The 137599-nt window shown below is 34.9% G+C and overlaps 19 protein-coding genes, 1 long non-coding RNA gene and 3 pseudogenes across 34 annotated transcripts; 16 read left to right on the top strand and 7 right to left on the bottom strand.

Moving 5' to 3' along the window:
- Nucleotides 1-2203: 2203 nt before the first annotated feature.
- LOC123213483 lies at nt 2204-4102 on the top strand. Its single transcript, XM_044632922.1, has 2 exons — nt 2204-2340; nt 2420-4102. Exons 1-2 carry the CDS (start codon nt 2238-2240, stop codon nt 3967-3969), a joined length of 1653 nt encoding a protein of 550 aa, XP_044488857.1. The 5' UTR covers nt 2204-2237; the 3' UTR covers nt 3970-4102.
- Nucleotides 4103-5314: 1212 nt separating this feature from the next.
- Nucleotides 5315-6478, top strand: LOC123214390 (protein SOSEKI 1-like; the record flags this gene model as incomplete). Its single annotated transcript, XM_044634125.1, has 4 exons — nt 5315-5411; nt 5505-5574; nt 5667-5782; nt 5890-6478. Coding segments are annotated over 4 exons (519 nt in total), but the record flags the coding sequence as incomplete, so codon positions are not given.
- Nucleotides 6479-6542: 64 nt separating this feature from the next.
- On the top strand, nt 6543-8808 carry LOC123213925. Its single transcript, XM_044633556.1, has 3 exons — nt 6543-6637; nt 7943-8398; nt 8602-8808. The coding sequence occupies exons 2-3, from the start codon at nt 8012-8014 to the stop codon at nt 8698-8700; spliced, it is 486 nt and encodes a 161-aa protein (XP_044489491.1). The 5' UTR covers nt 6543-6637; nt 7943-8011; the 3' UTR covers nt 8701-8808.
- Nucleotides 8809-8823: 15 nt separating this feature from the next.
- Nucleotides 8824-14886, bottom strand: LOC123213923 (major facilitator superfamily domain-containing protein 12-like). Of its 4 annotated transcripts, none has more exons than XM_044633551.1 (13): nt 14633-14886; nt 13434-13718; nt 12528-12597; nt 11827-12023; nt 11283-11358; nt 11082-11165; nt 10917-10996; nt 10418-10544; nt 10207-10266; nt 10051-10101; nt 9788-9946; nt 9479-9611; nt 8824-9338 (listed from the first exon to the last, which is right to left on the bottom strand). In XM_044633551.1, exons 2-13 carry the CDS (start codon nt 13664-13666, stop codon nt 9163-9165), a joined length of 1446 nt encoding a protein of 481 aa, XP_044489486.1. In that variant the 5' UTR covers nt 13667-13718; nt 14633-14886; the 3' UTR covers nt 8824-9162. The 4 variants fall into 4 exon arrangements, with proteins under 4 accessions (XP_044489486.1, XP_044489488.1, XP_044489487.1 ...); XM_044633553.1 differs by having other exon boundaries at nt 13491-13718; nt 14633-14883; XM_044633552.1 differs by lacking the exon at nt 14633-14886 and adding an exon at nt 14047-14607.
- Nucleotides 14887-18987: 4101 nt separating this feature from the next.
- LOC123213924 (non-specific lipid transfer protein GPI-anchored 13-like) lies at nt 18988-19981 on the bottom strand. Its single transcript, XM_044633555.1, has 3 exons — nt 19618-19981; nt 19395-19496; nt 18988-19245 (listed from the first exon to the last, which is right to left on the bottom strand). Exons 1-3 carry the CDS (start codon nt 19943-19945, stop codon nt 19112-19114), a joined length of 564 nt encoding a protein of 187 aa, XP_044489490.1. The 5' UTR covers nt 19946-19981; the 3' UTR covers nt 18988-19111.
- A 1394-nt stretch (nt 19982-21375) lies between these two features.
- Nucleotides 21376-23698, top strand: LOC123214389 (AAA-ATPase At4g30250-like). The gene is made up of 2 exons (XM_044634124.1): nt 21376-21381; nt 22652-23698. The coding sequence occupies exons 1-2, from the start codon at nt 21376-21378 to the stop codon at nt 23696-23698; spliced, it is 1053 nt and encodes a 350-aa protein (XP_044490059.1).
- Nucleotides 23699-30247: 6549 nt separating this feature from the next.
- On the top strand, nt 30248-30897 carry LOC123213226. Its single transcript, XM_044632618.1, has one exon. The coding sequence runs from the start codon at nt 30394-30396 to the stop codon at nt 30826-30828; it is 435 nt and encodes a 144-aa protein (XP_044488553.1). The 5' UTR covers nt 30248-30393; the 3' UTR covers nt 30829-30897.
- Nucleotides 30898-33483: 2586 nt separating this feature from the next.
- Nucleotides 33484-34233, top strand: LOC123214883. The gene is made up of 2 exons (XR_006501908.1): nt 33484-34042; nt 34128-34233. It is a non-coding gene; the product is annotated as an uncharacterized LOC123214883 (long non-coding RNA).
- A 2942-nt stretch (nt 34234-37175) lies between these two features.
- Nucleotides 37176-40664, bottom strand: LOC123212699 (GTP 3',8-cyclase, mitochondrial-like). Of its 2 annotated transcripts, none has more exons than XM_044631831.1 (8): nt 40418-40664; nt 40258-40331; nt 39580-40182; nt 39297-39464; nt 39021-39212; nt 38850-38918; nt 38458-38547; nt 37176-37356 (listed from the first exon to the last, which is right to left on the bottom strand). In XM_044631831.1, the coding sequence occupies exons 3-7, from the start codon at nt 40045-40047 to the stop codon at nt 38464-38466; spliced, it is 981 nt and encodes a 326-aa protein (XP_044487766.1). In that variant the 5' UTR covers nt 40048-40182; nt 40258-40331; nt 40418-40664; the 3' UTR covers nt 37176-37356; nt 38458-38463. The 2 variants fall into 2 exon arrangements, with proteins under 2 accessions (XP_044487766.1, XP_044487767.1); XM_044631832.1 differs by having other exon boundaries at nt 39045-39212.
- Nucleotides 40665-46793: 6129 nt separating this feature from the next.
- Nucleotides 46794-48840, top strand: LOC123213410 (annotated as a pseudogene).
- A 3290-nt stretch (nt 48841-52130) lies between these two features.
- LOC123213809 (callose synthase 2-like) lies at nt 52131-67957 on the top strand. 2 transcript variants are annotated; one of them, XM_044633406.1, is made up of 43 exons: nt 52131-52493; nt 53082-53312; nt 53569-53669; nt 54609-54730; nt 54833-54926; nt 55027-55137; nt 55220-55336; nt 55410-55502; nt 55592-55683; nt 55942-56068; nt 56419-56556; nt 56657-56733; nt 56825-56918; nt 57174-57296; nt 57395-57512; nt 57715-58049; nt 58455-58507; nt 58591-58651; nt 58905-58986; nt 59069-59118; nt 59226-59312; nt 61101-61238; nt 61364-61458; nt 61573-61657; nt 61735-61895; nt 61992-62115; nt 62200-62297; nt 62383-62512; nt 63086-63237; nt 63569-63678; nt 63762-63884; nt 63995-64063; nt 64180-64369; nt 64452-64611; nt 64714-64833; nt 64911-65029; nt 65133-65216; nt 65501-65613; nt 65684-65913; nt 65996-66790; nt 66874-66924; nt 67185-67370; nt 67488-67957. In XM_044633406.1, the coding sequence occupies exons 2-43, from the start codon at nt 53129-53131 to the stop codon at nt 67734-67736; spliced, it is 5841 nt and encodes a 1946-aa protein (XP_044489341.1). In that variant the 5' UTR covers nt 52131-52493; nt 53082-53128; the 3' UTR covers nt 67737-67957. The 2 variants fall into 2 exon arrangements, with proteins under 2 accessions (XP_044489341.1, XP_044489340.1); XM_044633405.1 differs by having other exon boundaries at nt 52132-52493; nt 55589-55683.
- Nucleotides 67958-68055: 98 nt separating this feature from the next.
- LOC123213810 lies at nt 68056-69600 on the bottom strand. The gene has a single exon (XM_044633407.1). It carries the CDS (start codon nt 69559-69561, stop codon nt 68377-68379), a length of 1185 nt encoding a protein of 394 aa, XP_044489342.1. The 5' UTR covers nt 69562-69600; the 3' UTR covers nt 68056-68376.
- A 5721-nt stretch (nt 69601-75321) lies between these two features.
- Nucleotides 75322-77579, top strand: LOC123213807. 3 transcript variants are annotated; one of them, XM_044633399.1, is made up of 2 exons: nt 75322-75451; nt 75927-77579. In XM_044633399.1, exon 2 carries the CDS (start codon nt 76061-76063, stop codon nt 77366-77368), a length of 1308 nt encoding a protein of 435 aa, XP_044489334.1. In that variant the 5' UTR covers nt 75322-75451; nt 75927-76060; the 3' UTR covers nt 77369-77579. The 3 variants fall into 3 exon arrangements, with proteins under 3 accessions (XP_044489334.1, XP_044489335.1, XP_044489336.1); XM_044633400.1 differs by having other exon boundaries at nt 75359-75451; nt 75947-77579; XM_044633401.1 differs by having other exon boundaries at nt 75371-75451; nt 75950-77579.
- A 1514-nt stretch (nt 77580-79093) lies between these two features.
- LOC123213808 (homeobox-leucine zipper protein HOX11-like) lies at nt 79094-81037 on the top strand. Of its 3 annotated transcripts, none has more exons than XM_044633402.1 (5): nt 79094-79534; nt 79625-79953; nt 80045-80124; nt 80194-80434; nt 80828-81037. In XM_044633402.1, the coding sequence occupies exons 1-5, from the start codon at nt 79228-79230 to the stop codon at nt 81008-81010; spliced, it is 1140 nt and encodes a 379-aa protein (XP_044489337.1). In that variant the 5' UTR covers nt 79094-79227; the 3' UTR covers nt 81011-81037. The 3 variants fall into 3 exon arrangements, with proteins under 3 accessions (XP_044489337.1, XP_044489339.1, XP_044489338.1); XM_044633404.1 differs by having other exon boundaries at nt 79109-79534; nt 80823-81037; XM_044633403.1 differs by lacking the exon at nt 80828-81037 and having other exon boundaries at nt 79128-79534; nt 80194-80731.
- A 1588-nt stretch (nt 81038-82625) lies between these two features.
- Nucleotides 82626-86958, bottom strand: LOC123214497. Its single transcript, XM_044634291.1, has 7 exons — nt 86569-86958; nt 86300-86352; nt 86153-86195; nt 84573-84650; nt 83845-83970; nt 83453-83520; nt 82626-83301 (listed from the first exon to the last, which is right to left on the bottom strand). The coding sequence occupies exons 1-7, from the start codon at nt 86926-86928 to the stop codon at nt 83193-83195; spliced, it is 837 nt and encodes a 278-aa protein (XP_044490226.1). The 5' UTR covers nt 86929-86958; the 3' UTR covers nt 82626-83192.
- Nucleotides 86959-87121: 163 nt separating this feature from the next.
- Nucleotides 87122-89567, top strand: LOC123214495 (protein N-terminal asparagine amidohydrolase). Of its 2 annotated transcripts, XM_044634290.1 has the most exons (9): nt 87122-87256; nt 87335-87505; nt 87616-87680; nt 87756-87855; nt 87949-87987; nt 88071-88262; nt 88454-88632; nt 88779-88898; nt 89238-89567. In XM_044634290.1, exons 1-9 carry the CDS (start codon nt 87200-87202, stop codon nt 89341-89343), a joined length of 1029 nt encoding a protein of 342 aa, XP_044490225.1. In that variant the 5' UTR covers nt 87122-87199; the 3' UTR covers nt 89344-89567. The 2 variants fall into 2 exon arrangements, with proteins under 2 accessions (XP_044490225.1, XP_044490224.1); XM_044634289.1 differs by having other exon boundaries at nt 87192-87505.
- Nucleotides 89568-92041: 2474 nt separating this feature from the next.
- LOC123213384 lies at nt 92042-94218 on the top strand (annotated as a pseudogene).
- A 388-nt stretch (nt 94219-94606) lies between these two features.
- On the bottom strand, nt 94607-99290 carry LOC123214861 (protein EMSY-LIKE 3). 2 transcript variants are annotated; one of them, XM_044634867.1, is made up of 10 exons: nt 99042-99290; nt 97915-98123; nt 97710-97819; nt 97330-97588; nt 97019-97240; nt 96872-96940; nt 95976-96218; nt 95819-95887; nt 95654-95714; nt 94607-95043 (listed from the first exon to the last, which is right to left on the bottom strand). In XM_044634867.1, the coding sequence occupies exons 1-10, from the start codon at nt 99067-99069 to the stop codon at nt 94997-94999; spliced, it is 1317 nt and encodes a 438-aa protein (XP_044490802.1). In that variant the 5' UTR covers nt 99070-99290; the 3' UTR covers nt 94607-94996. The 2 variants fall into 2 exon arrangements, with proteins under 2 accessions (XP_044490802.1, XP_044490801.1); XM_044634866.1 differs by having other exon boundaries at nt 95651-95714; nt 99042-99289.
- An 8803-nt stretch (nt 99291-108093) lies between these two features.
- On the bottom strand, nt 108094-112345 carry LOC123214396 (probable serine/threonine-protein kinase DDB_G0276461). 2 transcript variants are annotated; one of them, XM_044634133.1, is made up of 8 exons: nt 112195-112345; nt 111167-111657; nt 110626-110791; nt 110488-110538; nt 110189-110371; nt 109961-110051; nt 108859-109637; nt 108094-108739 (listed from the first exon to the last, which is right to left on the bottom strand). In XM_044634133.1, the coding sequence occupies exons 2-8, from the start codon at nt 111628-111630 to the stop codon at nt 108392-108394; spliced, it is 2082 nt and encodes a 693-aa protein (XP_044490068.1). In that variant the 5' UTR covers nt 111631-111657; nt 112195-112345; the 3' UTR covers nt 108094-108391. The 2 variants fall into 2 exon arrangements, with proteins under 2 accessions (XP_044490068.1, XP_044490069.1); XM_044634134.1 differs by having other exon boundaries at nt 108859-109634.
- Nucleotides 112346-113342: 997 nt separating this feature from the next.
- On the top strand, nt 113343-116983 carry LOC123215109 (box C/D snoRNA protein 1). Its single transcript, XM_044635167.1, has 5 exons — nt 113343-113643; nt 114219-114420; nt 114814-114882; nt 115015-115147; nt 115973-116983. Exons 1-5 carry the CDS (start codon nt 113412-113414, stop codon nt 116591-116593), a joined length of 1257 nt encoding a protein of 418 aa, XP_044491102.1. The 5' UTR covers nt 113343-113411; the 3' UTR covers nt 116594-116983.
- Nucleotides 116984-119652: 2669 nt separating this feature from the next.
- LOC123214847 lies at nt 119653-125204 on the top strand (annotated as a pseudogene).
- Nucleotides 125205-127054: 1850 nt separating this feature from the next.
- LOC123213343 (beta-glucosidase 17-like) lies at nt 127055-130776 on the top strand. 3 transcript variants are annotated; one of them, XM_044632760.1, is made up of 13 exons: nt 127055-127298; nt 127418-127487; nt 128222-128280; nt 128388-128415; nt 128554-128631; nt 128719-128806; nt 128896-129148; nt 129361-129476; nt 129556-129770; nt 129862-129893; nt 129987-130086; nt 130185-130293; nt 130359-130776. In XM_044632760.1, exons 1-13 carry the CDS (start codon nt 127143-127145, stop codon nt 130567-130569), a joined length of 1515 nt encoding a protein of 504 aa, XP_044488695.1. In that variant the 5' UTR covers nt 127055-127142; the 3' UTR covers nt 130570-130776. The 3 variants fall into 3 exon arrangements, with proteins under 3 accessions (XP_044488695.1, XP_044488696.1, XP_044488693.1); XM_044632761.1 differs by having other exon boundaries at nt 127056-127298; nt 128388-128463; nt 130185-130297; nt 130359-130557; XM_044632758.1 differs by having other exon boundaries at nt 127057-127298; nt 128388-128463.
- Nucleotides 130777-131246: 470 nt separating this feature from the next.
- Nucleotides 131247-134869, top strand: LOC123213342 (beta-glucosidase 17-like). The gene is made up of 13 exons (XM_044632757.1): nt 131247-131998; nt 132160-132229; nt 132501-132559; nt 132669-132744; nt 132842-132919; nt 133094-133181; nt 133255-133507; nt 133589-133704; nt 133785-133999; nt 134073-134104; nt 134194-134296; nt 134384-134492; nt 134579-134869. The coding sequence occupies exons 1-13, from the start codon at nt 131837-131839 to the stop codon at nt 134784-134786; spliced, it is 1569 nt and encodes a 522-aa protein (XP_044488692.1). The 5' UTR covers nt 131247-131836; the 3' UTR covers nt 134787-134869.
- Nucleotides 134870-137599: the final 2730 nt, after the last annotated feature.

Below are 137599 nucleotides of genomic sequence, written 5' to 3'. Positions count from 1 at the left end.
ATGCTAAACCCTTAACCCTAACCCTAAGCCCTAAACCTTAAAAACTAATGATTTTTCTCCAACCTAAGTTTCCAAAAACTGTATTTTCCCTTTAGGGTTTCCAAACCTTTAGATCCAATTTTTTCTGTGACGACCAACGATTTCCTAGCACCTGTTCTCCCTCTCCGAAAGGCTTTCCTTTTGGTCATACATCTTCCAACTTCGTGTGCATCGTCGTTGATGAAGATGACTTGTCTTCATCTATGACGATAACAAATTTTCTTCTGTTCAAAGACAAAGACGTCATCTTCGTCTCTAAAAGAAAATGATTTATCTTCGTCAGAGACGAAGATGAGTCGTCTTTATCTCAACGAAGACACATCGTCTTCGTTGACGACGACGCCTAGGAGGAAAAGACGTCACACGATTGAAAAGAGGAGACGTCGGGAAGGAAGAGACGTCGCTTGGAGATCGTTGATCATTGTTGAAAATTTCAATCTGAAAGCTTGGAAACCCTAGGGGGGAAATGTTGTTTTTGAAAATTGGGTTGAGAGAAAATTATTAGTTTTTAGGGTTTGGGGGGGAAATTAAATTAAATTTAAGTTTATTTTTATTATTACAAATAAAATAATGATTTTACGTTTGAAACCTTTTTTTTTAACAGCTCATGGGTATGTAAATGAGATTTTCAAAGTTAACAGGGGGCATTTAGAAAAAAAGCATACCTTGAGTGGGAAATAGTCTTTTGGCCTTCCCTAAACCCTAAACCTTAGATCCCAATACCCTAAAAGCTTTAATACCATAAACCCTAGATATTTCTTGTGTGCAAATTTTGTGGGTTTTTTTTTTTTTTGCAATCATATTTTTCATTATTTATCGTATTATACCTAGATAATTTGCATACCCTTTTTTTCTCATTCTCGTATTTGCTAACTAGGGTACTAACTAGTTTACTTGAAGGAATCTTGATGATGAATATATTATATTCCTCTATTCCAGCCCATTCTCATTCCAACCTCATTCCCGTTCTAGCCCATTACCATTCAATGTCTATTTCTAATCCTGCCCATTTGTTATTCCTATTTCAACCTAAGCTAAATCCCATTCTAAGCCCATTTTTATTCTAACCCAAGCCCATTTACTTTCAAACCAAACCCATTCCTTTTGAAGCCCATTCCCATTCCCAAGCCCAAGCCCACTTCTATTCCAATCTCATTCAAAGCTGAAGCCCACATCCATCTCATCCCCATTCCTATTCCAACCCCCAACCGCATCCCATTCCCATTCCCAAGCCCATTCCAATCTCATTCCTATTAACCCAAGCTTATTCCAACAAGCTCAAGCAGAAGCTAATTCCCATTCTCAGGGTCAAGCCCATTCCCCTTCTGATTCCAAGCCCCAACCCATTCTCTCTCGTTCCCAAGCCCAAGCTCATTCCCATTCCTATTCCCATTAAACATCTCTTCAATTTCTATTATCGTGCGCAATTTGGAGGGCAAAATAATCATTGATAGAGTTCAACAAACATTATACATGTTTCTATCCAACGTTTCTCAATTCTTATTATTTTCTTTTTTTTTTTTTATGTACCACTGCCAAATAATTTTTAACTTTGGTTTATGTGATTATCTAAGCTAAGAGAAAGTTGATTTTTGTAACTAATAATTCCAACAAATCAAAAAGATAATATGCTAACAATTTCCATTCTCTTGGATTCTCAGTTGGGCAGATCACATTTTTGAAAAGTTCATATTAAATTAAATTAAATTTTAGGAGTAAAATTTCTTAAAAATAACTAATCCTATTTCTATTTGAATTTAAGTTTAGCATATGTTTCTGGTAATCTTTTATTTTAACAAAAGCATCATTGAATCTGATTTTTTGAAACCCAAAATTTGTATAAAGTAAAAAACAACATTTAATGTTACATGCGACAAACAATTGCTTTTTTAATAGAAACGCCGTCGTCTCAAATTTCAGCTAATCTTTTACATGTATAAGATTTGTCCACTATCTACACTAATAAATTACGTGATGAGAAATTCAAGAAAAGCTACTAGTATAATAAATACAAAAGAAAGCGGCATCGTGTGGAAGGTATGTTGTTGAGCAAAGATTTAAAAGACATACACAAAGGACAGTTACTTCCTTGCAAGAAACATCTTTTAGCCGGCCCTTCGAAGAAACAGCATACAAAATATACTTTTCTCCCTACAAATTGCCATCTTCAATCTTTACTCTTTGTAAAAATAAGCACAATGGGGAATTGTCTTCCAACAAGCATTTCCAAAAAGAAAAGCAAGGGTTTACCTATTGAAACCGTGTTCAAGCTACCCTCACCGATTCCAACTTGGCCATCAGGTACTATCAAATTTTCACCTTGAATATCTCTTGTTTTTAATTTTAAAACAATAATTCATCTCTGTATATGTACAAATAGGTGAAGGGTTTGCGACTGGAACAATTGATCTTGGGTATGGATTACAAGTTTGCCAAGTATCATCTTTTAACAAAGTTTGGTCCAGCAAAGAAGGAGGACCAGACAACATTGGTGCTACAGTTTTTGAACCCTCTTCCGTACCCCAGGGATTTTTTTTGCTTGGGCACTATGCTCAACCCAACAATAGTCCGCTTTTTGGGTGGGTTCTTGTTGCAAAAGATGATACTGATACAGCTCTAAAGAAACCTCTTGATTACTCTCTTGTTTGGAGCAGTGAGTCTCTAAATATCAACCAAGAAGGCGTCGCCTACGTCTGGCTACCCACACCACCTGACGGCTTCAAACCCGTTGGCCACCTCATCACAAACTCCCCTGCGAAGCCTTCCTTGGAAAATATACGGTGTGTTAGATCAGACCTCACTGACCAATGTGAGACTGATGCGTGGATATGGGGACCAGGTAAGGACAGCAATGCAAGTGGATTCAATATATTTGGATTAACACCCACCAACAGAGGCATCCAAGGTATGGGTGTCTGTGTAGGCACATTTGCAGCAGGGATTAACAATTCTCCTTTATACATAGCTTGTTTAAAGAATATCAAATCTAATTTATCTTGTATGCCTAATCCACTTCAAATTGAGGCATTACTTCAAGTTTACTCTCCTTACATTTATTTTCATCCTGATGAAAAATACCTCCCGTCTTCTGTGAGCTGGTTTTTTGAAAATGGGGCATTACTATACAAAAAAGGAGAGGAGTCTAAACCAATATCAATTGATTCAATGGGCTCGAACCTTCCCCTAGGAGGTTCTGATGATGGAGAGTATTGGTTGGACCTTCCTGTAAATGACAAGGCCAAAGAGAGAGTGAAAAAAGGAGATTTACAGAAGGCTCTGGTTTATTTACATGTTAAACCAATGTTAGGAGCCACCTTCACTGACATTGCAATATGGGTGTTCTACCCTTTTAATGGACCTGGCAGGGCTAAAGTTGAGTTTATCAACATTCCTTTAGGGAAGATAGGGGAACATGTTGGTGACTGGGAGCACCTAACATTAAGAGTTAGCAACTTCGATGGTATTCTATGGAGAGTCTACTTCTCGGAACATAGTGGAGGGAGTTGGGTGAATGCATCAGAGCTGGAGTTTCAAACGGATAATAAAGTTGTTACCTATGCATCGTTGAATGGTCATGCTATGTATGCAAAGCCTGGGCTAGTTTTACAAGGGAATGGAGGAATTGGAATTCGAAATGATACTGCAAAAAGTAAGATGTTTCTTGATACAGGAAATGGATATTCATTGGCTGCGGCGGAGTATCTGGGACCTACTATCATTGAGCCGCCGTGGCTCAACTATTCTAGAAAATGGGGTCCCAAAATTAGTTATGACACTGCGGAAGAAATACGAAAGATTGAGAAAGCATTGCCTGGAAAGCTTAAGTCTGCTTTTGACAAGTTTGTCAAGAGCCTGCCGAATGAACTATTGGGAGAGGAAGGTCCCACAGGCCCAAAGTTCAAAAGGAACTGGAGCGGAGATGAAGTTTGAAAGTAAGCTGCAGAGCCAATTATATAGTTTCCTCGATTGAAAAGTAATATTGATTAGGCTGATCGTCACTCAAAGAACGTAATAGTATAATTAAATGGGGACTGATATGTTATTTATTTCTTTCATTAGTTCATCATTCATCGTGCAATAAAGCGGTAGATATAAATGAAACTTGATAGATAATAATTAGATCTGCATCCATGTCAAATCTTGTTCAATTACATCAAGCTAACTTTGAAAAAATGGAGTGAACACACACACACACACACACCCCTCCCCACAGTTATTATCCTGAACTTATTAATAGAAAAGACAAAAAATGATATTTAATTAAGGTTAGTTAGAATTACTAAATGAAATACAAAATTAAAAAAATTATTAACAAAACCTAAAAGTAATAAAAATTAAGAATAATAAAATTATGTACAGAAAATAAGCATAAATTTATGCATAATATATCATTATATAGTCAATGATTTTAAATAAACATATAATAATATTTATATATAAATTTATGTTAATTATTTATGTACAATATAATACACTATGCTCTGTATCCAAGACTGCCGCAAGAATAATAGCTTTTACCTTAATTTTGTCATACATACATGGCAAGACCAGGGAAAATAATGGTCTCCATATCGCAAAAAGGAAGAAAAAAAGTTTCATGGTACTATTGGTATTGCCGATCTAGCGGTCTCGATTTTTTATTGATGGCTATATTATTTTTCTCTGGTCCTATGAAACCCCAAAGTTTCACTAAAGAAAAACACCATATTTGCCACATGTAAATAGCAATTTTATGTTTTTTTTTTTTATTTGTCAAACTGTACATTTATCATACTCCCTAATGTTCTAAGTTAACTTTTTAAACGTCAGTTTCGTGCCTTCGGTGTACAATAACGAAACAAAAGAAAGCAGAGAAGTTGGCCAAGATTTGAAAGTGCATATCCTTTGCTTTTGTTCAGCCCTTGAAAATAAAAATAAATAAACAAATACTCTGCCTTTCTTAGCTAGCCACCATTATGCTTTTCGAGTTTTCAGTACATATCTCTATCTTCAATCTTAACAACAATGCCGAACTGCCTTCAAACAAATATCTCGAACAAGAAAAGCAACTGTTTGCCTATTGTAGAATTCAAGCTTCCCTCACTCACCAGTCAGCACTACTAATATAATATATATATATATAATATTCAATCAATTATATGTGAACAACAACAATAGTTTCATAACTGGTTGACTTAAATAGTTGAATTTGAAACTGAAACGGCATGCAGCCTTAGAAATACTATATGTGTGAATTTACATGTTAAAAAGAGAAACATCAATTCATATTTGATGACTTGATGTAGTTTACTTCCTGAGTCGTTTGGGTCGAATTGAGCATCCTCATCTTATTCGAGTTAATCATCTCACTCGAAATGGGGTTTATCTGCGAGGTATGTTCATTAGTAAAATCCTTCTGTGTAATTGATTTGTTCTTTAGTTCCTTAATTTGTTGATGATGATGGTAATGGTGATGGTTATTCCAGATGTTAAAAAGTGGCTAGTAGATGTACGAGGTAAAGATATGCCGGACGCCTTTGCTTGGTCCTACAAGAGGTTTGTTTGTATTGTACATCTCTGCTAATTAAAACTAACTTCATGTGATCATTAATTTAGCGTTTCAATTAATTACTGTATAAAATATGCAGGGGATACAAGAGTGGTTATGTCTGGCAAGACTTACTGGACGATGATCTTATCACTCCAATCTCTGACAATGAATATTTTCTCAAGGGCTGTGAAACGAATCCCTCTTCCCCATTTGGTAGAATTATTGAGATGTTGTTTCTATTTTATAATTTCAATATTGAGTCACCCATTATATATATAATTAATTGAAACAGATCCTTGTTCATATATTGAAAACACAAGCTCTCCCATCTTCAGAAATAATGATCAACATCAGCTTTCATATAAAGAAGAAATTCAAGATTCTACGGTACTCGATTCCCCAACAAAGACCTCGTCTGAAATTTACCAAGACTTGCCCCTCTGGCTCTGAGAGGCCAACTTTGACGGACAATTCATTACAAGAGCTACACGAAGAAGACAGAAACCGAAGAAACTTGCCAAAATTATTCTTCTTTTTATTCAAGTCTGCTGAATAAGAAGAAGACCAAGAACAAGACGACAAATAACATAAGCAACAACGACATAGAAATGACGTGTAAACCGGATTCATTATTCTCATCGTCCCAGCCATGGTTTGCAAAGAGCAGGAGCTCCAATATGTTCCGCAATTTGATTAAATGTAGTGCCGTTGAAACAAATGACTCTGTTTTAGTCTCTGTTAACCGGACTGAAAAATCTTGTTCAACCAAGTCCACTATCACCACCCATCCCGATACTATGGCTGCAGAGATTTGTCAAGTAGATAAACTAACTTTGAATAGTGCCAGGATTTTTGGCAGTCCATGGAATAATCAACAATACAGTTATCACTACATCAAATTAATTAAAATGCCTTTGAATATACACACACACACTGTTCTTTTTTTTTTTTTTAAAGGTCCAGGAAGAGCTTTGATGGGGTGAGGAGTTCAAAGAAGAAGCATCACGAATTTGCTAGCCCAAAACCGGTGTCTGCTGAATACAGTCCAGTGGGTGGACCGACATGCTCGTAAGTCGCTTGCCTACTTTATCATACTTGTGTTTTGGATCATAAGAGGGGATACCTGAACTGAAATCTTAGAGCTTTGATTAGAATTTTGAACTGCTTTAATTTTCATCATATACAAAGAAAAAAATAGTTGTCATTTATTTTCTTAATTAGCTTCTTCTATATAAAAAAAAAATAGAGAGGAGATTCTAATATAGTTATATTTGCTGGTCTCTTGATATCTTCATCCTATTATGATTACACATGGAGTTGAGTGGCAGCGAGAATCAAACATTAGACATTACTACAGTATGCAAGAAACCCCTTGTTCTACGGATGACAAAAACCTGGAATCCCATCCTATAGAAACAGAAAGAAGAATTTAAAAAAAAAAAAACTATTGGCCATAATTTTTAAATGTGTAGTTGAGATATTCACAACTTTGAGTTTTCGTATATAAAAGAGTTTAGTCAAGTGCCAAGATGATATTCATCATTAACATCTCAATAACACTAATAGCTGCTTGTGAATTCTAACACTAGCTAGTTTACTTATAAAAGTCCTCATGGATATGGGAACTGTGTGAAGAAGTAGGGGTAAAAGAAAGTAAAAATAATGATTGGCCAAAACGGTAGAACATTCAGATGTGGTTGAACAGGTCAACATAAATGCCATGGAACAATTCAAAGTGCTTAACATTGTGAAGTCAGAAAGTTATAGGAAACGACAAGCAGGCTGATAATACTAACAGGATTCTCCAATCTCATCTCATATATATTTCAAGCAACCGAACCACTCTTTTTGTATCAGAAATGAGTCAACTTATTGTCAAGAAAGCAGCGGATACTCATAATAATAATGAATATGATATGAGGCTTCTCCATTTATCAGCAACAGGTGACATGTGTCTCGGCAACATTAACCAATAATTTAACACCAACTTGTCTTTCGTTGTTGTCAAAATTAAGTTAAAATATATATGAAACACCAACCACCGAAAAAGAGCTAGTTCAGATGTTCAGCCTCGGTTATTAATCAGCACGTCACAAAGGTAGCCCCTGTGTAATTATGGTAATACTATTTACCGTTACTTAACACTCTCGAAGAACAACTCCTGCTTGTTCAAACCTTTATATTAATATATAATTCTGAATGCTTTAAATTGAAATAGAGCTACCAATACATTATTGTTTGGTACCACTTCACCTTCTGCTCTCTGATAATTGAAAGAAAACTGACATTTTACCTTGTTTTCTATTTACACCCTTAAGTCTAAACTTTAACTACCCCTTAATTGCTTATTAAGCAAACTCCTTTTTAACTCAGGTGATGGGATCACACCATATTTTATTTACCTGGAAACACCAACAACATACAATCAGGTATTAACCAACAATGGGAAGCCAGTGCAATCCGACTAAACCTCGTTTTGATATTACCATGTCAAGGAGAACCAGAAAACCAATATTCAACCTTGATGATCCAACCAGCTCTGTTGATCAAGTTGAAGAAGACAATGATCATAAGAGTTTGAAGCAACTGATAAACAGGGATGAAACTTCAAAGAAGAAGAATGCTGAAGAAAGCAAGGGCAGGAATTCTCTCGGGGAACACTTCACTGAAGAAGAGAAACAGCTTCAATTGGTGAAATTGCAGCAACAAAAAGGAGTGAAGCTGAAAGGAATGGTAAATCGTTATGTTAAAGTTTTAAGTCATTTGATCAAGGTGAATCGCGACCCACGTACTATTGGATCCACCAAAAAACCTCTTCTTCGGTTAAAGGTGTAGATTTTTTTTTTTTAATCATTACTAACTAAGCAAACACAATCCACTTTTATAAATAGTTATACTTTTGCTTCTTCACATATCAGTTCAACTACTTATGATTAGTATATTCTTCGCATTTCACTCATTATATTCTTATTTACATGCCTGTCTGCTGTCATTGTATTATTTGAGTGGACACAAACATCCCATGTTTGCAGATATTCTCAAGTTATCAGCCAACTATAATTAGTGACATCAACTTAACTTTCTTCTGGCCAAGCCTAAAGCTACACAGCCTGCTTGGAAAAATAAGGTAAGTCAGATCCTGAAGCACATATTTAAACAAACTCAAAATTACGATGTCAAACTCGAAGCACACCAGAATCCTATTGTCTAAAGGCATACAAAAAAATAACGTTCCAATTTTATAAATTGCATAATGAATACGAATGATATTTCTTCATTAACTATTGAGAATTAATACATCTGTTTTGTGACATTTCAACGTATATGGATGTTTTTCTATTCAAATATCTGAGTATTAAAATTCTATTGTAAAATGTTTTGTCACATTGAAACGCAAGCGATGACTTGCTTTTCTCTTTTGTTCCAAAATAAAATATGTAAAGAATCATCTCACTCGAACTAATATGTATTCAAATATTTCATCTACCAACAGAGAATTGCCAAGGCCTTAGTGCTCTTTTCAGATGATAAACAAAAGTAGTAACACCTCCTGGAAGTTGCATATGTTCACAGTAATTCTCTCTTTTTGGACTTCATTCCAAAAGGGGTTCCATCAAAGGTTTTGAATATTGAGTATGTAGTTCCATGGTGTATGTGACAACCACTCCAACAAGAGAACAAAATGCTGGAACAAGACCCAAACCATATCTCGTAACCGAAATACAAGCACTACTTGTTGAGCAGTTATCCAGGAATGTAGGTGAAGAACCTGTATAAATTCTTATTGTGTCAAATAAAATTTTTTTTTTCAACTCAAATTACCACATCATGAAGGGAAGAGTCAACTGGTTACCAGAAACTTACCCAGTATTTTAAAAAAAAAAAAAAACTTGGCCTACATTTACTTACTTTGATACGACTGAAGAACATAAAGGGCAAGCCCACATGACATTTTGTCCAAAAAGCTCAATGTTCCACAAACAAATGCACAGCCGTTGAGATCTTCACCAATTAGCACATTTTGCATGCTTATTCCAGTTACCTATTATGTTAATGAAAAATATATATAATGACAACTCTTAAGTTTTTCTTTGAAAATGGAAAAAAAAAAAAAAAGGCGCAAACATCTTGCAAATGAAAAATAAAAGGTTGAATTTGAAAGAATTACACGAAAAAAAGAGAAGCTAAAACAGAGTTTTTTATTAGAATACAGCATACCATCATTAGCGCATTTGCTATACCCATACATATAGATATGACATACATGAATGAACTCATGCTTCTAGGTAAAACAAGGATTGCTGCACCACAAATTATCCAAATGATGCCTCCAGCTGAATAGAAAGCCTTCAGGCGTTGGCCAGTCCATGCCATTTCCTATATACTTACATCTCATGGTTAATTTCAAAATAAGCAATAATATATAGGTACATAAATCATGTAAATAAATTCATCAAGGTTCCAGGTTTCAAAAAGATGACCTGAAGAATAATGGAAACAATGAAACTGCATATGTAGATGATAGCAGGAACCTAATACCATCAATCAGACAATATAATTAGCTTAGTATTCAACTTCCGCATCTAAAATAACTAAGATTGTTAAAATTCAAATGCTGAAAAGTGATAGGTGCCTACCAGTGCTTTAGCTGATTGGGCCATTTGCAATTCATCAATGACATAGAATGCAAGATATGCCTGGACAAAGGGAACCAAAAAAATCAACTTGATGTGAGAAATATAAAGATCATTTACCAAATATTTCCGCATCACTTTGCACGATCTTTATGCAGCTAATATTAGAGGCTGGTTTTTCAAATTAGAAATTCAGTTTCCCTCAGATTCAGACCTGTGAAACATTGATTACTAGTCTGGTGAGCACATAAACAAGAGCAACTTGATAGTATAAAGTTTTCTTGAACCAGTACACCCATGAAATCCTTGTGTGTCTATTTCCTTGTACATCCAGCTTTAATCTACATACAATAGAATTGAGTATCATTGTCATAATCAAGAAGCTATAATTTCATAAACCACTAAATAACCCATAAGAGTTTTCACTTTTCAATGAGGGTAGGTGTCTATAATTTGTTTTAGGAATCAGCACATATTTTCCTAGCATGCATTTTCTCATAGGCAAAGCAAGATTAGAATCCTAGGAAAAAGAAACTCCTGTCTTTATTTTGTCTTTACTCAATAGACACGATAAAAATAGTATTGAAACAAAAACAGTTTTACAATTTGCATATAGAAAAAAAAAAAAAAAAGTATTTCTGATGCACAATCTGTATAAAAGATTGTCAAAGCACCCTAGTAAAAAGAAACAAAACCTTAAGAAATATAGATACCTTGGTTCTTTTGTTCCAAGAAGAAATATTCCCACAAAGCAACATCCAATAAAAATTGATGAGTATGCGATCCACCGGTACTGCTCATTGCAGAGTACTTAATAATCTTTGCCAAAGGAAAGCTCTTAACTACACAAATATAACTCTTTACATAAGCATATATACCTGATTTTCAAGATCAGCATGTGTTTTAGAACTGCTCACACCAAAAACAATTAGAGCAATAGCATATAGGCTGAGGTTGGCAACCTGAAAAGCATTCAAATTAACAGAAAAAAAAAAAAAAAAAACCACAACTTTCAGTGATGCTGCAAGAAGTTGGGAAGAATATTGTATTGCAAAACTAGTAAGCAAAGAGAAGAGAACCATTGTAAAAGCATTGCGGCAGCTTGTCAACACTACTCTAATAGTTGAATTCAGGGTGATACAGTTTACCATTGACCTTCAACAAAGCAATTATAGTTCAGAACATCTGTAAGCATTAGTAATTAATAAACAAGGAAAGTTTAGTGAATGAGTGTCTTCTATCTTGCTCAGCTACTCATTGACAAGGTGGAATGAGCTCCTTTGGTGTTCCCATGTTCTGATGAATGCCAATTTCTCACTCTGTTTAATTCAATGATCTCTCTATAGTATGATTAACTCTTCATTTCAGTACAAAAGGAAGTAAGATGTTGTGATGAATCCTATTATAGAAATAGAAGCCACTATAAGACAAAACCTGACGTGGACCTTTTACTGGGTTCTATCTAACAAAGATGGTAGGGCGTCAATCAAGATTGGTATAGATCCAGAAAATCCTAACATCCTACAGATGATTAAGATCCCCCTCCTCTGGTTCTGATTAAAGAATTAAATTAATATGCTATCCACTTTCAATTTACGAGCATGGAGCTACAGAGATTATTACATGTGTGAAACCTGTGTAGCAGCCCAGCCTACATTAAAGATGGCAGCAAAAACACAGTATGAGATAGTTTCCACAGTCAGTGAAGACGTAGCAAGGATTCTACATGGCATGCAACCACCAAAAACTGAAGAAAATGAAACAGCAACCAAAACAGATCCTGCAGCATGCCATATTTTGAAATGTCCAAACCTGTCTATCTGTCAAGTTAAAAACATGTAAATGTAATAAAAGAAAAAGAATTAACAAAATGTACCATTACACCTAAACATAAAAGAAAAACAGAAATATTCTTAAAATTACAGAAATTTCAATTATGAAAAAACACAATCTGGATATCATCGTGCCCCAATCAGTATAAAGTACATGTGTATGGATTTTAAAAGTACAGTAGAAATTCATAAGTGTCATGCTGCATGACACCCTTATCTACCTCTGAATAAAACTGTATGTGATTCTCCTAGAAAATGCATTCACTTGAATACATGGTTTTGCAAAATAGCATGTTGTACAATTTAAGCAACCTTTATTTGCAAGAACCCACTAAAATAGAGTTCTGATTAGTCATTCTCTGCATCACTCTGGACAAGAGTATTTGTAAAACAATAAACTATTGTTCAATATCAAATTCTAAAAAACCAAAAGAAATGTGATAGGCCAATATTATGGATGAAATATCTACAACATTTTAACTCTCAAAATACCAGTTCACCAACAAATATGGTAGCAAACGCATCAGCTGTCTGACCAGAAAGCATAACAGCAGCAGCATCTCTGTTAAAAAAGTAGAATATCAGAAATTTTGAAAGCTCAACACAAAAAGAGAACATTTAAATAAATAAAAAAAATAAGATATTGACCAAAACAATAAAATTAACATACGATCAATAAGGGAAATGTATTTTGAAAACGTAAGATATTGACCAGTGCTTGTTTCTTATACACTCTCTAATAAAACAGACAAGTAATACCAAGCCAAAGGGGACTGCTGCAACATGCTTTTAAAAAGTATAATATGATATTGTTTTCCATAAAAAAAAAAAAAAGGAAAACATTCAGACATTATCTCTTCATCTTTCTACCTATTTACACAACCTTCAAATCATATCAATGATCTTGTTGGAAGGGCCAAGCACATGCTTAGCTGAGACAAGGCTGTGATAGAGATCATTCCAACCAGAAAACAGCACTGAACAAATTTTCACAGTCCATATGGCCACATAACTCTCTTTGTGTGAAACAGGGCATCCTATTTCTCATCCAATTTTTTAAAATATATTTCTTTTTTTTTTTCCCTCTCTTTTGGTCTTAACTTTGTGGGGCCTCTAGACAAGATTCATTAAGACATATACATCATATTCCAAGGTTACATGCTTATTATCATTAAACCATAGATTTCAACGTGCTGCAGACACAATACATAAGTGAATTTGAACAGCCTGTCACTAGGTACTTTTCACTTTATCATATTCACTCCTCAACAAGATAGAGAATGATCATCCTCCTGTAAATTTTTTTATTTTTTCCAAACATACTATCACTTATCTGATAACAGTAAACAGAACGTGTATATATCTCCAGAGGGGATTGAGAAGGAAAAGGTATGTTACAATTTACAAATGTACTTTATCCTTATAATCTGCATAAAAAGCTGATGAGATAGATACCTTGGAGAAAGTCCAATATCTGTCAGGAACAATAAGAGGTAAGTAAACCAACATGCAGCAGTGATGTCATTTAGCATGTGTCCCATGCCATAATAAAGAACAGTCAATCTTCTAAGGGGATTGGTGAAGGAATCATCATCTTCAACACTATCATCCATCATGATAGGTGGGGTCATGTTAGAAACACTTTAAAACAAACCTGAAGCGCTTTTCTCTTATCAACAAAACCTACAAAAGTATGGATTGAAGCTTTTTGAGGTAAAGATGGATACCACCTTAAGGATGGCATTAGAAAGAACTCTCAACAAGAAGCTTTCTTACATAATGAATTGGGATTCAGTTGCTCTGATTAATTTAAATAAGTAAATTAACTTGGTTATTGCAAAGCTCAGATCAAACAGAAATTTAATTAAAAAACAAAAAACCTGAAAATTGAATTTCTTTTGGTCAGATCTATACAACCAGTGTGTGTGCGGGCATTAAAACCCATATAAGAAGAGAATAGAAAATATAAAGAACCTCAATATAAGGAGTCAGTTGGTAACCATGAACTTAATAAACATGAGCTAAAAGTCGTCTTCAGATAGAAAGTTCAACGCCATGGCCTTCAATAGCAAAGCAGTCCCAAGTGTGGGATTAAGTTCACCTTTGAGCATCGGTTGCTAAGGAGTTTCATGACCTTTTTTTTTTTTTTTTGCTTTCTTTGTTTGAGTTGATTTTATATGGTTTCAGGACAATTTCATTCAGGGACGCGCGATTACTGATTGAAGTTTGTACAGAATTGCACAAAACGGAATAATTAGCAGAAAAATTTTTAGACTGCCCAAAATCCAGGAGGATATGCAGACATCAAATCGATAAACCCTAATAAGCTTAACAAAAACTTAATCCAAACTCATTATGATAAAATGAAAAAAAAAAAATCAAGTCATATGTTTTCAGACTTTCAGAATCGTTGATTTTCCGTCAATTGTACTTGCCCATCTATAAATTGCTAAAAGAAAAACCCCTAAAAGTTGTATAGGAACAAAATTGCGTCTTATTGGCAAGGAAGACTCAACACTAAAAGGAAAAAAATGAAACCGAGATAGAAATTCATTTAAAAAATTAAAGAAAGGAGAGACAAGGTTAGAGAGACATACTTGTAGAAGAAGAGGCAGAAACTCCAATTTGTTAGCAGAAGAAAAGACTGGTTAATTTTGTTGTTGACAAAGGGTATGGAAAAGAAATGTCAAACTAAAAAGTCTAATATTATAATCAATTTTCATGAGCGAATGTGACGGTTGAATGGTTGGTGTGGTTTTGATTTGTTATTGGGGCGGTTGTTTTTGTTGTTTTGTGATCCAGTTTTAATTATGCATGGGCTTGTACGGTGGCAAACTCACTCTGAGCAGCTACTGCTGCTGCAGTTGTAAACAGATGGATTGGAAATGGATAGGATAATGGTGTGATTTATAAACAGACACACAAGTTGTGGCAATATGGCTGTATGTGTTTGCATTGTTTGTCCCTTTTCCATCACTCACTGCATTTACGTACCTCCTATTCCTATGACCAAACTTGCATAATCACACCCACTACTTCTGCATCAGCTTCCACGCTTCCTAAACCAGCTAGGTGATTCTCAAACATTCAAAATTGTGCGGAATTGGAATTTACCGCCATTGTAGGGCTTGATGAACCATTTCCCATTCCTAGTCCATGTTTTCATAAGGGCCAAGAACTTTTTCATTTTCTGATTATACAGCTGCCTTAAAAGAATACTTGCCACTGCCAGGGAGTCAGCTGTAATAACACCATCAATCAATCAAGCATGAACTAGAATTTTTCAAATTTCTTTACAGTTTCATTCTGTCATCTAAGTCAACTATTATCATGTTACTTAATATAAAGAGACCAGAACCAGGAACCAGTAGTCTTGTTAACAAATAATGAAATGTGATATGATCTAGGTTTTAGAATTCATCAAATGATCCTACCATTAGTATCAATAAACCCTTGTTTGTGTCAGTCTTTAAAATGAATTGTTTGGCATATATCAAATAATAATGGTAAACTATTAAGAAAATAGATAAGTCTTCAAAACCCTAGAGTATCTAGTTGGGGGAATTTCACAGCCAATAACACAGTTATCATTAGTCATCTTTTTGAGAAAGGTTTAGATAATCAAAACTTTGTTAAACAAAACAGTAAGATAATTAGTTTAGAGCAAAAATTGCTACGCCAAAACAGAAAGAGAATCTATCTTTAGTGAATTGTTGCAGGCTCCAAAATTTACCGCAAGTGGCTATCCAAATAGTAGCCCTCTTTTCCCACGCTCCTTCAACTTCAAGTCGCAGGTCCTATTTCATTAACTCGAAGGTCTGCAGCTTTAATGTGACTTGTTCTGTGGGTATATATGTTGCAGACCAAAATAAAGAAAAATAAATAAATCCAAGGTTTTGAAATTCTATCCAAATAAACCGTGTCGTTTAGTTATAATAAAATGTAAAGCATACCAATATATAATAGTAGCTAATTGTACAGATGGGGATTATTGAAAAAATACAATCAAGTTGCTTTCTGTTTTTCTCTCTGCCTATTCTTGATTCTCTAATTCCTCTCTTCTTTCTTGATTGTGAATTTCTTCCCTCTGGTTTTGCCTTCTTCCTTCATCATCTCTTCTTCAATTAGTTCAGTCCACATCAATTGGTATCAGAGCAGTGATCCTCCGTCATGGTTGAAGAAACAGACCAAGAGTTTGAGCAAGAAATGTTACAGTATGTACGTGAGGCATTGCAAAAAGCGTTGCAAGAATCAGAGACGCGTTTTCAGAGGTTGCTAATGGAGTCCTTTGATGAGATCAACAACTTGATTAGAGGTTTGAGTTTGCCACGAATTGAAAATTTTGAACATAATTTTAACCTAGCTGAAGCAAACGCAGAAGAAGTTGCTAAAAATCTTGAATATAAAATTGAGTTAATTGAAGAGGAAACTGTTATAGAATATCTGGAAAATAGGGTTGACTCAGAAGAAGTTGCTGAAAATCTTGAACATAAAATTGAGTTAACTGAAGAGGAAATTGTTATAGAATATCTGGTAGACAGGTTTCAATTGTTAGAGATGAAAGTGCCTGTGGAAATGGTGGCGGCAACTAATTATGGTTACTTTCAAGGTGAATTCAAGACAGGTGCAAACTATGTCTCAGTCCAAAAGAACGAGAGTGTGGTGTATAATGGTGGTGACTTGGTGATTCGGCGGAAGGCTTCGAGTGACCTGTTAAAAGTAAAGGTAAGAAAAAAGAAAAAGAAAGTAAAATTTATTCAACAGGAACTTACAAAGATGGCTTGGCAAATCGTTGTGTCCTCAACTGATGTGGTGAAAGAGAACAAGAATTACATTGTGGAGATTGATAAGTTGATGAAGGCAGTCTTGGACCAACAAAATGGTCTTGCTCACCAAGTCCCTTCTAAAGATGGAATTGGCAATACACTTTTTCCTGAAGTTATTGCCAGTTATTGGGTTATAGGATTTACTCAAGGTCAAGGTGGTGGGAAACAATTGCTTAGGAATTATCAAATGCAAGAGTGGGGTGGAACTCAGAAAAGGTTTGAGGAAATATCGATTAGGTATGTGAAGGCCAAAGAAATAAATTTGGTATTTGAATTGTTTAAAAAGATGCTAAAAATTGTTGTTAAGTCTGGCTGGCTCAATTTGGGAATAACTATTCATACATCTATCAAGATGACGAGGTTTAAATGTTGGATGAGAGTAACTAATGCCTTGATTGATAGAGATGCAAAGCTTGGAAGCTTGGACAAGTCTGTAATCACTGCACTTTTCAGCATTGTGTCATTTTTACTTAGTGCTAGAACCTCTTTGCTCTCTGGTTTCCTGGGGATGAAACTGACTACTTATGCCAATGGAAGGACAATCTTAGAAGCAAGAAAAGGTGTAGGTTCTGATTCTTTTCACTCATATGCTGAATCATCCAGTGTTGCTTATGTTATTGCTTCTATATCAATATTTGGGATCAACCATGGTTCCACTCTTATGCTCTCTCCTCTACTCATTAGTTCAGTAGGTATTATTGTATGTTTGTTCACCACTACGGTTGCTATTGAGTGGTATGAAATCAAGGTTATTAAGGAAATTGAAACAAAGATGAAGCAGAAACTTATAATCTTCACTTTTATCATGGCTACTGTATTTGCAATTGTCTACTGGATTGGTTTGTCATTTTTATTCACAAGCAACAATGATGGAGTTCAAAAGGTTGTAGGAAATGGGCAACTTTTCTTGTGTGTAAGGATAGGAACTACCACCAATGTTATCGTTGGCTTTGCTTTGGGATGCAAATCCACAGTTATTTCAAATCTTGCCCTTACATCCAACATTTTTGTTTGTTTTGGCTTTGCTGCCATGTATGGTATATCAGTGGCTACAGTTCTAATATTCAACACTATAGCCTTTGGTTTGGTCATTGAAGCTTATGGTTCCCATAGTGACATTGTTATGGGTATTGCTGAGATGGTTGGAATAAGCCACTGTAATTGTGAGAGGATCGGTGTCATTGACGTTATTAGGACTACCACTACTACCATTGGGAATGGAATTGCCATGGAGTCAATCATCCTAATGTTCTTGACTTTATTTGATGTTTTTATCAGTCAAGCAACAACCTTAACGGTCCTTATTGGTTTGATTGTTGGTGCTCTCCTTAATCGATTGTCTGCCATGGCCATGACTGTGAAGAGTATGACAAGTGCTGCTTTGAAAATGATTGAAAAAAGATGCATTTATGTTGGTGTTCCACCTTTTTACAAGGGTGACAAAGGGAAGCACTCAAAACCCTTTCTATCAAATGCTTTGTATAAAATTCAGACATTCAAAGACTGGAGAGAGATGATGCTTGGACAAATATGGGAAACACCTTGGATTCACATCAAAGATGGTTGAAGCAACTGCTAGTTAAGGATGTAGCACCGAAGTTTGCATCCTACTATTCTTCCTTGAGGACAAGGAATCTTAAGGAAGGGGCATTGTTACAGACCAAAATAAAGAAAAATAAATAAATCCAAGGTTTTGAAATTCTATCCAAATAAACCGCGTCATTTAGTTATAATAAAATGTAAAGCATACCAATATATAATAGTAGCTAATTGTACAGATGGGGATTATTGAAAAAATACAATCAAGTTGCTTTCTGTTTTTCTCTCTGCCTATTCTTGATTCTCTAATTCCTCTCTTCTTTCTTGATTGTGAATTTCTTCCCTCTGGTTTTGCCTTCTTCTTTCATCATCTCTTCTTCAATTAGTTCAGTTCACATCAATATACCATTCTATTGTAGATGGTTATTTGGTTAACCAACTTCTCAACAGTTACATGGTTAGTTTTTGAGTGGCATATAATCCTCTTATTTGCTTCTGAAAACCAACGACACTCTTTCATGTGCATTGACAAACATTTAATCTCTCAGTTGCATTATAATATGTTATATAGGCTCATAACTCTTTCCTTCATTCAACAAGTACTATAATTAAATTATAGTAAAAGAAAGACACAGTAGTAACTGAACAGTCAACTCAAGGCTCATGTTATTGAAGAAATACAAATCGATCCTCAATTATCACTTATCACATTTATGAAGTGATAAAATAAAGCAGTAAGACAACTCCAGAAACAATCTCCAATTCTACCCATCTCTTTCTACTGCACCATCCATCACTGGTCCCCTTGCTGCTTCTTGCACTGATGGAGTTACCTGATCCTCCAGCTGAGATATCAAATAAATATTGATCGCTTCGATAATATTAATGAACAATAAATAAATATATAGATATATGCGTGTGTGTGTGTGTGTGTGTGTTTATGTATACCAGTTAACTTTGAACTTCACCATATAATCAATCAATAACATATTACCCGTTGGGCTTGGAGCAGGGCTACTAGCAGCATGGTTAGAGGTTTTACCAAATTGGTAGAAAACTTGAGCTTCAGGGGAATTAGGATCCAAGTGTAGAAGAGCTAATGTCAACATGAAATAATATTAATTTGTGATTAGTAAACGGCAGAGATAGCTTTCTTTTTATTTCAAAACTAACACAAATTAATGTCATCAATGGAAAGGAAACTAGCATATACAAACCAGGACATTGAGAAACGTTAGCAGATGCATGACAAACAGAAGGAAGGCCTAGAGCAAGTGTAACATTGATGTTTAGACCAAGTTCTGGATCATCTCTGTCTCTAATAATCACGCACAAGCACTTTTTGTCATCCTTGAGGACTTGTTTTAGACCACTACAACAATCAGGTGTTGGAGATTTTGCTTGACCTCCAACATAAGGCAAACATGTAGCAAGCCCTACCAACTCATTTGTGCACTCCTCTCTGTCTTTTGCTTTATCTGCCATTGCACAACTTATTACCATCCACACTAAAACTAGGTACTGAAACCCCATTGCCATTGCCATTGGAGAGAAATTACATCCATTATATCTGTAGTTATTTAAAGGATGGGAGCTCAGTTTAGTTGGTAGTGGAAATGGGGACCCAATTACAATATAAATGTTCACTCCCTTTTATAGTTACAGTGCCACAGCATATTACTTTTTGATAGTTTTCCAATCTGAACTGAGGGGACTAGTTGAGCATTATCGAGTAAGCAACATGTGGAAGGCACTAGTAGAAAACACAGCACAAGGCATTCCGACTATAATTTTATAATCAGTTGCTGCAAGCTAGTTTTCTACATATATATGATGCCGAAAATTCCTCAATCACTATCTCTCCATTGAACTTTAAGGCAGCATACCTACATACATAGATAAGCATGAGAAAATATATAGAATTCACACTTATGTTGACCTTGGCTACAAATGCATACTTCTCCTGAGTAAGGAGTGATAGTCTTGATTGAATTATTACTTGAAAATTATTATTTATATAGCTAGAAAGCTCAAGAAACAAATATTAAAGTGGAGGTGGAGCTGAAAGTGCGTCACTTCACCAACCCACTAAACTAAGGCAAGAAACAAGCGTTATCAATATTTGGGCTTCCAGGTTAGTGAAGTGACATCATTCACTATTTTGATGATCTCATTATGTATACTTATGGCGTAGAAAATCAGGGGTGGATGTATTGTATGTATATTATGTTCAATTTTAAATAAAATCAAATATGCAACTGGAAAGATTATGTGCACGTATCAAAATACGTACTCTAATTTTGAACTATAAATCTTGAAGAGAATTATCCCACTTGTGAAGACCAAAAATTGGCCAGTTTATCAACTTCTTCATGGAAAATACCAGAGGGGTGAGCTTAAATTTTAGACCTATGAATAATTCAACCGTCTTAGTCTTAGAGAGAGATAGAAATAGAAAAGAAGGAAAATAGAAAAGAAGGAAAATATGTATTCTGATGAACTTATAGAAGAAGACTGTTAGAAGTTTCGGAACTAACATTAACTATGATTTTGATTTAATGAAATTAGATAATTTAATAATTTAATATTAGTTTACAAATGAGATTGAGTAATCAATAAAGATAATTTTAATATACTTAAATGTTATGATCTAAATAGATGGTATAAGTGTGAATTTTAAAATTTATTAGATTTTAATAAGTCAATTAATCTATTATATATATCGACTATGCAATAATTGTAATATAGTTTGCCTTATTAAAAATTGTCATTCAACGAGATTTTTAGAATAAAAAATCAAATCATATTAAGAGGTAATCTCAATAATTTTACAAATTCAAATGGTATGGTGATCCAGATATTTTTATAACCCTAAACTTTAATTCATTATTTTTATAACCTATACATAGATATTGGAATTAGGACTGATTGATTTATTCATTGAGTTTACACAAAATAAATCTTACAGAGGCAACATGAAGGTAAGGGACACCATGCAATTGAAGTTGTTTATCAGTAGCCATTCCAATGTTAATGATTCTCCAGAACCCAAATGGGAAAAAATTTATAGTTTTTCCAGAGAGTTTCCCTTAAAAGAACTTATCCTTCATATATAGGATAAAAAGGAAGGTGACAAACATGTTTGAAGTTGTTAGGACGATTTCAGGTGATACCACCTAAATAAGAAACATACAGCAGAGACAAAACATGAATTGAAATTGGATATTAGTCTATACCAAGCGTTTGCTTTATTTGATGATGGAGAATATAAATCCATAGGTTAACTCCAAGTTATATAAATATGATAAATTCCATGGATGTTTCTGGATTGTCTCCCTGCCTGGTCTCACTGTAGAGTTGTAAAGCATCTTTGGTGGCCTTCTTTCATAATATCTCTGCATCTGCAACATATATAAAAAAGAGAAGCGAATCGATTCTCATTCTACCTGCTTTTTAATTTTATCCGTATACATTTCTAAGAAATACGTCCAACTAACTTACATCACAAGGCATTTTAATTGGACTGAGTGACACTGAAATCGTATTATTCACATATCGTACAATATTTAACGTTATTAATTATGTATATATGCATGGAAAGCTGACCTGCGCTACTATCAATTTATCATTTTCATATACCTTAAGCTTCTTGCCTTTTCATGTCAACCATAACCAAAATCTCTTCACTTTAATTTCTTCTTTTTCATTTCCTTTTTATCAAATTTCGACCATTTTTAATTTGCTTGTTAAAACTTCACTTTAATTTCTTCTTTTTCATTTCCTTTTTATCAAATCTCGACCATTTTTAATTTGCTTGTTAAAAACTAGGAAAAAGCTAAGGTTATCCAACACAGCCACGCACCACCACATCATTTTGATCTATCTCAAGCCCACAATGATTACAATGCTTTTTTTCATCAAAAATTTTCAATTTAGAGGAATATATTTTTCATAAAAGATCAAATTGTAAATGAAACTTTGTTTAAAAGCTACACTTCCCTCCTGTAAAGTTGAGAAAATTCATGCAAGTGGAAAACAAAATATGTCGATATATACATCGAATATTATCAGCTCCGACGTCCATCCTTCCATCAGTATCCAGTACATATATACATATATAGTTATATATAACGTTAAAGAAAGGAAGGAGCACAATATATATAATAATAATAATAATAAAATTAGGGAAATATATGTAAGAGTTGAAAATTTGAGTTGATGGAAAGAGTGTTTTAATGGCTAATTAGGCAGATTAATATTGAGTGTGCGTCTCGTGAGAGGATACTGTTCACTAATAATGGCCATGCTTCCTACGAGTTAGGCTGGGTTTCCGTTCCATTTCGTCACCCTTCTGCTTTCCAAACCTTAGCACTTGAACCTGAACTCAAGAAGCAGATAATGGATGATTTAACCGCGTTTTCTAATGGCAAAGAGTTTTATCACAGAGTTGGACGCGCTTGGATACGTGGTTATTTGCTTTATGGGGTTCCAGGATCCGGAAAATCAAGTCTAACTGCTGCCATGGTTAACTACCTTTGCTATGACGTATATGATCTTGAGCTCACTAAAGTTACAGACAATTCAGAGCTGAGAGCATTGCTCATACAAACTACAAACCGTTCAATAATTGTAATCGACGATATAGACTGCTCCGTTGATCTAACGGCTGACAGAATGTGGAAGAAAAGATCACATCCGTCAAGAAAGCACAAGGAGTCTGGATGTAAGAATGGAAGGGTTACACTTTCAGGGTTGTTGACTTTTACCGATGGTCTATGGTCATGCTCTGGAGAAGAGAAAATCATAGTGTTCACCACATATCATAGAGAGAATGTGGATCCAGCACTAGTTAGATGTGGGCGAATGGACGTGCATGTAAGCCTTGGGACATGCGGGATGCATGCCTTCAAGTTCCTAGCCAAGAACTATCTTGTAGTGGATTGTCATGGATTGTTTGATGTAGTAGAGAGTAGCATAATGTCAGGTGGAGGCCTAACACCAGCTCAGATTGGGGAGGTTTTATTGAGAAACAGAGGTGATGTTGACATCGCAATGAAGGAGGTAGTAGCGGCAATGCGAAGGATGATTTTAGGAGGTGGAAGTCAGCGAGAGGTGATAGATTGTGATGATATGACGGTAGTAAGATCTCCGGAAAGTGTGTTGGTAACAGGATCGCCGGAGAATTGGGATTCGTCGCCGGGAAAGAATGGAGGAAAGAAGAGGTCAAACTCAAAGGTATATTTTTTTCTAAGGTTAAGATCTTTGACCAAATCCGATTCTGGCAGAAGAGTTGTATGACTTGTAAATACGTTTATTTGGTAGTCAGAAATTTGTACGGGTGCAGGTTTCATAATTATGATGTAACATTAGTAAGAAATTTATTAATTAATTATTTATAGCGTCATAAATGCCTTAAAGGTTTCAAGATATATATATATATATATATATATATATATATATATATATATATATATATATATATATAAAAGAGAAATTAATTAAATTATCTAAAATTTAGGGGTGTAAAAAAAATTATCTAACTTTTTGAATTTTAAATAAAAATGTTCTATTTCATTGTAAAGATAAAACTGTCTTTCATGCCAAAATTAAGGAAAATGTCGAATCATTATTCCCAGTCACACAAAACCGTATACCCAGCCACAGGAGATGCAGACTCTCTTCGTGACATTTTCTATGACAAAAATGAATAAAAAGGTTAGTAAAACATTTTTTATCATGTTTTTATGTATTTTGGTGCAAGATTTAGTCAATTGAACCCAAAATTTGGATGTTTAAATTTAAAAGATTTGATAAAATTGATTGATTTGTTAATGATTTTGATAAATTTTTTTAGGGTTTTTGTGTTAGATTAGTTGTAGAGTTTATTATTGTTGAAATGACATTTGGAAAATGAAGTTTGGAAGGTAAAATCTCACCACAAGAAATCGACAATCACCACGCGAATGTTTTGCTAACCACACGAATTCATGTGGTGAGATTTCTTGGAGACGATGAGGTTTTGTGTATTTTTCAAACTTTCTAGACCACATAAATTCGTGTGGTTGGGGGCCAAAATGTGATTTTTTAAACAATGAATCGTGTGGTGGGATAGAAAAATTCGTTGACACATGAATTCATGTGGTGAGGTGCAAAATACGTTTTTCCAAAGTTTTTCGCCACGCAAATTTGCGTAGTGGGTTTTCATGGGGCAGAATGAAGTTTTTTTCAAAATTATAGGTTTTTTTATGTTTTTTTTTATATAATGAGACAAATTTAAATTTTTGCATTTTAAGGTTTTTTTTTTTATGTGTAGAATTCGAATTTAAGGGCAGTTTTTCTAAATAATATATCTATGTTCGAAATTAAATCATTACTAATATAAAATTAATATAATCATAATTTAACTTTTTTACAAGGAGTTCGACAAAACGGAAAAAGGAATAAGCGAAAGGATGAAATCAAATTCCCTATGGGAAAACACTGTAAGGCTTAATCTAGTACGCATGAATATAGAGATATGGGAACCGTGATTAAGAAAATATTAATAGAGCGACAGTTGCAAATGTTTCAACATACCTATTTCAGACACTTCCTAGACCTTAAAAATAACCGATTTAGTGGAGTGTTAATACATTCCCTCACCCTAAGAATGGTAAATAAGGCGAACTCGAGCGATGAGTTATGGTTTTGAGTTAATGAGGTTGACGTGAAGTTCAACCCGTATAAGTTCGCCATGATGACAAGCCTTCGATTCAGTCATATGTTAGATATTGATATGTATATTCAATCTAAGGTCACGAATCGGATCCACCATACATATTTTCATGGGCGTAAGTTAATTACATATGCTAATTTGAGTTGCGTTTTCCAGCAGAGACCTTGGGGAGAGGATGACACTAATGCAGAAAAGTTGGTCTTGTTGTTTTTATCTTCACATAGGGTAATTAGAAAATGATTTGAGAAAAACAATCCCCTAGAAGATATTACAATTAGTTGATCATCTTGATGAGTTCAATACATACCTGTGGAGAGTACAAGTGTGGCAAATGATATATCAATCGATTTATGATAATATCTTTTGAATTTTCATAGATTTCGACCCTATAAAGAAGAAGGAAAACCTTATGAAAAAATATGGTATTATAGAATTCCCACTAGCGTTTCAGGTAATTATGACATTTATTAATTTTTAAAAAATTGTGATTAAAACAGAATTGATTTAATACGATTGTAATTTTATAGAGTAATAGATTTAAGTTGAAATTGTAGTTTTGGATATATGAGACACTAGACACACTACATCAATGAATGGATATCTTATTGGTTTCAGGATATGTTCGGATGTTGAGATGGCACACAAAAGACATCTCGAAATAGGATATTATCTCAACTATTTTTAACAGAGATGTAGTAAGTAATAATTTGTTATTAATTAAAATATGTATAAAGTATAATAACAAAGTTCACTAAAACAAAAATTTGTAGGATGATGTTAATTTCCTACTAGTTTTATCTTTAGTGGAGAAAGTCGCAGACTGGTTTGACGACATTGTCCGATGCACAGGGATGTTAGATAGATAGTCTTCTTCATTGACATCACCTACATCCTCATCAGAAGATACATCGTTAGGTCCTTTTGACGTTGTTTCTCCGATCGTTGCTTCGCCTCATATTGAAGCTCCTGTTTAGCTGTTTGTCACCAAGCCCACTCATACCACCATGCCTACTCCTATTGGCGCCATTATTATGACCCCAGTCGTCGAGCATATATCACTAAAGCCACCGAGCGCAAGTTAGACGATCCCCTCGTCATTGGATAGGATTTCTTCATTTGTTAATTCGATGTTGTATTGGTCTGATGGGGTCAATCTTATTTTAGATTGGTTGACCCATATGAAAGATACGATGACTCGTATGAAGGATAGAATGACTTGTATGAAGGACACACGATCTCATCTCCACATAGATGTTATCGTGTAGGTAGAAAAGTTAATAATATACCAGATATTCTAGTTATTTAAATATGTAAACATGTAAACCTGATAATAATTGTATATGTTATTACAATCTCCTCGTGATGATAATGATAAACTATTGAGAAGGGGTCTGACATTCACATCTCCACCTATTATTGAGGTAAGTGCTAAACTTTTTTAGTATATTGAAAATGATATTTTAGAAATACTTTTAGTATTCTATTAACTCGTGATTGTTGATATTGTTATAGTGTTAATTGTTTGCTATGGGACCATCCAAGGAATATCTTATATTGACTTTTCATGTGGGTGATGAGAAACCATCGTATGAGGTTTCCCCATTGACACCATCACTATAATATACCTCTAATGAATTTGATAAACATAGTAATGGGTAAACCTAGAACATGTCTGACAAGTGCATTAAACGACTTAACGATATTAATAGTCGTTATATTGTATCTATACCCTAGGAAATATGTCTTTGCCTATCAATCGAAACCCACCTCATACAGGTATACTGCTGTATCAGCATGTATACAAGACAATAACTTCATTATCTTTTAAAATTCATACTTTATGTGTCTTAACAACTTTCTAGTACATCCACACGGCTTTTGCATTCTTCTTATACTTGGATCATATATTACAATGAAGGTGATGACAACAATAGCTATAGTGCACACCTGGGAATACTTTGATTATTGCAAAGAATATATTGACATGTCAATCTAAAATCATTACTAAATGAGATACCTCACCTAAATAATATTTCAACTTTATTAAAAACCATCACCATGTGTCATGATATTCTCTTAGAACAATGTCAAAAGCCAATGAGTATATCTGATTGTTATTATCCAATGCAACAATGATAAATAAATGATGTAGATATCTATCATTTAAAAAGGCAGTGTCAATACAAATGACTGTTCAAATAAGTTATTAGAATGCACAAACACTACAACTCAATGTCATATAAAAGTATTTAAATCGTTCTTACTTATTTGTTAGTGTATGTGTCACAATTCCCGGATTACAATGTATTAAATTGTAATAATACTTTGGCAGCAACATAAATGACTATTCTGGTGTGCCCCTCAATGATTGAAATACTTAATTTCTCGCCCACCATGCTTATACATGATATATCAATTTTATATCAGTTGACGATGTCTACAATGATCTCCTTTGGTCGATAAACAAAATCAACTAATATAAATCTAGTTCTCAAAATTTACCCTAAAATTTGAGTCTTTGCTTGTCTATGATGAGGTAATATCTAATCTCTAGGACATGTGTGCTAACTATCCAGATGACGTAGTCAAAACTATCACTTCCTCCCACTTTGATTGCCCGTGCACGCCACTTACATTATTCATTATGACATTTAACCTCTCATCTGAGTGTGTTTGACTTGTACACTCTAAACTGATATCCCTTCATAAAAACATTTAGAGTTATCGCATCAATGAGATATTTTTTACTTGAAAATAATGTACCAATTTTTGGAGAATCATCATCTCTTTGCACTCTTCGACTTCTGAATGTAGATGGCTGGCAGGAAAATGTGGTAACCAATGAAATGCATCAATATAAACATTCCCACCATCAGAATTTGTTTATGGAAAACTATTTGTACCTCCAATATATTTATTAATATATGTCTTCTCTTCAAACTCCAATTCTTTGATAGAAATATCATATATAACCTTCCCATCAAATTCACCCAAATCTGAAAATTTTTCTTTGTTGCCACAAACAAATTCTTCTACACTATACAATACATCAACATGAACATTATTTAAGTATACAAAATCTTCCTTAGAAAATTTTGTTTTAAATTAATCCTGTTATTTTAAATCTCTCTTAATCAATCTCTTGATTTTTTGGATAACTACTCGACTTATCACAATGTAAACCCTCATTTGCTTGTTGAACCTCATAATTATTATTATTAACTGTAGTTGTTATAAAAACTGGAACATAATCTTTAATGAGATTAGATAAACCATTAAAAACTTCAACATCTTCATCATTCAAAATTTCAACCGAGATATCATCATCAAGATACCTTGGTTTCATGCTTATCTAAATTTTAACTATCCTTTGATCTATGTTACACTTTTCGCTCACCATTTAGATTAATCCCTCGAATGTTGTGTGCTTTAGAATTTTAACCAATTTCATATTATCTCTAATATATTTTATTACATTGTCACCTCTTTTTATCTATTCTCTCTATCTAATTGAAACATATTTACCCATTTACATTAATCCTATAATGAAATAATCAACATAAATAAAATGACTAAAAATACTATTTATAGATTTGTGTTACATTATTTTATTATTAAATTTGAATTTCGTGATTTTATTTCTACTGCATAATTACACATATTTCATAATTCTATTACATATTATAACTATTAATATACTCTAATTAATGTGATACTAATTTTTTAAAATATCAATTTACCCCTATATTATAAAATATCATTTCACCTCTTACTATTATAATAATTACAAAATACCCCCTATAATTTTTATCAATTTAATTTTTATACACAACTCTAATTTATTATGTAAAACACTATATATAATTACATTATCAATAAAATAATAACGGTTGAAGTTATAATACTTATAAATACTTTAAAATCACGAACTTTTTTCTTCTCACTTGAAATCTCTATCATGAACTTCTTTTCTCTCTCTAGAAATCTCTCTTGAATAATGAGTAAAATTATATATATTAATATACAGAGGAAGAGGTATAGTTTATATAGAATAAAATAATGCAAGTTTTGGTATTTTTTTTGATATTTAGGAGGTTTTCGTTTAAATCCTTTAAAATATAGGTATTTTTATTTAAACTTTAAAATTAAAGATAAATTTGTTTATTATCTATAAAAAATGGATATTTTATTTAATTTTCCTATATATATATATTTATCTCAATATTGAAACCAACCCAGTATATATATTTTTATGGTAGTTCTCATCAACTTTATTTGTTTATTCTTTACCGTAAAACAAACATGGGGACTTCTTGGTTGACACGAATAACGCCGCCTCAAATGTGCGCATCCTTTTATCTTATCTTATCTTGATTTTTTTTCCCACCCAAAGTTTGACCTAAAACCTTCTCGACCCCTAAATAACAAAAATAATTTTTCATCTAAAATCAAAATTGATTAAAAAAAAGCCATTTACTACTTAAAATTTTAAAATTATCTTTTTTTAAATTACCTCAAAACCCAAAATTAAAAAACCCTTAAAAATTAAAATTACATTAGGACCATTTTATTTATTTTTTTTCTCAACTTTACCTTTTTTTCAGAAACTTTATCCATCAGCAATCTCACCGCTATCAACACCTATTACCTTTTCTTATCGTCGTAATATAAGATGTTGTCAACAATAACCTTCACTCAATCATCAACTCGAATAAAGGTTGTTAAAGATGATAACTCATATTGCGATGAGGATGAGGGATGACAACGATGAAAGCATGGAGTTGGTGGAGAAGTGTTGCCAACTGTTAGATTTTTCTCAAAAAAGCAAAAATTGATATGTAAATTTTCAAACTTTTTTGGTCTTATTTAAAAAAACAGTTTTTATTAAATTATCATTTTTAAAACTTTTGGATATGATATATAATAGAGTTTTCTTTTCAAAATTTATATATAATAAAATTGTTATTTTATCCTCACACAGTTAGCTTTCTTAAACAAATTGATGTTGGGTTGGAAAGGATTATTTTTATCATTTAGGGGTGGCAAACGTTCTCTGGCCAAACCTTCTGTGGCCACAGGATTTACTCCCTTATATTTTTTTTTGGGGGGGAGGGGTGCGGGCTCTGGGTGGTTGGTGGGGTTGGTGCGCGAGGAAATTTTTCTCTCTTATCTTATTCTTTTCTCCCACCGTGTATTCACATTCATCTCTATCTACCTTAGAATAACACAAAAAAACAAACTAATTGCGTTATCAGAGAGAAGGAAAAAGATTTGAAGAATGGGTGTCGTGATAATTGATGGATCAACAGTGAGGGCTTTTGTGAGCGACGATGAGCAATTCAAGAAGAGTGTTGATGAGAGATTTGCAGCCTTGGATCTCAACAACGATGGGGTTCTATCACGCTCTGAGCTACGCAAGGCTTTTGAATCTATGCGCCTTATCGAGACCCACTTCGGCGTCGATGTTGCTACTCCTCCTGAACAGCTAACACAGCTTTATGATTCCATTTTTGACAAGTTTGATTTGGATAAAAGTGGAACTGTTGATATTGAAGAGTTCAGATCTGAGATGAAAAAGATTTTGCTTGCTATTGCTGATGGCTTAGGATCTTGCCCTATTCAGATGGCTCTTGAGGATGACGACCAGAATTTTCTCAAGAAAGCTGCTGATCTTGAGGCTTCCAATATTGCTCACGCGGAAGCTTCTTCTTGATTAACTACTCATTGTATCATGTTTATGTCAAGCTTTAATTTCAATAAGAAAAAAGTTCCTTTCTTGAAATTTTGTGACTGGTTATGGATTAGTGGCTTAACTGTAGCCTTCTCAGTTTGTGACATTTTTAGAGAGCAAAACTATCTCATAAAAAAAAAAAGCGTAAAATAATTTAACATCATGCCAAACAATACAAGAATGCTCATCCTGTTTATAACAAGAAGCACATCACTATGCATTCCACAACCTGAAGTTATCAAGCCAGCAGGATCCACAAGAAAACACAAAAAGCCTTGAAACTGGCACTGTAGTCATACGCCAAGTTTAGGCAACAGACTGTGTGTGATCTAAGATAAATGAACTATTTACCTAACACAACCAACAAAAGTTCAAATGGTTGAAATGTCTCTAGCCATTCTTTATTGCACTGGGTATCTCATTGAGCATGAACTCCAGTACTCTAAGACATCTACTTCACTATTTAGATCATTGCTTTGCTTTACTAAATGAAAATGTTGCTGAGAGTTCTGCTGTGTCCGAAATCTTGTACTTCGGAATGTCTTATAATCTTCAAATTCATCTTTAACATCGAAGATATTAGTGACAACAACAGATATCCCAGTAGCATAAGGGGCACAACTATTATAATCTTCAGATGAAAATGTACCTGATAGGTTGTACTTGAAACTTTTATCCCATTCCCATATGTAGGGCAATCAAGACAACTTTTTCCAGATATCCAAATTTAAATTTCTAGCAACTGTAGAAAAATTCTTCTTCCTATGGGGGATTGCTTCCCATAACACCAAGACGAAGTTTTTCAATGATGTTAGAAATGAGATCAAAACAAGCTTGCACAGTTACATTCATAATGTGAGCACAACAACCCACATGAGAAAATGCACCATCGCAAGGAAGCTTCTTCTTTGCATCAAAATGAGATGCATCTTCCCTAAATCATATTCCCGATTCCCCAAGGACGTAGATGCATCAGTCAATGTATCGTGTGAAGTTGTATATTTTACATCACCTTTATCACATTCAGGGGTTGAACTCATGTGACGCAATAAATGAGAAGTGCCATTGGAAGATTTAGCTGAATAAACTTTCAAACAAAATGTACAAATCGCCTCTGAATCTTCATCATGTTCTGCTGCTATCTTCAGAAAAACATCCCGCACGTTTGAACTTGCTTTGCAACGCGTGGAGGAACTCTCATATTCTTTGTTCTCCACATCTACAGGTATTCCATTTGCTATGAATAACAAAAGCAAAAGAGTTTGAAATTATATTAGATATTAATATACAAACATTTGAATGCATAACCAAGTTAGGAAACCAAAAAAAAAAAGGGAAAAGGACTATTTCCCACCCAAGTTTTAGTGCAATTTTAAAAGTATATCTACACCTAATGAAAAACTCAAACACCCATCCAAAGTTTAATCTGTTAAGATCCACCCATATATTTTCTGTTAGGGTTAAAGGGCAAATTCGTTATTTTATCAATAATGTTAAACAATTAAAATTTTATCTCATTTTTTCCCCTTCAGTTTGAAAAATTAACATTTGTCTCCTGAATTAAGTTTTAAAAAATTCATTTTTCCCCCCTGAAATCCAGCCACTTTCTCCGACAATGGCCGACCGACAACAGAGAAGTTTTTGTCCAGATATAGACCTTTGGACAATGATCGTCGTCCAAGAAGGGCAATCGTCGTCCAGATCTTTGGATGAAGAAGCATCGCCTATTCTGGATGACGGAGAGTCGTCTATTTTGGACGACGAGCGTCATCTAGAGAATGGACTATGCTCCATCGTCTAGTGAAGGTCGATGAGCATTGTCCAAATCTAGATAATGCTCATCACTTTCCCTTCAGCCACATCGTTGTCGGTGGCCGAAGTGAAAGTGAAAAAAAATAAGGGATTTAGGAGGGTAAAAGTCACTTTTTAAAGTTCAGGTATGAGGGTAAAAATTAATTTTTAAAATCAGAGGGGTAAAATCAGATAAAATTACATAACTTGAATATAAACAGTAAAATGATGATTTTAACCCTATATTTAATAGAAAACTTAATAGCGGTTTAGAGATAGAAGAGTGTTTGAGTTTTTTATCAGACGTAAAAATACTTTTGAAATTGCGCTTAAACTTGGGTGGGAAATAGTCCTTTTCCCCCAAAAAATTCTTATTCTGTGGTCTTAATATCAATGATGGCCACAAAACACTGCTGTCAATACTATTAGTAAAGCATGCCTTTCTAAGACCTTAACTATGCAAAATTCGCACAATCGCCCCCTATCAATGTCCTGACTTCTTGGTCCAAATACTCTGTTCATCCTAGTTTTGCTTACGACCAAACAATATAAAACACGTATTAACAGTTTAAAGAACTTATATATTATTTAATTAGTTTTATCATCTAATCCCTAAATAATGTAAAATATACAAATAATCTCTATATCTCTCTAATTATTTATGTGAGATTTGTCTGAAGATATCAAAAACTACAAGATTTTCCTACCGAAAAATACAGGTGAAGTAATATCTCATTGAAATCCATATACGACCGTAAGAGCTCAGCAAGAAATAATCTATAGTGGGAATAATCACACAACAAAACTGACAAATGACAATGGACACCACCAAACGAAGCAAAAAACAAAAGGATATACAAGCAGAACCCCCAACCCCACATGGCCATTCTCCATTCTTCAACAAGAGACTTCCCCATTCACTTACCATCTACCCAAATGTTATCTACCGCCACCGCCACCGCCACCGATAGACTCACTTGTTGGTGCCACCAATGTGATATGAGCGTCACCCTACTCTTCTCCAACTCTACCGTCTCTTCATCTTCTACTATTTCACTCCCCTGCCCCCACTGCCACTCCCTCTCTCTCGAATACATGGATTCCCCTCCAAATCTCATCTCTGATTCCCATTTCGACTTCCTCTTTGCTGATTTCGATTGCGATGATAGTGGTACTAGTAATAACGCATCCAATTCAGTCACTGATGCTTGGCAATCATCAATTACAAGTGTGGTAGTATCAGATTGTTTGTCATAAGTGTTGTGTGTTATTTGTAAAGATGACTTTTTAATTGGTTCAAAAGCTGAACAACTCCCCTGCAAACACCTTTACCATTCTCACTGCATCCTCCCTTGGCTTTCCCACCATTCTTCCTGCCCTCTTTGCAGATTCCAATTAATTCCAGGTCAGCTTCATTTCCTCTTCATTTTACTACATGCTTGTTATATGTACTTTTTTAATGCTAAATACATACTTGTGTCTGATTGCAGGTAATACATAATCAATCAAGTTTGAATCTGCGTCAGATGATCAAGTGTAAACGAATCTCTCCCCTCCTGGAATTTTCTCTGCTCAAATAAAGAAAAGTTTGTTCAACTCCGAAATGTTGCTACTTCTGTCAATTATTTAGAATCTTTGTACCTGTTTTCTCACTGGGACCATCCAACCATTCAGATTTACAAATGCTAATACATACACGCATGCCCATCTTTAAATCATATCTAATTTTCAGAATCCAAGTCCTGCTTGCTTCATCTGCAAACCAACAGTTTTTTTGGCCTGAAATGTTATTATCAATTGTGTGTAATAAAAGTAGGACGATAGATATGTCTTTACAAAGAAGCTGTAAGCAATTTGGTTTGTGATTTAAAATAAAATCAAGTAGCAAAAACAGACAAAGTACAGTGACTTGGTGCCACATCCTCCGATTTGTTTTCTTCAAGTAATCTTTTAAGTAACTTCAACCTCATCATACTCTTACCGAATGCAACAACAAAATAATTCTTCTTTCCCAAGGGGAGCTAGCTAGAGCAGTAAGCATTCAATGAAAGCAATTAACACAATTCAAAGTTCACCCAGTTCTCCTTATACAAACTTCTATCCCTACATAAAACTACATCCATGTGGTTTGTTAATACAAAATGGTATGATTTCTAATTATCAACCAGACAACTCCGAGATTCATTCAATTTCAATATAATGATTCAAGGTGGGCTTGAGGAGATGTTGATTAAGGTGTAATCTTTGGTTAATTTCATCTTTTTTTAAGCATCAAACATCATCTCCACGAGAGATCTCATACTTTCAAACCAGCAAGCTCCATTAGTATTCGAAGGATGCTTGCTGCTCTCCACGACTTGCCTCCAGGTGGAGAGCCATTGCCGTCTTCGAAGTCACCTACTACTACGAACCAAGATCATCCAAGTGCAACTTAGCAATTAATTAGGAGGCTTGCACAATCAAGTATTGGGAGAACTGGTGTGCTTGTTGATATGCATATAAATTTAAGCGATTCTTTGGTTGCTTGTACACATTCTTGGAAGGTTTTATTTATTAACAAAGACATTATAATATACCCATATGTCTTGTGATATCATATGTATGGGAAGCCATTATTGAGTACGCAACATCATATATGAATTGATTTGAATGCTAACTTCACAGCAACGTCAGCACTTTTATGGCCTTGTGATTAATTCTTTTGCAAGACTCCATATGATTTCACTTCCCACCTTCAATACATTTTATAATAACTGCTATCTTCACCATTTCTATCTTTGCGGAAACGTTTTTCTGAAGGTTTGTGAAATTCACACTACAGAAATCATAGAGGGAAATCAAAATTTTATTAACAAACCATTGATTATCTTAAGAAAATTTAAAAAAAAAAAAATGTAAATTTTTAAATCAAGAAAATCACGTCACCAACCAATTGCCGTTTGCCCTACTTTATTCACAGATTATGTAAATGAACTTTAATTAAGCTTATAACTAGCTTAATTAGCATGTATAACAGACTCATAATGAGATGGATCAATTGGTTCCAATCTGGTTTTAAACCAAAAAGCCAACTTATCAATACATCTATGACTTCAACTCATAAAACAAATTTACCCATTTTGCTTTATGATGAGTAGGTAGGTATACCTTCCTCTTATAGGGTTTAATTGATTTGACCATCTTCTTATTCGAATATTTAACTTTTTTTGCCATATCATCACATAAATAATTAAACTTAAACTAGAAAATTCAAGCTGCACACAGCTCTCTTTTGGCCATGGGTAATTCCTTTATTGTACTATTTTATTGCAACGAGCAGCTATTGTGCTCCAATGAGAGAAATATAGATATATTATACTTAATAACATTGTATTAAAAGTTAAACATGACAATCTCTTGTAAAATTCTTTTAATTTGGTGAATTTTATCTCTTATTACCAACATATGTAAGCATCAAGGCATATAGTTAGGTTGCTTCATTTGACTCTTGTGAGAGAGTATGATTATCCAATTTATCTAACTTCCAAAGGACAGTTTTCTTACTAATACTTTAATTAATTTTATACTACCTCTATATATTCAACACCTTGATTACAATTTTGATTGGGATTGATCTCTTCTATTGAGGCCCGAACTATACATGCTTTCTTCCTGATCGACACAAAATTTTCCCCCTCACCCCTTCCATTCCTTTCCACTTCATTAATGCCATGGAAGAGCAAAACATGATGATAGTTTCAAGCAGAGACATCAATAGGCTGCGTCGGGCTAGCTCCGACTCAGCCCATCGGGCTAATGGGTTGGGCCAAACCCTAAACCCATATAGTAATAAGCCTTCGGGCTAGGGTGGCCCATTGATGTGTGAGGGCCCAAGGCCTGACCATATAGGGTCAAGCCAACCCAACCCATTTAAACAATATTTTTTAAAAAAATTTTAATGAAAATTTTTAAACAAATTATTTTTCGATTATTAAAACCGAAGAGAATATCTTAAACATTTTATTTATAATTTCTCATTTGTGACAGAAAGAATATTGTGGTTACATGATGAAAAATATTATAAGTTTATAATATAATATAAATTAATTAATTTACATGTTATATAAATTACAAAACATAAATAAAATATATATATTATATCATTTATCTACTCATCCTTATAAAATAAAAATAAAATTATAAATATAAAAAATTATTATTTATGAATTTAGATAGTTTCCAAAAAAGAGTTTATGAAAGAAAATGAGATTAAGAATATAATGAAAAAATTAAAATTGAGAGATTTGTAAATAAAATTGAAAATTAAGAAAAATTAATAGGTTTATGTAAAAAAAAAATTAATTAATTAAAAAATTTTTTAAAAAAACAAATTGAAGATGGCTTTGCCTTTATAGCAAAAACCGACGCATGGACTTAATACCAAAGCCTAAACCTGACTCGACAAACCCATGGGCCTAGCCCGGCATGCTATAGTGTCAGGTCGAGTCTTCTCGTGCCGGGTCTCAGTTTCATGTTTTGGGCAGAATCTCCATTTGGCTTAACCCAATTAATGTGTCTAGTTTCAAGTTATGGTTCAAATCCATCAATGTCCATGTACAAAAATTCCCACAAATTTAAACCCAAGGTTCGCGTAATTCACATATTTGCTCCAGAAATCATAGACTGACGTAGCAAATTTCCGAGACCTTGTGCAACGACTCACTGGGAAAGCTGCAGCAGCTGCAGAAAGAAAAGGAACAATAATGAAGAAGAAAACAAAGAAACTTCCAATTGGCAGATCAAATTTCATTCATCATGCAAACAAACCTACGTGGCCTGAAGCTAGTTTATTGCTGAAGATTAAGGAAGAAGAAAATTAGAGTAATTCAACTAGCATCTTCAATGGTTTTATTCAAGAGTTAATTAAGTGAATGTTGTGTCTATGAAATGATCATCTTCTGATAATCATTATCACATGGAGGTGCAAATCTATAGCTAAGAAATTTTAATTTTTTTTCTTATCAAAGGCAGCTGGAAGGCTTTCTTCTTCTTTCATTGGCTAGGTATGCAATTGACGGTTTGGTTTGGCTATTAATAAAATATGTCTTTTTGATGTAAAATACTGGTGATGTATATGCTGACTGCTGAAACTTTAAAATTTTGAATTTAATTCTTCTACATTTAAGCTGAATAATATCAGCCCATACGTATATAATGCATACTAATCTTCACAGAGTTTTCTGATAACAGTGCATCAACAAGCACTCTTTAAACTTTTTCTTCTTCAACTTACAAGTAATTATGCAACACAAACTGGAAAAGACCCATCTCTAGAACCACAGTACATCTAAAAATCTCTTTTCTGTTATAATCCCATTAGAGATCAATTGCCATAACAGGAAGCAACATCTATACTTGCATGCATGCTAAAATGCAGCTTTTATCTTACATGGCATAATACAATATTAATCTGAGAATCAGCATGTTCCAGCTGAGTATTTATATCCCTGTACTTAATTTTGTCAAAGTCAAAACCACTAGTCTAACTAAAAAAGAAAGAGACAGTAAATCGATGGAGAATCTGGAAATAAGTGTCTGCCTGATTTTCAATCCAACCATGTGCATGAATCAACAATGTAAATGGCATCTGAGCTGTCTACGACCAGCTCTTAAGTGAAGAAGGAGAAAACCCAAGAGTAAAAAGAAATTTAGAGAATTCTATATTAAAGAATTTACCTTGTGTATTAAAAATGTAGACACACCTTATAAACCACCCAAAATGTTTTTATTATGACAGGAATGAGATTAAACTGCTATAAGGGTTTCTTGGGAAGGGCATACCAAGCCTTAGCCACCGATATGTATCATAGGTCTATTCGTTGTCTTTGCAATATCAAACATCCCAGCATGTGAAGCTTTCTTCCTTTTGACCTGAAGCAGATCAGACGACGAAAGTTCACAGACAATTGCACATATTGAAGCAGGAAATCTTGAAACCTGAAGTAAATTCCTTGTAATCCAGACAATCAAGTAATGCTTTTATGCTCCATTATCAGGTCATATCACCCATTATGTTATAAATCAACATAATACTTCTGAACAAATTAAATCCAAACCTAAAATATATCAATAAAAAATACATAGTATGAATGATGACATTAAGCTTTAACAGTTGTAACATTTAATGGGACGAGATGCAACACAAAGCCACGGAAAAACCTAAAAACTCATACCGCAGCCCCAATTATTTCCCTAAGCTCATCATCAGTTGCATTCCGGCGAAGGGGATCCCTTAAGCTAACCTATAAAGAAAAAACACTGGTAAGAAAAACAAACTCATGGTTGACAATCGCATAAGTCACAGGGCAAAGCTAAATAATTTTGCAAAAGATCATATAATTCACCTCTGAAGGACCAAAGAGGCAAACCTTGAAATTCCCATCAGCCAAAAGTCGCAATCTGTTGCAACCAGCACAGAAATGCTCAGTCATGGATGTGATGAAAGAGACAGTACCACAATGCCCATCAATCTTGAAATTCTTGGCTGTTTCCATTGGGTGATCTTGTAGTCTCTTAAGTCCAGGAAACTTTTGGACCTGTTATTTTAAGTTACTCAAGGAATGAAAGAGGGAACATTCAGAAATCTCCAAGCAGGATCACCTGTCAGAGTTCTACCTTACCACTGTATCCAACATCTCCGTGTATGGTACAAGCTTCTTGATATTCCAAACATTACCATCAAAAGGCATGAACTCAATGAACCGAACATTAATTGGTTTATCATATGTCATCTCTACGAAATCACACATCTCATCATCATTAAACCCACGCATAACTACACAATTCACCTACAGAAAAGGCAGAAGATACAGAAGGGAAAGCTCATATTTAATTTTATCAAGAAGAAAGCCTTGGATAAGAACCAGTTGTCCACAAGCACAAAGTTAAAAAAGAAATACATACTTTGAGAGGATTGTAGCCAACTTCTATAGCAGCATCAATGGACTCGAGAACCCTCTGATGGCCTTTGCGCCTGGTCAAAAATTCGAATTTTGCAGGTACTAATGTGTCTAAGCTAATATTTAAATTAGTAAGGCCACACTCTTTTAGCTTAGGAAGTTTTCTAGCAAGGGTGAGTCCATTAGTAGTCATGGAAAGTTTCTTAAGACCTTTCAAGCTAGATAGGTGATAGCATACTTGTTCAATATCTTTCCTAATAGTAGGCTCCCCACCAGTTAAACGGATTTTATTGACACCAGAAGTTACAAAAAGATTAGCCAAGCGCAGAATTTCATTGAGTGACAGTAATTGAGGGCTAGGAGTGAGGTCCACGCCCTCGGCTGGCATACAATACTGACAACGTAAATTGCAACGCTCAGTCAAGGATACTCTCAAGTAAGTGTGCATCCTTCCAAATGAATCAATTAACATATCAGAAACACGATTCTCTTTCCCCTTGTCTTTATCATTCTAAGGATATTCCGAAAGGCTAACACACGAAGTTGCATACACCATTTTGCTAAAGTGATCATGTGTAGCTCGATAGGATCCGATTTCAGAATCAACCTGCAGATGTGAAGATAATTGGATTGTTTGTATTTGAAACATAAATTATGAATGGACAATAACAGAAGCACATACCGAGAAGCAATTGAAAGTTGTGAATCCCAGACGGAAGTTAGCGATATTAGGCTGATATCGCCTAATGGTGGCCGCTGAAACCATAAGAAGAAGAAGAAAATACATAAATAAAAACAAAATAGTAAAAGAGGAGGAGAGAAAGATGATGGAAATTTCTGACCTTTCATTTGGTCAACGGACGCTGGTTAAATAACTCAAAGGGGCAAAGGACAGAAGGAAAAGGTAGGGATGGCAACGTTGAGAAATGGGGCTGAATATCCTATTCTCCGTTCTCCGTCTCTGTCCTCTTTTTTATCTCCGCAGAGATATCAATTGCTGTTTTCCATCCGTTTCCATTAAGAAGATGAAAATGAAAAATCTCCACTCTAATCAATACCCCCAAGAGAACTTCGCTTACCGTTTTCCTATTCCACAAAAATAATTGATTTTTCAAACCATTTAAATATAATATAAATTTATTAAATAATAAAATTAATTAATTATTTGAAATATCACAAATAATTTATATTATTCATCTTTTTATATATATAAAATATAAATAATTTTAAATTAAAAATAAAATAATATTTAATTATATAATAATATATATAATTAAAATAAATATATATAATACTATTTTAATATGAAAAAATAGGGGATATTAATTAAAATTGATAAAAAAAAATTTCACGTAAACTTTTTTAAGTAAACGTACAGTGGTTTTATCTTTATAGGTAAATTTACTTTTAATTCCAAAAATACCTTATCCCGGCTTATTACGTTACGCTCGGTTGCCTAAAATTTTCTTAACAGATTTAATAATTTCTTATTCAAACTATCACTAATTCACGTTCTAAGGATTAAAAACATACTAAAAAATTGATAAATTTTTGTTTAGGTTTCAAATACAAATAGTAACGAAAAAATCGCATAAATGAGGAGAATGATAAGTGTGAACCGACGCTGTATCACGGTGCGTATGGGACGCAAAGGGTGCTTACAGAGTACGTAAAGTGCGTACAGGGTGCGTAAGGTGCGTGTAGGGTGCGTACAGATTAACATAAGTGATCAATTTTTGATAACCTATGAGCATTCTCTATTTGTTAGGTTATAATTTGAAGATTCAAAAACTTATTCGAAATAATCAATTTTTGTTATAATATAAATTGAAACGAAAAGATTAATATAAGTGCGAAGAAAGATGCGTGAAGGTGTGAACAAGTGCTTAAGGGTGCGTAAAAAGTGCATAGAGTGCGTAAAGGGTACGTAAAATACATAAAAGGTACGTAGGGTATGGGATGCGTAAAACTCATTTTAATATATATATACACACACACATACACATAGGATTGCGAAGGGGTCCCTAATCACACCATTGTTTTATATATAATAATATAATATAATATTTAAAAATTGGCCAAAGGACTATGTCCCACCCAAGATATGCTGCAATTTCAAGTGTCTCCCCTTTATCTATGATAACACCAAATGTCTACCCATCAGCAGTTAAAATTAACGGAACCCTAACCCGTTAAAATTTTATCTCATTTTGCCCCCCTAAACTTTAAAAACTAAAAATTTCCCTCAGCCTAAGTTTTAAAAAATGACAGTTTCATCCTAGAGTTTCGTCTTGAAATCTCCGGCTCCATTGTCGGCGGCCTCTCCCTCTCGAAGCATCCTTTCCTTCCAATGATCTCTTTCCTCTCATTCCGACACCTGATCGACGTCGGAAGAGCGGTGGAAGACGAAGATCGGGCATCGGACGCCGATTAGGCCTCCAAATGATAGGAAAGAGACCGTCAGAGGAAGAGGATGCTTTGGGAGGGAGAGGCCGTTGGCAATAGAGCCGGAGATGACGCCAGAGATTTCAAAACGAAACCCTAAGGTGAAACTGTAATTTTTTAAAACTTAGGTCGGGGGAAACTTTTAATTTTTAAAGTTTAAGGGGGCAAAAAGAGATTATATTTTAGTTTATTTTTAATATTATAGAGAAAATAACGATTTTACCCTTACTGCCGTTAATTTTAACTGTTGATGGGTGGACATTTGGTGTTATCATAGATAAAAAGGGGGCACTTGACATTGCAGCATACCTTGGGTGGGAAATAGTCCTTTGGCCTTAAAAATTATAATAAATATATATATAATATATATTAAAAAATTATTATTATTATTTATATATATTATATTAAATATTATATTATATTATATAACTCGGACACCTCATGCATCTTTTACTCACTTTACGCACCTTTTACCTACCTTACGCATCCTTAAGCACCTACGCACACCTTTACGCACCTTTTACGCACTCTACACACCCTTTACGCACCCTTAAGCACCTGTACACACCCTCACGCACCCTTTTTTGCACTTATGTTAATTTTTTCGTTTCAATCTATATTATAACAAAAATTGATAATTTCGAATAGGTTTTTGAATTTTCAAATCATAACCTAACAAACAGAAAATGCTCATAGGTTATCAAAAATTGATCACTTATGTTAATTTGTACGCACCCTGCATGCACCCTGTACGCACCTTATACACCCTATACACACCCTGTACGCACCGTGATACATTTTTACAGACTCCATTGGCATTTCATTTCATCTCCCTTCTCTCACTTTATTTTTCTTTTCCAGTTGGTGTATTTAACACTGTTTGCTGATTGTCTACTATCATGTCTATTTTTGTTGTTGCATTTTCTATTGAATAATATTAATCGTTCGCCGTCTTTATGATTTTGTTTGTGATTGTGTTTTTGAAGGATATACAAGGATGGAAAAGTTATTCCCAAAGATGACTCTCTGGATTATGGTGCTAACTTTTCAAGCATGTTGGGATTTGATGATCCGAAGATGCAGGAGCTTATGAGGCTTTATGTCACCATCCATAGGTCTGAACAACTTATTTTTCTCTTAAGAATATGATATATGGTTTGTGGATTTTGGTTTGCACAGATTCGTTCTTGTTTTCTGCAAAATGTATGTGGTACTTACTAAAGAACAATCTTATGAATTTAATATGTAAATATTGAATACTGTTTTGCAGTGACCATGAAGGTGGGAATGTAAGTGCTCACACTGACCATTTGGTAAGTTATTGTAATTTTGATCAAGCAATTCATCACATTATTCATATAATTTTCTATCTTTAATCCACAAGGTTGTTATTTTTTATGTAGCCTCAGAAATTTTAATTTATTTTTCTTAAAAAAATGTTTTTCTTCCAATGATATCTCTTCCAGTTGAATGTTGATGTTCTGTTTTTATGCAATTGTTGTGCTAAATTTAGGTTGCTAGTGCTCTTTCAGATCCTTGTCTTTCATTTGTGGCTGCATTAAATGGTTTAACTGGACCACTCCATGGGTTGGCTAATCAGGTATTGTAATTCTATCTTAACACTCTCCATTATGTGCCACATATTTAATCTTATTATTCTTGTTAAGTAGGATTTCTTCCCCCATTGTTTTGGCAATTATATTGTCCTAATAAATTAATTTTGGAGTATTCCTCTCTTTGATTCGTTCTGTGTTTTCAAGTCAGTGAATTGAGCTAAAATCTAGGATGCATGCTAAAAAAAGGTCTTTTTTTTTGGTGAAATATATCAGTCCACATTGTTTTTCTTTTTTGTCTTTTATCTGTATGGAACATTTTCAGTTCAATTAGTTGTTATTGGCGAGACATCTGAATTCTTGTTCATAGGAATCTTATTTGTTTTCCACTTGAGATGAATTCAATTGCTTTTTTCTTTTTATCATGCTACATTGTGGTCATAGGAAGTTTTACTTTGGATCAACACTCCCCTTCAAAGTGGAGTATATAGATCATGTGTACTAAGCTTGCTACAAATAAAACCAATACAAAGACTCCTGAGAAATTTAGTGAGAATATCCATTAGCTAGTCATTTGAGCTGACATGGCTAGTAGTAATACAACTGGACTAATTTTTTTCTCAAATAAAATGACAATCAATTTCTATATGCTTAGTCCTTTAGTGAAACATTGGGTTGGAGGCAATATAGAGAGCCACTTGATTATCACAAAGTAACTTCATTTGTGATACTTCTGCGAATTTCAACTCTTGGATTAGTTGTTTCAACCAAATAAGCTCATAAGTTGCTAATGTCATTGCACAATATTCTGTCTTTGTACTCGATCTGGCAACAATATCTTACTTGTTACTTTTTCAAGATACTAGGCTTCCTCTAGCAAAAACATAAAAACCTGAAGTGAACCGTCTATCAGATGGAGCGTCTGCCCAATTAGCATCAGTATATCTGACAATTTGTGTATGACCCCTATTTTCATATAACAAACCTTTGTCTGATGCACCCTTAACATACCTTAAAATCTAAACAACTGTATCCCAATGACTATCACGAGGAAATTGTAAAAAATGACTAACGACGTTGACAAAGAAAGAGATATCAGGTCGTGTGATGGTAAAGTAATTAAGCTTACCAATCAGTCTTCGATATTTTTCAAGGTTAGTAAGAGGCTCTCTCTGTCCAAGTAAGAGCTTGGAATTATGATTTATAGGATAGTCTATCGGTTTGTACTCTAACATCTTTGTATCTTCCAAAATATTCAATGCATATTTTTTCTTAAAGATAACAATACCAGAGTTGGATTGAGCAACCTTTATACTAAGGAAGTACCTTAACAATCTCAAATCTTCAATCTGAAAGTGTCTAAACAAGTTTTTCTTCAATTATGCAATACCATCTTGATCACTTTTTGTAATAACAGTATTATTGACATAGACAATCAGATAGATACATTGTCTTGGTGATATATGTCTATAGAAAACACAATGATCAGATTTACACTGAGTCATGTCAAACTCTTGGATGGCAGTTCTAAAGTGTCCAAATCAAACACAAAGAAACTGTTTCAAGTCATACAGAGAGTGACAAAGTTTACTTACTAAGCTAAACTCTTCCTAAGCAATAAAGATAAATGGTTGTTCCACATATATTTCTTCCGGAACCTCAACATGAAGAAGACATTTTTAATGTCCAATTGGTATAGAGGCCATTGTTTGATGGTTGTCATAGATAAGAGCAAATGAACGGAAGACATCTTAGCCACAGGGGAAAAAACGTCATAATAATCCAACCCATAAGTCTGAGTGTATCCTTTTGCCACCAAACGCACCTTTAATCGATCAACCTAACCATCTAGACCAACCTTAACAATATAAATCCAACAACACCCAACAGTCGAGTGGCCAAGAGGCAACGAAACTAATTCCTAAGTGTTATTATTATACAAAGCAGTAATTTCTTTAACTATTGTCTGACGTCGCCCGAGATCAGATAAAGCCTCATAAATATTGGTAGGAACTGAAATAGAAGACATTGTGGACACAAAAGCATAATTGGATAAAGATAATCAATGATAACTAAGAAAATTATAAATTGGATGAAAGTTGTGAGTGGACCACATACCTTTATGAATGACAATGGGAAACTGATCATCAAGAGGCGAGACCGTAGCTTACGAGGAATCCGGAGTAGGAAGTGCATCAACAAGAGCTTCAAGAACATTAACCGGAACAATGTCAATACCTATAAGAGGAACATCAACATCATTTTCAAGAGGAGGAGAATCTCTTGCAAGAAAAGGACTGTATGGTACAGGTATAGAATCAAGAAGAGGAGCAATGTAAGGGACATAAAGAACTTTAGTTATAGAGTCGCTTCCTGGTAGAGATGAAGTGAAGAAGGGAGAAGATTAAAAAAATGTAACATCAACAGATATGAAAAATCAATGTGTTGTTGGAGAATAACGCTTATACTCTTTTTGAAGATGCAAGTATTCTAGGAAAATACACTTGATGGACTTGGCAAACAATTTATCTTGATTAGGGGAACAAATATGAATAAAACACATGTAACCACAGACACGTGGAGAAAGAAAGTATAACAACTGATCATGGAATAAAATGGAATGGGTACCTTGTTTTGTAGGACTGAAGAAGACATCCAATTAATTGAGAAACAAGCAGTCAGTTACTAGAGATATTCTTTATACTCAGCACCAGTAAAAGTCAAGATGGTTGAGTGTGTCTTGATTTAGAGTCGAATCCTTCAAACGACATGGTTGAGTCATGAGGTTACACGAACTTGAGAAATTCAAAATTGGCAGTGACCAAACAGGTTTGAAAGATACTCTGGTTGACTAAGTGAAGACTAGAATTTGAACAAGGAGAAAAAAATCCGGAGAGAATAGATTTTTTGACGACGGTGACAGTGAATCTGACAGTGGATGGCAGCGAGGCTCTAGGGTTTTGCTCGCCCACGTTGTTTGAGTCCAATGGTGCCAACAGTGACGTGGCACACTCTCGGGAGAAAGAGATCAGTGAAAGAAGTTGTCGAAAAAACGATCAGCACATGCAGCGTTGAATGGCAACATGCTTCCGAGGGTTTGCCGACGAGAGAGAGAGACGAACTAGCCGGTGTTGTCAGATTTTTGATTCGATATCAAGAGGAGGGCAGTCTGACCTTCGTCGGAAACAGTCAGCGGAATATACACAGTTAAGGTTTCTAATTAACCTAACATTCTGATACCATGTGAAAATATGAATGAATTGAATTTCTTGTATATATTGATAGTCTATAGAACACATCTATATACACTGTTACAATAAACTATAACTGGAATGCAATATCGTAATTTTCTATTTTACAGATTCTAATCCTAATATGGGTTGATTCTCATCCTAATATGGTTTATACAACTCAACAGCTTCCATAATGCCAACTTGCCATCTGGACCTGTGAAATTTGAGGCAATATGTGGTTTTAGTGGTTGATTCTTTTTGAACTTTTTGGTCTGCACATATTCTGGGTATCAACTTTCGGATGTGTTTTTGATATTGATTCTTTACCTTGGGTTCTGGGTTTTAGCTTAGCCCTTTACATTTTCCTACCAAAGAAAATTATTTCACTTTCCTTTGAAAAATTACCATCTCAGGTTAATTTTATTGTGTTCACTTGAAGCTAATTTGACATAGTGCTAATATTGTAATAATTCATCCCATGGTCTCTCAAAATATGCAGGTTGTTCCTGGATTTGGTCATGGAGTCTTGTGTAAGAAAGATCTAAGATACATCTGTTAGAGAGAGTTTGTCTTGAAGCATTTACCTGATGATCCACTATTCCAGTTGGTTGTTACTTCCCCTTTTGCAGATTATAGAGAATAGTGTTCTAGTTAATGATATAAAAGCACTATTACTTTGTTACTAATTTCCATGTGAGCTAACTAGCTTCCACTTTTAACAGGTTTCTAAGCTCTTTTAGGTGGTGCCTCCGATACTTGCGGAACTGGGCTAGGTAAGTTGCTTATCATTTTACTTTGAGCAGAGACTATTTCTTCTACATTGCCATCCTAACCTCTAGAGTATTTCCAAGATTTATTTTTACAGTGCTGAGGGCTTGTGATCATATATTACGATCTCTGTTTTCAATATAGAAGTGTAGAAATAATCTTGAACAGCATGAAAAATCACTGTATATTATCATTTCCCGATAATTTCTAACAATTAATAGATGCCATGCTTGAAAGTACCATGTGATATTTGATAATATACTACTTTCTGAGTTAATGTGGTACCATTTGATAATATACTACTTTCTTACATATTTTTAACTCCCTGTGAGCTTATTCATGGGTAACCGATTGTTATCACATTTCTATAATATATCATCTAGTATCCAACTTTTAAATTCTATTTTGGGTTTCTTTTCATCAAGTAAAAAGTGATATAATGCTCCTAAATCTGGAACTTGATCATGATTGTAGGTTAAAAACCCTTGGCCCAATGTTGATACTCACAGTGGGGTGCTGCTGAATCATTTTGGTTTGACTCAAGCAAGGTACTGCTGTCAATATTCTATTAGAAATTATTATTAAGGTGGTGTTTAGCAATCCTATCACTTAATTGGGAAATGATAATGTTACTTCAAATTCATGGCTGGCAGATATTATACTGTTCTTTTTGGTGTATCAAGGAGTCTTGGAATTTGCTCTCAGGTTTGTTCTGCATGATCTCTTTTTCTGTTAATCATTAACTGTTATACTTAGTTGGTCACTTCATCTATTTTTGCTACAGCTGATACGGGACAGAGCTCTTGGGTTGCCACTTGAGAGGCCAAAGAGTGTTAAACTAGATTGGATTGAAAAAAATTGCAAGAAAGCAGCTTAAAATGAGGGCAAATGGTTTACAAATTAATGCTAGTAATAATTGCTGGAAAAGCTTTTGGTTTTGTAATGGATGGAGGGGCGGTGTACAATTCCCATCTGTATGGGTCGAGTCAAATTTTTTGTATAACAAGAATGTTATTCTGCTCTGGATTTTAAATTTTGTTGAGACAAGTGAATAATTCTTTTGGGACAAGTGAATAAAGCAGTTTTAATGTTTGGAAGTTGAAGGTTTATTGATTGGGCGAGCAGAATATAGTTGTTAGAGTTGAGGCAGGGTGGGGCATTTATGATATGCAGTTGGTGATTCCCGGGTAGTGTTGACTGTTTTCGATTTATTGAATGTTTGTTGCAGCAATAAGCCCTGAATTAATTTTGGTTGCTTCTGTGCCATTGTGCTTGTGCATGAGAATTTTGACAGCATGGGAGAATGGTGTTGCTTCTATTATATAATTTTAACTGATTATTTTCATTCCTTGCCCATAAATATGCGAAAGGGAAATGATAGTAAAATTGAAATTTAACTTTGACAGTTCTTTGTAAACGGAATGCAACACATTGCTCCTTTGCTTTCCAAGGAATTCAAAAATCAGACAATTGTCAAACACTATGTGCCACAAAAGATGTTCTAGTATAAGGCAAACCAACTTGGATGTCCCACCAAAGAAATCCAAAATCCAATCTGGCCAAAACAATACTGTCGTATTAAAAGAATGCTCAGGATAATTCTCATGGTTATGGCCAATTGGAGAGGAGGGACTTCAAAATGCATTAGGAAAGTAGTGGGAAATTCATTCCACAAAATAAATGAAAAAACAAAAATTTATTCATTAGAAAAAGGGCAAATACAGAGAGCATGGCTTCAGAATTGGATAGGTTTGTTAACTGAAGCCTTTTCCTTTTGCTACAATTGTTCGGATCCGGTAAAATGGTTATCAGCTGTGGCAGTGATAACAGGCATCCACACATCAGCCACACCACTGGACCTGTAGGTCTGTTGCTATAGCTGAGGAATGCATCTCATCAACGTCATCCAAAGTTGCTGACAATTTATCCAACATCATCCGGGAGAATAGCAAAACCCACAAAAGATGCATAATTTGTCCCAAAAAGAATTGAAATAGAAAAGATAATCTTTGAAAATGGAAGGAGCTTGTGTTACCTCCAACCCAAGTGCTTCAATGAGAATGCTTCATAAAAATATCTTTCAGAAATTACTAAGCCCATGAAATAATTGAATCCTATTAGCACAACCAAATTCCCTGAATTAAGTGGAAACCTCAAATATGGGCGGAACTAGAGTTTCAGCATCAAAATGATAATCAATTGCAATACAATTAATTCTCATAGCTCTCCTTCGCGTCCATCACTTGAATAAAAAAAAAGGAATGGATTCATAATACGTGAAAGCTAGAATTTTGAGGCACACTTTACATGAGAGCTAAGATTTTGAGGAAATAAGGAAGAGTAAGGTTGGATATTCAAGGGAATTTCCTAACTTTCAATCACATTCTTTTAAGATTATCCTACACAACTTCTAGTAAATTCCCTAAAAGCAAAAACAAGTTTTATCATATTTTAAGAAATCAAACAAATGTCATGTCGTTTGATCATCAGCTCTGCACGCGGGTCCGATAGAAAATTCTCCGACATTAGAAAAGTATATAAACAAACACTAGTCCGGGATTATTGCAAATTTGATGGCAGAGAAGATATTGAAATTCCTTAGAACCAAATTAAAAATACCCATATTTTATTTTGCAAATTCTTCCACCCAGTATCCTACCGACAACTCAATCAGTGAAATTATTTTATACTGATTCATCTATTCTGAAAAAGTTGACTTTGCTTTTGACCATTTTAACGTTCACCAGCTAATTTGATATCCTAATCCTTTGCATTATGATACATGTTGTGTCATGTTCTTGTTAGTTGGATGTCGTTTTAGTAGCCAGGCCTTTAATGCATAGTAATTACTTGCACAAGTTAGGCCTTTAGTTGGACCCCCATTAGCTAAAGCTTAACATTATATCAATCTTGCTTTCAGATGTCTTTTCTGCAAAATTACTGTTCAACGATTGCCAGGTTCTTACCTCTATCCTTAGATGTTTATCTTATGTAGTTGATTCAAGATCTTCTCAACTCTAATTCATTCTTTTTCTACTGTTAAAATTATCCTCACTCTACAATACAGCCTTTTTGTGTCTGCATGGATTCATTTCATTTAGACTGCGTACTTTTTAGTCAATATAGATTCCACTCTCCTCCTGATGCGTATACCCTGCCTGTCTTAGGTTACAAAGTTGGTTTATGAAATGGTTTTTGGACCAAAAAGAGTTTTTGATACAGCTAAACATTCATAAATAATAAATACACAACTACACTATGGCCCTTGCTGAATAAGAAATTATTGTAAGGATTTTTATAAAGTAAAGCCCTATTTAAGAAGAAGACAAAACAAATAATAAGTGAAATAAAAAATTCAGCTATTATCCCAGTCAGAATCCCATACGCCAAAGCAAACAGAAGGCCCAACTACTATTTCCCACCCAAAGTATGCGCCATGTGTTTTCCCTCTATTAACTTTGAAAATACCATTTACCTATCCGTGACCAGTTAAAATTAACGGTTTTAAGGGTAAAATCGTTATTTATCTATATTATTAAAAATAAACTTAAATTTGATTTTATTTTCCCTCCTAAACCCTAAAAACTAACAATTTCCTCCAACCCAAGTTTTAAAAAACTATATTTTTCTCCTAGGGTTTTCAATTTCTGAGTTAGTTTTTCGGTGTCGTTTCTTTCTCTCTGGCGACCTCCAGGCCACTCCTCTTCCTCTCTGATGCGGCCTCCTTCAGGAGGTTATCCTAGAAACTGTCGTCGACGAAGACGAGTTGTCTTCGTCAAAGACTCCTCGACGAAGACTCTTCGTCGATGAGGAGTCTTCGTCTCTGGACGAAGATGATTTGTCTTGGTCTGGACAAAGACGACTCAACGACAGTGCCTAGCATAATCGCAGGAAGGAGGCTGCGCCGGAGAGGAAGAGGAGTCGCCTAAAGGTCATCGGAGAGAAAGAAATAGCGCCGAAAAATTAACTCTGAAAAATTGAAAACCCTGTTTTTTAAAACTTAGGTTGGAGAAAATTTTAGAGGAGAAAATGAGATAAATTTTTTAGGGATTAGGGTTCTGTTAAATTTAACAGCCTATAGGTGGATAAATGGTATTTTCGAAGTTAATAAAGAAAAACTTGATAAAAGCGCATACTTCGGGTGGTAAATAGTGATTTGGCCCAAACAGAATTCCAAAACCCACTGCAATATGTACGCAAGTGTTAGTACCACAATGAGTAGACTAAAGTCTACCACTCAACCCTCAGTGGGAAAAGCATGTAGTTTCGGCAATATAATTATACGTGTAATTTTTTTTTGTATTTTTAGGTATAAATAATAATAAATTATAATATAATTAAATATTATTTTATCCATAATTTTCAACCATACACGCAAAATGTCTGCTACCCACTCCCTTGTTTTATTCAATCAACTTTCATCTTTTAGATAAAAGCGCTTTTTCTAACACCAATATAATTGCTGCCTAACATATCTATTTCAGTGAAGTAAACGCAGACTTTCAGACAAAAATATAACACCCAGGTTATGACTTGGCGTGTTTTAAGTGGACAGAATAAAAGCATTCTGAGAAGTTCGAGAACTCAGAACTACTTAAACTAGAAATCAGGTGCATGTGTGTCATGTTGCTGTAGGTTTCTCTCTTACCCTGTTTATAGGTACCACACATTCAGTCACGATCAACTTCCTTCTTGTGTAAGCATGCCCCGTTTACATATTTTCTCTCTCATGAAGTCTTGCTAATTCATCTCTTGTGATCATCAACACACAGAATTTTCTTAACCTGTTCTATCAACAATAGTGTCTTCACTTCCTTCTCTTTCCTCTTCTCGTATTTCAAACTTCTTATTAACTGCCGATGCTATTCTTTGCCTTGTTCCGTGAAAACACTTAGCATACATGTTTGAGTAACCAGAAGGTAATTACTGGAACAAAAGTTTGCTTATTATTGATATTTGTTAACATCAACCTTTGCTGGGCGTTATGATTCCATTGATGATTCTGTTGTCTGTTTGTTTTTATCTATTTTATGATTGGGGTGATGAAAAATTTTTTTCTCTTGCTTGTACCGTTATTGTTTACCTACTCTGATATTTTTTGGAATCAGAAAGTAGTTTAAGAGGTATTTCCTCTGTGTCAATGTGTTAAGGGACTTTTCTTAGTCAGTTTGTTGGGCTGCTAAGTAAATAAATGAAGGACAAAACAAATTATTGAATTTGATATCTTAAACTTGTTATGTTTTTGGAAAGATGACTCAAAAGATTATAATTTTAGCTTAATACCTCAATTATGCTTGTTGTATTGATTTTTCTATGAAAAGGAAATTCCTGAGGGCTAATAATAATAATAATAATATTATTATTATTATTAATAATATAAGTCGATCATATATAATCTGTCCAGTTAAATCAAGCAAATTTTTTCTTGCTTACCTTTTGGTTGTTCGTATGTCATGGGGATTTTGTTTGATTTAAAATTCATTATTGATGTTTCATGGGTTTAACAGGCAAATAAAAGAAGGTAGTTCAAGTTGACTTTTGGTGAAGGAAAAAGATGGCATACAGAAGGGGGTCTGATCAGCAACCGCAGAGGCCGATTCTGCGGAGTCAGACTGCTGGTAACCTGGGAGAGGCAATGATGGATAGTGAAGTGATACCCTCTTCACTTGTTGAGATTGCTCCAATACTCAGAGTTGCTAATGAAGTAGAGTCTAGCAATCCAAGGGTTGCTTATCTCTGTAAGTTGCATTACATTAGTGCTATACCATAGATTTATGCATGCATATGTTTGTTTTTTGTGCACAACATCATGCATCCTCTCTTTTCAGTTTGATTCCCACAGCTTGCTAGTAAATAAAGGATTTAAAGTAACTTTTGATTCAATCGTGTGATCATTGCAAATATATAGAGTACTTTACTATTTTTTGATTTAACTGATGTTTTATGAAAGTCTGTCTGAACTATGATGCATATTGTTTCGACTGTTGGGATTAGGTCGGTTCTATGCCTTTGAGAAAGCTCACAAATTAGATCCTACATCAAGTGGACGAGGTGTTCGGCAATTTAAAACAGCACTTCTTCAACGCCTGGAAAGGGTAAGCGCTGATTTACTAGCTCATGAGATGGTAAATTTGTTCCATTATATACAATCTGTCCATTTATGACTTACTGTCAAGGGAGATCTTTTTCAATCATTGCTTATGCAATTTTAGATGGTGGATGGCAATAAATCTTTACTTCAAGTTCAACTGCAAGAACAGAGAGTGAGATGTCAGTAATTCTAGCACAACAGTTCTTTTGGCTGGTTCCTGGACACTAACTTTTCATAGGCTCATTTTACATGGATAGCATATATCATAATGGAGACATCAGAATCAGCACAACAGAAGATAATTAATTTATAGGTTTTGCTATACTTTGCAGTCCTTAGATACTGCTAGTTTGTGGACTACTGACTGACCATCCAAACATTCTCAGTTCACATTTGCTGAGCACAGATGTTGTTCTTAATCACCAAGAACAGAATGGAATGTTACTGTAGTATCCCTTTACCAAATTTGTCTTAAAATATCTTTTTTCAGATGACAGAAAGACTTAAAATCCAAAATTCCTTGAAATAATTTAGCAAAATTAATTTTTATTGCCCATAATAAGAAACCACCATGATAATGTGGAATTTCGTATAAAGATCTTGAGATTAGTGTTGAATTAGCTTCTTACTCTGAAACTAGCTTCATTATGCCAAATTCAACTTAGCTTCAAACCCTTGAGATGCATTTATTTTCTTATTGTAGGGGACAATGTTTCAATTTTTTGAGCTAGCTTAAAAATTTTATGAATGCAACTCAAAAGTTTTTATTGCATATCATCAGTGATCTGCTTGATGACTGGCTTCAAGAGAATGGATGTTTAGTGTTTTCCATTTTCCACGTCAAAATACTTCATGTTCTCTTGAAACTTCTTCATGAATGTTTCTCAAGTATTACTGTTGGGAATTTTGTGTGATCATAATATCTATTTCTGTTTTCTTTCAGGAAAATGAGACAACATTGGCAGGAAAGTCGAGGAGTGATGCCCGTGAAATGCAAAACTTTTATCAGCATTACTTCAAAAAATACATTCAAGCTTTGCAGAATGCTTCTGATAAAGCTGATCGGTTAGTTCTCTGAAAGAAAAGAAATTTAATTTTTTTTGATAGCTTGGATGTTTGGCCCTCTTTTATCCTATTCTGTTTGACAAAATCTTGTTGATGACTCAGTGCCCAACTTACAAAAGCATATCAAACTGCGGCTGTTCTATTTGATGTTTTGAAGGCTGTCAACCAGACAGAATCTGTGGAAGTAGCTGATGAGGTGAAATTGAAGTTCTTTTGTTATGTATTTAAAATAATTTTTTTGACTGACTCTATATCTGCTCTGTTTTTCCTTATCTTTTTATTATTTTGAGTTGCAGATTTTGGAAGCTCACACTAAAGTTGCAGAGAAGACACAGATGTTGGGACCTTTTAACATTCTTCCTCTTGATCCTGATAGTAAAAATCAGGCTATCATGGAATATCCAGAGGTTTGTTTGACTTAATTGGTATGGTATGTTTGTTTTCCTAATTGATTGTATATTATCACTTAATTTCTCTTTTGATACATAGATTCAAGCAACTGTTTCTGCACTGCGCAACACCAGGGGTCTGCCATGGCCAAAAGACCACCCAAAGAAAGAAGATAAAGACATTCTAGACTGGCTTGGGGCTATGTTTGGTTTTCAGGTAACTGCTAAGTTGTTTTGGTGTTAATCCTTCATGATTTATCATCAACTGATGTTCTGCTATCAATTTTCAGGAGGACAATGTGGCCAATCAAAGGGAGCACCTGATTTTGTTGCTTGCAAATGTGCGCTTACGGCAATTCCCAAATCCTGAGCAGCAAGCCAAGGTTCAAATATCCTTTCAGTCAGATATCTAATTTATTTGGAACTGGTCTTATTATCCTGTTAATATCTGTGAACAAATTTCTTTTAGAAGTTGGATGATCGTACTCTAACTGAAGTGATGAAGAAACTTTTCAAGAACTACAAAAAATGGTGCAAGTATCTGGGGCGCAAAAGCAGCCTTTGGTGAGACATTCTTTTTACAATTCAAGAAATATACCTTTTTCACTTCTTATGTTAATGCACAGTGAATTAGTTTTCTTTTGATAGGAACTAGTGAATGTAAGTGAGACCACTCTTTGTTGCTTTGCTGGTAACCAGAAACAGCTAACTTGTTTTACACTTTTCTTTTCTTTATTTCTTCCAAGTCTAGTCAATGTTATGTTGACACTTATTCTGCTTCATTCTTATGACTGTCATAACTTGTGTCTGTTCTTTTAACAGGCTGCCAACTATTCAACAAGAAGTGCAGCAGCGTAAATTACTTTACATGGGTCTGTATCTTCTTATATGGGGAGAAGCTGCAAACTTGAGATTCATGCCAGAATGCCTTTGCTATATATATCATCATGTATGCACCATGGTTTAGCAATTTTGTTTTGGTATATATCTGATTGTCCTCATTCTCAATTTCCTGAGTGCCTATCAAACTCATGATGATTAGAGCAGGCTCCTCGCCAGATGGCTTCTTCTTCTGCATGATTTATCATACAGTCCCACATGGCATGCTTTAATAAAGAACCTGTTAGAATTTTAGAAACCAAATTTTCTAAAATTGTTCTATCATGCATATTAATGTTGGATTCATTTATGATTTGATAAAAGATTTCCGATAATCCATCTAGATTAACAATTCAGAGAGTACTTAGGATTAAATCTTAGTTAAGTGTTATAATCTAGATTTACTCAAATCTTTTATAGATGGCATTTGAACTTTATGGAATGCTAGCTGGGAGCGTAAGTCCAACAACGGGTGAGCATATAAAGCCAGCCTATGGGGGTGAAAACGAGGCGTTCTTATGGAAAGTAGTAAAACCTATTTATGATACAATAGCAAAGGTGATTCTTTTCTTATTCCCTTTGTCATAAAATTTTCAGTGTCCTTTTGATATTTAATCTCTCTAAATCTCTTCTATTTCATTGATGTTCTGCTTTTCAGGAAGCTCAAAGGAGCAAAGGAGGAAAGTCAAAGCATTCTCAATGGAGAAATTATGATGATTTAAATGAATACTTCTGGTATTAGGATTTATTATTTGATTTTTTTATCTTTTATTTTGCTGTATTAAGACTGGAGATTTTAGATCATCATGTTGATATGAAATTGCAGGTCAGTTGATTGTTTTCGTTTAGGTTGGCCTATGCGTGCTGATGCTGATTTCTTCTGGCTACCTCTTGTACAGCCTGGACAAGAAAACCATGATGTAGGTTTTCGTATAAGTTGTTTGTTGGTTTGTTATTGTGTTAATTTTTCTCCCATTAGGTAAATCAAGTTTCCTTCAAGACTCTAAGGACTCTTGTAACGTTAAATTGTGTTAATTTTTTTCCCATTAGGTAAATCAAGTTTCCTTCAAGAATCTAAGGACTCTTGTAACGTTAAAACTATTATCTTTGTGACTCTAATTTCTTTTTGAAATATTTATTTCTCTTTGTAACTACTCTTTGTCTTTTTCCTTTAGGAAAAAAAGCTGGTTACTAGTGATCGATGGATGGGAAAAACCAATTTCGTCGAAATACGCTCCTTTTGGCATATCTTCAGAAGTTTTGATAGAATGTGGAGTTTTTATATTTTGTGCTTACAGGTAGTACCTTTTTTGTCTGATTTATCAAATTCTATATTTCCTATTTTGGAAGTATCAATAATATTGTAAACTATGCTGATGTATGCTATCTGATTAAGGCTATGATTATCATTGCTTGGAATGGAACGGGGGATTTAAGTTCCATATTTCATGGTGACATTTTCTTGAGGGTTCTGAGTATCTTCATAACTGCTGCAATATTGAAGCTTGCTCAAGGTAGAAAAACCCAGTTGATCTTACAAACTCTAGCAATAAAACATATTTATGAAATACTGGATTGCTATGATTATGAATAGAGTTTCATTGGGAACATTACAGTTATGACAACTGAACTTTGGCAACATATAAGAGGCAATGATAAGAAAGCCAATTGTCTAATCTAAAATATTGACATAACACTTCTATTTAACTTTTGTAGCTGTTCTTGATGTCATCCTAAGTTGGAAAGCAAGAAGGAGCATGTCATTTTATGTGAAGCTAAGATATATTTTGAAGGCTTTTCTGGCCGCAGCATGGGTTGTAGTTTTACCGGTAACTTATGCATACAGTTGGAAAAATCCTCCTGGATTTGCACAGACGATTAAGAGTTGGTTTGGAAATAGTCCAAGTTCGCCTTCTTTGTTCATTATGGCTGTCCTTATTTACTTATCCCCAAACATGCTCTCCACATTGTTGTTTTTGTTCCCGTTCATTCGTCGAGTTCTTGAAAGATCGAATTATAAGATCGTGATGCTCATGATGTGGTGGTCTCAGGTATACAGAAGCATTTATCAAAACTTCTTATTGATGATACTTGCATTTTATAATTTCTATAATTAATTAAGGTCTAAATGTAGCACATATTGTTAAGTTAGCAAATGATCTGAAAGCGAAAGTATCATATTAGCATAACCAACTTGATTAGATGATTTAGTAATTGATTTCTCATTTCATATTTATCATCATTTATGTTTGTGTTTGCAAATATTTAGGTTTTGTTGTGTTCATGTGCCTGAAAAATGGGGAGTATATTGGAGCTTCAACAGTATCTTTGTGCATTCTTATTAGTTTAAATTTTTAGGTTGAGTTTTTACTTAATAGACCTTATGTTTTAGCTTTGCATTCTATACATTTATAGTCACATATTACAATATTCATTACTTCTCTATTACCATGCAGCCTCGACTCTATGTTGGAAGGGGAATGCATGAGAGTGCTATTTCACTTATCAAGTAAGAATTGAAAGTTATGTACATGTGAGCAATACTTAAATTTGATTTGTACAACTCTTAATATCGTTAGCTTGAATTTCTAGGTACACTACATTTTGGGTTCTGTTAATAGCATCAAAATTAACCTTCAGCTATTTCGTGGAGGTATTTTTCTTGCACATTCATAGAGCTTATTGTCCTTGTCACTGCCATTACTTAGTGATTACTCATCTTATAATCCTTGCAAAATTTTCCCTCCTGATTTGGTGAATTTTAAAATTAGCTTTATAATTTAATGAACAAAACTGTATTAGTGGAAGTCTTAAAAGCTTGGAGTACAGGAATTGTGTATTAGTCTAGTGCAGTATCAAAAAGATGGAAAAGAGAAAACATGTAACCTGTTCATTTTCTATACCAGATAAAGCCTCTTGTGGGTCCAACCAAAGCAATCATGCAAGTTCGAGTTAGAATCTTTCAGTGGCATGAGTTCTTCCCTCAAGGTAATGGCATATAGAGAGTGACAAGTACTTTTTATATTGTATTGTGAAAATATTTTGTGATGTCAACATTTGGTCTTTGCAGCAAAGAATAACATTGGTGTTGTTCTTGCACTTTGGTCTCCAATTATTCTTGTAAGTTCTTGTTTGTAGTAACACTAATGTTGTCCATTCTCATCCTCTACTTCTTTTTCTTATTTTCTTTTTACATAGATTTTTGCTAATACTGGTCATTATTACAGGTCTATTTTATGGACACTCAGATTTGGTATGCTATATTCTCCACTATATTTGGAGGTATTTATGGTGCTTTTCGCCGTCTTGGAGAGGTTTGTGAAGCTTTCATTTTCTCCATAGATCCTAGCTCTGTTAGTTTTTATCTCTTTTAGCTTGTGTAAACAAGCTATTTTCTTTTTAAATGTCAATCTATATGGTTGTTTCTTTGACATAGTTACAGTCATATCTTAACTTTAATAGGAGATGATCTACACTTATGAATGATACTGGTGCATTCATTTTTTGATGTAATCAAATAAGGTCATTCATCTTATGCATTAACATAGAGCATTATCTCTTACTTGATTTGCTGGTACAAAACCATATCATTAAGTGTCCCACATTATTTAATTATGTGATTTCACCTGGCTATTCTGATGAAGACCTGGACAACGATCTACAGTGCTCGAGCCTTCTTCTCCACTTCACAATCACTCAACTCTCTCTCCAGCCATTATACACAGCGAGCACAACACATTTCAAACAAGACACAGAATAGTAAACACATACAGTAGAAATGAAATTCCAGTTGCATATATGTATTCAATGAGGTTTACAAAAGAGTTCATTACATGATAAAGATTACAAAATCACAGCCCAGAGATTACAGTAGCAAAACCAGAACAAACTGCAAAAGATCAAAAGCATTCAGCTCCCAACAGGCTTTCGAGAGGCCTGTACTCTCCCTATCAACCTTCTCTACCAACTTCCTTTTTTTCCTCCTTTTCCTCTACTCCCTTTTCTACCCTTTCTCTTTCATTTGCCAACTGCCTCCCTTCCAATATTGTGTCACGTTGCTTTTCTTCTTCAGATTGACTTTGCCACAAAATAATTGTTGACTGTTCTGCTTGCTCCAATCCCCTGCTGCCACCTGTTTTAACTCTTGTTCCTTCCTTTCTCTTGCGTGTAATGTACACGTGGGTTCTAACATATTCATATATGATTTCTTGTGTAGCCTAATGGAAGTCAGGGAGCCTTCAAATCAGATACTCATACATATAAGTTAAATATCGTTTTAAGCCCAAAAGCTTCAGTCATTTCACCATGAGCCAACTCTTTATGTGCAAGTCATTCACTTGTCTATTTCTCTTCTAATGTATCACCTGCTTTACCACAAAACCTATGTGACTGGCTTTTCAACAATCACCAGGGGATACGAGGACTGCTACAGAGCATGGAAAGGACAAAGGAAATGCTGAAAACAAATGGAAATCCAAATGCCTTCACTTTTGCCACAGATTAGTTGGACACCAGCCTGAGTCCAAAATTTTAAATAAATTGATCATGACCAATTCCTGCTGTAGAAGTCTTTTGTTGCCCTATTATTCTTCCTTGATGAAGAGTTTGCTAGTCACACTGACTTGTATCCAGCATTATTCATTGGGGTGTCACAGAAAGCATTGCCTTACACCTCCCTTTAAAAATGGAAAAAAGCTTAGTCTTCCACACATTGGTAGATGACACATCATACCAAGTGCAAGGCATATATATGAAAGGGCATATGCATACAGGAAACATATTAGAGTTTTGCATTGGAAACTATAAGATATAATGGCTGCTTAGGGTTGAATTTCTTGATATATAGAAGAAAGGACACACATATTGTAATTAAAACGTATCTTAGTTTGTCATTCCTGGTGTGTACGTCCTGCTTTGTTGGCTCCCATATATGAATGTTCTAACATGTTTAAATGAAAGATTTCTTACCCTGAGCATCTTTATGTAGATTTTGTCTTGGTAAAGGATTTATAAAACCAAGGCAGATAGGGAAAGAGGGCAGGAATTTTGGGTTATAAACACTGTAACATTGAATCTGATAATGCTTTTTTTTTCTGTTTTAGATTCGAACACTGGGAATGTTGAGGTCTCGATTCCAATCATTGCCAGGTGCTTTTAATGCGTGCCTGATTCCAGTAGAGAAGAATGAAAAGACCAAGAAAAAGGGATTCAAGGCCACTTTTTCTCGCAAACTTCCTGAGGTTTGGTCACTGTTTCTGCACCTTTAACCACTACAATGGACAATGTGTTATACATTTTGGCACCACTTCTCCTATTAAAATAAAATGATTTGGTTGGATTTTATCTATTTTTCTTCTTTGTTCAGATCTCACCCAACAAAGAGAAGGAGGAAGCAAAGTTTGCACAAATGTGGAACAAGATAATCAGTAGCTTTAGAGATGAGGATCTAATAAGTAATAGGTTGCAAAGAGATACTGCTTTGGAGTTCTCTTGGCTTAAGGCTGGGGTTAAAAAATAATTGTTTGACTCCTAAATTTATGTCTTTCAGAACACTAATATTTTTCAGTTTTATAGGGAAATGGACTTGTTGCTTGTGCCATATTGGGCTGACAGTGATTTGAAGCTTTTCCAATGGCCTCCTTTTTTACTTGCTAGCAAGGTATAAATACTCAGTTAATTTCCTTTCTGGACTCTCCAAAACTCTTTCTTTCCTTCATCCCATCCACAACTGTGTAGATTCCAATAGCACTGGATATGGCAAAGGATAGCAATGGAAATGACCGTGAGCTGAAAAAGAGATTGAATTCAGACAATTATATGCAATGTGCAGTTCAAGAATGCTATGCTTCTTTCCGAAATATCCTTAACTTTTTGGTTAAAGGAGAACGTGAAAAAGTGTAAGGCACTACTATGTGAAATATTTAAACAAAAAAATTGATATTAACATTAGTTCTTAAATATGTCTTTTTTCCTTGATGAATTGTCATGTACAGGGTTATCAAGGAAATTTTCACCAAAGTTGATGGACATATTGAAGGAGGGAATTTGATAACTGAGTTGCAAATGAGTGCTCTTCCTTACCTCTATGAACAGTCTGTTAAGCTTATTGAATTTCTGGTAAAATTTCGCAACAGAAGCTTTTCCATTTCTGTTGATTAAAGGTAACAGTAATTTGAACTTAAATTATCCTAATCAATACAGTTAGAAAACAAGAAGGAGGACAAGAATCAAGTTGTTATCGTCTTGCTTAACATGCTAGAGGTTGTAACAAGAGACATCATGGAAGATGAGGTTCCAAGGTAAATCATTTGGTTGGAGCAAACTATGTCTTCACTTAAGCAATATTTTGATGCCATCGCTATGGACTGATTATTTGCTTCATAGTTTGCTAGACTCTAGCCATGGTGGATCATATGAAAAAAGAGAGGGAATGACACCACCTGACCAACAACAACAGTTATTTGGTCAACTTAACTTTCCAGTTACCTCAGAAACAGACGCTTGGAAAGAAAAAGTAAGTTTCTCTATCTCAAATCACAAATTTCAACAAGTTGAGATTGTAGCCTCTATAAGAAAATCTCACATCGATAAAATATGAGTGAAATGTTTAGTATGAACATCTCACATTGCTTTGAAATAATGAAAGAAAATTGGTTAATAGCCTATGAACTCTAAAGCTATCAAGACACATTTTTTGTCACAAAACTCAAAATCAAAACCGTGATGTACTGTGTGTTTAAAGTGAACAGTATATTAACAATGGGTCAAACTATTAGATTGGATGTTTTAGAGCTCCCTTAACAGTTTATGAACATCTAAATTAATGGAATATGAAATTACTCAAGTCTTTACTATGGAGGTAGTCATGTCTTTACTTTTGACTTCCTTTTCTCTTTTTCTGTCTTCTCTATATTATTGAAGAAATTACTCAAGCATTTTTTTTTTTTTTTTGCGGTGTTTATAAATACATTCTATGCAGTGCACTTAATTCTTTCATATACTGAAGATTCAAGTATTTGTGGAATATGAAAATATTGAGTGTTGACATGGGATTTTTTTTCACATGTAAAACTGTAATTGTCAACAGATCAGAAGGCTTCATATACTGCTTACTGTGAAGGAATCTGCTATGGATGTTCCATCTAATCTGGAAGCTAGAAGGCGCATATCCTTTTTCTCTAACTCATTGTTCATGGACATGCCTAACGCACCCAAAGTTCAAAATATGCTTTCCTTCTCGTAAGCTCTATCGATTTAGTGTTTTGTTTGTTGAACATGTACTTTTGGTTCATGCATAAATTGCAAAAACACTTCAAAGAAGCTTTGGTCTACTGGGATTGAAGTTAATTCTTTGTTTAGCTAATTATTCAAATTATGGTTTAAATTTTTGTACTGTCCCCCATTATTTAGATTACTAAATGTGCCACACCCTGTAACCATAGATGTTGAAGCTGAAACGTTAAAAACTATGATAGTCGATGCTTTGTTACCTTAGATCATATTTGCATTTCTTAGTGGAGAAATTATTAATTCTGATTCTTTTTTCTTTTCTTTTTTACTTTTTATGTAGTGTCCTAACTCCTTACTACACAGAGGATGTACTGTTCTCCATAAAAAGCCTAGAAAAGCCTAATGAAGATGGAGTTTCAATTCTTTTTTACTTGCAAAGGATCTTTCCAGGTTCTTTTTTCTTTGCATTTGTTGTCCTCTTGGACCATAATTATTAGCTGATATGCTTATTTTGGAATCTACAACTTTTATAGATGAATGGATGAACTTTCTGGAAAGGTTTAATTGCAGTAGTGAAGAAGAACTCAAGGAAAATGGGCTGGAAGAAGAGCTTCGTCTATGGGCATCATACAGAGGTCAAACATTGACCAAAACTGGTATGAGTCTCTTCCCTCTATCTATAGGGGAACTTATGTAAAATTTATGTATCACTTTGCCTCTATATGATGCCATTTTTCTCTGTTTCTCCCTTTTTTCTATGTATAAGTACGAGGCATGATGTATTACCGAAAGGCTTTGGAACTTCAAGCCTTTCTTGATATGGCAAAGGATGAAGGTAACAGAAAAACCTAAACTATTAGTTACCACACAGTATGGTATGATATATATTGTTGTTGTAACAGTTGGTTATTGGTCATGGAAAAACTAATCGTGTTGATTACTGGAATTCAGTATTAATGAAAGGCTATAAGGCTGCTGAATTGAAAAGTGAGGAACAATCAAAGAGTGAAGCATTATTGTTTGCACAATGTCAAGCAGTAGCGGATATGAAATTCACATATGTGGTTTCATGCCAGCAGTATGGCATTGATAAAAGATCTGGTAATGAACGTGCCAAAGATATTCTGAAGCTTATGACTACGTAAGTCTTCAATCATAATTCTTTTGGTCTGTTACTGGTTCTATGAGATGTTGCTTTTTGCATTCCATACATCCGTTTGCAGGTACCCATCTCTCCGTGTTGCTTATATTGATGAGGTTGAAGAAACTAGTAAAGATAAATACAAGAAGACAGTTGAGAAGGTTTATTATTCTGCTCTTGTGAAGGCTGCAGAACCAACCAAGTCCATTGATTCTTCTGGGCCAGTTCAAACATTAGACCAAGTACAAGTCTTAAGAGCATTATTGATAGTGGATTGGATTAATCAAGAAACCAGGAATGACCTTTTAAACTGTTTGTTTGTTTGGATTGGATATTATTTACAGATTATTTATCGGATAAAGCTTCCAGGACCTGCAATATTAGGCGAGGGGAAACCAGAAAATCAGAATCATGCCATTATTTTCACACGAGGAGAAGGCCTGCAAACAATAGATATGAATCAGGTATACTGTAAACTTCAACTGCTTTGAATTTATGCAAGCCTCTTATCAAAGATAATAATTTTAACTATCATTAATAGGATAACTATATGGAAGAAGCTTTTAAAATGAGAAACTTGCTTCAAGAATTTCTTACAAAGCATGATGGTGTGAGATATCCTACAATACTTGGACTTCGGGAGCATATATTCACTGGCAGGTACTTCAGTTTTTAATCAGAATCTGGATTGTGGTTTCACTTTTGCAGGTTCTTGGGAGTGGATGTATCCCACTCATCGATAATTATTTGCTGATTTATGCAGTGTTTCATCACTTGCTTGGTTTATGTCAAATCAAGAGACTAGTTTTGTTACTATTGGTCAAAGATTGTTGGCTCACCCTTTGAAGTAAGTATCTACCTATTTCTTAAATTGGGTAGCTCATAAGTAACTACATCAACATGTCATAGAAAGATAACTTGCTGTAAACATGTGGTAGAACCTCTTAACTGAAATCCTTTTTCTGTTTATACACTACGCAGCATTGGCAATATCTATATGGTTTTCTATTTTTGTTGGGACAACATAATACTACCAATGATATTTACATCATTTTCAGTCACACCTTAATGCTTTGTTATTTGCACAAACGAGTAATGCGCTAAATCAGTTATTTTTTTGTGTTGATTCAGAGTCCGATTCCATTATGGTCATCCAGATGTGTTTGATAGATTGTTTCACCTAACCAGAGGGGGAGTCAGCAAAGCTTCCAAAGTTATCAATTTAAGCGAAGACATATTTGCAGGTCTTTTGATATTTTTAGATTTCGAACTGATCAAATGCGGTTTCAGCCTCACCATATCTCTGGTTTGTAGGTTTCAATTCGACACTACGTGAAGGGAATGTCACACATCATGAATATATACAGGTTGGTAAGGGGAGAGATGTTGGTCTTAACCAAATATCTATGTTTGAGGCAAAGATAGCTAATGGGAATGGTGAACAGACATTGAGTCGTGACATATACAGGCTTGGCCATCGATTTGATTTCTTCCGAATGTTGTCTTGTTATTATACTACAGTTGGCTTCTATTTCAGTACTATGGTATGTTCTGAGCGTTGCCTGTTTACTGTGTATGTTAAATATTCTTTATATTTTCTCACACACTATGGTTCTTATTTCACAGTTGACTGTGCTCACAGTCTATTTATTTCTGTACGGGCGCCTCTATCTTGTGCTAAGTGGACTAGAAAAGGGATTGAGTACTCAACCAGCTATTAGAGACAATAAGCCTCTTCAAGTGGCTCTCGCTTCTCAGTCGGTTGTGCAAATTGGACTCTTGATGGCCTTACCTATGATGATGGAAATTGGCTTGGAAAGGGGCTTTCGTAACGCATTAAGTGATTTTATATTGATGCAATTACAATTGGCTTCTGTTTTTTTCACATTTTCGCTTGGGACAAAAACCCACTATTATGGGAGGACATTGCTTCATGGAGGTGCACAATACAGAGGTACTGGCCGTGGTTTCGTTGTGTTCCATGCCAAGTTTGCTGATAATTATCGGCTTTATTCCCGTAGCCACTTTGTCAAGGGAATAGAGTTGATGATTCTACTTCTTGTATACCATTTACTTGGAGCTTCATATAGAGGTGTAGTTGCACATGTGTTAATTACTATATCAATTTGGTTCATGGTGGGTACGTGGTTGTTTGCTCCTTTCCTCTTCAACCCATCTGGCTTTGAGTGGCAAAAGATCATTGATGACTGGACAGATTGGAATAAGTGGATAAATAATCGTGGGGGGATCGGGGTACCTCCAGAAAAGAGTTGGGAATCTTGGTGGGAAAATGAACAAGAGCATCTCCTTCACTCTGGGAAACGTGGCATCATAGTTGAGATATTGTTAGCGTTGCGTTTCTTCATCTATCAATACGGGCTTGTCTATCATTTCAGCTTCACCGAGGACAAAAGTGTTTTGGTATTATCTATACTACAATTTTTCTTTGCTGTCTCTAACAAAGGAATTTAAAACATGACTGTTAACTTTTTGTGGTGCTTTAGGTTTATGGTATCTCATGGCTTGTCATCATTGCAATATTGTTAATCATGAAGGTGAGAAACTAACCTTAACTCCTATCAATTATTTTCATTTTTGTTTCCTTGAAAAATATTGTTCTCTAGACCTCATAAGGTGATGAATAATATGGTTTGGATTATTGAAATTACCTGTTAAGGGTCAATTTACTAAAATTTGATTATTTATTGATAAGAGAATCTTTAAATCATCTGATTGTTCTTATTAAATGCGATGTAAATCTTGCTTTACGAAAGTAGATGTAACATGTCATCAGCTTTGAAAACTAAATTTACAGGCTATGACAGTTGGAAGACGCCGATTCAGTGCAAATTTCCAGCTTTTTTTTAGAATGATTAAGGGGCTTGTATTCCTGTCATTTGTTACTGTTTTCATTACTTTGGTGGCACTCCCCCGTATGACCTTCAAAGACATCATACTGAGTATACTTGCATTTATGCCAACTGGATGGGGACTACTACTGGTGAGTGAATCCATCTTTTCATTTCTTTTAAAAGTTAATCATATGTCATTAGCAAAACACACATTTTTATAACTAGTGATTTGTTTTGTGATATATATATATATATATATATAAAAGATTGCGCAAGCTTGTAAGCCACTGATAAGAAGGGCCGGCATATGGGGATCAGTTCGGACGCTTGCTCGTATCTACGAAATAGTGATAGGGTTACTTCTGTTCTCCCCGGTTGCTTTCTTGGCTTGGTTTCCGTTTGTTTCAGAATTCCAAACACGAATGCTATTCAACCAAGCATTCAGCAGAGGTTTACAGATATCTCGTATTCTTGGTGGACAGAGGGAGGACAAGTCATCCAGAAACAAGGAGTAGTAATACATTGCAGTAGTGGTTTGATTCTTGGAAGATATATTTCTGCCAGTCTATTCTATCTTTGTATGTGTATTTAGGCATAAGCTGAAATTCAATGGATAAAGCTTGAGCCTTTTACAGGATATTATCATAGTCAGACAGACTTATGATGAATGTAAAGCCAAATTGCAAATTATAATCGAATTAGGACTGTAAATACAAGTTTCAAGTGATTCTGTACAGATTATATTAGCTACATATATATACATGTATTGGGCAATTACAGTAATACTATCTTGTAACACCAAAATTCAGCCATTAGAGAACTCAAATGATCTCCTTACTAAATTCGTAACATAGAAAACATATTTCAATAATTCAAATACAAAGACAACTGGAACAAAAAACCTTCCAAGCACACATGGGATGAGCAGGCACAACAGTTTATTTTGAAGACTCAGAGCCCAAACCTCAGTCAATTAATAAAGGTGGCCAAATTCTTTCTCATCTCACTGCTCACTTGTGCTTCAGCTTGAAGGCAATCGTACATGTTATTACAAGAAAACCCAAACAAATTACAAGGTTAAAGTACCAAGACAACAGGAATTATTTCAAAGCAAACACAAGACACTTGGACTTAAATCATTACAACAAAAACAACTTAATTGATTAAGTTGGCCATATTCTTCCTAATGTCACTGATTATTTTTGTTTCAGTTTGGAATTTGGTTTCATTCTGAACCTGAAGCATTCTTAATTGGTTTTCAACTTGTGATAAGGAATACTTGATCGACTCTTGCGTGCAGTTGGGTTTTTCTCTTGATTCTTCATCCGCTACTACTGCGGTTACACATCCTACTTCTGCACCATAATCACAATTTTCATCAGTACAGCCATAGAACCAAATATTCTTGCGTATAACGCCATCACAGATATCACAAATTAAATCATCAAATCTGGAGGAATCGACGAGAGCAAGCGGGTGCTCATGATCTTCAAGCTTAATAGTCGGAGGCAGCTTAGAACAGGCAATATGAAGATCGTAGTTGCAAATGGAGCAGTGATAATTAAAACGATTCCCAGTTTCATCACAAGCATTGCATCTGAATCCTCCACTGGCATAAGCTGGAGTTGAAAGTAGAGCAAGAGGATGATCAGGGTGCATTTCATGTTGAAGCTCCTGTGGCAATTTCAAGCATGACTTGTATAAGAACCCACAAATGGACTTAGCACATCTGTTGGCTAATGATGATGAATCAGTTGATGTTTCTTTTGTAGAATTTGCACTTGCACAACATATATCCATACCATAATCACAATCCGGACAGTAGTAAACCCAACGGGTCTTCCTAACAATGCAATTACAGTTATCACAGACAAATGTTTCGATGCCTCTATCGCAAGAAGATGAGCTGAAGAGAGCTAGTGGGTGATCATCATGTTCAACATTCAGAGTATGAGGCAACTTAGAACAAGCAACATGAAGATCATACTTACAAGTGGGGCAGTGATAGTTAAAAGCAGTACCATAATCATCACAAGCATTGCAAATGAATCTCCCGCAGTCATAAGCTGGAGAAGAAAGCAGAATGAGAGGGTGAGCAGGGTGGAATTTGTGTTGAAGTTCACGTGGGAGTTCAAAGCATGACTTGTGAAGGAAGTAATCGCAGTTGGACTTTGTGCATCTGTAAGCAGATGAAGATGAAATCAGAAGATCGAGCTCGCAACCAGAACAAATAATTTCATCTTGATCTTTGGGTTCAAATGGACGCAGGGGATGTTGATGGCTGAAATGTTTCACAGTTTGTCTGAAGGAGGGCTTTTGGCAGGTGAATGATTGAGCCATATCTTTTTTCTTTTACTGGTAAAATTATGCAACCATGAATCTCTCTCTCTCTCTCTGTGTCTATATATATATATATATATATAAATATACACACACTAGTATTAATGGGGTTCTTTTGAACAGTAAATTAGAGCCAAGTTTTGGTGAAGCAATTGATAGAGAGTCTTTAATTATTCTATGCTCCATCATCACGCATTCTGAGTTGTACCACTTTCAAGTAAATATTAGAGAATATCTGTTTCCTTTGTTTCCTATCCCAGTCCTCTTGGTCTTTCTTTTCTCTTCATTCTTACTACTCCTTTTTCATATTTAATTTAGGCCAAAAGACTATTTCCCACCCAAACTATATTGAAATCTCAAAGTTCTCCCCGTTAACTTTGAAAATCCCATTTACCCACTCATGACCATTAAAATTTGTTAATTTTAAAGGTAAAATCGTCATTTTATATTTAATATCAAAAATAAACTTAAATATGATTTCATTTCTCCCTCTAAATTTAAAAAACTAACTTTTCTCTCTTAAACCAAGTTTGAAAAAATCACATTGCCCCCCTAGGGTTTAGTTTCAAAACCCGTTCACTTTCTCTGACACCATTGTTGGTCGTCTCTCCCTTCTGACGGTTTTCCTTCCTCCAACAGCCCACCTCAACTCCACCTCAACCAATCCGACGTCGAGAGACGTCGTTTGGGAAGAGAAATCGTCTTCCCAGACAAAGATGAGATGACTCGTCTCCCTCTGGGAAGATGAGTCGTCTTCATCTGGGAAGACGATTTCTCTTCCCAAACGACATCTCTCGGGATCGAATGGGTTGGGGTGGAGTTAAGGCAGGTCGTCGGAGGAAGGGAAACTATCGGGAGGGAGAGACAGCTGGCGATGGTGCCAGAGAAAGTGAACGGGTTTTGAAACTAAACCCTAGGGGGGAAATGTGATCTTTTCAAACTTTGCTTAAGGGATAAAATGTTAGTTTTTAAACTTTTAGGGGGGGAAATGAGATTAAATTTTTAAGGGTTAGGGTTTCGTTAAATTTAACCGGTTATGGGTGGGTAAATGGTATTTTCAAAATTAACGGAGGGAACTTTGAGAATTCAGCATAGTTTGGGTGGGAAAAAGTCCTTTGGCCTTTAATTTATTATTCGGCCAAACGACTATTTCCCACCCAAGGTTTGATGTTTTCTCAAAAGTCTCCCCTTTAACTATGGAAACACCAAACACCCACCCATGGCCGGTTAGATTTAATAAAACCCTAACGGTGATAGGGGTAAAATCGTCATTTTGCTATAATATTAAAAATAAACTAAAATAGAATCTAATTTTGCCCCCCTAAACTTTAAAAACTAAAATTTTCCCCTAGCCTAAGTTTTAAAAAATGGCAGTTTCACCCTAGGGTTTGGTTTTGAAATCTCCGACGACCGTTCCGACTCCATTGCCGACGGCCTCTCCCTCCCGAAGCAGCCTCTCCTTCTGGCGAATGCTTTCCTCCCATTTGGAGGCTCGATCGACGTCGAAAACACCTTGGGAGACGAAGAACTTCGTCGGAGAAGATGAAGTTCTTCGTCTCCCCAGACGAAGACGAAGCTGTCGTCTTCATCTGGGAAGACGATCGTCTTCCCAGAGGTCTTCTTCTGGGAAGACGAGACGAAGACAACGGCTTCGTCTTCCCAGACGAAGACGACGACTTCGTCTTCGTCTCCCAAGGCGTTTTCGACGCCGATCGAGCCTCCAAATGGGAGAAAAGCATTCGTCGGAAGGAGAGGCTACTTCGGGAGGGAGAGGCCGTCGGCAATGGAGCCGGAACGATCGTCGGAGATTTCAAAACCAAACCCTAGGGTGAAACTGCCATTTTTTAAAACTTAGGCTGAGGGAAAATTTTTAATTTTTAAAGTTTAGAGGGGCAAAAAGAGATAAAATTTTCAGGCGTTGAGGTTTTGTTAAATCTAACCGGTCATGGGTGAGTATTTGGTGTTTCCATAGTTAAAGGAGGGACTTTTGAGGAAACATCAAACCTTGGGTGGGAAATAGTCGTTTGGCCTTATTATTCTCTCAATGAGTCTGAGTCACACTTTGTTGTTCACCAACACAAACTCAGAATTAATTATATGCATTAATATAGGGTTACATGCTGTAAAATTAAGAATTGACTTGGTTTTCCCATGTATGGAGAAAAAAGTGGCAAATTAATTCGATTGACTGAGGAGCCAACACTCCAACCTAGCACAGTTGGATTATTAGCTACAGAGACAGACAGCCAGAGCGAAACTCAAAAGGATATGGGTAAGCGAGACAATGTGATGCATGTGATTTTCATACCATTGCAGTTAACCCACCACTCTCATTATCACCATCTCAACCTCACATTCTCTCCTCCATATCCTTAGAAAGACTATGTAAGAACATGATGCTCGCTTGGCCTGCGCCACAGCACAACCAACACCTCCTCCGATTCAGCAGTATTTTCAGGTGCAGCAAAATTACCAACCAACAACACCAACTCCTCAAACTTACAGTCAGGCTCCTGGACTTTGCAAAATGTACGGACGGTGCACCAGCCAATACTTATGGTAGTGATATAAGAGGGAATATATATAAAAAAACCTTTTTAGTAACTCATTCGCTATTTAATCTTATAATATTATTCTAAGTAATGTTCATTCATAATTAACATCTCTGTATTATCCATGTGAGATTGGGTAGAGGTCTTCATTGTTTTGCTATAATATTTCATATATGGGGAAAAGGACTATTTCCCACCCAATTTTTAGTCTGATCTCAAAAGTATACTCACGTCTAATGAAAAACTCAAACACTTATTCATCTCTAAATCGCCGTTAAGTTTTTCGTTAAATAGAGGGGTAAAACTATCATTTTACTGTTACAGTCCAATTATATAATTTTATTGCATTTTCCCCTTCCGATTTTAAAAATTAACTTTACCCCGATCCCTAAACTTTGAAAAGTGACTTTCACCCCCCCAAATCCCTAATTTTTTTTTCACTTTCCCTTCGACCACCAGTGACGACGTGGTTGGAGGGAGAGTGACGAGCGTCGTCTAGATCTAGACGACACTCGTTGACCTTCACTGGATGACAAAGCGTCGTCTATTTTCTAGAAGACGCTCATCGTCCATTCTCTAGACGTCGACGCTTCGTCGTCCAGAATGGATGACACTTCTTTGTCCAAAGATCTAGACGACGAAACATCGTCTAGAGGTGGTTGACCTCTGGACGAAAATTTCTCCGTCATCATCGAAAAAGTGGCTGCATTTAGGGGGAAAAAGTGAATTTTTTAAAACTTAATTCAAGGGATAAATGTTAGTTTTTCAAATTAAAGGGGGGAAAAGGAGATAAAATTTTAATTATTTAATATTATTGATAAAATGACAAATTTGCCCCTTAACCCTAACAAAAAATATGTGGATAGGTTCAAATAGATTAAACTTTAGGTGGATATTTGGATTTTTCATTAGGGGTGTAATGCCCTCAGGTATATTTCAGGGGTATTTATGTCTTTTGACCCTGTTTTGAGATATTTTCAATTATATATATATATATATATATATATATATATATATATATATATATATATATATATCCACATGTATGTGTGTGTTTATATATATATATATAGAAATACAAAAAAAAAAAAAAAGATAAAGATAAAGAGATAAATATGTATATATAAAGAAATAAAAGTCAAAAAAAGGCAATTCTACCTTTTTTCCATTATCTTATTTGCCTCTTCCAGAAAAACAGCATCCTTCATGCTTGTTTTCTTTGTTTTTAGAAGGAAAGTGGATGATTTGAAGGGTTTGAAAGAAAAGTAAGGAAATAAAAGAAGAGAAAACACTTTTGAAGTTTTGGTAACCAAAATATCTCTTTCTTTTTCCCTTTTTCCTATGTTTATATATATTGGATGCATGTTATATAAAGATGTTAGTGTGTTTTGGTGTTGATTTAAGGTAGATTTGGTGATCAAAGAAGGAAGACAAAAAGGAGGAAGTCAATTTAGCAAAGATTGGCTTGAAATAAGGTAAGGGGTATTATCCTTAATATGTTTCGTGTTTTATGTTTTTGATTCCTTGGATCTATGTTATAAATGATGATTTTGAAGTTGAGAAATGTTGTTTTGTCATTTGGGGTATCTATGTGTGTGATTTTGTTGATGCCAGAGAGTTGGATAATATTTACAGTTTTGCCATTGATTTTGTCCCACGTTTTGACTATCTTATCTGATGAATCATAAGTGCTATTATAACTTCTTGCAAAGATCTTTGAATTCTTTTTTCAACGATATATAGTTTGTATGAATTAAAGACCGTTTGGACTGTTAAATATTGTATGAACCAAAAAGACTACTTCACCCAAATAAACAATAAATACAGGTTTTTGCCACTGAATTCATCCCACGTTTTGACTGCCTTATTGGATGAATCGTGAGGGCTATTATAGCTTTCTGGAAAGCTCTTTGAATCCTCTTTTCAACGATATATAACTTGTATGAATTAGAGACCGTTTGAACTATTAAATTATATGAACAAAAAAACTGTTCTATCAAATAAACAGTCTCGTTTCATAGTTTTTGGAGAGAAAGAAAGAAAGGAAAGGAAGAGAAAAAGTAAAGGAAGAAAGAAAGAAAGAAAAGGAAAGAAAGGAGAGGAAAAAAAAAAAGAAGAAGAAGAAAAGAAAGAAAAAGAATTTAGGACTCAAGATTAAAGAGTTGTCCCAAGAGTATAATCTAGTGAGTTATTGACAGTTTAGATAGAAGCAAGATTAGTAAGATATAATGCACGCATGCATGCTATGAACTATGAAGGGGCACTTTACACTGCATCGCCTACAGTAGGGCACGTCCGTAGTAGGATATAGACCCACAGTAGGGTCTGCTTGCAGTAGAACATGCTCGTAGTAAAGCATAATTCAGATTCAAAAATGGTGTAGTGAGAGAAAGGAAAAGAGCTCGAGCTTAGAAAAGTGTCAAATCTCTATAGTCAACTTCAAGAAAGTATCAAATAGACACCAGATGAGACAAAATATGACCCAAATAGTAAAGAATGAACTAGATTATCCCCTCGATTTCTTATGGAGGTTATGATGTGGGGTTGAATCCTGAGAGTGAGTTAGAACAGGAAATGAGATAATTTACTTAATTCTTTCTCTTTACTGAGTGTTCTTATCTCTCACTTCCTTTTCTTTCATGATTGTAGATACGGGTGATCGAGGTAGCTGTGAAGCAAGGTCAGGTCAGCGAAGATAGACCCAGGTTGGGGCTGGTCACCTATGGTTTCTGTTACATACATATAATACTGTTGATTTTTGACCCTATTTAGATAGTTATATAGTTGTATCTAGAGGCATGTATATGATTACTCCATGATCTTAAATGTTTCAAATGAGTTTTCATATGAGATATATACATTTTTTGTTCCCTTTCAGATTTTTAGTTTTCTTAGAATAATTTCTAAACACTTTTAGTGGTACGTTCATTTTAAATTATTTTAAAAGAAAAAAATAGACGCTCCAGATATTAATTTATAACATTTCTCTTTCGATAGATAGTACTTCTGAAGGGAGATATTATAAGGGGTAGATATATTTTTAAGATAAGGTTAAAACTTGGGTGGGAAAATAGTTCTTTTCCCTTCATATATGACATAATGTCAACTTACGTAGTTTGGAATAATTTATCTTCATTAATTTGTTGATTATTATGGGGCAGCGGACCGTAGTTAATTTTCCCAATTATTCAAATCAATTCACCATACGACGTCGTTTGAGTAGGGACAAAAACCAAGAGCCATAGTAATTGTTAGATTACTATTAGACAAAGGCCTAATGCTTGTAACTATCGAAGAACAACCAAACCTAACCTCTGTAGATCCAAAACTTGACACAGGTTCTCCTTCTTCTTTCTTTTTCCTTTTATTCATTATTATTATCATTATTGTTTCTCTGTTGGGTTTTTGTTCTAATCCTTCAAATTACATCGATTTCTGGCTGATTTTAACCTTATAGAAGCCAATAGAGCAAAAATTATATTCTTTGTTAAGCAAGAAAGACGTTGATTGTGTTTCTTTGATAAGAAAAGTGTGAGGAAAAGCAAATTTAGGTTTTGATTTTTTCCTCGTAAGCTGTACTCACATAAGTGTAGATATACTTGTTTTTGGAATTATAATCAACTGATGGTCTTTGTTTACTTGATATTAATATGTACAAAATCAACCTTTAAATTTTTGGTGTTTGTGTATGTTGTATTAGCAAGATTGAAATTCTTTTTCTTGTACCGATCCCAATTGAGTTTAGTTTTTTTATGTTTCATTTCAATCTGGAAAGAAGACATGTACTCAATGTTTAGATATTTGCTTTGACAGTTTATAGGTTTATTCATCAGCAGGTGGGTATGATAGCAATTTGGGATATATGCACAAGGGTCTATTTTGACTTTGATTTGGAGTCCTAGCTGAAGAGACAAAGTGCCTGATCCTGATTGGTGTGTGTAATTTCAATGGGTAATAATGTGAGGGAAGTAATGGAACTTGATTTAAATTCAGAGCCTTTGGAGCCTTCTAATGGTTCCCTGTTGGGGTTAGGATCTTTACTGAATGAACTGGAAACAGCCCATGGTCGCATTGAAGAACGCATTAGACAACTCGAAGCAGTCACCTCCAGGGCTAGACAACGCCAGAGGTGGAGGATTGGTCAAAGTAATCCTCAAATGGTGAATGTATATTCAGAAAATAATGTTTCTAATGTTCACGGGGAGGTTAGTACTGATTCCTCAGAAAGGATAGTTGAGAACAGAATAATGGGCAAAAGAGATGCCAGCCATTTGATAGCAAAGGCATTGGCTGTGGATACAGATACTAAGCTGGTGGAAAGTGACAGTGGGGGATTTTTTGACTGTAATATATGCTTGCATATCGCAAGAGATCCTATATTGACCTGTTGTGGTCACTTGTTTTGTTGGCTATGCTTCTATCAAGTACCATATGTTTATTCATATGTGAAGGAATGTCCTGTCTGTAAGGGAGACGTGAAAGATTCAAGTATTATTCCAATATACGGTAATGGGGATGATGATGAGGCCCGCAAGACAAAGTTTAGGGAGTGTTTGCGGATCCCTTCTAGGCCCCAAGCATGCAGGATTGAGAGTAAGAGGCAGCAGCTTATTAATCAGAGAGCATTTTCTTCTCCTATCGGGGTAAGAATTCAACAAGTTAGCAATGTAATTGATGCAGTGGAGGAGCAAACCAGGTCTCTAGACATTGATGGTGTGCACACCGCCAGTGAAAGAACCAATTTGTTGGGCCATCAATATTCTACTACACCATTATTGTCCACCACGGAGATGGAGGGAAACCAGCATCATCGTGCAGTTCAAGTTTCTAGATTGTTATCTCAAGGAGCTGCTTCATTTTCTTCCCTCTCATCTGCATTAAATCTTGCAATGGATTCTGCAGAAAGACTAGTTGAGGACCTTGAGGCATATATTAACAGTAATCACGTCGGGAGAAGCCATCAAGAATCTTCACATGTTGATAGAGATTCATCTTCTAGCACTGTTACTGTTGTTCAGCTTGAAAGCCACTCTGTGGATGCTGAAATTGGATCTTCAGTTTCCCCTTCTGCTTCATCCTTAAGAGCTGATGTCCCTGCTAATGTGGTTCACTTGGAAAATGAGGCAACAGATGCTGCCTTAGAAGTTAGTCCAACAGTGCTCCCTTCTTCATCTTCTCGGAGGACTGTAAGTCCGAGAGTATTAGAAGTTAACGATGGAGCTTCCCGTGAGCATAGAAGGAGAAGGTTGAGATGATCAACTAGAAGTCCTTGCCTGATGCTGTCTTTGAGCTGTTTTGTTTTTCAGATTTGATTTTCTTAAATCCATGTATAAAGTCGGGAAACCACTTCAAATAATCGTAGTATCTTTGTACAAAGTTTTGTAATGGTGATAAGACAGGATTTAACAGATTTGTATATGTGTGGTTTGATCTTAACTGCAAATGAAGTGCAACATGTTTCATCGATGGATGGTTTACACTGTCAATAGATTCAGTGATAATGTTGTGGATTGTCAGGTATATAAATAACAAGAGCTGCTTTAGTGGGTGGATCCTGGAACATTTAGCCCAGGAGAAAAAGGGGGCGTTGGGCTGGCGGTAATGCATTAGGATTAGGAAGAAGTAGAGTTGAATGATTGTGTTGGAAATGAGTAATTGAGTATGCATGGGAAGGGGCACCTTACAATGGAGGGGAACAGGGAAAAAGCTTATAATTAGAGAAGATAGATAGATAGTTTGTATATGAATAAATGTGGACTGTGGTGATGGGGACCCAATTGACATGATGATGATGATGATAATTAATAACATAACAATAATAATAATAATAGTGTGATGGAGCTGGAGATGGTGATGGTGATGGTGATGGTGAGCATCTGGTATTTCTATCATTATGAGTTGAGACAAAGGTTATGATTGAACATAAGACGCTTCTGTTTGAAGCTTTCCTAGTGCCTCCAACTACTTGTTTGCACACAAATATACAATTCATTTGTATGTATACGTATGCGTATACAGTAGGGGTGAAGGTATTTGAGTAGGGTATTCAATCACTCTTATAATTATTACTATTTATTATTGTGTAGAGTGGGCCCCCGCCTGCCCTTCGTCTCAATCATATCTTGCATACCATTATTATCATATTCCACAACATCTCTCTTTTGTAAAATAATAATAATAATGATGGGGTACTAATGATTGCTTCTGCTTGGAGTTGTCCCCTTCACAAGGTGCACCTTTCTTTACCTATTGGCCCACCTCCTCCACCCCTGCTTCACGTGATGCTCATTTAAGTAACGCATGATGCCCTGCCCTGGCTCACCCTGCCCCTGCCCCTGCCCCCTGACTATATTCTCTTTTTATTATCTTACTATTATAAATCTAAATACATAGCTTATAGCTCCTGCTATTGTCTTAATTACTCTTACTAATTAATTCCCGACTTCTTACCCAGTTGGTAAAAAGTAAAATCTTGGGCAAATCTACTGGATTTGACATATGCCTGGGCTGAGCCTGAGCCTGAGCCTGAGCCTGAGCCTCACCACGGTTGGTCAAATCTCTCTATGCAATTTAATCATCGACTTGTTGGTTGGTCAGTCCTCACCACGCACATCCATGCATGAATAACCAGGATTAATACTTACTACTTTTAGAGTAGTAAACATAATAATTTGTAATTGTTGCGTTGCGTTGCGTGACATGAAATGTTCATTTACTGAGTATTAATTAGAAGAAGAAGTCAACTTAACGTACGAAGAAGAATACCATATGAAGAAGAACCTTACACTTACACAACAAGCTATGAGGAACAGGTTGGATGGTCTCTCCTTTATCATCCACGAGATATAAAGTTGAAAGTTTACTATGCAAAATGGGTAAGGGTAGGATAACATGGTCACGCGCTTTGCACAAGAATACGGTTACTGTAAAAAGACTAAAATTAGGGTTTCATTTCACGTGGGGTTTCTCAACCTGAGATTGTCGGTCAAACCAGTTAAATTGGATTAGAATCTCTATAAAGACTCTTTCTTCTACTTTCTACTCTCTGCATTCAATCCACAAACCCACTTCTTTCGTTCTTACTTTTTTTTATCTCTCCTCCTCTCTCTTTCTGATGGAGCTTGGCTTGAGCTTAGGGGATGCTTGTAACTCACTTGGCTTCATGGAAAACTCCGCCACCCACCACCTTGCTGCTAACAAAGGTTTAGGTTTTTGCATGGCCCTATCCATCGCTTCTTCTACTGCAAAACAACTTTATACTCACGCTGATGATGATGATGATGATGATGATGAAGATACAGATAAACTTACTACTAATACACCTTCTGTAGATCCTCCTGTTCCACTTGATCTTCTTCCCAATACACCTGTCCCTCGTAATCCGCCTTCTCTTCTTGCCTTTCCTTGGTCATCTGATAACGGTACAGTTAAACTACCAAACTGACACTCTGAAATCCAACCTTCTAACTTTCTTCTTTTGTTTTAATTACTTTTGGGATTTTCTTATCTAGGGAGCTCAGAGGCGGGTTCGTCGGGGCAAATGGCAAGAGGATTTGATGTAAACAAATTCCCTTTTGTTGAACAAGTAGAAGATGGTGGTGCTTTATCTTCTTCACCAAACAACAGCGCAGCATCTTCCTTCCAGATGGATTTTTGTATGTACAGTGGAGGGCATAAGAAAGATTTTGGTAATGTTGGTAATGAAACGGGGGCTGAGAGAGGTTCTTCAAGATTTAGTGATGAAGATGAGAATGGTTGCACTAGAAAAAAACTCAGGCTTTCTAAAGAACAATCTGCTTTTCTTGAAGAAAGCTTTAAAGAACACAATACTCTTAATCCTGTAAGTAAAGTTTGCAACTTTTCATAATAATCTTATCTGAATTTTCTACATGTATAATATCGATATGGGGTTTTGATGGATGACGATGCAGAAACAAAAGCTTGCACTTGCAAAGCAACTTAATCTTCGTCCACGCCAAGTAGAAGTTTGGTTTCAGAACAGAAGAGCGAGGTATTCATTTATAATTTAATTGAGTTACCAAGGCAACAGAAGTGGTTTGATTTAGATGAATTTGTGCAGGACTAAATTGAAGCAAACTGAGGTGGATTGTGAGTACCTAAAGAGATGCTGTGAAACGTTAACCGAAGAAAACAGAAGACTTCATAAGGAACTTCAAGAATTAAGAGCTTTGAAGACTTCTAATTCCTTTTACATGCAATTACCAGCCACCACTCTCACCATGTGTCCATCTTGTGAGCGAGTGGCCACTACCACCACCACCACCACCACTGACCCCACCTCTAAAGCTTCCGAAATTCCTGTAAGTAGACCCATGCTGTATCCGTTTTCTCAGAATCAGAATCACCGTTCATCGCCATAGTTGAAAGTTTTTTTGTTAAAGGATTGATATTTTGATATTAATATTGTACAGACACAAATGTTGTTGTGGTGGTGATGGAAATTTGTGTCCATGGTTTGAGATTTCCTTCTGGATTTTGTGGGTTATAGAACCAGAAAGAAGTCAAACCAGTTAGGGATTGGCAGAGATAATCTTGTATATTTATGAAGAAAACAAAACAATACATGAAATGGAGAAATAGAAATATTAATTGTGTTAGAATGGATTCATTAATTCCATGTTTATTGATTGATAATATTTTGTGTCTGCAACTTCTAATGGTTTCATTCAAACCACATTGATTGATTAGAATAGAAAATGGAAGAGTGCGTGGGGTTGAAGGAAAGTGATGGGGGGAGATTGAAGAAGAAGAAGAAGATGGCGGGACAAGACAAGCATGTCATACTTGATCAATATGTCTCTTTAAGTGGGGTATGGGTATCCTATCAATCCAATTATGAGTCCAAAGTACATTTTTTCATTATTTATCATTCTTAATTATTTAATAATTAATACTCCCAACAACCTAGGCTTACGTATATATTCCATTTGACATGCCCACGACTCTTAATCAGCTATAAGAAATGAGGTAATTAGAAAAATTAATGAATATAAAATTTTGGAGAAATCCTTATTGGGAATATTTGAAAAAAAACAATAATAACAATAAATGTGATGATCTAATCACATAAATACAAATCTCAACCACCAATGTTAAATGTCATCCAATGATTTGTGGGTGTCAAATGTCAATGCCATTCAATTCTAATTTGAAGACTATCGCTTTTTGATGATTATTTAATATAGATAAATTAATGTTAAATTATATTCAAAGATTGTGAATTTGTGATAAAGCTATGGTGGATTGAGTTAATCCCATTTGTATGGTGGAGAATACTTCAGATTTCCTCTTAGGTATTTGTAGATATAGTATATTATATTAATTGAGGATAAAGCTATGGCTTTTTCAAAGAAATAGAAAAAGTCATCACCATGTGGGATTGAGGAAACAACCCATTTCATTGCTTGGGCCTATTTTTCCACAAGTACTACTACCTACCCCTTTCCATTCTCTCCAAAACAATACCAGTGTCTCTCTACCTACGAAACCAACCATAATTTCTTAATGGAATACTTACAAAAGACTTAATACACCACCGATTTTGAATTACTCAAACTTAATCTGATTAGAGTAAGATCATGATTAAGGTGAAAAAAGAAGTTCAAAATGTTATTAGAAGTTAATATCATATAAAGAAAAAAAAAAGAACCTAATCTAACAAGGTGAAGGTGGAATTTAATGTAAGGTGTAGATGTACCTTAAAAAAAGGAAGAGCAATGATATAGAGATTTAAAGGTGAGTGAAGCAGAGATATATTTGGTAAAGCAAGGCTTTGAAAATTGAAATAAACAAAAAGGATTCCCATGTTGACTTTTAAGACGCCTTTCAAACTCCTAATTTTTATCCTTTGAATTCAACATTTTTAAACTCAAGAAAATAATAATTACGAGGTAAGAATTTGGGTGATAAAAAATTGAACGATTGTAATGAAGATAGATGGGAAGTTGGCTCAGGGTGCCATTGCATTGTATTTATGATTAGTAGTACTAATTATTAGTATTGGCTGAAAGATACCATAGACTTGGATTTGGATGGGTACTGGTACTGGTACTGGTACTGGTATTGGTATTGGTTTGATTGGCATCACTCCTCCTTTACACCAACTTTGATTCTCAATAATTTGTTCCTGGTCTAGATGGGCCCAGTTATCACTTTACCTAAATCTTTAAACTTCATTGAATTCATTTTCTTTCTTTTTGACCCCTTCAACATAATCCCACCAAACTTTCAATTGTAATCTTGGGGATGAACCATGATTTCTCAAGCATCAACACAATGGGAAAAATATTTATCACACCCCACATTCATTGACTTGAATGTCGTTGCTTTGCTTCACCAGTCGTGTTGATTTGCCAAATCTAAATTCAATTGTGCATCATTTTGGAATTAATCAATCTGAGATTTGAATTTTTCTCTTAAGACTTTCTTCTTTTACCAGAAAGCTAGCTCAACAAACAATTAAATCCCCACTTTGGCCTTTCCCAAATAGAATTTTTAACATTTCAAACATCTATGCATCTTTTTGATAAAATGAACATGAAAATGGAGAAGTTTGACTGAGACAAAAAGGGATTTCTGTTTTTTCCCCCCTCATCCGATCTGGTCTCCCAGCCCAGACACTTACAGAATCTAATTCCAAAAGTCTATTACAATACAAAAGCTAAAATAACATATTGCTATTCTGTTTCAAGGCCGAAATTTTATGTATCAGATACAAAGACCTCTATCTATTTCTATTTGTAAACACAGTTTTCCCCAAGAATAAAGCTGCATATACACATTTTGATTACACAAAATGAATACACAAATGATATGTTATAATATGATTGAGTGATTCTGAATGAAAGATAAAACAACAATCTAATCACATAATGACACATCACCTGTATACCTGGTTTGTGTATTCAAAGTGTATACGTAGCATTGCTCTTCCCCAAAAAGACAGAATCCTACTAAGTCTGCTACACCATATTTTTTTTCTGCTACATCAAAATAACCATCCCTTATGAACTCAGAAAGATAAGACTCTGCAAAATGCTTCTCATGTCGATCAGAGTTTCAGTTTCCAGCTGCACCATCATTTTGGCTCTGTTCTACTAGAGGGGGAAGGAGAAGACTCAACCTTGTTTTGTACCTCTCTATTCGTTTTGCCCGTTCTTCCCTTAACCTACAGTCAAAACAGATATTTATCTAAGTCAAGATTGACTGTCCAGTGTCCACATAAGCAACAACTGCAGGAAATCTGCTTCTGAGTGAAAAATCAGGGGATATGGTCCAAAGGTGTTTCAAGGAACAAAAAGATGGTAGTAAAAACTCACCATGCTCGAACCTTCTTTGCATGTTTAACATGTCTTTTCAACAGTTCTTTTTCTGATAAATGAGCAACCTGAAAGTGGAACAATGGATTTCAATTCACTTAGGAGTGGTGAAATCATGTTATTCAGTTTAGAAAATGCCCCTTTGAAGCCTCAACATATGATGCTTAATAAATTTTATTCCTGCCTTGCTGTTTCATATCATCATAATAGACACTTCCATGTCTTTTGAAAATTAATATTTATATAATGTAGCAGTGAGCAGCAGTAAGAGTTGTAGTTGCGGTCCTTATCCGAAAGAGTAGTCATGGCACTAGCAATTATGTATGTCACTGGCGCTATGACTATTAATATCAACATTCATATTCACACCAATGCTTACACAAAAAACTAACCTCTTCCTTATCATTGTCCTTCTCTTCTTCTTCTTCTTCTTCACCTTCTGTTTTCTGTGTCATATTTGCATCTACTGGCACGGGCAGAGGTCGTGGGAGAGACTTTACACCATCTCCATATTGTGGCTATCATTAAAATCAAAACACAAAGCATTAAAAAAGGCAAACAAAAAGCAGAAACACAGAGAAAGATCTTGTAGTAATCCAATTTTGCAGCAAAATTAAGAGAAAATAAAAAGTATATCTTCTATATTCATTTTTCTCTGAAAAACATACAGTAGGACATTATCACTGCAAGCACGCTCTTGAAACCAACAAATAGATAATTAAGAGATTCTAGCTGATATTTTATTGCACTAGTTAGCTGATACAGCCACAGAAGGCCACTCTCTAAAGACTAGTTTTGAAAGTCAAACATCAATTAAGATTCTAACTAGAGGTTTTAAGTTGACTATCAACTCAAACAACTTTCCACAGTTCTCCATCTATCATTATAAGTAAACCATAAAGTCTAGAACGTAAGTAATAAGTAAAATTAAAAACTCTGAAAAATAGCATTTCAATCACAACCTGAAACTTGAAACCTAGAAGCAGCATCATCCAAATCAGAATTAGGGCACAAGACAAAAAATATTCCACATTGAACAATATGAAATCTTGGCTTATATGTAGTAATGATAACAGAATAAAAGTGTTTAAAATATAATGCAGCTAAATATGATGCAAACCTGACTTTCTTCAGGAAATCCATTTTTCAACCATGACCGACAAAGAGCATAAAGAGAAGCCCCTTCTGATATTCTGACCTAAAAGTACAAACCAAAAGTCACAACATCAGGAAAAGCATCACAAAGGCAAATATTAATCTAATTCTCTAACTTCAATCCAGGAAACCAAAAGGCTTTCTTATAATATCAATCGTATATATAACTGTAACAGCAAAATAATATCTTCCATAAATTTAACATCTGTTTCATATTTTTTTGGATATGGAGACAATGTTCACTGGACTGTTGGCATTAGATGGAAAATTAATCAAATAAATACAATGAGAAAATAAAGGGGGAAAAAGCAAAGAAAACTTAAAAGATTAAAATGAATAATCGCATGCAAATACAAGCATATCAGTTTACATATACAAGAAACATTCAGCTTCTGACAGGGGCTGGTGGATGATCCAAATATCTCTCATTATAAAAAGGTAGCTTAATCTGCATAATGGTTACATATCCCTTATTACCTTATTGGAATTTATACATTCATCAAATATATCACCCACATCCATTCAACCTAAAATAAAATATCATGCTATATAGTTTTGCTCTATTATTTTCATAAAGAAAGACATTCCATACCATAATATAGTGAACTTGTGATATGAGATACTAGGGCATAACCCCTGCATAATTGTTAACAAGAATCTTATGACAAGAACCTGGCTCAGCTTAGCCACAGAACCGTTTTTTCCTATTACACTAGCCAAAACATACTTATTGATAAATGGGATTTTAGGAATTACTTTTAACTATCACACCAAGTGCCTTTAATTTCCTAGTTTTCATAATAATTTGCTTGCCTGGGAATGAAACTACAATCTCAGAAAAATTTATACCACATCATCCATTATTGGTAATACTTCAAGGCCAAAAAGCCACTAATGTTTGAAAATCTATTCTTCTAGTTTTATCAATCTTCTATTTTAGGAACACTGGTTCTCTATAAATAGCTACAGAAAAAGCAAAAGCAAAATGATACTAACCATTACACATGGCCCTATGGATTATAAAACTCAGGAATTTTATTAATGCTAGAGAACTACACTCTTTATCCCAAAATGTTGAAGAAGGCCAAAGCATTCAACCCATAAGATTAGCTTATCATGGGGAGTGACCCAATTCTTCTTATAAGTGAAAGACTACAAACCACACCCACACCCACCTCTCCCCTCTCTTCTTTTATACATGTAGTGAAAACTTCTTTGGACTCAACAACAACTTTCAACAGCCACATAAGTCCATTGAACTTGGATCTTACCAAGGAAAATTGGGATAGAAGTTTTAGAAATAATTATAGGCATGATATACAAATAATTTACAAATGATTGACCCTATATCAAGAACATGAATATGACCGTTCAAGTTTACACTTAAGACAATCACTGATCATGATACAATTCACAACATATGTGAAAGGATTCAGTGAGGAAAACAAGACATAATATAGTTTCCAGAATGAAAGTTTCAATTTTTAAATGTGGAAAGTGAAAATATCACCATATACTTAAAAAGAAAAGAAAGAGTGTAGTTACTTTTCGATCTCTTATAATGGCAACAGTCTCATCCTTTTTATCCCTACATACGCAAATTATCAGAACTATTAATGTTACTGCATAATAAATGTGACATAACAATTAAAAAAGAAAAAAGAAAAAAGGATCCATTCTATACTAGATTACCTTGAATTTTTATATCCATTAGAGTCAGCCATTGGAGATGAAGATGGAGCAACCTATAATCAAGTAAAAATTAAAACTTTAACTAAAAAGCACAAAAATTTGAACAGAGATTCAGCATTTAACCGTAAATTGACTTTCCCCTCCACGAAGAAAAATGCAGTATCAAAATTTTAAAAATAAAAGAATTAAAAAAAGAAAAAAACAAAATGAACAAATTCTGAAGAGAAAGTAAAAGGTAAAAAAATAAATAAATAGAATGAGGAAATAACCTTAGGGTGAGGAGACGAGACGGGAATGCCCCGTATAGGACGAGGAATGTGATGATAATGAGTGAAAGAAGGCCTAACAAGGTAATGGTGGTGGGGGAGGTGATTAGGACGGGGAGGGTAGGGAGCGTGATTGGAGACAGTGACAGTGTGATCAGAAGTGTTTGAATTAGGAAGAAAAGGTTTTGGTATAAACCCTCGTCCAGACGAAGCTACTGGGTATAAAATTCCCTGATTTGGATTCGGTGTTGTTGGAGGTCTTATATTTGGGTAAACGTGTTGCTGCTGCTGCTGTTGTTGCGTTGTTGGTAGTGGAGGAGTTGACGATGTGGTGGCGGTAGAAAAAGGGTTAGCGGTGGACATGGCGGTTGGTGGTGGCGGGGAATTTTGGGGTTCTTGTTTTGAGTTATTTTGAAAATGAACAGAGCAGTCTCAGTTAAATCAAAGGGCTGATGGCTTACGCTCTCTCTCCTTTCCAATCATATTTTTACAAGTGGAAAACTATATTAATCTATAAATAAATAATTTTTTTTAATAAGACTTTCTCAGTCAAATCTCGAGCAACGCAAAAGCTCCGGGAAGAGAGAGTTCCTCTGTCTCAGTTCCTCAATCACAAATAATTTTTAATAAAATCATGATCTTTGTTGGTGGGCTTCCTTTTTCTACTGATTCATCTTCATTTTCATCTCAGGTACCCACTTCCGTAACTTCTTGTATTCTCTTTGATCATCACAATTTTAATTTCTCAAACTTCATCTTTCATGAACAGGGGATCGAAATCCTTGTTACTTTAATGAAAAACCCCATTCTGGAGTCTGCCGCACGCTCTTTCAGTTCTATTGAGGAGACTAAAGTCTCATGTTCAGAGACATCCGCACCTAACAAATACGTTTATCTTTTCCAGGGAGAATATGCTACTGTTGACCCTTCCCTTGTTCATGTATGTTTTCCTTTTATCTTATATTAAATTTATTTGCATTTCACCACTAGACCCGCTTAGATTTGAAGTTGTAATGTCTTATAAATTATTGTTTGTATGCGCGTGAGAAGTATGTTGGCACAGATGAAGCAACAACTTGTGTGGGGCTTGTCATTAGCAACCGGGTAACTAGAATGTAAGAATCTATTTTGATACACTAAATAACATTATTTTCGTATTTATGTTTCTAATTTTGCTATGTGAACTGTAGGACCTCTGTTGCTCATTTCGATTCTCCTGCAATTGTGGATATTGGACTCACCCAGATGTTATCACTAGTTGTTGATGGAAACCCTTCTGCTGCTTTGGATGTATTCCTTTCAAATTTGATGTTCAATAATGTTGATATTCGGTTTAATGGTGTTTGCATATGTTAAAGCAACTGATTTTTTCATGTTATGCAGGTGCATCTGATTGGTGGTTTTGATGATGTTTCTCCCAGTGTCAGACCCAAGATCTCCTACTTTGTTGTTAATTTTATAGAGGCAGAATGATTTTAGTTAAATGTATTAACTTATGTATGCAGCATGCCAATGTTATCTCTACATCAGAAAGCTACACCGAATTGGCTGGCTATTCCACTCCATTGTGTGTCAAACTGGTTGAAACCATGCAGAAGAGAAATGAAAAGTTTCATATCCAAACGCTCTTTGTTCTAGGGCATAACACCAAGAGAGATTCTCAAGGAAATGCATACCCTATTTTCCACGGATTTCTGGTTAGTATAAGATTCAAATTCATAAACTTATTTTATTTTAGGTTGCTCTTGTTGACTTGAATTAGGATATTTAAGGTTTATACCAAGAAATAAGTCTAGCTGATGGATATTCACTTACTGATGTTCCTTGTACCACAAAGCCTTTACCAATATTATGAATATCAGCTCTAGTATCTTTCTCACCTTTGCAGGTAGAAACTTCGACAGGATCTCTTATCCCGGCTAGTTTTGATAGAACTTCAAGATGTCCTGATGAAATTGTCAGGAGAATAAGGGTAACTTCGTCTTATGAGGACACCAGTTGGAATGGCAAGCTGCTGGAGACATATGACACTCAAACTGATAGATTTGTGATAGCCCCATGCTGCTGGTAAAGGTTTTTCACCCTCAAAATTGTTTGTAATTGCGAGCCTACAAATTATATTTATTTGTATTGCACTTCTGAATTCTGATAGCTGTTCACTCTTTACCTGACTGGTAATTAAAAACTGTGTTCCCTTCTTATTATTGATGCAGGACCTCACGTCAATTACGTAATATAATGATGTTGCAAAATCCTTCTGATGCTGAAGTCCTCCGTTTGCGTTCAACTTCACCTTATGCTGAGGGCCCTGATTTTGTGGAAACACTAAGAAGGTATGCACAGTTTAGAAGTAATCCTTAATTCATTCATTATGCAAGCAAACTGGATATTTTTTCAACAGTCGTTGGGGCTATACTTGACAACAGGACATTCAATGACTATTGTGATAATCTGTAAGCAGGTTGATGTAAGACATTAATGTTGATAATCTGAGATGAAAATCTAATCTATGGTTCATTTTATATAAAGTGAGGCTTCTCTATGAAGGTGCTTGCAAGTTTTCTGGTGATGCTTGGAATCTTAGTGTAACCTTCACGAGAGAATTGAATAGGCATGTTTCAAGTGAAGAAGGAGAATATAAAGACCTAGTTAAAAGTTTAGTTTGTTTGCAGGACGTGGAACTATTTTGCGAAACACCCAGATTGGAGAGAATCCTTTCCAATGAAGCAGCCACGCATTTTCGAGAGGACTGCAGATGGAGACTGGAAAAGATGTTGAGAGGGGCTTGACTTTTTGATAAACCATATCACTATTTTCAAAGGGAAAATATGTATGATTATTGTTACAAGTATTTCTCCGTTACTGGGTTTACCCTTGTGATCAAAGTGTTGGCTTGATTTGATTTTGAACTTTGTTTGCTTGGAAATAATAGGATAACCTAACCTGTATAGACAGACATACATGATTAACTTGTCTACAAAACTAGCAACATGTGATTGGATAATGAGATTGAATATTTTTTCATCTCTTTTAAAATTGTTTTTGCTCCAAGAAAGGATTTTGTTAGAATTAGGGGTGAATTTAAACTGAGTTAAGTTTGAATTCAAAAAATTTAGTTTGAGTTTGAACTCATTTAAATTGGCAATGAGGTTCTCCAGAAAGTTGTAAATGAAGAGAATAAAAAAAAATCCTCTAAAAAATAAAAATGATAGCCGTTGAAGAAAAATAAAAATAATTGAATAAAATAAAAAGTCATTAGTTAGAAGAGATAATTTACTAGCAATTTGTTGGATTTGAATTAATTTAACTCATTCAAACTAGATACTGAATCAAGAGCGAATCAATTGCATTTAAATCTAACCGAAGTGTGTTCAAATCTAACCCCAAGTAGTGTGGGAGGGACAATAGGACAGTCCAAATAGAGTTTAATAAAATATTGATAAAAAAGTAAGTAAGTTAAGGGTTGTTTAGTTAGGAGATTTTAAAGATTATCTTAATAATAAATATTTTATTATTTACATTATCTTGTTCGGTTTAGGGTTTAGCGTATTTTTTATTATTTACATTATCTTGTTTAGCTTGTCAGTAATAAAATATTACGGTAATATTTTATTACTAATAATAATGTGATAGGTAATATAAGTGAAAATCTAATTACCACTTTTATCAGGTATTAAAATATTATCAATATAATATTGATTTTATTATAATTATATTATTTTTTATTAATTTTTTTAAAAAAAAGTAAATTTATTTTTAATTAATATAACTAATAATATAAAAAATATTTAAAATAATTTATTAGTGTTATTTTATTATTTTCAATCGAACATAATAATTATTTATTGGGAAAAGAATAATTTCCTATCCAAATTTTAGCTTAATCTCAAAATCACATCTATGGCAAATGAAAAACCTAAATACCCACCCATAAACTAACTATTGTCCAAATTTTCAGTTAAAGATAGGGGTAAAATCGTTATTTTATCTATAAACTTTAAAACTTTGAAATTTTTGTCATTTCCCCCCTCCAAGTTTTAAAAACTAACACTTCAACCGATCCTCAAAGTTTGAAAAATTTATATTTCGCTTTTAAGGTTTGTTTTCTTCTTCGACCACCATCATTCTGACTGATGGCCAAGGCTTTCCACCAATCTTCTATCTTTAGCTACGAAGGATGACTCTTTGTTGTCTAAATTTGGAAGAAGAGACAAAAGATGACATTTTGTCGTCTTTCGTTGCATCGTCTGGATGATGCAACGACAAAGGATGACACTTCATCGTCACTTTTGGATGACACAACGAAACGTTATCTTTCGTCTTTTCTTCCAGATTCAGATGAATCTTTATCGTTTAGATTTAGGTGACGAAGAGTCATCCCTCTTGGTCCTTTGTAGTCAGAGATGGAAGATTCGGTGCAAAGCACTGGCCATCGATCGGAATGATGGTAGCTGGAAAAGGAAGCAAACTCTAGAGTGAAATATAAACATTTCAAACTTTAAGGATGGGTTGAAATGTTAGTTTTTAAAACCTGGAGAGGGGAATTGATAAAAAATTTAAAGTCTTAAGATTTATAGGTAAAATGATAATTTTACTCTTACTTTTAACTGAAAATTTGGGCGATAGTTAGTTCATAGGTGGATGTTTAGGCTTTTCAATTGTTGTGGGTAAAATTTTGCGATTTTGTGAAAATTTGGGTGGGAATAGGCCTTTTCCCTTATTTATACCATTCATTTATACCAAATTTTATTAAACGTTGTAATCATTTATACTCAATAATTTTTAAGTAATCTATTTTCAAAACAATCTTTTTATTTTAAAAATAAAATATTACCCAAATTAAACATTCCCTAAAAGTGTAAGTAAGCATGAAACCCTAATCTGATTGTTATATATTTAAAAAAGAAGCAGACGGAGGGATGAGAATTTATTTATTTATATAACAATATTCATAAATATACGAAACCCCCAACCCGTAAACAAAAATTACATTTAGGGGACGTTTAGTTTGGATAATATTTTATTACCAAAATAGAAAGATTACCTTGAAGATAGATTGCTTAGAAGATTACTAGATATAAATTATTACTATGTTTGATAAAATTTAGTAGATATAAATAATTATTGTGTTTAGTTAAAAGTAATAAAAAATTACTAGTAAATTATTTTACTTAAATGTCTTGAATATAATTATTTTTAAATATTTTTTATATTATTTGTCATATTAATTAAAAATAAATTTATTTTTGTCTCAAAAAATTAATAAATAATAATATAATTATAATAAAATCAAAATTACTTTGATAATCTATAAATACTTAAGGTGAAGTGGTAATCAGATTACAACTTATATTACTTGTCATATCAGTATTGATAATAAAATATTACTATAATATTTTTTTATTACTGACAAACTAAACAAAAAAATAAAAAATAGATTATGAAGGTAATTTTTACAAAATGGACCCAAATGGCCCTTAGTGTTCTTTGGTGTTGTAATGATGAAGAAGAACAGTGATGAAGTAAACAAAAACGATGGAAAAACATGGGGGACTTGGGAGGAGTTGTTGTTAGCTTGTGCTGTCAAACGCCATGGCTTCAAGAACTGGGATTCTGTTGCCCTCGAACTTCAAACTAAGACCTCTGTTACTCATCTTCTAACCACCGCTCATTGCTGCAAACAAAAATATCTCGACCTTAAACGTCGATTCAAAGACGAACAACAAGAACACGAAAACGAACCACCCGCTAAACTCGTTAATATTCCTTGGCTTGAGGAGCTTCGCAAGGTTCGTGTCCATGAATTGAAACAAGAAGTTCAACGTTACGATCTTAACATATTGTAAATCTTCTCTTCTTTTTTCTTTTTTATTTATTGATAATTTTATTTAGATCTGATAAATTCTTCTTTTATCAGTTCATTACAGGTTAAAGTTAAGAGATTAGAAAAAGAGCGAGAGCCGGCAGTAAATAATTTTAAAACTAGACAAAAGCCAGATCTCGACGACCGGAATATTGTAAAAAACGGTGTGCTGGATAAATCGGAAGAACCAGAGAAAGCATTTCCGACGGAGATCACCGGTCGGTGAATGAATCAAATTCGACGGGATTAAGCGAGAAAATTGGAGATGGTGAAATGATTAAGAATGACGCGAAAGCGGTTGGATCCGGAGGGGACGAGTTCGGTGACTCGGTGACTCAGTTGAGTAGTGATGTGCAAAGCTCAGCGAGTTTTGGAAAAAACGGAAAAAAGAGACTTTGGGAACGGATGTGAAATCAGAACCGTTGACTAGGTTGTTGGAGTTGATTAGGACCACAAACATGTACCCTTATTCGAGCGCCGGCTCAAAAGCCAGGTTTTATATATTAATATATTATTATTATTGTAGAAATTAAAAAGAAAATTGTTGGATAATGAATGATGCATCAATTGGTCAAGACTGCATCTCATCGTGAACGTCCGATTATTTGGGACCACTTTTATTTTCTTCAAATTATACATGTGACTATTTTAGGGCCACAATCTTAGAAAGGCCCAATTGGAATGAGGAGGCCCATCCATTTGAATGTATGAAATGAATAAATGAGTCCACCAAATTTGGGTTTGCAGGAATCCATCAAGTACAAAGCGATGGTGAGACGGCACGTGGATGTTGAAACAATGCAAGCAAGAGTTGAACAAGGCTCTTATTCTTCATGCATTCTTGCCTTGTATAGAGATGTCTTGCTTCTTTTCAACAATGTCATTGTTTACTTCCCCAAATCTTCCCTTGAATATGTCACTGCTTTTCAACTTCGTAGTACTTTTCTTTAATGAGATTAAGAAAGATAATCACAAGTCTGATTCTTCAACTTCTCCAGCTCCAATACCACCTCACCTTGAAAGATCCGATTCATTGCTTGCTAAACATAAACAATCTGCGCCCATTATTGTCTGTCGTAAACGCAGCTCGGTATCGACTAAACCTTCCACTTCTTCTACTTTTGCTCGACAGCAAACTGATGACAAGAAGCCGCCACCTGTTGAGCCAAGCAGCATCTTGTTGAAGGTCAAAGCAGATGAGAAAGCTGTGACAACAGGTGCAAGAAGCTCCAACAGAAATCCAACCACCAATGATAGTACTATTACTCCTCTGAGTAACAAAAAACAAAACGCCAACCCAGGTTCAAGTAAACAAGAAACTCCGATAGCAGATAAGAAGAAGAGTCAAGGATCAAACACATCAGATAAAAAGAAAAGTGTGGTGGATTTCTCGAAAAGAATAAAGAACAACTCTCCGGTGAAGAAAAGTAGAGCAAGTAAAGATCAGAAAAAGAAAGATAAAGGGAAAGAAAAGGCGTTGTGGAGACGATCATCAGCAAAGGAGGAAAATAATCCATCAAAGAAAAGTGTTGGGAGACCACCAAAAAAGACGGCGGAGACAAGTGGGAAGAAGCGTGAGAGAGAAGGTAGTGAAAAGGAGAGGGTGGTATGGAGGCGCCAAAGTAAGAGGGGTAGGAGGTGAAAGTGATGAATTTGGTTTGGTTGTATATTAATATTTGTTATTGCATTGTAGTGTTTTTGTAGTGTTAGCAGCAGAATCGTCTCATCTTATCTATTTGTTTCTAACGATGTACTATTTTACCAAAATTATCTTATCAAATTCTTTTCTTTGTCCGCATAACTACTCATGTTGCAGACGTTCAACTTACGGGTACCTCGTTATGGGCGTAAAATATAAACCTTGTAAGGGCTAAGACAATTTTTTCTGAACCCTATTTTCCTTTCCGAAATAAGACAATTTTGCTTGCTTTGGTTGCTCTTGGCTACAAGGAAGAAACTCAATGATTAGGCAAGCTAGAGCAAAAGTGGCTCCATTGCTAACTTACTGTTCTATGTTCTTAGCAATAGCGTCAATACCGTCGTCAGATACACGCAATAGACATTGATGAAAAAGATACAACTTTCCTTATTTTTAATCAATTCCAAAGATCCTCATTTCAGTCAGCGTCTCGAATGTTAACATTTAAATGAGAGGAAAATGCTACAAGAAACAAATAATAGAGCCAGAAATAAACAAAATTTTATACATGATCACAACAGACCAATCACTAATAATGTTACACAAACACCAGCCTTTCTAAACTGGCATTTTAAATCACTAACGAAGAAAATTAGCACTCAGCTACCATAAACAATTCCCCATCTTACAGTTACACCAATCAGTAGCCACAAGCCCACATTTATTACCATGTGGACGCCTAATAGAATTAGAAATTACCATTATACAATAAATTGACCTATAAATCTAGTGCAGTCCTCTTTGACATCTCAACCATTAATCTGTATCCATCTTATTGCCCTGTAAGTATCCTCATCCTCCGCCAATCTCATCTTTCCAAGTATAAAGCAAGTAAGCTATGCTGCTTCCTAACAAAAACATTTTCTCTTTCATTCTCCCATTGACTGCCCGCGTGAGAATTGACGGCCACCCTCATCTGTTTTAAGGCAAAAGTAGAATGGTTTAACCATCACATATAATATTAACATTATCAGTTTTGGGAATGACAAAACAAAACTGATGGGAACTTTCAGGAAATCAAAAAGCATTGTGTTTCCATATATTATGAAAACTTGTGCAATCATATCACCATTTAACAACTCTTAAGAAATTAAGATGGAATAACTGAGTATGTAAAAGTTTACAATAAATGAATTAGTTGATCAAGTCCACAAATACAATGGTTGTCAACTGGTCATGCATCAAACCTATCTTTTCCTCTTTATTTATTATGTCATTCCCTATATTGTTTCGTCTGACGACCGACTCTTCTCAGGGACATGCTGCTCTAACCTACATCTAATGAAACACCCTACTTTCTTTCAAAATGCAGACCAATGATAAGTACCAACTACTAGAGTTCAAAGTCAATAAAAAATATATCAGCTCCACTCTAAGAAATGTGAAATTGAAATAATATATTATAGAAAAAAAGAACCATAAAAAAACCCAACAAAGACTAAATGCTCCTAGTAAAATTGACATTTCAAAAATTAGCAGGCCACAGAAAGCTCAAAAAAAATGCCCAAAGGGAAATGAAGTACCACTTTCACCATCAGAAATGTCAGCAAGCCTTGCAATTGCATCAATAAGTGCTTGTTCTTGCTCCTGCAATTTAAAAATATTATGAAGTTACTGATGCATCTAATCTTCAAAAACTGTCACAAGCATTTAAGTGGAAAAAAGGGGACACAGATTCTTTCTCTTCTAACCTTCAACACTCTCTTCGCCTTTTCAACCTCTACTGGATCAGGATGATTTGTACCAAAGACTTTCTCCACCTTTAAAAAATTTAGCAGAAAATATAAATATTCATATCTGAAAACCAAGAGATTGACAAATGATATAGATCATCCAATTTTCACTTACCTCCTTGATTAAACTAGCAGTGTGACGCATTTGTATGTCATCTGGTGCCTTCTTTCCAATGCCATTCTGTGATGGCATAAAATCTTTTCTGGATTGACCTTTTGGGACACCTCTACCTCTTCCAGCGCCAGAAAAAATATCACGACCTACAGTTCTACTCACCCCATGACCTGGTCCACCATAACCTCCTCGATGTGAAATTCCAGGATCCTCACCTTCCCATTGTATATCCTCAGGGGAGATCTGCAATTAGAAGACAAGACCAATACATTTATATAGAATGCTCCTAGAACTAGTAATCTATATAACATGTTGAAACCTCTTTATTATATTCATCCTTGAATCAAACCATTTAGCCATGGGACACGTTTTGAAATGTTTTCTATTTTGTATTCTCAAATTTAGATTTTCAAGAATAAGTCCCCAATTTCTGAAGAAACTTTGCAGTATCCTAGCAATCACACTTTCCAATTGATAGATATAGATAGAGGTGTATACATTATACATATCTGGGACATATTGAGCTTCATAGTCTAAGAGGCTAGATTTCACAAGAAAGTGGCAAAATCCTTGTTTTAACTTAATCATCCAGTACTAGCACAAATAAAGAACTAAACTAGATGCATATATGGGACATGCATTTATTGTATTCTAGTACTAGCACAAATAAAGAACTAAACCAGATTTATTATACAAGTGAACTGTATAATCAATTTGGAAGTTAAATCTTAGGAAAATTTTTTTAACAGAATTGTTAAGCTAGTGCCCCCTCCTCATCATCTAATTACAAATGACCACATTAAAAAAATCGCTAAAGACTTGCAGCCTCTTAAACAATTGTTTAAAAAGTCAAACTCATACTATAGAAGCACAATAAACATGAGAACTGCCTGTACCTCTGAAAGATTAACCCATTCCCAGGTCTCATTTGCGGTACCAATATCATAGACTAGTGCATGTCGTCCCTTACAAGATTAAGGGAGAAAAATCAGCCACAGATCCACAATAGACTTGTTTCACTTCTGATCAATTGTAATGCATACCTCAACTGGGTTGTAGTCAGTTATAACAGCTTCATAGAAGTTATTGTCATCAGGCCACCGGGTCCTGACTCTCTTACCAATCAAAGGATTAAATGTTGCTCCTTCAGTGAGCTCACCTACATAAGCAGCCCCTGTTGATGCCCTATTAGCAACTTGCCCCCTCCCAGCAGGACCAGATGATGGGTATTGCATGGACTTCATTGACGATACACCAGGTAATCCCTATTAAAATTAAAAAAATAAATAAATAAATAAACAAACCAAATGATATGTTTTATGTTTTACTCCAAGGTTGATAAATTTGAACTCACAGGTTTATGTTTCTTGCCCTTGGATCCTGAAATAGATCCTCGTTTAGCAGCTGATGAAGATGGTTGGTGGGATGCAGATGCGGTCACTGCTTGAGGGTGAAATGATTGTGATGGCCCGCCAAAAGATTGAGAAGGTATTGGCTGGTTTATTTTTTGTCTCTTATGAGACGCAGAGACAGTTGGGCTAGGTGTAGGATCATGAACAGCTTGAGAAATAGCGTGCATGCCAGGTTGAAGCCCACCTGCCTGTCTCCACTCCCTGAAGCATTCCCCAACATATGAACCATTTATACCAAAAAATAAAAAAGAAAGAACACTAAGCTTGGCAAAATCTGAAACGACTTAAATTAACAAAAATTGATTCAGGACTCCTATAAGACCTTATTCTTATTATTGTATCATCAGCATTGACCCTGCCTAGAAGCTCTCGGTGCTCCTCATTTGATAATCTCAACTCTTTTCTTAGTTCTGTTATCAAACTTTCTTTCTCCTGAAGAAAATACATTTCATGTAGCAGTCATTTAAACCTGATCAAACAAATATAAGGATATTAGAATCACAAAGACTAAAAGACTTCTTAGGTACCCAAGTAATGGCATCAGCTTGAGCTTTAAAGGCCCTCAGAACTGAACTGTATGCTTCTTGCTCAAGCTGATGAATTTGAGTCTCCATATCAGTGTCACCATACATTCTAGGGTATGGAACAGAAACCACAGGAGGTCTTCCATTTCCTGCAACACGTCCTCCTCTAGGGATTCTATTCTGATGTGATGGTGGAAGGTCGTCATCAGTTCCTGCAATAAATTCCAAGTGAACACATTTCAATCACACACACACAAATTAGAAAGAATGTAGGTTGCCAAAATATCAGTTTATCAAACAAAACTATTATAAGGTTCAATAGACTGTTAACGAATAAAATCATCTTGCTTGATGACATGAAGGTTCTGGATAACTATTAAATCACAAATATTCGAAAATACATAATTGATTCAAAATTTTCCAGACAAAGAGAATGTTCAGCCAGTGACATATGTAACTAATGTCTATGGTTAAAGTTGTATCCCAATAAAAAATTATCTTTTTATGCCATTGGTTCCAAAGATAAAAATGTCACCAGAAAAACTTAACAATATCAAGAGTTACTTGAATTAAGCCATGTCTACACAGCCTTGATTCATTTATTCAATAATACTACATGAATGTTGCATAGAATTAATCATTCTAAACAAAAACTATTTAGGGCAGAAAACCCCTACAGTACCAACCCAGAACCAAATTCCCACAAACATCTCATGTTATATTACAGCTTAAAACCAAAATTTGAGTTGCAACTTCAATGACATGTTTCTTGATCTCCCTGTACAGTAAAAACTGATTCAAATTCATAATAAATAGAATAAAACTTGAAACTTTTAACACGAAAAAACCCTAAATATCCCTAATCAATTACAGCTAAAAGCCCTAATTCACCAATTCTGAATACTACCCACTGACGACTACAACCTGATATCAAAACAAACTAGCAGAACCACAAAATCCCTCTAAAAGAATTAGAAGCTGGTAAATATTCCAAAATGAAAAAAAAAAAAGCAGTGGAAAGAAAAGAAAACCCAAACCCTAACAAACAAATAAATTCAGTGAAAATTTCAAACCTCATCACAAAGATTAATAAAAGAAAGCAAATATTTGGTATCTGAGAGTGAACTAACCACTGCTGTCGTATGGCTCGTAGTCCATAGCCAGTTTTGTAGCAAAATGACGCCTTTTTGAAAGCAGAAAACGAACGAAATCCCAAAAGTTGAAGAAAAAAAAAAGATTAATAATTGAATCTCATAGAGTTGAAATCAGAAGGCGGGTGGAAGAGTGTTTGTGAGTTTCGAGTATCAGTTTTTGTTCGATTTTTGTTGCTAGCTGGAAGGAGGAGGCTGTGCAACGATGCTTCGAGCTAAGAGTGTTATTTAATATTAATTATTTAGAGAAAAAAAAAAAAAAAGGACACGGACTTGAAACCGATTCATTAAGTGGTTTTGAGGTCCATTTGTTGGTTGACTAGGACCACGTCCACGTGTGATCCATTACAAATTTATTTGTGCTTTGAAGCTGGCTTCATAGAGCCCAACCCATTGTGGTGAAGGTGAGACAAAGTCCTCTCCTAATCATAATTAGGATTGTATTCAATTCAATCTAAGTTGTCCAAATCATGATCAACCCAATGATAGTTTGATCATGAAAAAATTAGTTTAAAATTAATAAATTAAAATTAAAATTTAGTTTAAAAATAATTTAATTTTAAATTTAATATATATAAAATCAAACTTAAATATTTGAATTAGTTTAAACTCGATTTATTTAAAAAAAGAAACCCATTCTTTGATCGATCGTATTAAATTTATTCAATTTAAACTTAAACAACTCATATCGATTCTAATTCTAATTGTTTTGGTTTTTTATTTTAAATAATAACATATTTGATTTATTAACTTATCAATAACTAAGAGTATATCTAAATTAAGATAGTTTAAACTTGACTCAACAAAATGAAATCAATCTGAAATCAACTTTAAGTCAAATTACAAATATATTCATCTTATTTGATGATATTTTCTTTTTCTTCTACTATTTTCTATCTTCTCAACTTTTTTCTTTGATGTTTTTTCTCTTTTTTAATCTTTTACCACTTCTTTCGTAAACTTATCATCCTTTTGAACTCAAACTGAAGCCCTCGGCATATGGCTTTGTTTAAAAACTTTTGTCCATATAGATGTTTTAGAATTCAAGTTTGCTAATTTGTGCATCATTCAAAACTACTTACTTGTGCATACCATTATCATCTTTTCATCTATTGAATTGAGATTAGGATCTAAAGATTAACTGAAATGTTAATATGTTTAATGGTTTGGTTATTACTTACTATTTTATTTCCTTATAATTATGCCGTTGATAAACCATAGAGTTTCCGATGAACTACATGAAGAAACGATTACAGGTTTTCTTTACCTGTATTGGTTTGATCCATAAACATTTAGTATTAATAGGCAATATGTACATATTTTGCATAAAGAGCAGAATAAACCCAGGGAAAGTAAATAGTTAAGGAACCACATCAGAGATAAGAAAAGAAGATACCATCAGTTGATACGGGAATATTCAAGGCAATCCGATATTTCTGGAACAAAAAAATGCTTTAAACGAAAATATTTAGAAAATAAGGAACCATCTGAGAACAAAATCTGTGTTTTCAGTAATGATCATCTAACCTGCAACTGACTCTTAACATGAAAAATAGTCAATCCATCAATGTCCATCAGCTTAGGGATCCCTTTAGGAGTAGCCAGTCTGAAAGCATACGAAAATGTTTCCAATCATTACCATTTTGTCTACATGAAAAAAGAAATTGATTTAAAGAACTTTATTTGAACTCACTTTGTGATTTTGAAGCTTGCTTAAACTATCATATTTCAAGGTGGTTTCTTCTGTTGACTTCTGCATGAATGGTATAACTGTAACCCCACTGCCTGTAGAATTTCCATGAGAATTTTGATGGATCCTTCCAGAGGAATTGCAATTCTGATTGTTTTGGAGGTGAAATTTAACCAGTGATTGAAGATCAAACTCGTCTAATGCATTTGGATCTTCGTCAATAGATTTATACAATGGAACAGCAGAAATATGATCTCTTGACACTTGAAAGCATGTAGGTAAGCCATAAATGTCGTTTGAATGCCCTAGTGAAAATCCAATGCACTTCTCATCAGCTGCAGAGAATAATGAAACTTCAGGTAATGAATATTTGCTCCAAATGATGCCTGATGCGTTAGAAATCCCTAGATTCAGCTTGGTTGAGCTTCCCAGTAACTCTGCTATGTCCCGAGGCTGCTGGTAAAATCCATAGTTCTGCTGGCCAGCCTTTCTCTTTTCAGTGTTCGTTTATCCAACACAAAAAAACTTTCCACAAACACAAGAATTAAGAGACCATATTGTTTTTCTGCAACAGAAGATATATCAGAAAGTCTAGAGGAGAAGCTATTAACAACGGCATGAACTCATATGCTTAAAGGAGAGCTCCAATGTAAATCCAACATCAATGCATGATATTATTTGAACATTGCAAGTTAGATAGGAACAGAAACAATATCTATCTTGTTTGCCTTTTGATACATTCAAAGTTTCAAATACTTAAAAATAATAATTCCAGTAAACATGCAACAAATTATTTACTTGGATAAATGTTGTAGAGCCGGAACTTGTGTTATTGAGAACATGAGTCTCAATGAATAAAAAACTGAATACGGGCCATGGGGAATAGGTGAATGAAATTAATTAATCTTCTTAAGCATGGACGCACAATTGCAGGCTTTATGTCTCTATACATTTTTGGGTGCCCTCTAGGGCGAATGTACAACTGCACACTTCACGTCTCTATACACTTAGAATCTCTTATGTTAGCCAGCACAAATTAAATTTGGGAAGTTATGTTTATCATAGAGAATCATTAGAGACTCGGAAAGATTTGTTTATTATAGAGAACCATTAAAGACTTAAGAAATCTCTAGGGCTTACACCACGAAGGAATATGTCTTGCTTACAATATTAGATCCTGGGTCCAGCCAAAAATACAATATTCTTAGATTTTAGATCCAACCAAGTAGAGTAGAAATTTTTAAATTGGGGATTAGGCTCGCATGAGCTTCTTTTTAGGCTTTACCCAAGTGTAATTCTAAACTCGTTCACTAGGTGATGTGGGAAGTGACATGTAGAGTTTGAAAGGTGGACAATGTAACACTATTTTATCTGAAGATGGTGCTGTTGTGGTAAACCTTGGCCACATCACAGAGGTATGTAACATTTTACTCAGAAGAAGTCACACATAGTGCAGCTTTGTTGAGCGTTTAATTGATAAAGTGTTTGGCGTAATATCCAGATTATAAGCAATGCGATTTACAAAGAACCGGATCATAGAGCGGTTGTGAACAGATTGAAGGAGAGAAAGTCAATTGTTACATTCTGCTATCCTTACTCATCTGTCAATATTGGACCAGCCAAACAGTTTGCCATGTCAGGTACAACTTTTTCAGTCAGAGGCTTGATGTTTCATTCAGTAATATGATGAAAATATAAGTTCTTTGTATCACAGCTAAGCAAATTCCACACATAAAAGATGTTGTGTATGTATGGATATCCACATAATTTGGGAATGATTCAACAGTTGAGTTGCAAAAACCAAGAGCAAAATTGTGATGGACTTTGTGTCCAAGGCAGAAGTGGACATGAATTGTACATGTTGATTGCAAATTTGTCCATAAATTGCTTCCAAATGCATATTCCATGACTATGCCAGCCAGGGAGATGACCAAATTATTTGATAAACTCTAAAATATGAAACCTGGTTGTTTCTTCAATGATTCTCCAAAACCATGACACTTTAGGTGAATATCAGATATCATTTAAGAGTAAAATGAATTGCTGTGATTTTTGCTTTCCTGGAACAAGGGGTTTCTCAGGGATTATTCCCAAGTTTAATTCTCAAGTGCCAACTGGAGACAATACACTGAAGAACAAATCATATGAACTGCTTGGGGCAAAATTGTTTATCAGTTCTTTGTCTCTTTGACGAATGAAATTTATTGATGGACATTATTCTCTTAAACAAGTGTGTTACACAAGGCTTCTCACATCCAACTAATCCGGCATTACAATGATGAGATTTTCAACATACTATATTAGAAGTGTTGTAGGTATCCTTAAAATCCTCCATATCAAAAACACAAAACTTTCTAGTTCATTTGGAGGTTATCTTCTGATATCTGCATCCTGAGTGTTAAAAAGAGAACAGTTTGTATTTAGCTGCTGATCTAGCATTTCTTTGAGCTTCCTCTCTTGTTCTTCAATCTGCAATTGTAGATTTCTTTGGACCTAAGCCGGTAAAGTGAAACACAATTTGTTGTATATATATCTATATATATCCGTTCTTGGAATAAAATTTAGCTAAAAAGAGTACCTTCAATTGTTCATGTAGGCGCTTCTGGATAACTAGTTGCAGCCTCAACGTTTCTACAAGTTGTATGCCTCTGTTGATTAAGTATCATGGGTCAGTAAGATGAGAATGGCTAAAAAGAAAGAATGTAACGATCTCCCTTTCTTCCTTCTTCAAATCAAGGTATGTTTTAATCTAGTATCTTGGCTTGAAGAATGAACAAGACCATTCAAACATAACATAAGGTAGAATGTAAGATTATTGAAAGCTTACATATTAGCATCAAAGTGCACCATTGCATTCATATCATTTTTCCTCTCATTCTTTGATTTATCCGCTTATGAAAAGTAAAATCCATACAAATGTATAAAACGCAAAATGCAATTGTTAAGTAAAATACAAGATGCAAGTGATGAAGTAATTCTCAGGTGGAACCACCATACCACATTAAAAGGAAAAAAGAAAGGGAAAAGAAAAATTCACGAATTAAATTTTTTAATGTAAAAGGATAAAAAAAACATAACAACAAGCTTTAATTGAGTGCTCTCGAGAACTAACCAGAAAAAGGACAATGTTTTATATTCTTTATGAATTATTTTGTGACTAGAGTGTTGTGTAGGGTAATAATTATTATCTATGCCTACTATATTATCCTTATGTTAAGCAAAACAAGAAGCAAGAACTTCACAATCCATAAACCTTTAGCATTGGCATGAACAAAAGAAAACAAGGGATAGTAAATAGTTTAAGAACCACATCAAGGATAAGATAAGAATATACCTTTAGTTGATTCTGGAATGTGCATGTTAAAAATTGATTGTATCGATTATCTATTTATCTTTTTATGTCTCTTTTCATTATTGCATTGAATTTTCCAACAGTTCAATATACTTCATGCAAATTTTACCACCAACAATTCGACACTAGAAGAACTCCCAAAAGTTCATCTTACACACTTATACAAGTAAAAGTTATTTAAATTACCTAACTCAAATTATTTCAAGTATATAAAGTATGAAATTCTTACATTTTTTTTGGTAATTAGGTGATTTAAGTCTATCCTCCTTCTTTTCTTCTTCCTAACAACCTTAATCAACCAAAATCGAGCAATGGGAGAGCAACACGTGGACTAATTAATGTTAAGTTTTTTGAAATGAAATTTAATTTGAGTCAACCCAACACGCATCGAAACTAAATCAAGTCATGTTAGGGTCGACACAAAAGTACTTTTAACTAGCTCGAATGTTTAGAAAATGTTACCATAGTAGAATTTGATATGCGGCTTGGAAGCTGAGCTTGCCGAGTTGCAAAAGCGTAGACAACAACAGTAGGTGCAGGTGCACGGTCAGAGGGGAAGAGTGAATGGACAAATGGCAAAGGAGAAGCTGGAGCCGGTGATTTAAGCTTCAATCACCATTGAATCCAAGTGAAGTAGACATTTTATTAATATAAATGTTTGGTTGAACCAATTACATCAAATAAATAAAATTTATAAATTTAATAATCGATCAAAATTTAACTTTAAAATATTATTAGGAAGGTTTGAAGAGTTTTGAAGGAAGCTAAGGTCGTTAGAGGAGGGAGAGCCATTGGAGAGAGAAACGTCTCTCTCCCATGTATTCGATTTTTACCTTCAGTTTAATTTTTCCTGCTTACTTCAATTTATCTCTTAACCTTCGACTCGAGCATGCTCACTCTGTAACACAAAGTCTCCAATGCAAACTCAAGTGGGAACCTCTTCTGAACCCTCTTGTAGGAGTAGAGCGACGGCGTCTTCTCAATTTGGATCAGATCAGTGACTAACAATTCGATATTTATAAGAAAAAAATGGTTTTCTAAATTTCAAAAGATGAGGATCCTTCTTCAAATAACATCTATAATTGAACATTAATGAACTCCTAACCTGCAAGTGACTCTTAACATGAAAGATAGTCAATTCATCAATGTCCATCAACTTAAGAATCTCTTTAGAAGTAGCCTCTACAAACGTAGAGAGCTAAGAAAGAATAGGTTATTGAATAAATTAAAAACATATCTTTGTAACATTTGCATCCCACATCACTTGTGGAAAATAAGATAAGATGACTCATAAACTGTTAGGATACATTTTGAATCTATGATATACTATATGTCTAAAGTGAACAATATATTGACACTAAACCGTGCTATAAAATCACGATATTACAATATTATGTAGATTTTACTTTCAACATCTCTAAGCCATTCTACACTTTGAACGAATCAACTGTGAAAATCTTGAGTCCATCTTATTCTTGTTTTATTTGTAATTCTTGGTCTTGCTGGATCAAGACCACTATGAGTACCAGAGCTCGTGCCATATAAAGAGCTTGGTTTCAGAAGCTGGCAGTTGAATGCTTGATAGTTAATCTGAAAGCAAGAGAATGAATTTGTCAACGTATTAGGCACCATGTTTATCACCTGCATAAAACAAAAATGATTAAAAGAAAATCTACTGAAACTCACCCTATGATTTTGAGGGTCGCTAAAACTAACATATCTTTGCCTCTGTTTCAGGAAGGCTTCTTCTGTTGACTTGTTCATGTATGAAAAGTTTCAGTAAGAATTTTTATAGACCTTTTTAGAGGAATCGAAATTCTGACTGTTTTGGAGGTGAAATTTAACCGCTGATTGAAGATCAAAATTGTCAACTTTTGAATCTTGGTTAAAAGATCTATGCAATGGAACAGTCGAAATATGATCACTTGACACTTGAGAACATGTAGGTAAGCCATCAGTGTCTGAATGCCCTTGTACATATTCATTGCAGTTCTCATCTGTTGCATAGAATAATGAAACCTCATCAGGTGATTGGCTGGAAATGATGCTTGATGTGCTAGAAGACCCTGGATTCGGCTTGGTTGAGCTCCCCACTACCTCTGATAACTCAGACTGGAAGACAAGTCCCATGTTACAAGGCTGCTGATAAGATCCATAGTTGTGCAGGTGAGTCTTTCTGTTTTGAGTATTCATTTACACTACACAAAAAAACTTTCTCTTTTTGATTAATGATCATCAGGATAGCACTAAATCTTGTCGGGGATGAGGCTGAAACGAGAAAGAAAATGAGAAAAGGGAGGAGAAGCAATAAACGACAGCATGAACACATCAACTTATAGGCAGGAGATTCTCTATCTCCATGTCTGATGTGGAAAGCTTCAACATAATGTCGACATCCCAAGTCAGATAGGAAGGAACAATAATCTTGTTTGGTTTTGATACATCCAAAGTTTTAAACAATCAAAAATATTTCCCAAGTAAAAATGCAACTTTGACAAGTTTCATAAGGTCGATAAAAAGACTCCAACCAAAATTTTTTGGGTTGAGGAACAATAACTGTTTGGCGTTTCTATGGATGTATTATTGAATATAAAAATTGCATACGCGGCTAAAGGAAGGTGACAATGCGTGACAGATATCAGAACAAGGAGCATTCGATACTTCCAAAATGCCTACCAAAGGTAACAAACAAAACATGCAGTGCAAGATTTTCAAAACAATTTTTATATGACAAAGGCAAATTCTCCTTAACAAGATATACATTAACAAACACAAAAGGGCTTCTTTTGGTCCCATTTAGATAGGCACTTCGAAATTGACCATTTGGTGCTCGAAGAAACTAAAGCATTGCCTATTGAAAAGCTAATTTGTCTCATTGATCCTTGCCGCTGTTAGTGATTCATGCCTCCTAAGTTGTTTCATTTGTCCGCTATTTCAGTGTGACTAATTATGCAGCCACTAAGTTATGTTTCTCACATTGGAAGTGTGGACATGAAATGAGTGGGTGGCTGTATCTAAGCACTGGCCATACCAATGTGCTGATTGAACAACTAGCTAGAATAAGCAGTATTTCCCCACTTTGCCCCATTGACTGGCATTTTTACAGCATGTGTTTTTTGTTCTATATATATACCATAACAAGTGGAGGTGCATTTAGAGGACTCTGGATTCTCAAATTGCACAGAGCTTAATATTCCATTCAACTGCACCGGTAGAATCCTTCGTTTTTAAAACTATCCATCATCCAGCAGTGCAGCGTGACCAAAAATTCTCTCTTTTCCTTGAGGGTCATAGAGCACAAGCTCACCATCATTAGCCAGCCTGAGTTGAGACCCTCCTGTCATCTGCAGTTGAACTAACTACCAAGAAAAGAAGTAAATGAAGAACAAACGGCGGGAATAGGCAGAGGTGATGAACAAAAGGAATACCCATGAAGGTATCTACAGGATTTAATTGCCATGTATACCTTGGCCTTACAGGAAAAATTATATATAGAATTTATAGTAAGAGACTTCTCTATATTCATCTCATCTCTTAGTTATATTTCCTGGTAATTACAGTTGTTTGTCAGAACTTAACAGAATATTCATCCCAAAAATGAAGTCTTTTAAGTTTTAATAATCTTGCAGCTGTGGGCAATATAACTACGAGCCTGTTGAATTTTACTAACAAATAAATCATACTTTGACCAGACAAATTCAAAACTAAAATCATATCATGACTCCCAGACAAAATGTGCCTTTTTTAAAAATAAAAGATACAAAAACTTACACAAAACAATTCAACACAAATATGTTAGAAAATTATTTTCCAATACAATTCAAAAAATACGATAAAAATTTGAATCATATTTGAAGTTTTGAAAACCGCTTTTGAATCCAAACCAAACTGATTTTATTCAAGAACCATACTATAACTACAGCAGGTAAGCTGCATGTTTTAGATTTAGCTGAGTAATGTTCTCAGTTCACACCACTAAGCACAAGACAAGCAAGTCGAGGACCTGGAACCCAAGCCTCCATAAATACAATTACCCATTTATCAACCAAATACAAATGATTAAAAAAATATTTTCTTACTCAACATACAACAATTGTGACATTTAAAAAGTATATATTTGTAATTTGATGCTTAGTTCAGATAACATGTGCAAATGTTCAATTGCATTTGATGGTCTGCAAATTGCAACCACTCAAAACAAAAGAAGACCACCAAACCTTGTATTTCTGGTTTTTCCTTATCTTTCCCACGCTGGAGCACATAAAATGAAACCAGTATTTGCTTTAGTTAGAAACCAGCCCATCCAGCAGGTTGGACAGATGACTGGTTGTCTGTAATCTTTGACTGCCCAATGCCCTGAGAACTGTTTCCTTCACCATTTGGTTTTGCTCTGTGGCTGCTGGCTGTAGAGATGGCTGAAAAACTCTCTGCTCCAAAACCCCATGTGTCAAAACCAGAAGTTGGCTGAGCAGCCTGCTTGTTAGGAGGGCCATTTCTGGTCCTAACAGAATGGGCAATCCGCTTTGGCTTGGGATCCTCAGAAAATGCCTGCCAAGAGTTTGTATCTGGAGTTGAGGTACCCAAGTCAGTTTTACCTTTCTGGAGTTCCCCAAGTGTTCCTTCAGTCTTTTCCCTCTGCAGTGATTGATATAAGTAAAAATACTATAAAAAATATGAATATTATGAAGGAATCAAATATAATGTCCAACACTAGATATACGATTATCATAAACTTATATTATTAAAAACAATACCAGAGGTGTTGCAGATGATTGATTCACAGGTGAGATTTGATTTCTTGTAGTGTCTTTATTTGGTGACAGAGATCTAGTAGCAAGAGCTTGCTTGAGCTCCTGTATCTCCTGCCTCTGGGATCGGCAAATGGCAGATAACTTTTCAAATTTGGATGTCATTTCAGCCTTCTCCAAATTGGCTTGCTTCAATTGCGCTTTCAGCCTCTCTATTTCAACTTCTAATGCTTCTTCTTTTCCTGATTTGTTATTACCAGTTCCTGCGTTCAGCTTAGTGGTATCAAATTCAGCAACAAAAGAGTTAAAAGCTTCATCTTGGAAGGGAGCTGTGGTATCAGGTCTTGATGCCTTCAATTTCTCTACACCAGAATCTGTGTCTTTGTGGAAAAAATTCAACTTGACATCTCTGGAAGGACCATCCTCAGGCTTGTGTGGTTTATCATGTACATTTCTTCTCATCACATTAGTCCGTATAAATTCATCTTTTACAGGGCTAGTATTCTTGGGTAAAGGATGGTTATCTGGTCGATTTCTATCATGTACTGTTGAGCTATAGTTAGTCAGCTCTTCATCAAATTTAGGCAGGCTGTTCTCTTCCACAACAACTGAGGTCTTAGCATGTTGAGTAGACCAAAAAGCACCAAGTGAACCGCCAGTTCCACCTACCCCACAGGTAACAGATGGCTGTGATACATTTCTAGTTGCTTCTGCAGATGAAGGAGGAGGTGGTGGGCTTCTTTGAGGCATCGGAGGTGACCTATTTGGTGGCTTTGATACTCCTGCTATATATAATAAACAAATGGCATACTCTTTAATCAAATCAAAGATCAAAAGAACAGATATTTGAACACCCACAAATAATGGCCATTTTCTTTTTAGTTTAAAATAATACCTGCCATGTAGATTTTCTTTTTTCTTTGAAAAAAAAAAATAAGACAAAGCTTGGCCGGTAATTCATTTATTAAAAAATTTTAGTTCTAATTCTATATCAATTGAGGTACAAATTTGATCTTGAAAATCAAATTAGAGAATTCATTACAGAAAAAGATGTCTATCGACATGCTTGTAAATGAAGCTTAGATGCATGGTAGAAATCTGTGCTCACCTTCATGACCAGAAGATTGCATTTCAGGTGGTCTATCAGGCAATGACTTCTGTAACCCAGCAGGTAGCTGCTCATTAACACGAAACCACACCTGTCACCATGGGAAGAAAATCCCAGCATCAGTAAGCAAAATGTTAGAATTCCTGCACATAATAATGGCATGGGTATATCAATCTAAAACTAACCTAAGTTCATGGAGATGAATGGCCAATCAAGCAAAGCGCTTGCCTGCGTGATGTCTGGTCTGTCATCTGGTGAAGCTTGAAGCATGTCTCTAATCAAGTCTGTAATAAAAGAGCTGTATTTCGGCAACTCCAGAATACGATAGTTCCCGTTCAAAATTTGTAATTTTGATTCCCCGTCAAATGCATTTTTGAAGTAGCATATGCGGAAGAGGAGACATCCAAGTGCCTGCAAACATGGACAGGATATCTTCAGTTCCTGCTTCTAGTTTGAAGGATTTATAGGTTCTGACTTTACAAATGACTTGGAGTTCACACAGAGAAAATGATGACCAACTGACTTACCCATATGTCCACCTTCTCATTTATAAGTTCTCTCCGGAACAGATCCCACATCTAAGTCAATAAAGGAGTAAGATAGGTATCAAATATTTTTACCACCAAAGATCAGAAATTCAAGATAGCAAATTTTTATCAATTAACCTCTGGGGCTCTATAGGCAGGTGTTGTGTGCTTCCGGATATTATCTTCTTCAACACCCATTTCTTCAAGCTTCTCAAAACGCTTATGATTGGTAGAAGTGCTTCCAAAATCACACAATTTCCATGATCCATCAGAACCCAAAAGGAGATTTTCAGCCTTCAAGTCTCTGGAAAAAGGCAGTCAAGAAGAATAAACAACCAGAGTTTAGTCTATGAACGAGAAAAGTATTTCCCTCCCTATTACTATAACAGCAAGTAAAATAAACAAGCATAAATGGGTAGTGTAACTGTGACTAGTGTTGATATATATAGCTCTGAACGACAGAGGCATATAACTAAAGATAATCAGGTATCATATTGTAACTGATAAAACAATATGAACGATCCCATGCTACCCCCAACACAGAGTAGCCACAATTGTTTTAATGATTTTTGGTAAAACAACTATATGGGGTCTTAACATGAGTATTTTGTATGATAATTTATAAACATGATGAATTTAAACTCAAAACTAACTAGGGCCAAGTTTATTGTCACGAAACCTGTGAGCAATGGGTGGAGATTGACAATGCATTGCAAAGACTGCATTGCACACATCCCTGAAAATTGCTAAAGCCTGTTTCTCCTCAAAATACCCAGCACCTCTGCCTTCTAACACATTAACCAGGGACTTGTCACAAAATTCCATCACAAGAAAAGCCTCCTTTGTCCTCCCCATATCTATAATAGTATGGGCATGAAGTGTGACTATATTGGGATGTCCTCTGAGAGATTTCATCACCGATATCTCTTTCATCACAAGTTCCAATGACTCCTCATCATTGCATATCATGTGCTTCAATGCGTACTGCTTTGATGCATTCACAGCATCACGAGCTGAATAAACACAAGAGAACCCTCCTTCAGCAATGGCATTCCGAATATGAATTTTGAGATTGCCAACATCAATAGCACGACCCTCAAGCCCAGTTGGCTCCTTCTGCATAAATGGTTTGAATCTCCACATAATTGAGACGATTGCAACAACAAATCACTGCATAACAAAGAAGACACAAACATGAGTTAAATAATATCAATTACATTTCTTTTATTAATCAGACATTACAAACTCTACCGCAACATACAAAAAAAATTGCAAAAAACATCTTTCTTCAATTCAGAAGAGCTTCTTATGGGCAAACATATTAAAATGAAACAATACAACGAATTTAATAATGATCTTGAGCATCAATTAAACAACCCGTCGTCCTTGGCTAAAAGTCCACATAAGCTTCAAATTTGATTTCGCAATCAATTGAACTGAAATCTAAACAATCCATTCTTAAAATGAACCTGCTTTAAGTTGGAGCCTATGATATTATTAGATCTAAGAATAAATCTAAAAAAAGGTGAAAAATATGGATACAACGAATAAAAAATGGATCTGAAAGAATCCCAGATCAAATAAACTAAAGATGAAACCAAAAGAAACACAAATCAACTCAAGCACTCACGATCTACAAACTTCAATCAAATCTTCAAAAACAAAAAACAAAAACCACATAAATTTAGAAAAAGAATTAAAATGCACCTGCTAGTACAATCGATTCAGAAGACCAGAAAAAATTAAAAGGGTGAATCAGGCTGAGATTGCTCAAGATCTGAGGCACCTATAGTTTTTGCCCTGTGCTATACGATGCGAAGAAACAAAGAGCAGAAAAAACTCTATTTATTTATTTATAAGAGTGATAACTTGGTATTTATTTTCATATCCACCCTAATTGTTGTCTTATTCAAACACCCTATACTTTCGGAAATTCACCAACTACTCCCATTAGAATTAAATGGGTTGATTGTGTGAGTTATATTTTGTCATAAGACATCATACTACTAATTCACAAAATGGCTTTACATTAGGGGAGGTTGATGAAAACAAAAAAAATCATGTGGATGTTAAGATAATTCTGAAATATAGGATTAGGGGCTGCAAGACAAAGGTTAAAAGGCAGGAGGAGCACACCATACCCAATCACACACTAACTAGATCAATGGGATGGATGACGGGTAATTTTATAATTAGGTAGAGGGCGAGACCCCCTACCTTTCTCATTTATTTTTTGTTTAGTGTGCTGTGCTTTATTCTATTAAAAAAACCCAAAAAAAAGTTGAATCAAATCCAAACCCAAATAAAAAAGAAAGAATTGTACTCTTTTGAAAAAATGAATGGATTCAAATTAATCTAAATAAATATTCAACTTCAAATTAAAGCTTTATTATGTGTGAATATAATTTTTTAAAATAATATTATATATAATTTTATCTATAAGTAATAACATATTATTATAATTTAATATATCTTATTTATATATATAGTTTTATTGAATTTGTTAATAACTAATTTTAATTGAAAAATTATTAAGGTGGTGGCACGTAATTGAATGTTGGATTGATGCATTTCATAATTATTTGAGTTTAAATTGAAATATTAGTGTTGTTTAAGCGTCTGTCTGTCTGTCTGTTGAACAACCTGATTTAATGTAGGTCCACTGTTTGTTGATTTAATTAGGGGTAGAATTCAGCCAAATTCACTTTTTTTTTTTTTTTAATTTAATATTTTGTACTTTAGTTTGTATGAAAAATTAAATATTATTTTTTGAATTTAATTATAGAGGGGATAAAACGGAAGCGTTTTGGTATCCAATTATATGACCTATAAAGGCTATTCTTAAAAGCCCTAGCATGCCCTAATTCTATTTCTTCTCCGTAACGTAAACCCTCCCAATTCCACACTGCTTTTCTCTTAGAAAAATGGAGGAACAAGAGCCAGCCTCATCAAACGAAATCCCCAAGCCCAAAGAAGCAATCTTATGCGAAGAATGCCAAGAAAATCCGTCCAAGTATAAGTGTCCTGGTTGTTCAATTCGCACTTGTAGCCTTGTTTGCGTCAAAGCTCACAAGCACCGTATTGGTTGTTCCGGGAAGAGGAGCGTCACCCAGTTCATTCCTCTTTCTCAGTTCAATGATAATATTCTACTCTCTGGTACTCTTATTTTTTTTATTTTATAACTGTCCTTACCGCATATTCTCTCTGTTATTGTTTAATTGAGGGAGGCTGTTTTTCAAGTGGTGAGGAATTTTTATTTAGCAACTCTTGTTATTCCAAGATTCACTTAAATTGTTGAATGTGGTGACTTGGCATATGAAAAGAGAAGTTTTTTAAGTACCATTTGGCTATTTGATTGTAATTATCTCAAGTGATTCATACAGTATTCGCCACGGTTCTGAAAGATTTTGACTTCACATAGATTTAAGTTTGCTGTTTTTCAATACTTGGAGATCATCAATTTCACGTCTGAGTACTCTGGTATTTGCTTCTTGAGGATGTTTGCAATTTTCCAAGCAATTGCTTTTCCTTTTTCATAGATTTAGTTCTGTCAAGATTGTGTACCTGGGAGAGATAATTTTCTTTAGTGAATATGTAGTTTTTTATTTGTTATCCTTTCGTTTTTGGAGGAAAGTTTTGGTTGACTTTAACGTGCTTGATGAAGTCTGCTTATATTTTCCTCACATGTTAATGTCATTTATTTCTATGCTCTGGAAAATCTTTTTATGTAGATTACAATTTGCTTGAGGAAATAAAGAGGGTTGCTGAATCTGCTCAGAGACTGAGAGATAAATTATGCAGGCATTCTTATTTTAAGCTACCATTCCATCTCCGGAGTCTTAGGAATGCTGCTGCAAGCCGAAGGACAAAACTTTTGCTTCTCCCTGGTGGAATGACAAAGAGGGAAAAGAATCAAACTCGATATGACCAAAGGTTTGTGTGTGTGTGTGTGTGTGTGTGTGTGTGTGTGTGTGTGTGTGTGTGTGTGTCTCTCTCTCTCTCTCTCTCTATATATATATATATATATATATATATAGTTTTCTTTCTAGTTTAGTAGGTTTTACTTTTAGTGCTGTCTTTTGGCTCCGATATGCAATGTGTATTATTTCCTTCCTGATACCTATATGGAATCTGTTTGTGAAGTTGAATTAAAATAGTTGTCTGGATTCATCTTTGATTGAAATGTTTGTCTCATGTATGAATGCTAAAAAGAATGATGATTCTTAAAAGTTGTTGATTGGAAGTAGGGATTAATTTATAAGGCTTTCCTGTTTTGGGAATAATCTTTTCTTTTCATTTTTTTGTTTTTTTTGTTTTTGGGGTCAGGAAGAAATCCATCTCATGGACTGTTGAGTGGCGTTTCCATTCAACAGATGTTGTTTTAGTCAACCATGGGTAAGCTTTCCTCTAACACTTTCTATCTTGAAGGAAGCTATTGTACAATATAACTCTCTTTTTAGCTATATGTTGCTCTTGGTATTGAACGGTGATGTGTTTAAAGAACTCATGCATTAAGTGTTTTTGCAGAGTGCACGAAGACACAAATCTCTGCTCTATAATTGAGAACCATCTAAAACCCGGTCCTTGGAATCATAAGCTAAGACAATTCTCTGAGGAGCTGCTGGACCGCCTCAAGTTTTTTATACCCAAATATCCAAAGGTTATTTTCCTTTTTTTCCCTTTTAATACTGTAATAGGTTATTTAATTCTCACTTGTGGTTTTCTAGATTACCTTTTTTGGCCCTAAAATAGTTACAAGCTTGCTACTGGCTCAAATGTCACTTGTTTTGGTCAAATTTGGGGTACACCAATGTCAAACACTGTGTCCTAGTAAGTTAGAGGTTTAGTCTGGGTTAGGATGCTTCCTTTTGGTTCAATTAGCATTAGCGTACTTGTGATTGGGACAAAGTCACGTTACTGCACCAACACAACCAAGCAGGCATCAGATGCACAAATGTAACTCTTCTCAGATATATTTCACATACTGTGTCTACTATGTTGTAATTGTTTGATTATCAACTGTGTATATGTTGCTTCATCCCTGCATCTTTTTCGGTTAGCACGTGATCCATTATTGCATTGGCCCCATACTGTGTGCATTGCTTTGGGAATATATGTATGTCAACACAATAACATGATAATGTTTGTTAAAAACAAATTAAAAAGGTTTGGCTTAAAGCTCCTGGAAAGCTAAGGTGTTATATTGTAACTTATGCCTCACTTTTATAATCATGAACTCTAAATTTGGACAAATGGACTGCAGTTTGGTTTAAGGCAGTTATGGCTAGGATTATAGTTACTATGCATATAGATGGTAATGGTGCACAAAGTGTTAGGATGTGCTGGTCTTATATTCTATTGAAAATACTAAAACTGCAACATTGTCCTACTAGTTTTATTTTCCTGGTTACATTTGAAATTTTTACCAAATGTTACCTTTTTAAGCTAGATCTAACTTGCATTTTTTTTTTCTGTTCATTTTCAGGGGCCTAAGTCACCTTTCCGTGAGTTGGACATAAAGGCTCCATTAAGACAACAATTATCCAATATAGTTATTCTGGAGTACCCTGTAATTTATGTTTTTCTCCCTTCACGCAGCTATGATTTTGAGGTTGATTCACAACGTCTCACTAGTAGGCCTGTGCTCAGGGATCCTGTAAGCAATGACCATCAAAGCCCAAAAGGTATTCTGTTCAGGGAAGAGGAAATAGAAGATGTTATCTCTACAGATCCTCAAGTCTGTGATATCATGAGGTCTGTGAATCGAGGTCCATTGCCTGGAATGCCTAATGAAACCAGTATGACTGAGAAAGAATCAAACAACTTGGATACACCTTCATTGACAAGAGTGGCAGCTGACAACATATTATATTCAAACTCAAAGGTGGAGGAACGAGGAGTGCCTGAAGATATGGAGTTTGATTTTGATCAAGGCTTAATAGATGCATACTCGGATCTCATCGCTGAAATTAATCCTGATGACTTTCTTGATTTGGATGGTATATTTGCTAAGGAAGCAAGTGGGCAAGAAACAGGAGATCTTTTAAATTCAAAAAGAGATTATTTAAGGGAGGAAGAATTGGAGGAAGGAGAGATTGCAGAATAGTTGATAATTATTGTTTTCCTTTAAAAAAATCTGAGGGGGTTAAAAAAGAAGGAAGTGTGAAAGAAGGATCTCCAAAATGTTTTTGCGTACTTTTCCTGATCATAGAGAGTTGATGCCCCAGGCTCCCACCAGAGGTTTATGAAGTAAAATTCTATATACTATTGGCATGAAATATAGAAAAATTGAAAAACAATGTTCCCCTTCAGTATTGAGCACAAGAAGGCTATCATATATGAATGCATATATATATCAACTGTAATCCGATGGTGAAGTCTAACTGAGACTATCGGCTCAAGGCTATGGTTTTTTAATCAAATATAATTCTTTTCACTGTTTATTGAACATTATTCATGATTCTAGTAATGAAAAGCTACTGTATATTCATTTTCAGTTTACGTTTTAAAATTTTATTTAGTCACCATTTCTCATTCTCATCATCATTCCATACAAAGAGAACTTCGCAGCCCGAAATGTCTTGTTTAGCACATTATTAACACTTTCAATTCCGATATATATTATGATTATGGTCATTTAACATCAAAGCTAACACTAGTTGGATGCTTTCTTCGGTTATTTCTCTATTCTGCCTGCATCTGAGGGTGCATGAGATTTTACGTTGCCACTATTAGCATTTATTGTCCCTAATGTTAAGGAATCAGGATGGATAAAGTGAAGTAAGAGCATTTCATCTGAAGGCAGGTTGAGCCTGGTACACTGTCAATGACATATTTTGACAGTTACACCATGGGATAATATTCTAATGTCAACATATTATTCGCTTTTGGACACATGATATGTCACCATTTTTCTTTTGGATTTACAACTTAAAATGCGTCCTAATAATTTAAGAGTTTACTAACTATTTGTTTTATCATTTTTAAGTGATATGGGATATTCATATATATCGAAAATCTTTCATTTGTTTTATTGATATGAGATTTATCTAAAGTTATTACAAGCATAATTTGTTCATAGATACAAAACAATAGAAACAATAGAGAAATGAGATTTTGTTCTCCTATTTAAAATGAATAAGTAATCCATATAAGTTGTCATTCCACTTGTTGTGCTTGTAATGATAGCTTCAACAAATTTACTACCTAGTTCATTTTGGGACTGAAGAACATTAAAGCAGCAATTCCTGATTGTGTTAGAAATAAACCAATTAGGAGTTCAGAAAACTGATAATCATATAACTGAGTCAGAAATTTGAAACGAACATGTACAGATTGCAGAGAAAAAGAGTAGTTGCTTGACGATACTAAATACAGGCAACAAGGGCTCCTAGCTGGCAGCAGTTCCCTCATATCAAAAACAGGAAATGACAAAGTGGGTTGCACCCATTCCCAGTATCAGGTAAGCAAACCTATATAAAGATTTGTAAGTAAAATTAAAATGAATCTAGAAGAATGAAAATTTTCTTGATACCATGGCCAGCGAGCTCAAGTTAATTAAGGAAATGTTTGACTAGCAAAAAACTCATTAACGATAATTATTTATACTTTAATTGCAGCACACTTTTCATCCTTTATCTGATCACAAATTGTCCATATTTTGCATTCATTATTTGACGTACAGGTGGAAATCTTGTTTTATAATTCATTGTAGGACTCAATAATTTAATTTCCTTTGATCAAACATACTAGTATACCTGATATAGTGATAATGTTTAAGCAGTTCTGGTAAGTGGTCATACCCAAGTTTTCGGTCAATCACCATTAACATAGCCTCCATGTCAATAAATTGTCAGAAAGTACTCTTAGTTCACCATAATTTCTTAGCAGGCTGAACAAAGTAATAACTGTGTCTTTATAAGAGATTAAAGATTCTCAACCACATCAACTGCCGATTAATTTGCACTTTAATTAGAGTACTCCAAAAGAGCACATCTTTCTAAATTTATGGTAGGTGGCTTTTATGGTTTGTTGAAAAGGAAAAAGTTTCTGTGAGGGGACCAAATCGTATGACTCTAACACTGCTATATATTAAGCACATATGGTAAGAACAAGAATGAATAATATAGGTTAGAGTTAGAGTACAAATTAAAGAATAATGAGGGGTGTTCAAGGCTCTTTTCTCCAACTTTTGATTCTCCTCGTCACTTCAGTAGCTTGTGTAGAATGTTTCAACTCAATTTCTCTTAATCGAACGAGTTTTCCACATGGCTTCTGATAGACCCCTAGTCATTAGAGCTTATAACAGGAAGGGCAAAAGAGGAAATGCATTTCCAGCAGCCCAAAAACAGTTGGCAGATCTAATATGGCGTCTCTGAATGAATCTCCAGCAGATCAAATGCAATTGGCAAAGGAGGATAAAGATCATACAAAGATGGCAACACAGATAGTCAACCACAAGGACATGGAAACAAATCAAAATCAGAGCAATCAAAGGAATAATGAAGCTGATTTACAGGAAGCCCACATAACATTAAAAGAGGAGGAAAGTTTCAGGGGAAGGCATCCAGAAAATTAGTAAAAAGAATAAATGAAATTATCCTAATATAGTGTGAAAATGCCTCAAATTTTGGTATAAATAGGATGGGAGAACTGGGGTATTGCTTATTCACAGTTGAAATCATTATTATCAAATATGGCTATGCAAACGTCTCTTCTGCTCCTTATCACCTTGCTACCCTCAAGCATTTAGCTTGATAGCAGCTGAACATATCTATACTCCCTTCAACCGGACTTGTTTTCCAAAAGGTTTCATATTCGGAACTGCATCCGCTTCTTGATTACCAAGTTCAACTTCAATACTAGAATTAATGCTGATAATCACCCAATTATCTAAGGTGATTATCCATTCAGCGTGAGAATTATTGCCACCAAGGAGCGATCAGATATGGTCAAAGGTTCTTTTGATTTCATTGGTATAAAGTATGACACTGCATATTATGCAGCTAACATCCCTGTTGCCAATACCGTCAACATTAGCTACTCATCAGATTCTCTTGCTAATTTGACCAGTAAGTGCACCTAAACTTCTGATTAAAACATTAATTTGTTCATTGATCACATTAATCTTCTATCCTTCTCTCTCTTTTCCAACCACTCACAATGGCATCCTAATCGGTCCACGGGTATGTACATGAATCACACAAATAACCCAATAATCCAGTGCTTAAAATATTCTTATGTTTGAGCAGGCGGCTTCAAGTTGGCTTCATGTCTATCCTAGTGGTTTCCGAGATCTTCTATTATATGTGAAAGAAAAATACAACAATCCTCTTGATTACATAATTGAAAATGGTAATGAAAATCCTCCCAACCCAATATAAAATATTATGTAAATGTAATTGATAATGGAAGTCCATGCATGCCCTTTATTTTTTCTCCAATCTTTCAATCTTTTTTCCAGGGATCGTTGAATTCAATAATGCAATCTTACCGCTAGAGCAGGCTCTGAACCTGAAGGATCCCATGAAGATATATATATAAATGTTTCTGATGTGCAATTAATTACTTATAATTGCAGGTCTGCAACCCTTTGTGACTATCTTTCACTCGGATCTTCCCCAGGCCCTGGAGGATGAGTATGGTGGCTTTTTAAGCTCTCGCATTGTGTGCGTGAAAATTTAAAAACGCTGTGTATATGAAAACTTTACCTCTAGAAAGCATTTATATATCTATCAAAGTTAACAATTGGTATCAGAGCTTTCTTCTTGAGGGACCTGCAATTTGATCATGGAAGGTGAAGCTAATCTAGCAACAATAGCTCCTTCAGTTTTTGATGGAACATATTATCAGATGTGGGCAGTAAGGATGGAAACATACCTGGAGGCCTTGGATCTTTGGGAAGCAGTGGAGGAAGACTATGAAGTCCCTGCACTTCCTCCAAATCCCACCATGACTCAGATAAAGGTACATAAAGAAAGAAAGACAAGGAAGTCAAAGGCGAAAGTCTGTCTATTTGCAGCAGTCTCCCCAACCATTTTCACACGGATCATGTCTCTAAAATCAGCCAAAGAGATATGGGATTATCTAAAAAAGGAGTATGCTGGAGATGAGAGAATCAAAGGCATGCAGATTTTAAACTTGGTAAGGGAATTCGAACTGCAAAGAATGAAGGAGTCTGAGTCAGTAAAAGAATATACTGACAGACTTCTAGGAATTGCAAACAGAGTGAGACTTCTTGGATCTGATTTCACAGATTCAAGAATAATTGAAAAAATTCTTGTCACTGTTCCTGAAAGATATGAAGCAACTATCACTTCCCTAGAAAACACCAAAGATCTATCAAAAATCTCTCTAGCAGAATTGCTAAATGCTTTTCAAGCACAGGAACAAAGAAGGATGATGAGGGAAGACACAACAGTAGAAGGGGCTCTAGTAGCCAAACATCAAAATACCAGTAAGAGCAAGTGGAAAATTAAAAAGAACGAAGGTGAAAGCAGTGGGAACAATGCAACCTCAGCAAATGGTAAAGGCAAAAAGGATTCACAGAAGAAAAATTACCCACCTTGTCAACATTGTAATAAGAAAGGACATCCACCTTCAAATGTTGGAGGAGACCTGATGCTAAATGTTCGATGTGCAATCAAACGGGACATGAAGCAATTATATGCAAAAACAAAAGGCAGCAACATGATGAGAAAGCAAAGATAGTAGATCAAGAAGAAGAGGATCATCTGTTTGTTGCCACCTGCTTCTCTAGCATAGAGTCTAGTGAAAGTTGGCTCATTGACAGTGGTTGTACCAACCACATGACCTACAACAAGGAGTTGTTCACAGAACTAAGTAAAGCTAGCTCATCAAAAGTTAGAGTGGGAAATGGAAAGTACATATCAATAAAAGGCAAAGGTACTGTTGCTATCTTAACTTGTGCTGGTACAAAGTTTATTTCAGATGTGTTATTTGTCCCTGAAATTGATCAGAACTTATTAAGTGTTGGTCAACTAATTAAAAAAGGCTACAAAGTGGTGTTTGAGGACAATAGTTGTTTGATAAAAGATGCAAAGGGTAAGGAGATTTTCAAAGTCAACATGAAGGGAAAAAGCTTTGCTCTCAATCCTTTGGAGGAGGAGCAGATTGCTTACCCAATAAATGAAAATGTCACTAACCTATGGCACAAAAGAATGGGGCACTATCACTATCAAGGGATGCTGCAAATGAAGTCCAAGGAGATGGTGAATGGGCTACCAGAACTTAAAAATCATGTCTCACGATGCAAGGCTTGTCAAACAGGGAAGCAGACAAGAAAATCCTTCCCTAAAACTGCATGGAGAGCTACCAAGAAGTTGCAATTGATTCACACAGACATTGCTGGACCACAAAGGACACCTTCATTGAATGGTAGTCTTTATTATGCTATTTTTATTGATGATCTAACCCGTATGTGTTGGATTTACTTTCTAAAACATAAGTCTGAGGTGGCTCAAGTATTTTGGAATTTTAAAGCCAAAGCTGAAAATGAAAGTGGCTGTAAAATTCAGACACTTAGATCTGATAATGGCAAGGAGTATACCTCAGAGGCTTTCAAACACTTCTGTGAAGAGGCAGGTATTCATCATCAGCTAACATCTCCTTATACTCCACAGCAAAATGGAGTAAGTGAGAAAAGGAATAGATACATCTTGGAGATGACCAGATGTATGTTGCATGAAAAAAATCTGCCTAAAAAATTCTGGGCAGAGGCAGCAAATACAGCAGTGTTTCTGCAGAATAGGATTCCTTCAAGTGCTGTAGGGCTCAAGACACCATTTGAAGCTTGGTATGGCTATAAACCCTCTCTAAATTTTCTTAAAATCTTTGGTTGCCTTTGTTTCACTCATGTTCCTCAGATCAAAAGAGATAAGTTAGATGAAAGAGCTCTACTTGGAGTTTTCATTGGGTACAGCTCAACCTCCAAGGCTTACAAAATCTACCAACCTCAAAATGGCAAGATTGTTGTAAGCAGAGATGTACACTTTATTGAATAAGAGGAATGGATTTGGGATGATCAAAAACAAAATATGCAAAAAGGGCAGCACTTCAAGTTGACTGATTTGAATATATCAGACCAGTTTTTTGAAGATGGTGAGATTGATTTAATTGATGACAGGCCTGTTAGAGGGACAAGGCTACTTGCAGATGTTTATCAAAGATGCAATGTGGCAGTATGTGAACCTACCAGCTTTGAGGAAGCAAATCAAAGTCAGAAATGGCAAGCTGCAATGAAGGAGGAGTTTATTATGATAGAAAAGAACAAGACATGGGAACTTGTTGACAAACCTCAAAACAGGAAAATAATTGGGGTCAAATAGGTCTATAAAACTAAACTGAATGCAGATGGCACTGTCAACAAGTATAAAGCCAGGTTGGTGGTGAAAGGCTTTGCACAGATCCCAGGTGTTGATTACTCTGACACCTTTGCACCAGTGGCCAGATTGGAAGTGATTAGACTTCTACTTGCAGTTGCAGCACAGATGAATTGGAGAGTATATCACCTTGATGTAAAATCAGCTTTCCTGAATGGTTATTTGCAGGCTGAGTTTATTGCTGCCACAGCTGCTGTTAATCAGGCTTTCTGGCTAAGAAAAATTCTAGTTGATCTCAATTTGGAACAGAATGAAAGCACTGAAATCTTTGTTGACAATCAAGCTGCCATTGCCATCTCAAAGAATCCAGTGTTTCATGGGAAAACAAAGCACTTCAATATCAAGTTGTTCTTCCTAAGAGAAGTGCAGAAGAATGGGGATGTTGTTCTGGTTCACTGCAAATCTGAAGACCAGATTGCAGACATGTTCACTAAGCCTTTATCAGCAAGTAAATTTGAGGATTTAAGGGCAAGACTTGGTGTTTGCAGCTCCTAAACAAGGAGGAGTGTTGAAAACAGTGTTTAGGACTGCTAGAATGGCATCCTAGCTGTCATCTTTCAAACTATCTTTAATTGTTTCCTTTATTGTTGAATAATTCAAATATTGATCCAGTTTTTTAGGAATTAAATAAACTTTCTATTTTAGTTTAAAAAAAAAAAAAAAGTTAACACTTTGCTTATGTACAAGTCAGTTTGTTTTGAACATTCAATACAGGGATGATTTTAGAGATTTCTCTCAACTTTGCTTCAAAGAATTTGGTGAACGAGTGAAGCATTGGATCACTCTGAATGAGCCCCTCACGTACAGTGTCGCAGCTTGTGACTTGGGCATTTGGCCACCAAGCCGCTGCTCCAAATGGGTTAATGAGGCTTGCCAGGCCAGAAACTCCTCCACTGAACCTTATGTTGTTGCCCACAATCTCATACTGTCTCATGCCGCAGCCGTAAAACTATACAGGCAAAAATACCAGGTGAGTCATATATAGCCACTTGTTATAAGCTACCTACTTCTGGTAATTGTGCTAACAACTAATATTTTTTTTACTAAAATTATAGACCATTCAAAATGGAAAGACTGGAATAACATTAACAACTTTTTGGTTCATACCTTATTCCAATTCAAAACCAAATGTTGAGGCTGCCCAAAGAGCCCTTGATTTCAATTTTGGATGGTAAGTAAACAATTATGATTGATTAAATTAGTATTATACCATATTTTTACTTATTGACTTACTTATTAACAGGTATATGGATCCATTGGTGTATGGCGATTATCCCTTCAGCATGCGAATCTTGGTGGGACAAAGACTGCCAGAATTCACCGAGGACCAATCAAAGGATCTTTTCACTTCATTGGAATAAATTACTACTCTTCGTATTATGCTGCCAATGATCCTGTTGCCAATCCTGTCAATATTAGCTATTCCACCGATTTTCTTGCTAAGTCCACCCGTACGTTGGTGGATCAAATTGCATTATATACTTATTCTTGACCCTTTCTACTTATGTTTTAAATTTAATTTCCTCTTGCAGCCAAGCGGAGAGGGATTCCTATTGGTCCACAGGTATGTGTATCGAAGTATACATAGAATGGAATGGACTTGTGTTCAAATTATTGAGGATACACACACACACACACATTAGTAATAAATTCATTTGATAGACTGCTTCAAGCTGGCTCTATGTTTACCCAAAGGGATTGCGAGATCTTCTGATGTACATGAAGGAATATTACAATAATCCTGTTGTTTATATCACCGAGAATGGCAAACAACTCCTTCTTTCGCTACTTCATTGACTGACCAAATGATGAACCTGAATCCCAACCTGTAGATATATATTCCAGGGGTCAGTGACTTTAATAGTGAGACATTAGCAGTTGAGGAAGCCCTCAAGGATCCCATGAGGATAAATTTCTACTACCACCATCTTTTGTTTCTCAAAAGAGCCATTAAGTGAATTTAAATTCTTATTGTAGTGATTAATTTTAGTTTTGGTAATCGAAGAATTCATCCTGTGAAAGGTTACCTTGCATAGTCACTTTTAGACAACTTCGAATGGACATCTGGTTATACTCAGAGGTTCGGCATCAACTTTTGTAGACTATCATAATAGTTTGAAAAGATATCCAAAGCAATCAGCTACTTGGTTCGAGAATTTTCTGCATTAGTGGACTACTGATATCATCATACTACAAAGTCTTGGTTAATTCAGGAAAGTCCTAATTTGTAATTAATGAGTCATAATTTCTCTGTGGTTTGGCAGCTGCAAGATGAAGGGGTGAGCGGAATGGTTTGGTTTGGAGGTTGAAGTTGAACCCCACAGTAACTAAAATCCTTTATTAAATTCAAGCAGAAATGGTTGGCTGCTAAGATCTAATAAATGTAATCATTGATGTCTCACAACAACTGTAGGCTGTAGCGAAATGATTTTGAGAGATGCTTGGCATAACTTGGAATAAATCTGAGAAAAGGTGAGAAACGAGACTCCGATAAAAGTGTATAAGACAAAAATTACTATTTTCCACCCCAAGGTTTAAAAAACCACAAGTTTCTATTCATTGAATTCTTTCACCTAAAACGTAATTACCGATGGTAGATGAACATAAAAAAAAAAATAATAATAATAATAATTAGGCAGTGTCAATTGCCAGATCCCACTTGGAATTGAAAGGTGAGATTTAGCTAGAATCATGCTCCTCTTTCACTGTGATTTTGGCCAAATCACACATGGAAAAGGTGCATCCTACTGTCAAAATTGCACCATACCACTGATCAAACGGTTGAAATCACACCTTTTCGAATGCTATGGATTTTTTCAGCTAGCTGCCATGGATTAAAGGTTATAATGCTGACAAAATCTTGATGTTTCCTTTCGTCAAATGAGCCCCAAACTTAGGTGATGAATTTTACATGATTATAAGGTATGACCATTGACCAACCTATCTCTTAATCTGGCAGCACAGTAAAATGAATATTGTGACAGAAAGACAATGGTCTGTTGACTGAAATTGTTGATCTTAAGAGGGAAAATTAGTTGGGGAATCAACTGGCAAGGTTATACAATTTATATTGACCATTGACCAACCCATCTCTTAATCTGGCAACAACTCGAACTATTTTTTCAGCTATATTTATTTCTACACTTTTCTGAAAGGCGAGCCACTCTGAAATGTTATACAGCCTTTAATTTGTGACATATTTCATTGGGATATTCCACGAGTCCTGGAAGATGAGATTGGTAGACTCTGAAGTCCTAAAAGTGTGTAAGTTTGACATGAAATTAGCTTTGTGTCATGGAAATTCATATGACATCTTTGAGCATCAGGAACGATTTCCGAGACTACAAGGATTTCTGCTTCCAAGAATTTGGTGACAGAGTTAAGAATCGGATCAGTCTGAATGAAGCCAATTTGTTTTAGTGCAAATGGTTATGCAACCGGCCTATATCCACCCGCTTGATGTTCCAGCTATATTTGAAACTGTACTGTTGGCAACTCAGCAACAGAGCCCTATTTGGTCACTCATCATCTTCTTCTTTCTTATGCAATAATGTTTTGCAGGCTTCTCAAAAGGGGCTTGAACCTATATTATGTGAGCGGCATATTGACATATGTTACAAAATATTTTGATTAAGGTCAAATCATAACTTATTCAAAAGGCCAGTAAGGGCCCGAGGTATCAGAAGCATGATCCATGAAATCAAATGCAAGTCCCATCTCAAGCTTTCTACAAGATTACATAAAGATATGGAAGATATAAATTAATAAATGACTTGCTGATTATATTCTTCACAGAGCCATATATGACTAGAAGTGAACAGATTAAAGTTGACTTGCTTCTCACAGTCTATTTAATCCGGCTTTGTATCATCATCCTAAGAGACGTGAGATGTTTATACATATCTAATATCTCTTGTAAATTTTGTGGATATGAGATGTGCTTAAAAATGTATAAAATCGGGTGTGTTGTATCTCAAGATACTGGTAGATATCAAAGCCATGACCACCATCCTCATCTAATTTTTTCTTTTGACAAGTAGAACTAACAGTCAACCGCACATGATTTGCGTTGAGGACTTTCTTACCGAGACCATTGAAATTCACACAAGGATGTTTATGTGTCCATTTTTCAATGCCCTAAGCTATTATTCCTTGCTATATATATTGAATACTGCTATATATTGCCCTGACCGAATTCTTTTTAGACGGAGAAGATTTCGAAATAGTATAGAGCAACAAATTAATTAGGTATATATGAAGATTCAAAATCTACTTGTCACAAGCCTCGTAGCCCTCACATTTTTGCCGCCGTACATTCAAAGTTTGAAGCCATGTCATTACTCTACTATGCTAAACAGGAGTAGATTTCCGGCTGGTTTTCTATTTGGAGCAGGGTCAAGTTCCTACCAGGTATGCCATACCATATGGAGAGCATATAATACAACATGTACTACGTATAATTCATTTTGATGGGGTGCATGTGCTAATTACATCACTTTGTCTTTGTAATTTCTTCTTTCTGTTTGAAGATTGAGGGAGCAGCTTTTGCAGATGGTAAAACAGAAAGTATCTGGGACATTTTTGTGATACAAAATTCAGGTCTTTACTCTTTCGTCCTGTAATATGAAACCATATATATTTGCTGCAAATGAAAACTAAATTTCCCCAAGGTACAAAAATTAAAGCTTTACACTTATCCACGCTTGCTTGGAGAGAAAAGGCGAAGAATGAGCTACCGTCATTTTTGTAAATCAAATGTGTTTTCATATTAGGTCTCTCTAACATTTTTAGACAAATCCCACGTATGAGAATCCTGTTAGAGAGGAGAAGTAATTTTATAAGGGAAGGACTTTGTGTGAGAGAATTATTTGAGAGAAAGAGACTTATAATTTTTTTGATTCATACTTCAAATACAAAACAACTAAAGTATTTATAGGTATAAGGATGAGTTTTAAAATCCTGAATATATGAATTTAATATTAAACTTGTACATTAGCCATTAATAACCTAATATTGAACTCATATTACTAACATTGAACTTGTGTATGAACATAAACTTGAATTTGTATATGAATCATGTATGAACATGAACTTATGATATGAACATTGAACTTTAAGTTGTACAAACATTTAACTTGTATCACATAAGATGTATCTAGAAATGTGTTCATGAACTTGTGTCACATGAGATGCACCTTGAAAGTTTCAAATTAACCTTCAACAGATCCCACTTTGCCTGGGTTCTTTATCTATTAAGATGTGTCTTAGATTTCAAAAAAAAAGTTTTAGTTTGATGACATTTGACAACTATTTACACTTGCCTTCCATGACAGATAAGATTTCGGACCATAGTACTGGGGATGTAGCCGATGAATTTTATTATCTCTTTAAGGTATATACATAATGACTTCTGAAGAAGAAAGCCTTTTTCTTTTCTTTGTCCTTTCTGTTTTCATCACTGATGAATTATGACTGAATTATAAATATATCATGTTGCAGGAGGATGTTGCTGCGATGAAAGAAATAGGTTTGGACACATTCAGATTCTCCATCTCATGGCCTAGAGTATTACCAAGTCAGTCCTGTCAGTGTCAATATATTAAAAAAAACCATGTAAAGTTAGCAGGAATTCTCATCGTTTTCTAACTGAAATTTTTGTATTAAGAGGGAAAGATCAGCGGGGGAGTGAATCGGAAAGGTGTCGATTTCTATAATTCTCTTATCAGTCAGCTCCTATTGAATGGTGTAATGTTGATCGATCTTCCTCTTATCTTTTTCTTTCCCATATCTAAGTCCCTTTGGCTTACCTTTAAATCATGATTCCGAGCAGGTATTGAACCCTTCGTCACATTATTCCATTGGGATCTTCCACAGGTCCTGGAAGATGAGTATGGTGGATTTTTGAGCCCTGAGATTGTGTAAGTTAGAATAAACCTGTAACCCAAATCTATCCAATCCAACTCTTACATGACTGAAAATATATGCCTTGGCCATGGTAAACAAACAGGGATGATTTTCGTGACTATGCTAATTTCTGCTTCCAAGAATTTGGCGACAGAGTTAAGTACTGGATCAGTTTGAATGAGCCTAATTTATTCAGTAGCGCTGGGTACGCAACCGGAGCCTATCCACCTGGTCGTTGTTCCTACTACGTTGAAAATTGCACTCAAGGAAACTCTGCAACAGAACCCTATTTAGTGGCCCACCACATGATTCTTTCTCATGCTACTGCAGCAAATTTATACAGGCACAAGTATCAGGTTGGTGCGTTAATTAGAGTATACAACTAGTACTTGTACATCCATGTTATGCATTGGTTTGATTCAAAAACAAAATACAATAATTTGGATACTGTAACATGGTACTTTAACATTCTGGTCTAATAGCTAGCCCAGCTCCAATTAGGCTATAGATATATTGTTTCTCATATTTCCAAGCCAAATTAAATAGGAATATTCTTTTGTTCCTGCAGGCTTCCCAAAAGGGGATAATTGGGATAACAATGAACACAGTATGGCAAATACCTAAATATAAAACAGTTTCATGCAGAAAAGCAGCACTCAGATCTCTCAATTTCTATTTCGGATGGTGAGTTTAATCAATCTTTTATAATAAGATTCTGCAAACTTAAGTTCATCTCCCATAAATTTAATTGTTCAATATTTAGGATTGTTCATCCATTGACGCTTGGTGATTATCCAAAGATCATGAGAAAAATAGTTGGGAACAGATTGCCGAATTTTACAGATGCACAATCCATTCTGATAAAAGGTTCCCTGGATTTTGTTGGAATAAATTACTATACGACGAGGTATGCAGAAAACTATAATTTTAACAGCTGCCTCCTAAGTTACACAACCGATAGTCACGTTAAAGAAACTGGTAGGCACAGAACACCCGGAAATTTAATTGCACATTTGATCTTTTATAATCACATATAGAGTTGTGTGACAAGAAATATATTTTGTTGCAGTGGAGAAAAATGGGATTCCTATTGGTGAATTGGTGCGTTTCTTTTCTTTTCTTTTGTTTGCATGCTTGCCATTGTTTACGTATATATAATATAATTAAAACTCATCATATTTACATTTTTCACAGGTAGGAGATAACTGGATTTATATGTATCCTAGAGGACTCCTTGAGGTTTCACTATATGTAAAGAGAACATACAAGCTTCCTATTTACATCACAGAGAATGGTAAGTGTAAAAATTTGAAAAACCAAAGGATGTGAAATGCCCAAACAATTAAAGTGGGATATTACATCTTCTTATTCTTCTTCATACTTGATATATAGGAATGGCGGACACAAATAACAGATCCTTGCCGGTTAAAGAGGCCCTTGAGGATTGCATGAGGATAACATACCACCAACTTCATCTATCATATCTTCTACAAGCTATCAAGTGAGTTGTTGTAAATGCAGTTTTATTAGAATTATTTTGTTGAGTTGATATTTTGTTTCCTGTAGGTTGGGAGCCGACATTAGGGGATACTCTGTATGGTCATTTCTTGATGACTTCGAGTGGTCTTTTGGTTACACGTTACGGTTTGGCTTCATTTATATAGATTACAGCGATGGACTGAAAAGATATCTCAAAAACTCTGCTTTATGGTACAAAAATTTCTTAGAAAAGAAAAATGTAACCACCAATCAATCTTCGTTGCTATTCTCAGCATAAATAAAAATGATTTTAATATTTATCAAAAAATATATATTAAGTTTACAAATGTAAAGATTAAAATCTATATTACATAAAACTAATTGATTTGTATTAAAGTCTAATCTACAACACTTATATATCACTCTCTTATTTTTTTATTTATTAGATATGAGACTTTTAGTCTCCAACACCTCTGCTCAAGTGCAACCACTTAGGTGTTAGATTTGTCGTTGGCTTAGTCGGTTTTTTGTTTGATGCGTTGTCACTTATATTCAGAAATATTTTACACTGCTAGGCTCGTTGTTTGGCTCTGATACCATATCAGAAATATATATTAGGCATACAAATATGAATATTGAAATCTATATTACATAAAATCAATTGATTTATGTTAAGGTTTAATCTATATCAATATTATGTCTTCAGTTATATGACAATTATATACATTGAGAGAAATTAAAGTGAGGGTATAAAGTCTGTAATCAAGTTCTTTAATAATATATAGTTTAGAACTCATGCATGGATCTCAATCAATAAGGAAAATATGTTTTATATATATATATATATATATATATATATATATATATATATATAAAAGTCTAATACATTAAATCCAATAATGAATATCTATCATGTATAATATTAACCAAATTTATATAAAAAGTCATGAACAGACAATGAATGAATATACACCCCTAAAATCAAGATCAGAAGCGTAAACACTTGTATTACGTGATCAATTGTAATTTTCAAGTCAAAATATATATGTTAACTGAAGATATTATAAATAATTCTTTTTTTTTAATTTTTCCTGCGCATCAAAATTGACTTAGACAAATCCCTGGTAACACTGATTAGACTAATGAATAGATTTAGATTTAGATGGTTGGTTCAGGATTTATCCTGTCATGTAATTACCCTCTACACCAAGTTATTTTTAATCCAGTCAAACCAAGCTGCAATCCATGGAATATCAAATATATATATTTTTATTTTCATATATAAATATATATGTATACACGCCAAATCCACATTACCTATTAATTATTCATCATTCAAAGGGTTGAACATGACTCATATAACATTTATACAAGCAACAATCAAATTCCATCTACTGCATAGTTGAAAGTCTTGTATATGTTATATATTATAATCCTCGCTGTTGTTCCATTAGGCAACTAAATACAACTTTTGGTTGTCCTACTCCGTTATTTGGTTGTGGAGTCTTCTAATTAATCAAAGGGGGGACATTTGCGGTTGCTGACGGCGATAAAAACACATATATATGGAGATTCCCGTTCTTCTTGTCGCCGCCTACCTCTTACTATGGACCCTTTCATTCTCCTCGACCCAAAGTTTGAAGCCATGCATTCAAAACTTTACTTCACTAAACCGAAGCAGTTTTCCGCCTGGTTTTCTATTCGGAGCAGGATCAAGTGCTTACCAAGTAAGCCATAACATCTATATTCATATATGCAATGTAACATTCTACTGAGAAGATATAACTGTCTCTTTATATATACCCAACATCTCCCTGTGCAAAAGAATATATATCCCTTAACTAATTGCATCCACATTTTGTGCTTTCTTTTGTCTGTTAATTTCAAGTCTGAAGGAGCAGCATATGTAGAAAACAGGAGAAGAAGTATTTGGGATACCTTTGTGATTGAACATCCAGGTTTCTTCTTTCTCCCTCATTATGAGATATGAGATAATAATATAGACGGCTCTCTAAGCCACAACAAATCACCTTCCATGTGGCTCTTTCAGTGTTCTTATGCCTTGTTTCTCATGTTGTTTCATAGATTTACACAAGTGGTTCATATATGCATAACAATAAACAGTTTTAGAAAAATAAAAAAAAAATCAAGGAATGAAAAAAACTTTTCATGCTAGTAATTTTATCGTTTTTCATTATTGCGTGGGCGCAATTCTTGACATTATGACAGAAAAAATTACGGATCATAGCACTGGGGACATAGCCGATGGGTTCTATTATCTATTTAAGGTATATAATACTTTGCCATTTTAAAGACCATTTTAATTAAAACAGAGAATAAAAATGGGTTTACTTGTAATTAAATGATAGAATTATAATATATACTTATATGTTTCAGGAGGATGTTGTTCTGATGAAAGAAATTGGTTTGGACTCATTCAAATTCTCCATTTCCTGGTCTAGAGTATTGCCCTGTAAGCTGAATACAACCATATGAAATTTGCCAGTATATATTTAACTTGGTCTTTGGAATGCTGACAACTAGGTGCTATCTAATTAATTTTGTTTCAGACGGAAAAATCAGTGGTGGAGTGAATTGGGAAGGCGTCAAATTCTACAATGCTCTGATTGATGAGCTCCGATCAAATGGTATAATGTTGATCTAACTTCCTAATTCTCATCCCCACATGATATAATTACTTTATTTTAAAGGGCTCTTTCTTGGTCTCGCTGTAACACCTTGGTCCCATATATAGTTCCTTCTACGTCAAAATATTATTCATCTCAGGGTCCCGCCTCACTAACATCTTGGGCTTCGAGCAGATATTGACCCCTTCATCGTATTGCTCCACCACGATGTTCCACAGGCCCTGGAAGATGAATATGGTGGATTTTTGAGCCCTAAGATTGTGTAAGTTAAAATATATAGACATTTGGCTTAAATCCAAGTAAGATATCTGAAAGCCTTGAAATTTTGTTGATAGGAATGATTTTCGTAATTATGTGGACTTGTGTTTCCAAGAATTTGGGGATAGAGTAAAGCATTGGATCACTATAAATGAGCCAAATTTATTTAGTAGTTTTGGGTATGCAAAAGGAATATTTGCACCTGGTCGTTGCTCCAACTACATCGGAAATTGCTCAGAAGGAAACTCTGCAATTGAGCCTTACTTAGTAACCCACCACCTCATTCTTTCTCATGCAACTGCCGCAAAATTATACCGGAACAAGTATCAGGTTTGCTCCTGTTACTATTGAGCATCAAAATTCGGCTATATATTCAACCCACAAAAGCATTCTATTGTTTTACCCTTGCAGGGTTCTCAAAAGGGAATAATTGGGATAACAGCAGACACCGTTTGGCAAGTACCTAAATATCAAACAGATTCTAATAGAAAAGCTGCCTCTAGAGCTCTTGATTTTTATATTGGTTGGTGAGTTTTCTTGTCCTTTTTACACTATATTTTGTAATCTCAAGATTTCCTTTTTGAAATACTTATAATGTTTTGCACAGGATTCTTCATCCATTGACATTTGGGGACTACCCAAAGACCATGAGAAAAATAGTTGGGAATCGATTGCCCAATTTTACAGATGAACAATCTGTTTTGGTAAAAGGCTCCATTGATTTTCTCGGAGTAAATTACTACACAACAGTGTATGCAGAGGACAGTAATTCTAGCAGCATCCTCTTAAGTTACACAACAGATAACCATGTTGACAATACATGCAAGTAAAAATATTGATGGTCATTTTTGGCCAACATAATTTTATAAACTAACGAGTGATTTTGTTGTTGCAGTTGTGAAAAATGGGATTCCTATTGGTGAACCGGTACTCTATATTTCTATTTATTTCTTCGTCATTGTTGAAACTTACATATAATATGATATGAAGCATGTCATATTATATACTTTTTGCAGACAGATGTTAGCTGGCTTTATATAAGCCCCAAAGGAATTCGAGAAATTGTACTGTATATACAGAAAAAATACCACAATCCTCCCATCTACATCACTGAGAATGGTAGAAAGATTTTAACAAGCCTCCTTTATTTTCTGTAAGCATATTTTTATAGTTATTATAGCACTGAATTCTTTTCGTACTTTTCAGGAATGGGATATGCAAATAATAGTTCATTATCAGTAGAAGAAGCTCTTCAGGATAGCAAGAGGATAAAATACCACCAGCTTCATCTTTCTTATCTCCTACAAGCTATCAAGTGAGAGTTCAGCAATTTATTAGAATAATTTTCCTTTCTCATGATTCATTGTATTCTATATAAATTGGCTGAATGTATTTTTGCAGGAAGGGGGCTGATGTTAGAGGATATTCTGTATGGTCACTGCTTGATGACTTCGAGTGGGCATCAGGTTATACTGAAAGGTTTGGCCTCACTTATGTGGATTACAAGAAGTTAAAGCGATATCTTAAAGATTCTGCTTTGTGGTACAAAAATTTTCTTCGAAAGGAGAATACAACCACTCAACACCCTTTTTTGTCATTCTCTATGTAATTGAATGTGTTTGCTTGTCCATCACCATCTAACTTTTCTGCACAAGCAGATCAATAATGCATATTATTCATCTTCCAATTTAATCATCCTCAGTGAATTTTGTAATTTACAACCAAAAATCAAATGTATTGCTTTCAGAACTTTTGTGCATTTTGGTCCCAAAATTACAGGGCCACCAGTGACTTTCATTCTGAAAAAATAGGAAAATGGCGTGCAATAATATAACTGAAAGACGTGCACATGCAAAGATTAAATTCTAAGACAAATTATTATCTTTCAGACTAGAATAGGAGTATATGCAAAGGCCAAAGCTAAAATACAAGTTGCTGAAGGACCATTACCCCATCCCCATTCTTCAAATAAAGCTAAAGTGGTAGATCTAAAGCCCCATCACCAATAACTTTTTTGTACAAAATAAGCAATTTTGCATAATTATGCATCTTTCAAATCATCCAAAATTTTATATGGTTAAAATCTATTGCAAGTGATATGTCTCTGGTATGGTCGTTCTTAGAACAAAACCAAGGAAATTTTGAGGTAGCAAAGAGCAAGAAAATCAGATATGAAGATTATTCAACTTCTTGTCACCTACGTCCTGGTATTGACACTTTTGTTGCCTTATATATTATTCGAATTCTTTTAGTGATATCAACAATTTTCCGGAATGTCATGTTCAACACCTCCTCACAACCAACTAAATCCGCTAGGGGATGGGTTTTTATCAGGTTGGAGTTTCAAATAAATCAATAATATTGTGAACTTGGATGGAATTGTTAGGCTCAAATACCATATATATGCCACCTCAAAAGCTAGCTTGAGACTTTCCCTTGTAGTTATATACCCACACAAATTTGTTTCCCATTCTTATTGCTAAAAAACATTATCAATATATAAGACAATTATACAGATAAGATATGATAATGTTATGAATAAATGAATGTTTGTACTGATCATATTAGGTCTGGGTCCATCTATGACGGGTAGATCCTATCCGATTTACTTAACTGTTAAAAGATAGTTGTTGGAGGTTATTTGATGACAATTGGAATGTTACTTAAATGTCCAAAAACTGTCATCCTATAATAATTAACGCAAAATAAACAGAAGGCTCTTTCTTCTTTTTCCTAGCCACTGAAAAGAAACAGAAACTAATGTCTTCCCAAAGGAATGCAGTACATTGACAAGTGGGATCATGAAAATGACTCACATCAACACCTTGTGTCATATTCAAAGGACTTCTTCACAAACTTGAAGTTGGATATGCTAAATTTTGTTTACTATAATTTACAGAATTCGATTTGGCATGTTTAATTGTTTCCAACATTGGTATCAGAGCGTAGGTTGCGAATATGTCTTGTGTTCTATGAATTAAATCAAGTATTATGTGCAATTATCATATGAATTTTGATTTATGATTGAAATTATGTTTAAATTCGAATTTTGGGCATGAATTGAATTTGACCAAATTGCATGAAATCGAATGTTAGAAACATGTTAGGATGAAGCCTAGATGGTTTATACGTGCATTGAAATTAAAATCAAGTAGAATTAATGTCATAATTGATGAAAATCAAGCCAAAACTGAGATATTAGGCATGTTTTTCTTCCTTGCCATTTCGATGGATTTCAATGGCATTGGCGTTAGAAGTTGGAACAAAATGACTCTTAGTCAATGGAGCTTCAAAAGCCTTAAAGGCTTGTCGCCGGTGGATGGCTAGAAGGCCGTCAATTTAACAACCAAATATTTTAGGGTTTATCACCAATTCGGGTCATAATTAGGTTGGAAAAACCCGATTGCCCGACCTATTAATCAACTGGTTGGTTAAAACCCATTGGTCAATAGGTTAATCCGCATAGTCAATCAAGTAGCTCAAACTGATCAATGTCAACTCAGATTAGTTGATCAATCAATTGTTAAAGGTTAATCATCACTGTTGACCGATGTGTGGCAGTGCATGTGGCTCAATCCTAACCCATGTAGGCATTGCTTCAGTGTGTGGAGGCAAGTGCAACATCAATTTGGCGCATAAAGGCACATATGGTCATATTTGGGCGCATGGACAACTCTTTCCAGCGTGTTTTGGTACATGAAATCATTTTCTAGAGCATGGCAGCTATGTGATGCTTAGATTTGAGCATTGAATGATTTCCATGGGTCCTACAATGTGTAAAGACATGTAATACCTTATTCTGGCTTTCAAAAACACATATTGGTGTTTCAAAATGCATGTTTCTAATTCATGCAAGTTTGTTGACTAAGGACCATCACATTGTGTATATAATGTGATTATCTGATGATCTAATGGTGCATATTGAGATTATATATAATTTGTTGTACTTTCTTAATTGGAAAAGCGATAGTATATAATTTAATAATATGTATGCATGAATATGAGCCCCGTAATCAATGATCCTATTCGGGACAAGAATTCAAAAATGTTTAAGATTGAGCGAATACATTACAGCTTAATGAAGAGCGACGTTTAGTAATATACATGATAAAATTCACTGCTTTGATGTTATTCTCAAAATTAACAAAATGTGAGGTATTTGACCTACTGCAAATTTAAGAGAGATTTTATCATGGATAAAGTGACTCTTACAATTATACGAGTTGATGAAATGGTCTTAGTCATTATAAATGATGCATTTGTTGTATCATATATTTTAATATGTTAGATGCGAGAATTTTGAAATTTGTAGAATTTAGAAAAATTCTCATTAAGATTTACTTCAATATATTTAATTCTAACTGTAGTAACGTTTTTGTCATTTATAAGATTTATTTCAATATTCCAAGAAAAGTATATCTT

Source organism: Mangifera indica, chromosome 4 (genome assembly GCF_011075055.1).
Source record: "Mangifera indica cultivar Alphonso chromosome 4, CATAS_Mindica_2.1, whole genome shotgun sequence".
Lineage (NCBI taxonomy): Eukaryota > Viridiplantae > Streptophyta > Magnoliopsida > Sapindales > Anacardiaceae > Mangifera > Mangifera indica.
Note: the sequence above shows the minus strand (reverse complement) of the source record. Positions and strands in the feature narration are given on the sequence as shown.

What these genes read in the sequence shown, in the direction of transcription:
- LOC123213483 (XM_044632922.1), top strand. Translation starts at nt 2,238, where the DNA reads ATGGGGAATTGTCTTCCAACAAGCATTTCCAAAAAGAAAAGCAAGGGT. An exon ending in GATTCCAACTTGGCCATCAG is followed by an intron (nt 2,341 to 2,419) that starts GTACTATCAAAT and finishes ATGTACAAATAG; the next exon opens with GTGAAGGGTTTGCGACTGGA.
- LOC123213925 (XM_044633556.1), top strand. Translation starts at nt 8,012, where the DNA reads ATGGGAAGCCAGTGCAATCCGACTAAACCTCGTTTTGATATTACCATG. An exon ending in AACCTCTTCTTCGGTTAAAG is followed by an intron (nt 8,399 to 8,601) that starts GTGTAGATTTTT and finishes CCATGTTTGCAG; the next exon opens with ATATTCTCAAGTTATCAGCC.
- LOC123213923 (XM_044633551.1), bottom strand. Translation starts at nt 13,666, where the DNA reads ATGACCCCACCTATCATGATGGATGATAGTGTTGAAGATGATGATTCC. An exon ending in CCCAATCAGCTAAAGCACTG is followed by an intron (nt 10,102 to 10,206) that starts GTAGGCACCTAT and finishes TGATGGTATTAG; the next exon opens with GTTCCTGCTATCATCTACAT. An exon ending in TTGTTTCCATTATTCTTCAG is followed by an intron (nt 9,947 to 10,050) that starts GTCATCTTTTTG and finishes GTAAGTATATAG; the next exon opens with GAAATGGCATGGACTGGCCA.
- LOC123213924 (XM_044633555.1), bottom strand. Translation starts at nt 19,945, where the DNA reads ATGGCAATGGCAATGGGGTTTCAGTACCTAGTTTTAGTGTGGATGGTA. An exon ending in TAACGTTTCTCAATGTCCTG is followed by an intron (nt 19,497 to 19,617) that starts GTTTGTATATGC and finishes TGTTGACATTAG; the next exon opens with CTCTTCTACACTTGGATCCT. An exon ending in CCCTGCTCCAAGCCCAACGG is followed by an intron (nt 19,246 to 19,394) that starts GTAATATGTTAT and finishes TTGATATCTCAG; the next exon opens with CTGGAGGATCAGGTAACTCC.
- LOC123213226 (XM_044632618.1), top strand. Translation starts at nt 30,394, where the DNA reads ATGGGTGTCGTGATAATTGATGGATCAACAGTGAGGGCTTTTGTGAGC.
- LOC123212699 (XM_044631831.1), bottom strand. Translation starts at nt 40,047, where the DNA reads ATGTTAATTGATTCATTTGGAAGGATGCACACTTACTTGAGAGTATCC. An exon ending in TTGGCTACAATCCTCTCAAA is followed by an intron (nt 39,465 to 39,579) that starts GTATGTATTTCT and finishes CCTTTTCTGTAG; the next exon opens with GTGAATTGTGTAGTTATGCG. An exon ending in GCCTCTTTGGTCCTTCAGAG is followed by an intron (nt 38,919 to 39,020) that starts GTGAATTATATG and finishes TTTTCTTTATAG; the next exon opens with GTTAGCTTAAGGGATCCCCT.
- LOC123213809 (XM_044633405.1), top strand. Translation starts at nt 53,129, where the DNA reads ATGGCATACAGAAGGGGGTCTGATCAGCAACCGCAGAGGCCGATTCTG. An exon ending in TTTGGTCTCCAATTATTCTT is followed by an intron (nt 59,119 to 59,225) that starts GTAAGTTCTTGT and finishes TCATTATTACAG; the next exon opens with GTCTATTTTATGGACACTCA. An exon ending in TTAAGCTTATTGAATTTCTG is followed by an intron (nt 62,116 to 62,199) that starts GTAAAATTTCGC and finishes TAATCAATACAG; the next exon opens with TTAGAAAACAAGAAGGAGGA.
- LOC123213810 (XM_044633407.1), bottom strand. Translation starts at nt 69,561, where the DNA reads ATGGCTCAATCATTCACCTGCCAAAAGCCCTCCTTCAGACAAACTGTG.
- LOC123213807 (XM_044633399.1), top strand. Translation starts at nt 76,061, where the DNA reads ATGGGTAATAATGTGAGGGAAGTAATGGAACTTGATTTAAATTCAGAG.
- LOC123213808 (XM_044633402.1), top strand. Translation starts at nt 79,228, where the DNA reads ATGGAGCTTGGCTTGAGCTTAGGGGATGCTTGTAACTCACTTGGCTTC. An exon ending in TCCTTGGTCATCTGATAACG is followed by an intron (nt 79,535 to 79,624) that starts GTACAGTTAAAC and finishes TTTCTTATCTAG; the next exon opens with GGAGCTCAGAGGCGGGTTCG. An exon ending in CTAAAGCTTCCGAAATTCCT is followed by an intron (nt 80,435 to 80,827) that starts GTAAGTAGACCC and finishes TGATTAGAATAG; the next exon opens with AAAATGGAAGAGTGCGTGGG.
- LOC123214497 (XM_044634291.1), bottom strand. Translation starts at nt 86,928, where the DNA reads ATGTCCACCGCTAACCCTTTTTCTACCGCCACCACATCGTCAACTCCT. An exon ending in TCTCGTCTCCTCACCCTAAG is followed by an intron (nt 86,353 to 86,568) that starts GTTATTTCCTCA and finishes ACTTGATTATAG; the next exon opens with GTTGCTCCATCTTCATCTCC. An exon ending in GATTTCCTGAAGAAAGTCAG is followed by an intron (nt 83,971 to 84,572) that starts GTTTGCATCATA and finishes TTTTAATGATAG; the next exon opens with CCACAATATGGAGATGGTGT.
- LOC123214495 (XM_044634289.1), top strand. Translation starts at nt 87,200, where the DNA reads ATGATCTTTGTTGGTGGGCTTCCTTTTTCTACTGATTCATCTTCATTT. An exon ending in ACCCTTCTGCTGCTTTGGAT is followed by an intron (nt 87,856 to 87,948) that starts GTATTCCTTTCA and finishes CATGTTATGCAG; the next exon opens with GTGCATCTGATTGGTGGTTT. An exon ending in CTATTTTCCACGGATTTCTG is followed by an intron (nt 88,263 to 88,453) that starts GTTAGTATAAGA and finishes TCACCTTTGCAG; the next exon opens with GTAGAAACTTCGACAGGATC.
- LOC123214861 (XM_044634866.1), bottom strand. Translation starts at nt 99,069, where the DNA reads ATGGACTACGAGCCATACGACAGCAGTG. An exon ending in GATACAATAATAAGAATAAG is followed by an intron (nt 97,589 to 97,709) that starts GTCTTATAGGAG and finishes GGAATGCTTCAG; the next exon opens with GGAGTGGAGACAGGCAGGTG. An exon ending in AGGGCAAGAAACATAAACCT is followed by an intron (nt 97,241 to 97,329) that starts GTGAGTTCAAAT and finishes TAATTTTAATAG; the next exon opens with GGATTACCTGGTGTATCGTC.
- LOC123214396 (XM_044634133.1), bottom strand. Translation starts at nt 111,630, where the DNA reads ATGTGGAGATTCAAACCATTTATGCAGAAGGAGCCAACTGGGCTTGAG. An exon ending in CTGCCTATAGAGCCCCAGAG is followed by an intron (nt 110,539 to 110,625) that starts GTTAATTGATAA and finishes TTATTGACTTAG; the next exon opens with ATGTGGGATCTGTTCCGGAG. An exon ending in AATCATCTGCAACACCTCTG is followed by an intron (nt 108,740 to 108,858) that starts GTATTGTTTTTA and finishes CAATCACTGCAG; the next exon opens with AGGGAAAAGACTGAAGGAAC.
- LOC123215109 (XM_044635167.1), top strand. Translation starts at nt 113,412, where the DNA reads ATGGAGGAACAAGAGCCAGCCTCATCAAACGAAATCCCCAAGCCCAAA. An exon ending in TGATAATATTCTACTCTCTG is followed by an intron (nt 113,644 to 114,218) that starts GTACTCTTATTT and finishes CTTTTTATGTAG; the next exon opens with ATTACAATTTGCTTGAGGAA. An exon ending in GTTGTTTTAGTCAACCATGG is followed by an intron (nt 114,883 to 115,014) that starts GTAAGCTTTCCT and finishes GTGTTTTTGCAG; the next exon opens with AGTGCACGAAGACACAAATC.
- LOC123213343 (XM_044632758.1), top strand. Translation starts at nt 127,143, where the DNA reads ATGAAGATTCAAAATCTACTTGTCACAAGCCTCGTAGCCCTCACATTT. An exon ending in CAGGGTCAAGTTCCTACCAG is followed by an intron (nt 127,299 to 127,417) that starts GTATGCCATACC and finishes TTCTGTTTGAAG; the next exon opens with ATTGAGGGAGCAGCTTTTGC. An exon ending in AATTTTATTATCTCTTTAAG is followed by an intron (nt 128,281 to 128,387) that starts GTATATACATAA and finishes ATCATGTTGCAG; the next exon opens with GAGGATGTTGCTGCGATGAA.
- LOC123213342 (XM_044632757.1), top strand. Translation starts at nt 131,837, where the DNA reads ATGGAGATTCCCGTTCTTCTTGTCGCCGCCTACCTCTTACTATGGACC. An exon ending in GGTTCTATTATCTATTTAAG is followed by an intron (nt 132,560 to 132,668) that starts GTATATAATACT and finishes TATATGTTTCAG; the next exon opens with GAGGATGTTGTTCTGATGAA. An exon ending in GGATTCCTATTGGTGAACCG is followed by an intron (nt 134,105 to 134,193) that starts GTACTCTATATT and finishes TACTTTTTGCAG; the next exon opens with ACAGATGTTAGCTGGCTTTA.